This window comes from Hylobates moloch, unplaced genomic scaffold (genome assembly GCF_009828535.3).
Source record: "Hylobates moloch isolate HMO894 unplaced genomic scaffold, HMol_V3 SCAFFOLD_12, whole genome shotgun sequence".
In the NCBI taxonomy this organism is placed as follows: Eukaryota; Metazoa; Chordata; class Mammalia; order Primates; family Hylobatidae; genus Hylobates; species Hylobates moloch.
In genome coordinates, this window is record NW_026652287.1 from 76,702,927 (window position 1) to 76,818,618 (window position 115,692).

General features: G+C 37.3%; 1 protein-coding gene and 1 pseudogene across 2 annotated transcripts; both read left to right on the forward strand.

Annotated features, from left to right (window-relative positions):
* Positions 1–13,175: 13,175 nt before the first annotated feature.
* On the forward strand, positions 13,176–14,209 carry LOC116479660 (RWD domain-containing protein 1-like; annotated as a pseudogene).
* A 5,859-nt stretch (positions 14,210–20,068) lies between these two features.
* Positions 20,069–111,031, forward strand: ZDHHC17 (zinc finger DHHC-type palmitoyltransferase 17). Of its 2 annotated transcripts, XM_032170798.2 has the most exons (17): positions 20,069–20,280; positions 54,273–54,376; positions 62,433–62,555; positions 66,154–66,231; positions 66,820–66,964; positions 72,244–72,308; positions 73,264–73,426; positions 79,815–79,940; positions 84,271–84,413; positions 85,759–85,859; positions 99,324–99,448; positions 100,260–100,322; positions 103,066–103,159; positions 103,949–104,032; positions 105,597–105,754; positions 106,727–106,821; positions 108,193–111,031. In XM_032170798.2, exons 1-17 carry the CDS (start codon positions 20,188–20,190, stop codon positions 108,329–108,331), a joined length of 1,899 nt encoding a protein of 632 aa, XP_032026689.1. In that variant the 5' UTR covers positions 20,069–20,187; the 3' UTR covers positions 108,332–111,031. The 2 variants fall into 2 exon arrangements, with proteins under 2 accessions (XP_032026689.1, XP_032026690.1); XM_032170799.2 differs by lacking the exon at positions 54,273–54,376 and having other exon boundaries at positions 20,140–20,280.
* The last annotated feature ends 4,661 nt before the right edge of the window (positions 111,032–115,692 follow it).

Below are 115,692 nucleotides of genomic sequence, written 5' to 3' on the forward strand. Positions count from 1 at the left end.
TGTTTCTTGTACAGTCTGTAGAACTGTGAGCCAAATAAATCTCTTTTCTTCATAAATTACCCAGCCCTCAGGTATTATTTACAGCAACACAGACTAAGACAACCCATTTATGGAGAAACTGTATGTATTAGTCTGTTGTCACACTGCTATAAAGAAATGCCTGAGACTGGGTAATTTATAAATGAAAGAGGTTTAATTGACTTGCACTTCCTCATGGCTGGGGAGACCTCAGGAAACTTACAATCATGGTGGAAGGTGAAGGGGAAGCAGGCACCTTCTTCACAAGGCAGCAGGAGGGAGAGAGAGAACGCAGGAAAAACTGCCATTTAAAAAGCATCTGATCTCATGAGAATTCACCCACTATTATGAGAACAGCATGGGGAAAACCACCCCCATGAGCCAGTCACCTCCCACATGATCCCTCCCTTGACACCTGGGGATTACAATTTGGATTACAATTCAAGATGAGATTTGGGTGGGGACACAGAGCCAAACCATATCACTGTACATTGAAAAAAAAAAAAGGAGGGCTGGGCATGGTGGCTCATCACGCTTATAATCCCAGCACTTTAGGAGACTGAGGCAGGAGGATTGCTTAAACCCAGGAGTTCGAGACCAGCCTGGACAACATGGCAAAAACACATCTTTACAAAAAATACAAAAATTAGTTGGGTGTGGTGGCGCATGCCTGTGGTCCCAGCTATTCGGGAGGCTAGTGGGGAGGATTGATTGAGCTGGGTAGGTAGAGGTTGTGGTGGGTAAGCTGTGATCGTGCCACTGCACTCCAGCCTGGGAGACAGCGAGACTCTGTCTCAGAAAAAAAAAAAGAAAAAGGAAAGAAAAGTAAAATAAAGGGAACCATTCAGACATTTCAAGGCTGGTTGCATAATAGGTTCTGAGCTAATGTTAATACCAGGAAGCTAGAAACATGGCCCCAAGTCGAGTGGGCACAGAGAACAGATGGCCCAGGTTCATCTCACCATGGTCTAACAGTCACAGACCCACCCTCTGCTTATATCCCTAGTTTCCCAAGTGAACAATTGGAAGGGTTATATTAACAACTGGAAGAACCCTCACCTTGGTTTCCTGATGTGTAGTGAGAGTTTTTATGATAGGAACAACCAGGGGAAGTCCCTGAAACTGCACACTCCCACTGGCTAAGACAGTGAATTAGAAGGAATACAACTTCCTGAGAGGAAATACAAAGATTAATGTCACCTTCAAAGACTCAATGGATGTGGATATGTTGGTTCAATTTGCCTATTTAGTCTGTTTGGCCAGTGCAAAAACCAGATCCATTATAGGAAATAATGGTGGACTATTGTAAGCTTTACCTAAAAATAGCCCCAATCATAGGTGCTATGTGAAGGGTTGTATATTTACTAGAATATAACAACAGTCTTTGGTGCCTGATATGTGGATATTGCTCTAGTGAATAGGTTTCTCTCCATCCCTGTGAATAAAAACGAGCGAAAGATGTTACCCTTTATGAGGGAAGAAGAGCAGCACACACTCCCTGCTTACTGCAGGACTGTGTTAACTTTCTTGCTCTGCATCACAATATACATTGTCCATAGGTCACTGATCAGCTTGGCATTCTGCAGAATATTGTGCTATACCAATGACGTCATGCCAATGGACATGCTAGTCAGTGAGTAGCAAAGTGTTTTCACACCCAGTGGTAATCATAAATGAGAAAATGCAACAGCTCTTATCCAATAAGGCCAAAGCAACTAAGGGACCAGCCCCTCCAGGATGAAGAGCTGGAGAATCCACTAGGCAAACAACCTAGGTCAAGTAGTGGTGCAAGAGAGAGAGGGTGAATATCAATTATGAAAACAATTACAACATCAGGAAGTGTTGCTTGTTCCTCCAACACTCTTGTATAATATCTTCCATAGGCATTGCTGTCAGTTACCACCTTGAAGGCTCTGTGATAGACTACACATGATGAAGATTCCTAGCAGATCTGAGTAATACACAATATGGGGTATATCAGACATCTTTTGCTCATTTCATACCCACAGCTACCAGTTGAGCCAGGATGACATCTGATAGCTGTACTAGGTATCTTTTGCTTTCTACCCTGAGGCTTCTCTGCTGTGCAAACACAGGAGTATGAGGGAGCAGACACTCCCTGGTGCAACTGCATATCAGGAGGGGATAAGATTATCCCTTCTGGCTAGGCACGGTGGCTCACGCCTGTAATTCCAGCACTTTGGGAGGCCGAGGTGGGCGGATCTCCTGAGGTCAGGAGTTCGAGACCAGCCTGACCAACATAGAGAAACCCTGTCTCTACTAAAAATACAAAATTAGCTGGACGTGGTGGCATATGCCTGTAATCCTAGCTACTCGAGAGGCTGAGGCAAGAGAATTGCTTGAACCCAGGAGGCGGAGGTTGCAGTGAGCCGAGATCGTGCCATTGCACTCCAGCCTGGGCAACAAGAGCGAAACTCTGTCTAAAAAAAAAAAAAAAAGATTATCCCTTCTTCTGTGTCTCAGCAAACAATTCTGAATTCTGGCTCCTCAGAAGCTTTCCAGCAGGTCCAAGCCCCCACTGCCTAAAAAGGTAACCAGCTCAATAATGCACCTCTGTATTGGTTTTCTTGTCGCGGTTTACTCCTGGTCTCCTACCCCCAACTCTTGTTCCCTGGTGTTACCTCTCAAAATAAATAAATGAGAGGGAACCCTTGTTCAGGTTCTTTTTAGGCAACCCAAGCCAAGATAACAAAGTAAGATAGAGCCCCAAATGTGGTCCTATAAGGTTTTTCTAAGAAAGTAACACCTGAGTTAGGTCTTAAAGTTTCACCTAAGAAACTGTCCAGGTGGACAAGAAGAAAGGGAGTTCCAAGTAGAAATAATAGCATGGACAAAGGCAATGTAGCAGGAAAAGTCTTCGTAAATTCAGGGAATTTCAAGTGTTTCACGATGGAAGGAGCAATAGAGTCATGTACCTGCGGTGGCAGGTGATGTTGGAAATGTAAACAAGAGTGAGATGCAGAAGATTTTATGTAGCATGCCAACTGGGACTTCTTTCTGTAAACAACAAGGAAACAATTATGCTAATCCCTTTATCAAACCTTCTGCCTAAGCTGAAGCAATGCGAAAATGAGCTCACTTTCCAACATTGATGCATGAGTTGCTGTTACCTATGAACATTCATTTAAAGATGAATCTGTTCTCAGAGAGCTGATTGAAATTTCTTGAGAAAATGTGTGGTAACATAAAACAGACATTGTTGACTACCTATCCAAATCCATTTCTTCTCTGCCTTTCCTACCTTGCTAAGGAAAGCCCCAATTTTGTTTGTGCTTTACTAACTACATAGTCTTGTGTTCAAGAGCGAGGCTTCTTGGCCTCAGGTGATCATCTAAGCCAGAGGTTGGCAAACTTTTCCGTAAAGGACCAGTTAGTAAATATATTAGGCTTTGTGAGCCATATGGCCTCTGTTCCAACTACTGTATTCTGCTGTTGTAGTGTAAAAGCATTCTTTAAGAATATCTAAACTTTCTTTATAGATATCGAACTTTGAATTTCATGTAATTTTCTTACATCACAAAGTAGTCTTCTTTTTATTTTTTACCAATCCTTTAAGAATGTAAAACTCATAGCTCACAGGCCATATAAAAACAGGCAATGGGACAGATTTTACCCATCAGCCATCATTTGCCAACCCCTTATATAAGGTAATCAGGGTGGTTTCATTTCCTTTGCCAAAGATTGGTTTTAGCATGGACGTGTAATTAAGTCCTGACAAATGTGATCTGTAGATGTTCCTTAGTTCAAAAAAGAGGCCCATGAGAAGGAACAGTCCTTTTATTGCCTGTGGATATGGCTGTGTGATGCATAATACCCAGAGCTGCTGCAGCCATCCTGAGGACATGCAGTTTCTCACCTTTAGCAGAGAACAGCAGAACAGAGGAAGGAATCTGACTGAATCTCCATGACATTACTGAGCTGTTGAATTAGCCTGCAGCATACTTGGATCTTTCTGATATTATGAAACTGTTGAATTAACCTGACTCTAAACTTCTTGATGAGAGAAATAATAAAGAGCTTTATCATGCAGGCCACTTTATTTAACTGTTACTTAAAGCCCAAAATATTCTGAGTGAGATAAAAGGACCCAGGAGAATACTATGCAAGCCATTAAATAGAATAAAATAGAATTATAAGTGCTGCCATGCAAAGATATCTAAGATGACCGGGCATGGTGGCTCACGTCTGTAATCCCAGAACTTTGGGAGGCTGAGGTGAAAGGATCACTTGAGTCCAGGAGTTTGAGACCAACCTGGCCAACATGGTGAAACCCTGTCTCTACTAAAAATACAAAAATTAGCTGGGTGTGGTGGCACATGCCTGTAGTCCCAGCTACTTGGGAGGTCAAGGCTGCAATGAGCCATGATTATGTCACTGCACTCCAGTCTGAGTGACAGAGCAAGACTCTGTCACCAAAAAACAAAAAGAAATCTATCTAACACAAATTATTAAGTGAAGAAAGCAAGGTGTGGAACAGTTTGCACAGTTAACATATCATGTTTTACGGATATATATGCATATATCTTAAGATTTTGGAAAAACTATGATTAATCATGATAAATTTTTGGAAGTGTTGGAATGAATGGGGAGGGAAAAAGTAGTTTTATTTTAAGTATCTGTCTTACCTTATATATTTTTAAAAATGTTAATGTATATGCAGTTATTACTTCTGGAATTAAAAAACTAATTTAAAAAAATCAAAGAAATGAAAAACAAGTTGACTTTCTAGATAGGTAGGTATTTTGAATAGGATCCTGTGGGAATATGACAATGTGACAACTCATTGCTGATGGCCTAAAATGGAATAAGGCCCTAAATTCAGATAAATGATTTCACTTTTCTTTTCTTTTCGTAGCGAAATATCTTTAGCCATGCCATCTTCTCGCTGGGTGAAACTTAGAAAGGTAAAACTTAGAGTAGAAAAGCAAGGAATACCAGATACTGCAACTACAACAGTTTAGGTCCTCTTATCTCTCTGAGACATAGAATTTCTAATGGAGTGCCTTTGGGTGTTAGTGCCTCGCCTCGTCTCATTTACCATGTGCATTAATGATTTAGAAGTCGGAAAAAGGGGTTTTACTGCTGGAAGTGCTTTCTAAGGTTTCACCAGTAAGACTTCACCTATCTGGGAATGATTTAGGTAAGGAAGATAAATAGACTGTTAAGAGACCTGAGAAAAAAAAAGAAGACCTATAGTAGGAGGGATTTAGGATAAAAATCAGGAAGAAATTTCTGATAGTAAAAACTGTCACAGAACAAAGCAGAGGTTAATTGCAGAAACTGTGGCCTTTCATTATGACAGTTTAAAAGGAAATAATATCATCTAGGATGATATTATTACTTTTATTAGAATTATATAGATGAAAGAGACTTTGGGCCTGGTGCAGTCGCTCACGCCTGTAATTCCAGCACTTTGGGAGGCCAAGGCAGTGGATCACCTGAGGTCAGGAGTTTGAGAACAGCCTGGCTAACGTGGTGAAACCCCATCTCTACTAAAAATACAAACAATAGCCAGGCGTGGTGGCAGGCATCTGTAATCCCAGCTACTAGGGAGGCTGAGGCATGAGAATGGCTTGAACCTGGGAGGTGGAGGTTGCAGTGAGCCGAGATTGCGACATTGCACTCCAGACTGGGGGACAGAGCAAGATCCTGTCTCAAAAAAAAAAAAAAAAAGAAAAGAAACTTTGGAGAGCACTTAGAACAAATCCTTCATTTTATAGATGACAACTGAAGTTGAAAAACTAAAGTGACAAAGATCATAAAGTTAATTAACTGTAAAACCAGAACCAGTATTTGGTTTCATATAATAGACTTTCTTTTACACCACATTTGCTGAGAATTATTTTGTCTGAAGACAGTAGGATAAACTAGATGACTTCCCAAATTTCTTTATAGGTTAAGTACAGCAGTCAAAAACTAAAGCTATAATTTATCATAAGCAGGGATTTTTCATGGATTTTTCATGTGGGGTCCATGGACCATGCTTAGGGAATCCCTGAACCCTCTGATACTGATGCAAATTTGTGTGTATGTATGTCTGGAAATCTGTAGGTCCCCAGTGCCTTCCATGATGAACCAATCTAACAGCAAGTATCCTAAAAGTTGAATTTGAGATTAATTTCAGAGACTAAAATGAGGAAAAATCATGTAATGAATGAAGTAACCAGTTATAGAAAGAATATACCTCAACAATGAGGGGCAGATGAGTTAAGGTGACTCTCAGGTTCAGTGACTTGGAAATATTCTCTACAGCACCTGATTCTATCAGCATATCAAAAGCTAAGCAGTTGTGGAGGAAAAGTCACGTGTTTGGGGGATTTCTGAGATATCCAAGGGGCTAACTACATCACAGACATTTTCTACTTTAATATCTGTTCAAAAAAAAAAAAGATCCAGAAAGTTTACCAATTCAAAAACCAACAAATGAAGGGGACATACCTTTAAGTTAAAAAATGAAACATGAAAAACAGGCACACAAAGACATACTATGAAACAGAGCAGAAGAGAACGAATGGGTTACATCCTCACTCTGCCCTCTCATCCATTTACCCATTTCAAGCTATACTGATAAATATACCAAATTCTGAGATTCACATGAATATCCCCAAATTTGTAGATAAGCAAACTCAATGGGTCTTCGTACATGTTCCATTTTCTCACTTTATATTGCTAGAAGTGGTTGAGAGAAAGGCAGGTGAGATGGAGAAAGTGAACCATGGGACTGACTCTTATGAAAGTGAAGGCTTTAGGGATACTCATTAAGATGTGGAAACTGATGTCTGGGGATATTCCCTTATGTGAATGAGACATAATTCTCACCTAGATGGAGTGAACAACAACTCAGCGGAGAGAGCAGGATGCAGGTTTTCTAAGTCTTGCTTGTCTCAGCCAAGCTTATTTCTTCTGCACCCTTTTTCTTGAGGTACATAAAAGTAAACAGAAGATGAAATACTTTGTCCTCAAACAGAAACTAAGAATGAAAACCAAAATGGGCTCAGATATGGAGGGAAGAAAGTTAAAAAGTACCCCACACAGTATTACAACCAATGAAATGGCTATCAGAGCTATCTAAGCCTGAGCAAGATGAAAATAAATAGCATGGCAACTACGCAAGCAGAGAGAACTTATGTAACTTTCCTCAGGTCATAGAATTAAGATGACAGTACACGCAGGTAGTGTGTCTAGGCTGAGAAGTCTGGATAGAAAAATATTTTGACTTACTAAACTGTCTCCTACATAAGATAAATCAGTTGGGCCAACTACAGTTAGAATTCCAACTCTAAGTTTGATTCCAAGGTGTAAATAAGCCAATGAGTGGAGCCCCTGGTTCCTGATGAAATAACCTTAGGACATAAAACAGTCAGGATACATCCCTACAGTGACGGACCAGGAGCCTGGGGAAAGGGTCAGGGACAGCCAGGCTGGGGAAGATTCTGGAAGTGGTCTGATAACAGTCTAGGCCTACAACAGTTACCATACATCCATACTGTACTAATGAAGTCCTGATTAAAAAAAAGTTTACTCATTTTTTTTTTTGAGACGGAGTCTCCCTCTGTGGTGCCATCTCAGCTCACTGCAACCCTCACCTCCTGGGTTCAAACAATTCTCCTGCCTCAGCTTCCTGAGTAGCTGGGACTACAGGTGCATGCCACCACGCCTGGCTAATTTTTGTATTTTTAGTAGAGATGGGGTTTCACCATATTGGCCAGGCTGGTTTCGAACTCCTGACCTTGTGATCCACCCACCTCAGCCTCCTAAAGTGCTGGGATTACCGGTGTAAGCCACCGTGCCCAGCCAAAAGTTTACTCTTAAGGTCCTCCTCAACAGGAGCCTTGTCAGGGGTCCAGCATAGCTGAGTCAAGGCACTCAACACCATAACTGTCGCCCTTTTCATTCCTAAGGTAAGTGTATTTGACATAAAAGTGTTTTGGCCTAGAATCAGGGGTGGGAGGAAAGTAAACATCAGGTAGGTGGGGCCAGTTCCTTCTTATTCATAACAGCGAAATCAATGGCCTTTTTTTTTTTTAAAGACAAAATGCAATGAATACCCAGTTTGTTCCCAATGTGAGTTTGGGTGAGTGATGTGTGGACATCAGTTCTGTAGTCCAGGGGTCATTCAGAAAAACATAAATGACCTTAAGTGTATGTCAGCATAGAAGAGGCAAGCAGAGAATAGGGAGAGGTGTGGAAAAGATCTGGGAGGTCATTGAGAGCACTTTTTGACTTTTTCACATTTTCCCCTAATTTATACACAAGGCTATAGCATAAAGCTTCTCTCAACTGCTTTAAATGCCTGATGGTAGCAATCTAAAAGGTTTATTTTTAATAAAAATTCATTTATTTCCTCTTACAGCTATGCAGTAATTATAACCAATTATAAAAATAGTTTCCTGACATTGTTGAATTGTCATAAAAAAGCTAGTAAATAGTGTATTTGACATTAGATCAGAGGGTTAATCTCAAAGCAACAAAAGTACGTCTTTCTGTCCAGTCATGACACATACTAGCATGTATCAAATTCATGGCCTATTAGCTGTTGTCTACATATTTGATTTCAGAAATTGTTGATGCATCATTAGTCGTTTGCAAACCACCCAATGTGTAGATGTCTACAGACTCTCCACACATAAGAGATCCTACGTAGTCATTATGTTAACTCACTGTAAAGGGTTAACTCACCTACCTCTTAGGCTTCCTATGAGGATTAAATAAAATAATGTACATGAAGCACATGACTAGCCAGGAGTTTGAGACCAGCCTGGACAACATGGCAAAAACCCATCTCTACAAAAATACAAAAAAACCCTAGCCAGACATGGCTGCACACACATGTAATCCCAGCTACTTGGGAGGCTGAAGCACGAGAACTGTTTAAACCCAGGAGGTGGAGGTTACAGTGAGCCAATATCGCACCACTGCACTCCAGCCTGGGCAACAGAGCAAGAGTGTCTCAAAAAAAAAAAAAGTGGATTTAACATTTTAAATGTTCCTAGATTTGAGCAACCTTTTTTGGATCATATATGCCTTTGAAACTCTAATGAAAGCTGCAGACTTTCTCCCTTGAAAAAATGTGCATACACATATAAGAAGGGCTTTCACTGATTGCTGTCTCAGTTGGGAGAAGGAGAGTGTCTTAAACTTGTTCAGTCAAGCCCTTCTTTCTCCTCTTACCTCCCCATGTATGGGTGCTCAGGGGGTCCCTTTGGGCTTACAGGTGCCCTGGAACATTGCAGACGGTGCGAGTCAAATGGCAAAGAGTAAAACCTAGTGGCACTGCTGCCATGACCACACCTTGAGTTCCTAAGGAGTAGTAAAATGATGGAGTGCTAGTGCAAAAGAGAAATTTGCTCTCAAATACAGAATGAGGCAAGGCTCTGGGTATTGAGAGGTCTCTGATTCATGAGGCTTCTGAGGAATCTTGCTTTTGCAGGGGAATCTTTTCTTCTCTGAGTGCATTTGCCATTTCCTGGAAGCAGGATGCATTTTCAGACAAGTTCACATCCAGCAATCCATACTCTTGCTCTCTTCCTACTTTAAAATATATACATTGTTTTGAGAAGTGTCTGTTCATGTCCTTCGCCCACTTTTTGATGGGGTTGTTTGTTTTTTTCTTGTAAATTTGTTTGAGTTCATTGTAGATTCTGGATATTAGCCCTTTGTCAGATGAGTAGGTTGCAAAAATTTTCTCCCATTCTGTAGGTTGCCTGTTCACTCTGATGGTAGTTTCTTTTGCTGTGCAGAAGCTCTTTAGTTTAATTAGATCCCATTTGTCAATTTTGGCTTTTGTTGCCATTGCTTTTGGTGTTTTAGACATGAAGTCCTTGCCCACGCCTATGTCCTGAATGGTATTGCCTAGGTTTTCTTCTAGGGTTTTTATGGTTTTAGGTCTAACATGTAAGTCTTTAATCCATCTTGAATTAATTTTTGTGTAAGGTGTAAGGAAGGGATCCAGTTTCAGCTTTCTACATATGGCTAGCCAGTTTTCCCAGCACCATTTATTAAATAGGGAATCCTTTCCCCATTTCTTGTTTTTGTCAGGTTTGTCAAAGATCAGATAGTTGTAGATATGCGGCATTATTTCTGAGGGCTCTGTTCTGTTCCATTGATCTATGTCTCTGTTTTGGTACCAGTACCATGCTGTTTTGGTTACTGTAGCCTTGTAGTATAGTTTGAAGTCAGGTAGTGTGATGCCTCCAGCTTTGTTCTTTTGGCTTAGGATTGACTTGGCGATGTGGGCTCTGTTTTGGTTCCATATGAACTGTAAAGTAGTTTTTTCCAATTCTTGTGAAGAAAGTCATTGGTAGCTTGATGGGGATGGCATTGAATCTATAAATTACCTTGGGCAGTATGGCCATTTTCACGATATTGATTCTTCCAACCCATGAGCATGGAATGTTCTTCCATTTGTTTGTATCCTCTTTGATTTCACTGAGCAGTGGTTTGTAGTTCTCCTTGAAGAGGTCCTTCACATCCCTTGTAAGTTGGATTCCTAGGTATTTTATTCTCTTTGAAGCAATTGTGAATGGGAGTTCATTTATGCAGGCAAAAAACACATGAAAAAATGCTCATCATCACTGGCCATCAGAGAAATGCAAATCAAAACCACAGTGAGATACCATCTCACACCAGTTAGAATGGCCATCATTCAAAAGTCAGGAAACAACAGGTGCTGGAGAGGATGTGGAGAAATAGGAACACTTTTACACTGTTGGTGGGACTGTAAACTAGTTCAACCATTGTGGAAGTCAGTGTGGCGATTCTTCAGGGATCTAGAACTAGAAATACCATTTGACCCAGCCATCCCATTACTGGGTATATACCCAAAGGACTATAAATCATGCTGCTATAAAGACACATGCACACATATGTTTATTGCGGAACTATTCAGAATAGCAAACACTTGGAACCAACCCAAATGTCCAAGAACGATAGACTGGATTAAGAAAATGTGGCACATATACACCATGGAATACTATGCAGCCATAAAAAATGATGAGTTCACGTCCTTTGTAGGGACATGGATGAAACTGGAAAACATCATTCTCAGTAAACTATTGCAAGGACAAAAAAACCATTCTCACTCATAGGTGGGAATTGAACAATGAGAACTCATGGACACAGGAAGGGGAACATCACACTCCGGGGACTGTTGTGGGGTGGGGGGAGGGGGGAGGGACAGCATTAGGAGATATATCTAATGCTAAATGATGGGTTAATGGGTGCAGCAAAACAACATGGCACATGGATACATACGTAACAAACCTGCACATTGTGCACATGTACCCTAAAACCTAAAATATAATAATAAAAAATAAAAATAAAAAAATAAAAAAATAAAAAAACAAACAAACCAAAAAAATAAAATAAAATAAAATATATACATTGTTGCTTTAAATACTCATTATTTCTTAACACAAAATCCCATTATCTTCTGTTTCATAAGGATATTCATGGCTCTTGAAGGCTGACCCCAAGTTATTAGCACTGATTCTCTTCACAAATGGGAACCGCTGTCTTCAAATCTCCTGGAGAAAAGAAATTTGCACATACCTCCTCCTCATCCCGCAACAAAAATATCAACAGAATAGGTCGCACATTCCTTTTAAGGAAGCAAAGTTTAGAAATAAACCAGTTCTACTAAGTCAGGCTAAACATTTTGATCTTGCTGGGTTCTTGTACACATATAACTTTGTAAATGATTTTGGAGGTTTCAGGTTTTACACACTATACTCTATTGTTGTATAACAAATTATTTCAAAATTTAGCGTCTTAGAAAAATACTTATTTTCACATAGTTTTAGTGTGTCAGGAGACCAGGTGCCGTTTAAGTGGGTGGTCCTGGCTCAGTCTCTAATAAGCTCATGGTTGAGAGGTCAGGTGCGGTTGCAGCCATCTGAAGGCTTCACTGGAGCTGGTGGATCCGCTTTTAAGGCAGCTCACTTTCATACCTGACAAGTAGTGTTGGTTCTTGGCAGGAGGTCTCAGTTCCTTGCCAGGCAGACCTCTCCACAGGGCTGCTTGAATGTCTTCATGATATGGCAGCTGGCTTCCCCAACAGCTACGGATCCAAGAGAGAACAAGGTAGAAACTGTGATGCCTTTTATGCTCTGTACTCAAAAGTCACACACTATTTTCCCACAATATCTCATTGGTTCCACGGGTCAGCTCTACTCGCGGTGGGAGGGTGCAAAGGCGTGCATACCAGGAGACAAGAGTCACTGGAGGCCCTTTTAGAAGTTGACTATCACATATGCTAAATTCTACATATTCCCTTTAATTCTCTGTTCTTGTTTTGTCTATATCACTCTAAAAAATATGAGTGCAAAAAAATTGTCCTCACTTCACTTAAAATAGGATTGTAGAGTACTGTTAGGTGTGACTTGTCAAAATAGCAAAAATTGTGCCTCATTCCAGCTCTAAGTAGTCAGTATTTATTTTGTCCGTAATCCAATGAAACACAGAAATTTGTGAAATGGCTTATAGGAAAACCTTATAATTAAATAACTTGGTTAGAATTCAAAGTATCATAATTATTTATTTAGTTGAGTCAAATAATATGAGTGACAGCTTAAAAAGTGTCTCTGACTATGTTGTGGTGATTCCAAAATTTACACAGAACAAATGTTTAATAAATAATTGTTAAATTTTAGAACTAATAAGTGAATACAGGGCTGGGCACGGCGGCTCACGCCTGTAATCCCAGCACTTTGGGAGGCCGAGGTGGGCGGATCACCTGAGGTCAGGAGTTTGAGACCAGCCTGGCCAACATGGCGAAACCCCGTCTCCACCAAAAAAAAAAATACAAAAATTAGCTAGGCATGGTGACATGCGCCTGTAATCCCAGCTACTCGGGGAGGCTGAGGCTGAGGCAGGAGAATCGCTTGAACCCGGGAGGCGGAGGTTGCAGTGAGCAGAGATCGCGCCATTGCACTCCAGCCTGGGCAACAAGAGCGAAACTCTGTCTCGGAGGGGAGGGGGGGTCGGGGGGAGTGAATACAATAAAGTTGTAGGATGAAAAATCAACATACAAAAATCAGTTGTCTGGCTGCCCCGCACTATCCCGGCGCGGCCGCTGTCTCGGCTGCTGTGCGCCGCCTAGGTGTCTGGGTGATCCATGGGCAGCAGCAAGGGCCACGATGACAGACTATGGCGAGGAGCAACGCAAGAGCTAGAGGCTCAGGAGTCCATCTACCCTGACTCCTTCATAGTATTATCAGAAAATCCACCCGGCTTCACCATTACTGTGACATCTGAGGCTGGAGAAAATGATGAAACTGTCCAGACTACCCTCAAGTTTACATACGGTGAAAAATACCCAGATGAAGTTCTCCTTTATGAAATAGTCCCTCCAGAAAATCTAGAAGATAATGATGTCTGAGACATTTTAAAATTACTAGTATTACAGGCTAAAGAAAATCTTGGTATGGTGATGATCTTTACTCTAGTGACAGCTGTGCAAGAAAAATTAAATGAGGCCGGGTGCCGTGGCTCACGCTTGTAATCCCAGCACTTTGGGAGGCCGAGGCGGGCGGATCACGACGTCAGGAGATCGAGACCACAGTGAAACCCCGTCTCTCCTAAAAATACAAAAAAAAAAAATTAGCCGGGCGTGGTGGCAGGCGCCTGTAGTCCCAGCTACTCGGAGAGGCTGAGGCGGGAGAATGGCGTGAACCCGGGAGGCAGAGCTTACAGTGAGCCGAGATTGCGCCACTGCACTCCAGCCTGGGCAACAGAGCAAGACTCCGTCTCAAAAAAAAAAAAAAAAGGAAAATTAAATGAAATAGTAGACCAGCTAAAAACTAGAAGAGAAGAAAAGAAACAACAAGAAAAAGAAGCAGAAGAGGCTGAAAAGCAATTATTCCATGGCACTCCAACTACAATAGAGAATTTCTTAAATCAGAAGGCCAAGTTTGATGAAGAATTCTTGGAAATTAAAAAGAAAAGGATGAAAGAAGAAGAACAAGCAGGAAAAAATAAATTAAGTGGGAAACAACTATTTGAAACAGATCATAATCTTGACCCATCTGATATCCAGTTCTTGGAGCATGCTGGAAACAACGTGGAGGTAGATGAGTCTTTGTTCCAATAAATGGATGACTTGGAGCTGGAGGATGATGAGGATGATCCAGACTACAATCCTGCTGACCCAGAGAGTGACTCAGCTGACTAATGGACATCCCCATCTGCAGAGAGGCTTGACTGCCACAGTATCTGTGGCTATGCTCAGAGGGTTTTGATTTTCCTTTCTTTTTTTCTAAGAAAAAAATTATTTTCAGGAGAATATTCTTCTGATAGCTTTCATCATTGAACTTAAAAAACTGACCTTACAATTTAAAAAAAAATCAGTTTTGTTTCTACACACTAACAATGAACTATCTGAAAAGAAAAATTAAGAAAACAATCCCATTTATAGTAGCATCAAAAAGAATAAAATACTCAGGAATAAATTTAACCAAGGAGGCAAAAGGCTTGTATGCTGAAAACTACAAATCACTGATGAAAGAAATGAAAGAAAACACAAATGGAAAGACATCCTGTGTTCATGCATTGGAAGAATTAATATTTAAAAAGTGTCTATCCTACTGTAAGTGATCTATAGATTCAATGCAATCCCTATTCAGTGGTGTTTTATATAGAAATAGAAAAAAATCCTGAAATTCATATGGGACCACAAAAGACCCTGAATAAACAAAACACTCTTGAGAAAGAACACAGAAGCATCACACGTCCTGATTTTAAAATATATCTCAAACCTAAAGTAATTAAAACAGTATGGAACTGGCATAAAAACAGACATACAGGCCAATGGAACAGAATAAAGAGCCTCAAAATAAACCCACACATATACTGTCAACTGGTCTTTGACAAGGATGCTAAGAATACACAAAGGGGAAAGGACATTTTATTCAACAGATGGTGCTGGGAAAAGTGGATATCCATATGCAAAAAGGATGAAATTGGACCCTTATCTTGCACCATACAAAAAAGTCAACTTGAAATAGATTAATGACTGAAATGTAAAATATAGAACTGTAAAACTGTAAAACACTTAGAAGAAAACATAGGTGAAAATTGCATGACATTGGGCTTGGCAACAATTTCTTGGATATTACAGCAAAAGCACAAGCAGCAGAAGCAAAATTAGACAAGCAGAATTAAATTGAATTAAAAAGCTTCTGCACAGCAAAGGAAACAGTCAGCAAAGTGAGGAGGCAACCTACAGAATGGGAGAAAATATTTGTAAGTCATATATATGATAAGGGATTAATATCCAAACAATTCAATCAACTCCTACAACTCAAGAGCAAAAACCCCCAGATAATCCAATTAAAAAATGGGCAAAAGACTTAAGTAAAAATTTCTCCAGAGAAGAAATACAGATGACCAGGCATATGAAAAGATGCTCAACATCACTAATCATCACAGAAATGCAAATCAAAACTACAGTGAGATATCACTTCACACCTACTAGGATGGCTATTACAAAAAAAAAAAACGTAAGCGTTAGCAAGCATGTGGAAAAATTGGAACCCTTGTACACTGTAATGTAAAATGGTTCAGCAGCTACGGAAAATGGTATGATGGGTCCTCAAAAAATTAAAAATAGAACTACCATATGATCCAGCAATTCACTTCCGTTTATATATTCAAAAGAATTGAAATTGGGATCTCAAAGACATAAAACACACTCTAATGTTCATTGCAGCATTATCACAATAGCCAAGATATGGAAACAACCTAAATGTCTACTGATGGATGAATGGATAAAGTGTGGTATATACATACAATGGGATATTACTCAGCCTTTAAAAAGAAGGAAATTCTGCCATATGTGACAACATGGATGAACCCAGAAGACATTATGCTAAGTGAAATAAGCCACTCACTGAAGGCCAAAGGTGAGGTATCTAAAATAGTCAAACTGATAGAAACAGTAGAATGGTGGTTGCCAGGGCCAAAGGTAGAAGGATATGGGGAGGTGCTGTTCAATGGGTATAAAGTTTCAGTTATATAAGATGAATAAGGTCTAGAAATCTGCTGTACACCATTGTGCCTGTGGTTAACAATACCGTATTGTGCACTTAAAAATTTAAGAGAGATTGGCTGGGCGCGGTGGCTTATGCCTGTAATCCCAGCACTTTGGGAGGCAGAGGCGGGTGGATCATGAGGTCAGGAGATCGAGACCATCCTGGCTAACAGTGAAACCCTGTCTCTACTAAAAATACAAAAAATTAGCCAGGCATGGTGGCGGGCGCCTGTAGTCTCAGCTACTCGGGAGGCTGAGGCAGAAGAATGGTGTGAACCTGGGAGACGGAGCTGGCAGTGAGCCGAGATCACACCACTGCACTTTAGCCTGGGCGACAGAGCAAGACTCCGTCTCAAAAAAAAAAAAAAAAAAAAAATTTTAACAGAGATCTTGCGTCAGATGTTCTCACCACAATAAAAAAATTAAATGGACCAAGTAATAATTCATTGAGGATAATAACAGAAGAAACGTGGTAGAGGCAAAGAGTAGTAGATGGGGAAAATTCAGGAGGCTTCCAGATGATTCTGCTACCACCTAGTTTTGTAACTTTAAGAGGGTTTCTTAAATTCCCCATCGTTTTCCTTTTTGTGAAATGACTAAATCTGGATAATCTCTATGCTGTCTTTAGCTCCAGTAGTGTCTGAAGTTACATATGAAACTATATTTATACAACAATGCCCCATGCCTTCCAATCTGTTTGCTTCTAAATCCATTTCACAATTATTCTCTAACAAGGTCTATTTTTCTCTTTGAATTTTATTCTTTTTTAGCCACTATTCTGCATTCCTCCATAATTCTATGCCATTCTTTTGCCAGTCTATCCAATCAGTGTACTTTCTTAGCTGTCTCCTTAGTCCCCTGAATATATTGTCTCAATTTGAGCTATAGATAAGAACTCTACAGTTATCAAGATGGACTCTGATTATATCTAAAGGGTTTGCTTCAAGATTCAACTTCAACATGTTTTCCTAAGCATGCCTGCTTCTGCTCTTGATCTGTTTCTTCAGTTCTTCATTTAATAACTATTTGTTTTAGTGTTCCAGCAATAAGCAAGACAGACATGGACCCTGGTTATGTTGTTCCAACTTTTCAGCTGCTTTTAGTATTTTCCTTATATTTGAATTGTAGAATTCTCAGGAGTAAAAATGTCCACAGAGCCAGGCAGGTAATGAAAACGAGTAAAGCAGGCCACAGACCTGGTAGAGACTGAGCAAGAAGGTGGAGATGGCTTGTTTGCCAGATGAACTAGAACTCTAGATTTTAAAGTGAACTCTGATTTACTGATTTTCGCAGGGAAGGCTAAACATTTCTTTTATGAATACTCCATATCATATACCTGTACCAATATTCCTAATACATGGGTACCTGAAACATTTTCTCCAGTTTTCCATGCCTAGTTTCTTTACATTCTCACTTCATTCAATGCTTTATTAATATTTATGCCACTTAACTTTTTCAGTCGTGTCCTTTATTTACTCTAATATTCTATTTCTAGTCAATGCAAGACATAAAGGTAAGGAGGGGCAAGATTAAAAATTGAGATTTTTGGCCGGGCGCAGTGGCTCACGCCTATAATCCCAAGACTTTGGGAGGCCGAGGTGGGTGGATCACGAGGTCAGGAGTTCGAGACCAGCCTGACCAACATGGTGAAACCCTGTCCCCACTAAAAATACAAAATTAGCAGGGCATGGTGGCGCACGCTTAATCCCAGCTACTCAGGAGGCTGAGGCAGGAGAATCGCTTGAATCTGGGAGGCGGAGGTTGCAGTGACCTGAGATCTCGCCACTGCACTCCAGCCTGGGCCACAGGGCAAGAAAGACTCCGTCTCAAAAAAAAAAAAAAAAAAAAGAAATTGAGATTTTTGGCTGGTTGCGGTGGCTCACGCCTGTAATCCCAACACTTTAGGAGGCAGAGGCGGGTGGATCACCTGAGGTCGGCAGTTCCAGACCATCGTGACCAACATGGAGAAACCCTGTCTCTACTAAAAATACAAAATTAGCCGGGCATGGTGGCACATGTCTGTAATCCCAGCTACTTGGGAGGCTGAGGCAGGAGAATCGCTTGAACCTGGCAGGTGGTGGTTGCAGTGAGCCGCGATCGAGCCATTGCACTCCAGCCTGGGCATGAGCGAAACTCAATCTCAAAAAAAAAAAAAATTGAGATTTTTGAGTGAAAATGACTTATGTCCATGTTAACATATGACTGAAAACAATTCGGTGCTCCAAAGGCCGACCCTGAGTCTTATCTAGCTGTAAAAGATGACTCCTAGTTTGGGCCAGGACGAATAGAATGAAAATCAGCTCGGACTGAAATGAGAAAAAGTAGTTGTGCTGGGAGGACAGATACCGAAAAAGCCAGCAGCAAAGTTAACTGAGAAACTTCTTTCTCCCACAGCCATGCAGTAGCTATGACACGCCATATCCACCCCTCTTTGAGTGACTGCTGCTCTTACTAGTGTTGCTACTTTATTACTGGAGGTACCTAATTACTAAATTGCTGTATCCTCAAGACAGCATCCAATCCCTCGTAAATCCCAGCTTTTCTTCATGCCGCCACAGAAACGGCGTCCCATGCAGAACTGATTCCGGCTCTCCTTAGACCCTCCTCAGACTCCTTTGGCGGGAAACTAATCTTACAAAGGAGGCTTCCTCCTCCCTTTTCCAGCGGCATTCCAAGCTTCCTTCGGAGTGCCCTCCCTCCTGATTTACAAATTAGCCTGACGTTATCGGAGTACAGGCTTTTTTTCCTGGTGGTTTCTGGCCTAACAGGAGACGGCTTAGTAAGTACCAGGATCTATAATAGGTCAACTTTCATGATCTCTGCTAAATTCTGAGCTGTTTAGACTTACAATTTTTAACAGCTAAAAGGAAAGACAAATGCTTTCTAAAACTGTCCCATCAGCCCATTTACAGGGAGCACCTCCCCCATACCGCCCTAAAATCCTTTAAAAAATGGCTTTAGTCATTTTATCTGCCTTGCATTTAAGCGAATTCAGTTTAAGTGGCTTCAGTTCTGAATTCCTGTATTATATCGAAATGTTGCAGATGGCGGTGTGTGGGCTTTGAGCTCGTAAATTTTTTGTGTGGTACTAATTCAAGACGATTGAGAGCAGGTTGGGATCATTTTAAAAAGGGTTCTCGGCAGGGTGTGGTGACTCAAGCCTGTAATCCCAGCACTTTGGGAGGCCGAGGCTGGCGGATCGCTTAAGGTCAGGAGTTCGAGACTAGCCTGGCCAACATGATGAAACCCCGTCTCTACTAAAAATACAAAAATTAGCCGAGCGTGGTGGCATGCGCCTGTAATCCCAGCTACTCGGGAGGCTGAGGCAGGAGAATCGCTGGAACCGGGAGGCGGAGGTTGCAGTGAGCTGAGATCGCGCCATTGCACTCCGGCCTGGGCGACAAGAGCAAAACTCCGTCTCATTAAAAAAAAAAAAAAAAAAAAAAGGTTCTCTAGGAGGAAGCCCTGAGTTGTATCCATGTTTTTCCGGGCGTCCCCCGGAGGCACAGGTTGCGGGTGACCTTTTCACGTGTGGAGGAAAGGGGAGCTGCTTTTGTCTTCAGGAATGATGTAGGTCTGGACTCAAGCCTGACGGGCCCAAACCTCCCTGGAGCTGGCTGACGGCTCTGCCCGAGGTCCTGAAGAGGGGTCCCGGAGCGGAAGTGGGAGCGCGTGGGCGTGGGCCTCCTCGGCTGCCTGGGGCTCCAGACTTGTGCTGCGTGCGGCTCCGGAGCTCTGTTCTCGCTCCTGAGCAGCTGCTAGATTTCCCAAGCGACTGTCTCAACCGCCCGGCAGCCTTGCCCGGCAGCCTCCCCCAGGCAGCCAGAGCTGCACATCTGCCTCCGGCCGAGACCCGCCCCCGAGCCGCGGCGCCCACGCCCAGAGCCCTCCGCCGTCCCCAGCGCAGTGCAGCAGAGCGCGCTCCAGTCCGGGGCCGGGCCGCGCTTCCGCGCACGCGCGGAGAATCCCGCGCCCTCCGAGGGGGGAGGGGACAGAGGGGGCGTCACGGGGGCAGGAGGAGAAGGAGGAGGCCCGCGTCGCCTCCGGCGGGGCTCGCGCTCGCCCCGCGCTCGCCCTCCGCCTCGCCCGAGCCCCGGGAGGGTGAAACGCTTTCTCCCGGCATGCAGCGGGAGGAGGGATTTAACACCAAGATGGCGGACGGCCCGGATGAGTACGATACCGAAGCGGGCTGTGTGCCCCTTCTCCACCCAGAGGTGAGGAACCGTGCTGAGTGGATTCCTTGCCCTGCGGCCCTCCAGCCTTTCTTCCCCGGACTCGCCGAGGGCGGCGGCCGACGTGTGTGGGGTAGTGGGACGTGCCGAAGTTGGGGAGGGTGGGGAGGCGAATCCAGGCCCGAGCGCGGCTGCGAGCGGATAACGGGGGAGGAGATAGCGGGGCGGGCCCGACCGGGGCGGGCTCTGGGACGCAGTCCCTGGCTGTGCCTGGAGGACAGAGGTGGAGATGTTGATGGTTATGCTGTGTCGCCGCGCTGGGTTTGAGAGCAGAGGCGGAGGGGCCTGGTGCTGTTTTTGAACCGCAGCTTAGCCCCTAGTCTTGCTTCAAGCCTCTTGGGGCCAGGTGGAAGCGCGTCTGGTTTTGATTTCTTTTTCCTTCGCCAGGGTGAATGACGGTATCTATTGCTTCCCTTTAGTCCACTGTGAGGGGACAGTTTCATGGGCATAGTGATGTCCTTCCAGGTAATGCCATGGGTAGCACCTCGGGCACCTTGTGTCGGGCGTCCTTTTTTGAGCATTTTGTCCTTAAGCGATTAAGAAGAGAGGTAAAAACTTTTGGGAATAGACCTACACTCACATTAGCTTGTCAAAGTACCGTTTTTCTAGGAGCTAGGGGTGGACAGTACAACACGTTTCCCATCACAACATGAGTGTCTTCCCATGTAAGTAAACAGTGCCCCTCTCCACAGTCAGTCACAGTCTGTGCTTGTTTACCTCCGAGTTTGTAGCTGAGCTAGTGCTAGTTAAGGCTTGGAAGCAATTCTGATGCATTCTGATTTTTAGTGATCAACAGTGATGTGTGTATGGGGCAGCGGCACAGTTTGCTGAAGAACTCGGGTAGTTTTCATGAGGTTAAAGGATGACAGTCGTGTTGTAGGCTGAACAAACATGGAAGTCTCTACCTGGTTACTTTGCAATAGAGTGATTCTGTTTTTTTCTAGATTTGGGTTTGTACCGTGCCACTAGTTTTTGTTAAAAAGTGAATAATGATAACCATCCTTTTATGTTACATGTTAACACTCAACCACCCTCTCATTCGTCACTTTGGTTTATCAAAAACACATGGGACAGTTCATTCGGAATATATACCTGTGCCAGTCTCATTAGAAAAGGCTAGTCTGGGTTTCTGACAAACAGAACTATACAGTAAAACTAAACATTTGTTTGACCAAAGTGGTAACATTTTCAGAACTGGCATTGTAGACATCTCTTTTGGTTCACTTAGGCCCTAACATACGTCAAGAAATAGACAAAGTAGTTTTCAGATGTTGCCTTGAAAATGTTGCTAAGTGATTTCTATTCATCTGTTTCTGTGAAAGTATTTCAAACACTTAAATGTTTATCCAGTTTATTTTTTTTGAGACGGGGTTTCTCTCTGTCCCCCAGGCAGGAGTGCACTGACACGATGACAGCTCACTGCAGCCTCTACCTCCAGGGCTCAAGTGATCCTCTCCCCTCAGCCTCCCCAGTAGCTGTGACCACAGGCTCACGCCACCATACTCGGCTGATTTTTTTATTATTTGTAGAGGAAGGGGTCTCCCTGTGTTGTTTAGGCTGGTCTTGAACTCTTGAACTCAAGTGGTCCTCTCACCTTAGCTACTTAAAATGCTGGGATTACAGGCATGAGCCACCATGCCTGGTCTATCTTATGTATTTTAGCATACTGTTCTTCATAAACCTTTGTTTTGTAATATAGTACTGTTGTTTGCTACTTTAAGAATAATTTTAACTGGTAACAAATCCAGATTATTTGGTGTAGTAGAATGGCCAGTGTAGGCTTGAAATTTAGATACCAATCTTCAAGTTGTCATTCGATAGATAGGATATTACTAGAAAGTCAACCTCCTCATCATTGGTAGTGGGAATTGGCATACCCAATATATACCGTTCCTTTTTACCGAAGAAGCACAAGGTCTGATTATTTTAATACTTTGGATGGACCTTAAGCTTGTACTACATGGCTGAGGTCTTTCTGCATTTTCTGTGGTTAGTGTGTGCAGCTGGTGCAGACCAGGGGTAGTTCTGCTGCCTCCTAGCAGTGTGTTCTTGGGCAAGCTGTGAATACATCTCTGAGTTCGAGTTTCATCATTTATAATGGATAAAAATAATAGTTAATAAGCTATAGCGAGGATTAGCTGAGATAATATATTTTTGTTGTTTAGCAGTGTTTTCAGTCTCCTTTGGAAAGAAACCCATTCTCTGTCTTGGTAAGTAGTGAAATAATAGTACTTTTAACCTCTTTTTGGAGAGAACGTAGATCTTGGGTCAGACAGACTTGGATTCTAATTCTGGAAATTCGGTAACTAGCTAAGTGACCTGAGACAAGTGCTTAATTTCTTTAAGCTTCAGTAGTAATCAGAAAATGGAGATCCTGGCTGGGCATGGAGGCTCACACCTGTAGTCTCAGCACTTTGGGAAGCCGAGGTGGGAGAATCACTTGAGCCCAGGAGTTTGAGACCATCCTGGGCCACATGGCAAAACTCTGTCTCTACAGAAAATACAAAAATTAGCTGAGCCTGGTGGTACACGCCTGTAGTCCCAGCTAATCGGATGCTGAGGTGGGAGGATTGCTTGAGCCTGGAAGGTTGAGGCTGCAGTGAGCCATGATCGAGCAGCTGTACTCCATCCTGGGTGACAGAGCAAGATTATGTCTCAAAAAAAAAAAAAGAAAAGAAAAGAAAATGGAGATGCTGCCTAGTTTACTTGGCTGTAAGGGATTAGGTGAGGCTATATGTTGAGGGTCAAGAACTGGCACATTGTAGGTGCTCAGTTAATGTTACTTCTTTTTTCTCTACCAGAAGAAAGAGGGAAGTGTTACACATTTATTTTGGTTTTGGTGACTGATTTAAAACTTATGTGGGTTTTAATTTAGCGGAATAGGATCTTGCAGGAACAAATTTCATTTCACTTTTTATCTTCCAATTTAACACTCTCCCACAAAAACTGTTTTTCACTTTAGTATTTGTTAAGCAGATGAATTATTTGTAGGTAAAGAAATGAGCATTGCTTAAATCTCTTATAAGTATGCAAACTGCCCACTGTTAAAACCTTTCTTAGAGGATTATACAATTAGATGAACGCCTTTTTAGAGGTATTTTAGGTAAGATAATCTTACTTTTTAATGAATTAAATCATCCACTCATTTAGTTGGTCATTTAAACATTTGTTTATCATGTTTGGGTAAGGCATTGTGCTGGCGTCTGTGTGAGACTTCAGGATATTTTTGGTGTTCAGTGAGAGGCAGTATAGAATACTGGTTAAGAGCCAAAGCTGGCCGGGCATGGTGGCTGACGCCTGTAATCCCAGGGTTTAGGGAGGCCGAGGCGGGCGGATCACCTGAGGTTGGGAGTTCAAGACCAACCTGACCAACGTGGAGAAACCCCGTCTCTATTAAAAATACAGAATTAGCCATGCGTGGTGGCACGTGCCTATAATCCCAGCTCCTCGGGAGGCTGAGGCAGGAGAATTGCTTGAACCTGGGAGGTGGAGGTTGCAGTGAGCTGAGATTGCTCTCCAGCCTGGGCAACAAGAGCGGAACTCTGTCTTAAAAAAAAACAAAACCAAAGCCGTGGTGACAAACTGAAAATGTAGCTTCTGCAGCTTACTGTTATCATGGTCAAAGTACATTTTTCTCATTTGTAAAGTTGGGTTAATAGTGACACCTTTTACAATTATTGTGAATATTAACTAGGCTAATGTTTATAAAGCAGTTTTCTTTTTTTTTTTTTTTTTGAGACGGAGTCTCGCTCTGTTGCCCAGGCTGGAGTGCAGTGGCGCAATCTCGGCTCACTGCAAGCTCCGCCTCCCGGGTTCACGCCATTCTCCTGCCTCGGCCTCTCCGAGTAGCTGGGACTACAGGCGCCCGCCACCACGCCCCGCTAATTTTTTGTATTTTTAGTAGAGACGGGGTTTCACCGTGGTCTCGATCTCCTGACCTCATGATCTGCCCGCCTCAGCCTCCCAAAGTGCTGGGATTACAAGCGTGAGCCACCACGCCTGGCCCTTTATAAAGCAGTTTTCATAGACCTAGGCACATAGGCTGCCAAGCAAATTGTACCTTCTAAAGGCCCTGGCATATAGTGAATACTGAAAGGGAAGCTGCTGTTACTTTGTTTTCTTTTGAAATAGGTGATTATTTGTTTTATTGAAATGAAAGAAATTAAAGGCTCTTTGGATAAAGATGAACTGATGATCAAGGGATTAGGGTGCTAGTTCTAGCTCAGTGACCTTGAGCTAGTAGATATTTAACTGGTCTCAGTTTTGTTGCTTTTAAGATAAAGTAGCTAAACTAGATGACCTCTAAGATTTCTTCCAACTCTCAAGTGTTCTGGTTTTAAGTTGTGATTTTTCAATATAATCAACTTGAGCATCTGTCTACTAGGTACATAGCATTGTGTTAGGTTATATGGGTTAAAATAACTTGAAAAAGATAGCATATGTTTTCCAGAAGGTAAATAACTAGTTGGGAAGTTGTATGCACGTGAAACACTTGACGATTCAAGTAAGTACTGAATTAAGTAATGTAGCTTGCAAGTGGTGTCAGATTCCTGTCATTTAGAATGGTTAGAAGAAAGCCTTCAGTAGAGGGACAGAGACCATATGTTGGTCTACTGGTCCAGCAGACTAGCTATGACCAGCTTCCATTTTACCTACTAGTACATCCTCAGTAAGTCATCTCAGCTCTTTGATAGAATGAGATCACAATATCCCCTTCTGCCAGAGTATCATAGGGACTATTTCAGAACCATCTGACTCAGAGCTTTGAACTGGATTGCCTAGATTATCCAGGGCTTTCATCTTTCTTTCTTCCTTTTTTCTCGATTTCAAAACTTCTGCTTTTGCCTTTTTTTCTCGTTTTCATCTCTCTTTTTATGGTAATGTTTTTTATTTCACATTCATTTTATCATTTCTGATGATTTCTGTTTGAATATTAAATTGAACTATTGCTATTATCTACTATCCTCACAGATTTCATAAAATCTACTTTTTGAAGCTTTTGGTTTTTTTCTTTTGTTTGAGATGTAGTTGCGCTCTTGTTGCCCAGGCTGAAGTGCAATGATGTGATCTCGGCTCACTGCAACCTCAGCCTTCTGCGTTCAAGCGATTCTCCTGCATCAGCCTCCCAAGTAGCTGGGATTACAGGTGCCCACCAACACGCCTGGCTAATTTTTTGTATTTTTAGTAGAGATGGGGTTTCACCATGTTGGCCAGGCTGGTCTGGAACACCTGACCTCAGGTGATCCACCTGCCTAGGCCTCCCAAACTGCTGGGGTTACAGGCATGAGCCACCATGCTCGGCCATGAAGCTTTTCTTTAGTAAAAATAATTTTGCCTTTTTCTATTACTTTTTGCCCTATTATGTATATATATGTGTGTGTGTATATATATATGTATTTGTACACATATAAGGTAATTCATTTGCTTTCAGAAAGCAGATACAAAATGACTTTGAAAGTTGTTTTTCTTCCCATAGGTTACCCGCAATTCTTTTCCTTCAAAGCACTTCTTTATGCAGTCACTAGGATTTGATGCCTTTTAAAAAATTCAGCAAAAATGTTACAGGTCATATAATAATCTAGATTTTAAAATAATGTATATTTTAAAATACTATATATTAAGCATGGTAACTACTATGCTTAGTATAGTAACCACTGTTAAGCATAGTAACCACTGAGCATTACTATTAAGCTTAGTAATCACTGAGTCAATAGATATAAAATTAAAATGTGATTAATTGGTAAGACTTCATGGATTGTGCTCAAAGCCAAAGTTGAAAATTACTGACCAAAAAATTGTTCTGGTTTTGAGAAATGTCATTTTCCTGATTTGGCTTCTTTGTTTTGTTTTGCTCTTTATTTTTATTTAATTTGGGAGGATCTCAAAAGTATTTATTAAGAGTGGACTGTGGAGTCAGTGGATATAAGAGTATATAGGTTAAAAGTGAGCAGTGGTGTTAGGATTCAAATCTCAGTTCTGCTCCTTACTAGCTTGCAATCCTGGGCACGTTATTGAACTCTGTGTCCCAATTTTCCAAACTAAAATGGGGATATAATAACACCTACCTTATGAGGCTGTTGTGAGGATTAAGTGAGATAATACATGTGAGGTGCTGTGTCTGGCACTTAGTAAACACAATAAATGTTGGCTATTAATATTGTGGTAAAAAGTAGTATCAAATTGATAAACAATTGTATGCATATATTAGAGTGGCTAAAATAATTAGTATTGGTTGTCTCTGGGGATTGAAGAGAGGATGGGCAGAGGACTTCTTATTATAAGCCGTTTTGCCCTATTTGATGTTTTTAAAGATGTGTGCTTTGCTACAGGAAGTGTTTAATTGGGAATCCAAGTATGGTCTTGACCCTTTGCTAGGCCCCAAAGTAATAAGATTTACAAAATAACACATTGTAAAATAATGTAAGATTAACTGTAGACCTTCAGATACCTCAGGAGAAGGAGAGTGTGTCTGTATTTTTTAAAATTAGAAATGATTTGTGGTCCTCCTTTCCTCTAGAGAGGGTTGTAAGGGTATGTTAAGGTAGTCAGCATTGAACAGTTAAGGTGTCTTAAAATGCGGTGTGCTGGCCGGGCGCGGTGGCTTACGCTTGTAATTCCGGCACTTTGGGAGGCTGAGGCTGGCGGATCTCCTGAGGTTGGGAGTTCGAGACCAGCCCGACCAACATGGAGAAAACCCGTCTCTACTAAAAATAAAAAATTAGCCGGGCGTAGGGGTGCATGCCTGTAATCCCAGCTACTCAGGAGGCTGAGGCAGGAGAATCGCTTGAACCTGGGAGGCAGAGGTTGTGGTGAGCTGAGATCGTGCCATCTGCCTGGGCAATGAGCAAAACTCTATCTCAAAAAAAAAAAAAAAAATGCAGTTTGCTTTTAACAGAAACCACAACAATTACATAATCCGAAAAGATGTTTCACTATTAAGGTTATGTAAAATTCTCTTTCAGTGCATTATCTGATTATAGTATTACTTTATGAATAGATTTTATTACAGATTGATAATTTAAGAGTAAAATCAAATATTTTAATTTTGGAATTTGAAAAATAATGATTCAAGACAATATTATATTTATAAAATACATAAATAAAATTTGACCTAGTGGAATAATTATTTACACCTAGGATAAAATATCTTCTTTTAAAATTTTCTTAAAGTAGAGCTACAGGCAGCTAATTTGAAAGTACAGTGAAACTTCAGCCTTCTGTGAATGAGATACTGTGAACTTAATATCCTGAGTTACAGAGAGTTAAACAGAATACTTTTTTGTTTTTGTTTCAATTCTTGTTGCAAATTTGCCAAATTATTTTCTAGGGTTAATACATACTAAACATAATAGAATCTTTCTTTGATAAATTAGAAATTATAGTGTCCTAGGATCATCTTTCTGATGATCGGTGATACTGTTAAGGATATGAAGATTATAACATCAACAGTACCTCAAACATTTTTTGTATATATATGATAAATGGCTTGCATTTTTATCAGTTGTTGTATTCTAGAAAAAATCAAGTGAAAAATTACTTCTGATTGAGATGTTAGTATACCCTACTCTTGTTTAGTTTTTAAGAATAATTTTTCAATTATGAATACTCATTAATTTTTGAAGGATTTAATGAGGTATGAACAAAACTGATGAACAAAACTGGTGGTTACCAAAACTATCCCTATTCTCATGAAAAAAAAAAAAAAAAGTTCTTTGAGTTGAAGACAGAAGTTTCTTGTTGTGTAAGGATCCTCTTGTTGCAGATATCAACAATCTTGTTTGAAACATAGTTGGGCAAAAAGGGGAATTTACTGTCTCAGATAACCTAAACTCAGGATGCAAGGATGCAGTTGAAATCAAGGACAACTGGAACCTGAGCTGAGAATGCCACCAAAACTTTCTTATCTCTCCTCCTCCCTCCCTTTCAGCTTCGTTTTCTCCAAATGCAGACCAGCTTCTTTCTTCCTGTAGCAAGGACATGGATGCCAGCAAATTATGAGCCAAGCACTGTCCTAAACAATTTCACATATATATTCATTCATTTAATCCTCACAGCTTTTTATACCTATTTTACAAATGAGGAAACAGAGGTATAGAGAGGTTAAGTAGTAATCCAGGTTGCTTGTTTTTATAGCACAATACAGTAGGATAGAGATGATAGAGTTGGATTTGCTAGGCACTAGCTAGCTGTGGTTACAAATGGTCTCATTTGTGTTTTGTTTTTAAATTTTTTGAACGGACTTAATTTTTTAAGAGCAATTTTACGTTGGTAGCAAAATTGAGCAGAAAGTACGGAGAGTTCCCATATACTCCCTGCCTGTACACATGCATAACCTCCCCCAGTATGGACATTCTACACCAGCGTGGTACACTTGTTATGGTAGATAAACCTACATTGATGCATCATTATCACCCAGAGGCCATAGTTTACATTAGGGCTCACTCTTCATGTTGTGTATTCTATGGTTCTTAACACTTGTTTTTTTTTTTTTTTTGAGACGGAGTCTAGCTTTGTCGCCAGGCTGGAGTGCAGTGATACAATCTCAGCTCACTGCAACCTCTGCCTCCCAGGTTCAAGCAGTTCTCCTGCTTCAGACTCCCGAGTAGCTGGGATTACAGGCACGTGCCACCACGCCCAGCTAACTTTTGTATTTTTTTTTTTTTTTTAGTAGAGACGGGGTTTCACTGTGTTACCCAGGATGGTCTCAATCTCCTGAGCTCGTGATCCGCCCGCCTCGGCCTCCCAAAGTGCTGGGATTAACAGGCGTGAGCCACCGCGCCTGGTCTTAACACTTGTTTTTGTTTCTTTGGGAGAGGGATGGAGTTTTGCTCTTGTTGCCCAGGCTGGGGTGCAATGGCATGATTCTTGGCTCACTGCAACTTCCGCCTCCTGGGTTCAAGCAATTCTCCTGCCTCAGCCTCCCGAGTACCTGGGACTACAGGCACGTGCCACCATGCCTGGCTCACTTTTTGTATTTTTAGTAGAGACGGGATTGCACCATGCTGGCCAGGCTGGTCTCGAACTCGTGATCTCAGGTGATCTGTCTGCCTCAACGTCTCACAGTACTGGGCTTACAGGTGTCAGCCACTGCACCCGGCGAGGTTCTTAACATTTGTAAGAGTAACGTGTGTCCGCCATTATGTTGTCATGTAGTATAGTTCCATGGCCTTAAAAATCTTTGTTCTGCCTATTCATATGTCCTTCCCACCAATTCCTGATTTTTTTACTGTCTCTTTTTTTTTTGAGACGGAGTCTTGCTCTGTCGCCCAGGCTGGAGTGCAGTGGCGCGATCTCGGCTCACTGCAAGCTCCGCCTCCCGGGTTCACGCCATTCTCCTGCCTCAGCCTCTCCGAGTAGCTGGGACTACAGGCGCCCGCCACCACGCCCGGCTAATTTTTTTTTGTATTTTTAGTAGAGACGGGGTTTCACCGTGGTCTCGATCTCCTGACCTCGTGATCCGCCCGCCTCGGCCTCCCAAAGTGCTGGGATTACAAGCGTGAGCCACCGCGCCCGGCCTTACTGTCTCTTTAGTTTTGTTTTTTCCAGAATATCATATAGTTGGAGTCATGCAGTATGTTGCCTTTTGGATTGGCTTCTTTGACTTAGTAATATTCATTTAAAGTTCCTCCATGTCTTTTCATGGCTTCATAGCTGGTTTCTTTTTAGTGCTGAATAATATTTTATTTTCTGGATGTATCAAATCCATTCACCCACTGAAGGACATCTTAATTGCTTCCAAGTTTTATTTATTTACTTTTCACAGTAGTTCTGCAAAGTGTGTATGTTGAGCTGTTTACAGATTAGGAAACAGATTCAAGAGAGGTGAAGTAGTTTACTCAGGTTCACATCATTAGAAAGTTGGCATAGTTTATATTAGAACCTAAACTCTGACTCCCAAGCCCATAATCCTTATATGCACTTTGCCGTATACATGAATAGGTCAAAATACAATGTATTTTTTACATATTTTTTACAATATGGTAGAAAAACTTTATTAGAGGTAACTCAGTTTTTTCCTTGTTACTAAAGGAACTAGGGGAGGATTCATTTTTAGCAGTTGCTCTAAGGCCACTTCTTTTAGTAACCTTTTTACTTGAAATAATAAAACTACATTTCCGTAAAAGTCCTTCTCTTTGAAATTTTTTTTATTCAGTCTATTCTTTTGCTTAGTATAAATTAATAAGGTAAAATATACTTTTGGCTGAGTGCGGTGGGTTGTGCCTGTAAATCCCAGCACTTTGGGAGGCTGAGGTAGGAGGATCGCTTGAGCCTAGCAATTCCAGACCAGCCTGGGAAACATAGTGGGATCCCTGTCTCTACAAAAAATAAGAGAATTAGCTGGGTGTGGTGATGCATGCCTGTAGTCCCAGCTACTTAGGAGGCTGAGGCAGGAGGATTGCTTGAACCCAGGAGATTGAGGCTGCAGTGAGCCGTGATCATGCCACTGCATTTCGGCCTGGATGACAGAGTGAGACCCTGTCTCAAAAAAAGAATGCGTGTGTATATGTGTGTGTATATATATATATACACACACACACACGCATATATACAAACACACACACGCATATATACAAACACACACACACACGCCCCCCCAACCCCCAACATCCTTTGAAAGCGGGTGTCTCTTGTTGAAATAGTCCTAGGTGTAGATAAGGATGGAGATGAGTAGTCTCAGTATTAAATCTGTGGCAGAGCTGATGAGAGGACAGATAGTGCTCATTGAATTATAGGTGTCTCAAGTTTAAACATTTTTGAAGAGTCCTACTATCATTTGTATTATCTGTAAATCTCTTCTAAAGATTTGTTACTGGACCACATTCTTCTACTTAGTAGAGCTTTTTTGGAATACATTTCGGGGTAGTGTACCTCAAATGCTTCATCCAGCAGTTAGTAACTATATGATCTTGGGCAAATTACTTAATCTTCTGGTTACCTCAGTTTTATTGTCTGGAAAGTGGGGTTAATAACACCTACTTATTAGGGTCCTTATGAGATTGAATGAGTTAATATACCCTTTGTAGATTTTAACTTGTATATATTTTAATATCTCTGAAATTGGGATTTGTGACTTATAGTTAATTGTGTCTGTTGCATTAGTGAAATTGCAATAGTGACTGTCAGTGCCTGTGCATGTGACATCTTTGTGGTTATTCCTTTTCTTTTTCTTTTTTGAGACAGGATCTTACTGTAGCTGGGACTGCAAGTGCACACCACCATGCCTGATTAACTAATTTTTTTTTTTTTTTTTTTTTGAGACGGAGCCTTACTCTGTCACCCAGACTGGAGTGCAGTGGCGTGACCTCGGCTCACTGCAAGCCCCGCCTCCCAGGTTGACGCCATTCTCCTGTCTCAGCCTCCCGAGTAGCTGGGACTACAGGCACTCGCCACCACGCCTGGCTAATTTTTTTTTTTTGTATTTTTAGTAGAGACGAGGTTTCACTGTGTTAGCCAGGATGGTCTCGATCTCCTGACCTTGTAATCGGCCCATCTTGGCCTCCCGAAGTGCTGGGATTACAGGCGTGAGCCACCGCGCCCAGCCTAATTTTTTATATTTTTAGTAGAGACAGGTTTCGCCACGTTGGCCAGGCTGGTTTTGAACTCCTGGGCTTGAGCAATTCACCTGCCTTGCCCTCTCAAAATGCTGGGACCGCCATGCCTGGCCTCTTTGTGGTTATTCCTGATAGCACAATTGTACACCTGCTGCCCCCATTTCATTAGCAGTCCATTTAAAGAGCATTTTAGAAAGGAGTTTGATTACTGATTGTTTTCTGAAAACTGTTGATAACTTCCAGTAAGATCAAGAAAATCATCAAAACTTGTGGAATGTGTGTCAGTGGCTTGGAGAAGGAAATCCCAGAGATAATAGTGACATTCTTTTAAGAAATGCTGTATTTCAGTGTTCTTGGTGGCTCATAAACAATATTGTGATGAAAAACATGGTACTGAAACTCTTAAGTTGAACAGTGATTCCAGAGAGGCTAACCTTGAGCATGAACAAGTTTTAGCAATACAATAACTGATTTGTTTATCTCCATTTGGTATAGCCAAAAGAGTGATATTTTAAAAATCTAAGTAAGTCTGTAAAAGATTTTTCAATTAGTGTAAATAATCCTTCAATTAGTAGAAGTAAAAATTTGAAGTGATAAAAAAGCATTCAGTTCAGTTGGCAGTATTTCCTTTCTTAGTGGTACATGCAATAATGGTGCATATTATAATCAGTAGCATCTTTTGATTTTATGAAATTCTGTCTCTAAGTAAAATTTAGAACAATACCTGGCAAATAGAGTTAGCTGTTATTTGTTTTATAATCTTTACTTTCTTTCTGCAGTTCCAAGATCTTAAGAGAGCATGTACACTATTGTTAATCCTGTTTTTTAACCCTAGAATTTTACCTCCCTATGTTCTTTCACTGAGATTATAAATATTCATTAATCTTTATTTATATTTCTGTAAATATAATCATGAATAAATTCTAGACAGTGTTTTCTTTGGAAATTTTGCTTTCTCTTTGACCACTCATAATATAAATAGCCAGAATCTTCCACCTGTTTGTGAGAGGTTAATTAGCTTGATTTCAGAAATTCCTATTACACTTTTTTTCATTATTTGTGCCCTTTTTCCATTGAATAATTGATGTAATCAAGTCCCAAAAGAGGGTACAGGTGGAAAAAAAAATTCTTGACAAACTAGAATCTAGTCTTCTAGCATAGCAGACCATATATAAACTTAAACTTTCTGAACATGATTATCCTAACATCCGATTTATTCTATACTGTTGAATAATGTATAAATTTTAAAGGTATCAGAAATTTAAGTTTCAGCATGGGCTTTTTTTAGCCTTAAAGGTGACACATGATTATTGTAAAAAATTTAAGTAGTACAGAAGGATATATAGTTCAAGGTGAAAGTCCCACAGTTCCCTGTCCCCAGCAAGCACAAACTTCTCTCACTCCTCACAGGTAAATACTACTTTTAAGTACACTCAGAATTTTCTATGCTTGTACATTTAAATGTATATTTTACATACATGTTCATGCATATTTCCTTGTTTTTATTACATAAATGTTATGTTATAAAATCTATTTTTCTGAATACAATTCGGACATAGCTGTATTTTAGCACATAACTATCTTCCCTATTTTTGTAGTGTCTGGACCTGCATTGTTCAATGGTTACCACCACTGACATGTGGCAGTTTAAATTTAATTAAAATGAATAAAATTTGAAATTCAGTTTTTCAGTTACACAAGTCACATTTCAAGTGTTTATTAGCTACGTATGGCTAGTGGTATGGCTAGTGGCTGTTGTTTTAGGTAGCACAGAATTATAGAACATGTCAATAATCTATATACAGAAAGTTCAATTGGACAGCAGTGTTCTGGACAGTTTTTTTAAAAAAACTTGTATTAAAATTTTTTTTACTGCGGAACTTTTTATTGAGGCGTATTTTATGGTAAATGTGCACATTTTAAATGCACATTTAAATGCTCAACTTGATAACTTTTCTTTAACTTTTAAGATAATTGTAGATTCACATGCAGTTGTAAGAAATAACACGGAGAGATCTCATGTACCCTTTACCTTGGTTCTCCCAGTGGTAACACCTTGCAAAATTATAGGACACTGTAGGATAGGATAGGATAGTATATAATAGCACAACCAGGAAATTAACATTGGTACAGTCAAGATACAGCACATTTCCTTCCCCATAAGGATTCTTCATATTGTCCTTTTATACCCATGTGGTCTTCCTTCCAGCCCCCAACCTCTCCTTAACCCCTGGCAGTCACTAACCTGTTCTCCATTTCTATTATTTTGTAATTTTAAGAATGTTACATAAGTGGAATCATGTAGTATGTAACCTTATGGGATTGGCTTTTCTCATTCAGCATAATTCTCTGGAGAGTCATCAGGTTGTTGTGTGTATCAGTACCTTGTTTCTTTTTGTTACTAAATAGTATCCCATGGTATGGATGTACCATGATGTCTTAACCATTCACCCATTGAAGATTATCTGGGTTGTTTCCAGGTTTTGGTTGTTAGAAATTAAACTGCTTTAAACATTTGTGTACAAGTATTTGTGTAAACATAAATTTTCATTCTTCTGAGAGTGCAATTACTGGGTCATATGGTAGTTGTATCTTAATGTTTGTAAGAAACTGACAAGCTGTTTTCCTGAGTAACTGTACATTTTACATTCCAGTCAGCAGTGTATGAGTGAGGATGAGGATGGTGAGCATCCTCGCCAGCATTTGGTATTGTCACTTTGTTATGATTTTTATTGTTATATTTACTTTCTAACTGATCTTGGGATCTCTATCTTGAGAGGGCCATAAGGCAAGTAGCCTCACTCTAGGAGAGCCCTAGCAGGGATTGGGGAGCTGAGTTAGGTTTGTGCGTGTGTGTCAGGTGAGACACATGAGAAAGCGAAACCAGAATGAAACAAGATTTACTCATGGGGCCCAGAGAGGTTAAGGTTAAGGAAGGATGCGGGGAGCTGAGGGAGGGTAGAGAGAAAAAGAGTGAGAGGGAAAAGGGGATATCGGTGGGACTATGCCTTTTTTAAGGTACATGGGTATTATCCTGTAGGCTTTCCTGTGGGGGTTGTGGATTGGCTAGTTTAAAGCAAACACTCGTGAAGGGAGATCTTATTTATATGACTCTGGTGTTGACCATTAGGTTTTTATCGTGGTCAGCAGCTGTGGGGAATGTTGAGTTTTTGGTCAGTGAGATGAACAAGTCTATATTGCAGACAATCACACAGGCAAGGGAAGTTTTCTTTTTTTTTTTTTTTTTGAGATGGAGTCTCGCTCCCACCCAGGGTGGAGTAGAGGGGCGCGATCTTGGCCCACTGCAACCTCTGCCTCCTGGGTGGGTTCAAGCGATTCTCCTCCTCTCCTGCCTTAGCTTCCCAAGTAGCTGGGACTACAGACATGCACCACCACAGCCAGCGAATTTTTGTAGTTTTTAGTAGAGACGGGATTTCACTCTATGTTGGCTAGGCTGGTCTCAAACTCATGACCTCAGGTGATCCGCCTGCCTCGGCCTCCCAGAGTGCTGGGATTACAGGTGTGAGCCACTGTGCCCAGCTGGGAAGTTTTAACTAGGCCAAGATGGAGGGCTATAGCTGGGTTTCAGATAACTTATGTTAGATCTAAAAATGGATGCTGAGTCAGCAACCATAATAAAGAAATTTTTGACACTTTTTAATTTTAGCCCAGTCTTATAGGTAAGTGATAAGTCATTGTCATGTTAATTTGCATTTCCCTAATGGCAGATGATGTTAAACATCTTTTCATGTGCATATTTGCCATTTGTATGTCTTGTTTGGTGAAGTGTTTCTTCACCTCTGTATGACTTTGTCAGGGCTCCCATAACAGAATGCTACAAACTGGGTGACTTAAACAATGGAAATTTTTTTTCTCCAGTTTTGGAGGCTAGAAGTCCAAGATCAAGTTTCTTCTGAGGTCTTTCTGCTTAGCTTGCAGATGGCTGTGTTCTCATATTCTCACATGATCTCTTTATGTATCCAAATTTTCTCCTTTTTAAAAGGACAGTAATCACATTGGATTAGGGCCCACCCAATGGCCTCATGTTAATTTTAATCACCTCTTTAAAGGCCCTAGCTCCAAATACAGTCTGTTCCGAGGTACAGGGGTTAGAGCTTCAACATACGAGTTTTGGGGGTATACATTTCAGCCGCTAATAGTGTCTTTTCCCTATTTCCTAGTTGATGATTTATTTTACTGTCAAGTTTTGAGAGCTGTCTATATATCTTAGGCACTAGTCACTTTGTTGTGATTTGCAATTATTTTCTCCCAGTCTGTAGCTTGTCTTTTCCGCCTTTGTATTAGTCTGTTCTCACGCTGCTAATAAAAACATACCCAAGACTGGGTACTTTATAAAGGAAGGAGGTTGAATTGACTCAGTTACACATGGCTGGGGAGGCCTCACAATCATGGCAGAAGGCAAGGAGGAGCAAAGTCACGTCTTACATGGTGACAGGCAAGAAAGTGTGTGCAGGGGAACTCCCATTTATAAAACCATCAGATCTTGTGAGATTACTGTCTCACTAGAATAGCATGGGAAAGACCCATCCCCATGATTCAATTACCTCCTACCAGTTCCCTCCCATGACACGTGGGAATTATGGGAACTACAATTCGAGATGAGATTTGGGTGGGGACACAGCCAAACCACATCAGCCTCATAACAGAGTCTTTCTCAGAGCAAAAGTTTTAATTTTGATGAAGTCTATTTGACCAATTTTCCTTTTATGAATTGTGCTTTTCATGTCAAGTCTGAGTTTTCTTTGCTTAGCCTGAGATCCCAAAGATTGTCTTCTATGTTTTTAAGTTTATAATTTTACTTTTAACATTCAAGTTCGTGATTAATTTTGAGTTAATTTTTGTATAAACTCTGAAAGTTAAGGTTGAGCTTCTTTTTTCTTTTTTTTTGCCTATGGATATCCAGCTGCTCTGGTACATCTCTTCCATTGAATTGCTTTTACATTGTTGTAAAAAATCAGTTGAGCATATTTGTTGTTTTTATATCTGGGTCTTCTGTTTCATTGATTTATGTATCCCTCAGCCAATACTACACAGTCTTGATTACTATAGCTATATAATAGGTCTTGAAGTTTAGTAGTTTGCTTCTCACTTTATTCATCTCTTTTAAAATTGTTTTAGCTGTTTGTTTTCTTTTACTTCCTATGTAAATTTTAGTTTAAACTTGTCTATTGTCTGCTTGCTGGGATTCTGATATTAAATTTATATATCAATTGGAGAATTGACAGTTTTTACCACATTAAAATTTCTAGTCCGTCATTATGGCATGCCTGCTTATTTATTTAGATATTCTTTGACTTCTTTTATTGGTGTTTTGTAGTTTCCAGCATAAAAGGTACTGTATATGTTTGGTTACACTAATTTCTGTCTCCTCATGCCCACTTAAGGACACCTCTCCAGCAGTTCTCTACACTTAACATCATTAGTTTTTGGCTCTACCAGATCATTTCTGTTAGTGATCATTTCTCTCAGAAAACAAAAGCAAAATAAAAAACTTCATTTTTCTGTGATTCCATGTCACTTCTGGCTACCGCCCAACTTCTTTGTAATAAAATTCTTAAAAAGTTGTCTGTACTTGCTGTTCCCAGTTCCTTTTCTCTCATCTTTTAAGTCAACTGCAGTCTAACATGTGTCCCACTTTCCAAGTAATGTGACCTCTGTATTGTTAAATCCAATGATTACTTGCAGTCTTCATTCTTCCTGACTTTTCAGTAGCATTGATGTAGTTGGTCTCTCTTTGATAAACTTCTTCACTTTTCTTCAGGGAAATACAAATCAAACAAGATAAAATTAGGTAGCCATTGGATCTCACCAAATTAAGAAGTCTGACAGGCCAGGCGCTGTGGCTCACGCCTGTAATCCCAGCACTCTGGGAGGCCGAGGTGGGTGGATCACGAGGTCAGGAGATCGAGACCATCCTCATCCTGGCTAACACAGTGAAACCCTGTCTCTACTAAAAATACAAAAAAAAAAAAAAAAAATTAGCCGGGCGTGGTAGCAGGCGCCGGTAGTCCCAGCTACTTGGGAGATTGAGGCTGGAGAATGGTGTGAACCTGGGAGGTGGAGCTTGCAGTGAGCCGAGATTGCGCCACTGCACTCCAGCCTGGGCGACAAAGCGAGACCCCGTCCCCCCAAAAAAAGTCTGATAAATCCAAGTATAGTGAAAGAGAACTCACACATTGCTAGTGAGAGCATAAATTGTTACTACTACCTTGAAGATAGTTGAAGATACTTATAAGTTCTATTAAAACGAATACGTACTTACCCTAGAGAAACTTTTACAGATGAGACCCATATAAGATTGTTCATTGCAATATGGTTTGTAGTAGCAAAAAGTGTAAGCGACTTGTATTTTAATAGGTGCTTTGTTATGAATGTCTCCTCTAAAACTCATGTTGAAATTTAATTGCCATTGTGATGGTATTAAGAGGTGGGACTGCTGAGAGGTGATTAGGCTAAGAGGGCTCTGCCTTCATGAATGGATTAATGTCCTTATCAAGAGAGTGAGTTTGTTATTCGAGAGTGGGTGGTTCTAAAAGCGAGTTTGGTCCTTGGGTTTGCTGTCTCATGCTCTCTTGCCCTTGCACCTTCCACCATGGGATGATGCAGCAAGAAGGGCCTTGCCAGATGTGGGCCCCTTCACCTTGGACTACTCAGCTTTCAGAACTGTAAGAAATACTTTATTTTCTTTATAAGTTACCCAGTCTCTAGTATTGTGTTATAGCAACACAAAATGGACTAAGACAGTAGGAGAATATATCTGGCTTATTCATGTAATGTAATACCATTTAGCAATTACATTGAATAAAGTAGAGCTTCATGTGTCAGCACAGATAAATCTCAAAAACAATGTTAACTGAAAAATTCTAGGTGTGATAGGGTAAGTACTGTATGATGTATTTGTATATAACTGAGTGTTAAGTGGGTTTTTTCTTGTCACCTTAGCATTTTTCCTGGAGCCTAAAGCTAAGGATAGTAGCTGATAAAGCTGATAAAGCTGCATTATAAAGAGATGGTGTTGAATTTTTTGGCAAGTGGCCATGATTTGTTCTGGAACTTTAGCACCTCCAGCCTATACAAGATAAAAAAAGAATTTAATGTGAGGAAGGATTCTTTGAAGAGTTATCAGCTCAAAATGGAGTGCTGTAGTCTTTACATTATCTTCTCTGTGGGTGAAAAACAATTTCTCTGAGAGATTGGGAGACTTTTCAGGAAGGAGGATGGTCCTTTAGCTGGATGCCTGCTTCGTTGCAGAAAATAGTTAGGCCTCCCTCCCTGGAATGTTACCTGAGTAAAGTGTTAGAGAATTCTTGGGAAAAGTATGATTTGGGTCTCCTGGAGTTACGGAAGGCCCAGAGACTGGGGCCTGCTACTGCATTCCTGGAGAAGAATATATGTAACAGATATGTAAAATAGCTTTGCAGTGGAAAAGCTGGAAGAGAGGGCTTTCACTATGTGTCCAGTGATACTGAGTCGAGAGCGTTTCCTTTGGGCCAGGCAAACACTTTCGATGCTGTTCAGTCTAGTGCCATCTTGAAAGAAACTTAACAAAGTTGCCTGCTCAGCAGACACAACCTCAGATATGTGCCACTGGAGTAGGAGCTGAGGAAGAGTTTTAAGAATTGTGCTGGAGAATGTCTCGTTTGTACCAGAGAATATTACAGAGGGAAGTCTTGTCAGAGAAAGCCAGAACTGGACAGTGACTGAAGTGGTAAACAACAGATTTTATTCAGGAACTTTGCAATAGTGGAAAAGATACCTCAGTGTAGAACTGGGCTCAATTCCAAATACAGCAAGGACAGGTGGGGATTTATAGTCAACAAGCAGAATGAGGGGTAGTCAGCAGATGGAAAATTACCAAGAGAAGACATCAGGGGCGGCGGATTCTTGCTAAAACAACTTAACAGAATTCCCCACCTTCAGTATCTGATGACCGTGGCCTGCCTGACTTAGGTCTAAGTGACTTAGCAGAATTCTTGCAAAAATTCGGATATGCAGACCCCCAAATGGCAAGGACCGACATTGGCTAGTTGAGGAGGGCTCAGAGGAGCCTGACTAAAATTTGGTCAAGTAGAAAGTTAGTCCCCACAGGGTGAATTTCAGATCTCTCAAAATGTCCTACAAGAGAGAGCCCAAGGTTAGGTTTCTCCCATGATTGAGGGTATTTGATAGCTAAGAGAAAACTACAAAGCTCCAGTCATGTGTATTAGTCTGTTTTCACACTGCTATAAAGAAATACCCGAGACTGGGTAATTTATAAAGGAAAGAGATTTAATTGACTCACAGTGCCACATGACTGGGGAGGCCTCAGGAAACTTGCAATCACAGTGGAAGGGGAAGCAGACACGTCTTATGTGGTGGCAGGAAAGAGGAGAGGGGTACGTGAAGGAGGAACTGTCCAATGCTTATAAAACCATCAGATCTCATAACTATCTATTTATGATCTCACTATCATGAGAACAACATGGTGGAAACCGCCCCCATGATCCAGTCACCTCCCATCACGTGCTTCCCTCAACACCTGGGGAATACAATTCAAGATGAGATTTGGATGGGGACACAGAGCCAAACCGTATCACCATGGAATACAGATTTTATCTCTTCTCACTTCCCCATTCTTATTTTCATCCTTTAATAGGCACAATAATGGTTTCCCAAAGATAACAGGTCCTAATTTCTGGAACCTATAAATGTTACCTTATCAGGAAAAAGAAGAGATAATTAAGTATCTTGAGATGGAGGGATTATTTTGGTTAGCTGAGCCCTAAATGTAATCACATATATCCATATAAGGGGGAGGTGGAGGGAGATTTGAACATATACACAGAGGAGAAGGCAATGTAAAAACAGTGGAGAGAGATTTGAGAGATTTGAAAATGTTGGCCTTGATTATGCCAGTACCCAAGAGGGCTATATGAGGCAAGGAACAGATTCTCCCCTAGAGCCTCTGAAGGGAGCAGAGTGTGTGGCCCTACTGACATTTTAACTTTAGCCCAGTGATGATTTTGGACTTCTGACCTCTGGAACTATAAGATCATGAATTTGTGTTGTTTTAAACCACTGAATTTGTGGCAATTTATTAGAGCAACAATACTAAACTAGCACATATACCACCATACAATATATATAGATTTCAAAAAGTTCATGGAAAATGGGTATTATGAAAAAACTATACATGGATTTCAAAATTTTTTTTGCACCAAAATAAACTTTTAACTAGTCGTAACATGTCTAAACCATATCTAGTTTGAGGCATTAAGAAGGAAAAGACATCAGTTTGAAAAGGGCTCCTATCAGAGCAACATGAATTCTACTAAAATCGAAACAAGAACAAACATCAAATTTATGGTGAAGCTCGGGTAGAAGATGGTGAAATCATTGACGCTTTGTGAAAAGTTTACAGAGACAATGCCCCAAAGAAATCAGCAGTATATAAATGGATAACTTGTTTTAAGAAAGGATAAGATGATGTTGAAGGTGAAGCCGGCGGCAGAAGACCATCAACATCAATTTATGAGGAAAAAATTCATCTTATTCATGCCCTAATTGAACAGGGTGGAAGATTAACAGCAGAAACAATAACGAACACCATAGACATCTCAATTGGTTCAGCCTATACAATTCTGACTGAAAAATTAAAGTTGAGCCAACTTTCCACGAGATGGGTGCCAAAACCCTTGCATACACATTGGCTGCAGACAAGAGCAGATTTTTTAATCAAGATCCTGAAGCATTTATTTGAAGAATTGTAACAGGAGATGAACACGTCTTTACTAGTACGATCCTGAAGACAAAGCACAGTCAAAGCAATGGCTACCAGTGGTCTACTCAAAGCAAAAGCAAACAGTCAGGAGTAAAGTTGTGGTAACAGAATTTTGGATGCTCAAGGCATTTTGCTTGTTGACTTTCTGGAATGCCAAAGAATGACAACATCTGCTTATTATGAGAAGGCTAGCCAAAGCTTTAGCAGAGAAAAATGCCTGGGAAAGCTTTACCAGAGAGTCCTTCTCTACTATGACAATGCTCCTGCTAATTTCTCTCATCAAACAAGGACAGTTTTGTGAGTTTCAATGGGAAATCATTAGACATCCACCTTACAGTTCTGAATTGGCTCCTTCTAACTTCTTTTTGTTCCCTAATCTTAAAACATCTTTAAAGGGCACCCATTTTTTTCAGGTAATAATGTGAAAAGTATTGCATTGACTTGGTTAAATTGCTAGGACCTTCAGTTTTTTAGGGATGGGCTAAATGATATCATCATTTACAAAAGTGTCTTGAACTTGATGGGGCTTATGTTGAGAAGTGAAGTTTAAATTTTTAATCTTTTGATTCCATTTTTTCTGCAGACTTTTTGAAGTCCCCTCATATTCCTCACCTTACGATGGGACCACATCCCAGTACACTCATCATTAGTCAGAAATGCATTTAATAGTCTGTTAAATCCATCATAAAGTTAAAAATTGTAAGTTGAACCATTGTGAGTCCAGATACTTTTCTACTTATGATGGTGGTTATGTCCTGATAAACCCATTGTAAACTTGAAAAAATTATTGTCCACCATCCTTAGTCGTCTGTAATAATTTATTTGCATGGCACAGGGGCACACATAATAGGTCATTTAATTGCCGGGGACAAGGAAGGCTATGGTGACTCTTGAATTGTGAATTGAATTGTGATTTGTAAAGGTTTGCCTGAGCCTGAGATGGGGTGTGTCTTCTAAGTAGAATAGCTAACATGAGCACAAAGATACTGAGGTTTTTAAAAGTACATGACTTCTTGGAATGGCTGGTGTACGTAAATGTGTAGGATGTGTAGAAGGGAATGGTGGATACTAAAGCTGGAAAAAGCACATTGGGACCACTTCATGAAGGATTTTGTATGATTGCCGAAATGTCCTCTCTTTACCCTGTATGTATAATTTTAAGGATTTTAAGTAAGGGAGTGATAGGGACAGTAATATGGGTAGACCATTTGTGATAATATTAATACAGAGGAAGGGACGGATTTGTTTTGAGAAAAGAAGCATTGCGACTTGGTGAATATTTGAAGCTGTGGGATAAAGAATCAAGGGGGAATTAGTTTTCTTTTTCTTTCTTTTCTTTCTTCTTTTTTTATTTTTTTAAAGAGATGGGATCTTGCTCTGTTGCCCAGGAGTGCAGTGGTGTGATCACAGTTTACTGTAGGCTCAAGTGATCCTTCCACCACAGCCTCCTGAGTTGCTGGCATTACAGGTGCGTACCATCAAGCCTGGCTAATTATTTTTATTTTTATTTATTTTTGAGACAGAGTCTTGCTCTGTCGTCCAGGCTGTAGTGCAGTGGCACGATCTGGGTTGAAGTGAATCTCCTGCCTCAGCCCCCTGAGTAGCTGGGATTACAGGCACCTGCCACCATGCCTGGCTAATTTTTGTATTTTTAGTAGAGATGGGTTTTACCATGTTGGTCACACTGGTCTTGAACTCCTGAACTCAAGCAGTCCACCCACCTTGGCCTCCCAAAGTGCTGGGATTACAGGCGTGAGCCACCGTGCTTGGCCTTTTTAATTTTTATTTTTAGAGACAGAGTCTCACTATGTTCCTCAGGCTGTTCTCAAACTCCTGGCCGCACATGGTCCTTCCCCATCAGCCTCATGAGTTGTGGGGATTATAGGTATGCACCACTGCACCCAGCTGAATTTTTGTAGCTTGGACATTTTGATAGTTAGAAATGCCTTCTAGTAAATAGCACAGGAAAGGTGGAAGTATAAATTGTGGGGATGGTGGAAAGGAAAAAAAACTCTTTAGATGATCTTCTAAAATTGCATATCTAATTCTGTTACTTCCTTCCTCAAAACTCCCTGATTGATCTCCGTTGCCTGCTGAACTAGATGCCTAAATGTCTTTATTTATTCTCAGTCGAAGATGGGGTTTTTGCACTTCTAAGAGATAGTTTACAATACTTTTTAGGATTTTCAGTTATATATCTTTGCCATTCAAATTACATTTTGGTAATTACATTTAAATAATTTACATGTAAACTTGATGCAAACATTTAAAAAACCAAAATAAAACAACTTAAAATACTTAGAAGGTACTGCTTCCTTGGAATTTTCCAGAGTCACTTTATGTCTGCCCTAGTTTTTTGGGCCCTACTGGAAATGTGGCCACGACTTGAGTGTGGGCTGCTGATAAGAACAGTTGGCCTGTGGTGGAGAAGGGAGGTCAAGGGGAAGAGTGAAGGTCACTTTCATAATATTATCAACTAGGAGATACATAAAAATAATACTGGTCATAATCTTTGCAGGATGAAGTTGAGAATCTCCAGTGAAATATTAAGTGGCCATATTCTATAATGTAAGAGCCTGTTGGCATTTTTACGCCCAATCAAGTGGGCATTTTTATCCATATACAGTGTTATGCATTCCCTGGAATATATTTGAATAAGGATGATTGAACAACTTTATGATGAAGAAACACTAAATACACTGACTATTAAAAATGGAGGAAAAATAGTAAGAAATAAGGAAGTATTCTCATTTTACTTTTCCAATATTGCATTTGATGTTTTTGCCAATGCCATTGGCCATAGAGTGAAAAAACACACTCTCTCTCTCTCTCTCTCTCTCTCTCTCGTGTGTGCACGTGCGTGCAGGAGAGTTGATTGTATTCTTACAGTATTCAGAGGTATCTAAAATCAGAGATAGAATTTTAACATTGTGGCTGGATATAAGATAAATCTGTGAACATTAGTAGTAAAACCATATACTAATTATAACCAGCTCCAAAATACAATGAAAATGATTTATATAGATCCATTTACACACTACTTACCAAACTAAACAACTCTCAGAATCATATTAGTCCGGATAAGCTATGTTTTGCTGCAGTAACAACCCTAAATTTCAGTGGCTTAGCTGAGCGTGGTGGCATGCACCTGTAGTACCAACTACTCAGGAGGCTGAGACAGGAGGATTGCTTGAGCCCAGAAGTTCCAGGCTGTAGTGGGTGATGATCACGTCTGTGCATAGCCACTGTACTCTAGCCTGGGCAACATAGTGAGACCCTGTCCCTTAAAAAAATGTTAGTAGTTTATGCTACACATACATTGTGGGTGGGATAGTAGCTTTTCTATCCATTGATTATCTCTACTCTCTAGAAGATTGCCAGTCTCCTTGGCAGATGGAAAGAGAGACTGGGGAATTGCTTATTGGCTCTTAAACTTGTTCTCTGAAAGCAACAGATCCTTTTTATTCATATTCCATTGGTTAAGATCACATGGTCAATCACTTGGACACACTTATCTTTCAAAGGGCCAAGGGTGTACAGTTCAACTTTGTACCTGAGAAGAGAACTGAAAATATTTCATGACTAGCGCTAATAATTGTAGCAGTATTGAAATACAAAAATGAAAACCAAAAAAGCCAAGGAAAAGATTAATACATGTGACTATAAAGGGTATAATCTCTGAATTATATTGAAAGCATAAATGAACAATTCTAAACATGGAAGTCTTTAGATCAGTATGAAAAAGATTAATATTTAATCATATATATATAAAAGTTTAATACAAATATATTAAGCAAATTTCAGGAGTCAAGTATAATAAAATGACCAAAAAATATGAACAGATAATTCCCAAATGATGAAATAGGATAGGAAAATATATTTAAAGTTGCAATTGCAAGTTTTTTTTTTTTTTTTTTTTGAGACAGAGTTTTGCTCTTTTCCAGGCTGGAGTGCAGTGGCATCATCTCTGCTCACTGCAACCTCTGCCTCCCGGGTTCAAGCGATTCTCCTGCCTCAGCCTTCCGAGTAGCTGGGATTACAGGCACGCACCACCATGCCCAGCTGATTTTGTATTTTTAGTAGAGACGGAGTTTTCTCCATGTTGGTCAGGCTGGTCTCAAGCTCCTGACCTCAGGTGATCTGCCCTCCTTGGCCTCCCAAAGTGCTGGGATTATAGGCATGAGCCACCGTGCCCAGCAAGTCTTTCTTACTCTGTTTAAATAGTGGAGAATTTAAAAATAACACCCAGTGCCAGTGAGTTTATGGAAAAATAGTTAATCACGTATTGCTGTTCACATTATAATTCTTTTGCAAAACAATTTAGATACCATGCGAAGAACCATAAAAATATTCATACTCTTTAAGAATCCGTCTCTAGGAGTTTACCCCAGTTAAAATGAAGAAATATTAAATGAGTTAAAGAAAGTATCTTTAAGTAGTGAGGAAGAATCCATCCATTTATTCTTTCATTTCATTTAAGGAGACCAGTATTATTTGTGCTAGGCTCTGTCCTAAGCACTGGACATACACAAATGATTAAGATAGGATTCCCACCCTGTCATAGCTTAAAGTCTAATGGTGAAGAGAATGTTAGGGGAAGACAGAGAAGAGGAAAGCCTAAAATACACAATCTCTGTTCAGTTAGGACATGTAAAAATAACCTAAAAATGTTCAGCAATTGGGAAATGTTTCAGAACATTTTGATATATTGGTATATGCAGTGGTATATATTGGTATATGCAGAGTGACTAACAGTGGTTCAAAGGAGTACTTACAAAAACTATGTATAATGGCATAAAGAAATGTAAAAGGGAAGAATATTAAGGGTGTGAGTACTATGATTATAGGCTATGTAAAAATACATAAACATTTGGGGAAATAAAGATTGTAAAGGAGTGTTGAAAGAAATCTGAAAAAAAAAAATAAGGTTAGATTAAAAACAATAGTTGCCCTTTAAAATACATAACTTGAGTCTAGTAATGAGAAAAACATCAAAGAAATCCCAGTTGAGGGTCATTCTACAAAATACCTGACTAGTTATTCTCAAAACTGTCAAGGTCATCAAAAACAAGGGAAGTCTGAGAAGTGTCACAGCCAAGAGTAGCCTAGGGAGCCATGATAACTACGTGTAAGGTGGTATCCTGGATGGGATCCTAGAACGAAAAGGACATTGGACAAAACTAATGAACTCTGCACAAAGTATGGACTTAGTTAATAACAGTGTATCAATATTGGTTCTTTAAAGGTAATGTATTATACTGTTAGCTGTTGTTAATAGGGGAAACAGCATGGAGAATATAAGAACTACTCTCTTGACTTCGTTTTTGTAAATCTAGAACTCTTATAAAAAATGAAGCTTATTTTTAAAGAGATAGGAAGAGGAAACATATGCATATAGGCATTTACTTAAATGTTCATCAGGCTGGGTGTGGTGGAGCACACCTGTAATCCCGTCACTTTGGGAGGCCGAGGTGGGTGGATCACTTGAGGTCAGGAGTTTGAAACCAGCCTGGCCAACATGGTGAAACCCCGTATCTACTAAAAATACAAAAATTAGCTGGGCTTAGTGGCACGCATCTGTAGTCCCAGCTGCTCTGGAGACTGAGGCAGGAGAATCAGTTGAACCCAGGAAGTGGAGGTTGCAGCGAGCCAAGATCATACCACTGCACTTCAGCCTGGGTGACAGAGCGAGACTCTGTCTCTAAATAAATAAATATTCATTCATCAAATGTCTGTGGAAAGACATTATAATACACTACATACAATATGATACATACATTGTTACAAATACATGTATAGATACGGATTAATGCTAGAAGGAAATGAAGTGAAAACCGTTATTTAAGGAAGCCAAGGTTGATGAATATTTTCCTAAATGTTTTCCTAAATCAGTTTTGTTCAGTCTTTCCTGAAAGACGGGTCATCACAAAGTTAAATACCTCATGTTCTCACCCATACATGGAAGCTAAAGAAGTTAATCACAGAAGTAGGGAGTAGAATAGTGGTTACTAGAGGCAGGAAAGAGGAGGAGGGGGATAGTTAAAGGTTGGTTAAGGGATATAAAAGTACAGCTAGTTAGGAGGAATAAGTCCTAGTGTTCTGTAGTACTACAGACTAACAATTTATTGTATGTTTTCAAATATACAAACAGATTTTTAATGTTCACAACACAAAATGATCAATGTTTGAGGTGATAGATATGCTAATTATCCTGTTTTGGTCATTGTACATTGTATACATGTATTGAAATATCACACTGTATCCCATAAATATGTACAATTATTATGTGTCAATTAAAAATAGTAAAAGCCGAGAAAACATGGTGTTTCAGATAGGTTCTAAGAGTCTGTCTTGAGTATAGTGCCATCTGCTGGCAATGTTAACTAATTACATTTTAAAAGAGTTATTTTATGATTTTGCAGGGGAAACTGGTTTTTCTTGCCATTTGTTATTCACTTGGTTATATATTTTTATACTTATGCCCTCTTTTTATTATGAACAATAAGCATTCCTTTAAAAATCCTTATGATATGCCTAGAATTTAGAAGAAATCACTATCTCAGGTTTTCCTTTGTTGCCAAATATTTTTGCCTATTTCTATGGCTGTAACAAAATGCCTTTATGTTGCAAATGTAATTTGGGGTGAAATAATTTTTTTTAAGAGGAGCTTTATATGTATGCTTTTTGTTTTATTTTGTTTTAAGAAGATTCGTTAGTATTAGGTAGAATTTAGAAATGAATCAAATACCCATAGAGACCCATAATACCATAAACTTAATAGAATTAAATATGAAGGGCAAGTCCCTTCCATTACCCTTCTTTCATAATATTCCTGAACTTACTGTACTTAGTATACTATACTATACACCTGGGATTAGCATAGACACGACAAGTCAAGGGCTCAGTCCCACAAGACTGAAGTCCCCACTTCAGATGCCAGTCACAAATCAGGCCTCCAGTACTTCTGGACTGACTGGCTATAAATTGGGTTCCCATGACTCCCTCCTCAGATTTGATAATTTGCATAAGTTTCTCACAGAACTCAGGGAAACACTTTACTTACATTTTTCAGTTTATTATAAAGGATACAACTCAGGAACAGCCAGATGAAAGAGATGTATGGGAGGAAGTCTGAGTGGGGGAGTGTGGTTTCCATGCCCTCTCTGGGCATACTACCCTCTCAGAACCTTAATGTCTCCACCAATCCAGAAACTTGACAAATGTTGTTTCAGGAGGTTTTATAGAACTTGATATTCAGCACCCCATTCTCCTTTCTGGAGGTCAGTAAGAAGAGTTGAAAATTCCAGCCCTCTAATCACTTGGTCATTCTAGTCACCAGCCCCCTCCTGAGGCTATGCCATATAGGGGCTCCACTCCAGGTCACTTCATTGGCATAAACTCTGGTGTAGTCAAAAGGGACCTTTAATGAATGACAAAAAACATTCCTATCATTCAGAAATTTCAAGCATTTTAGGAGCCTTGTGCTGTGAACCTGGGACAAAGACGGATTACACTTATACCACAATAGGTCTAGCATTTTAAAAAGTTAACTAGTTTGCACATAGACACTTGGCAAATAGTCGATTGGTTATATAATCCCATCAAGGTATGCAAATAAACATGTATTATGGCATCTGTCATATTGGCATATAAACTAGTATTTGCCCTATACCTGCTGTATAAGATTGAGTCTTGTCATGTTGATTTCTGTTAGCATCAGTGTTTATCGCAGCTCAGCTTATCCCAGCTCTTCCCATTCCTGTCTACTATTCCTGTCTACTATCTGCCACCTATAGTAGCAGATTTTGGAGGTAATTTCTCTCCTTCCAGTTCTCTTCAAAGCCAGGACTATTAAAACAAAAAAACCTTTTGACTGTCAACTAGATAATGTTAAGAATCTTCCAAGTGGCTATAATTTTTTTTAAATATATGAAATCATTTTATGTTCCCCTTAGAACTTGGAGAATGTCTAATCTAGAAGTTTCAGAACTTTTTTTTAGAAAACAGCTAAACCTTTAATTGAAGAAATCTTGTATAAAGCTGCATGTCCTGGTGTTCCTACATAAGCAAAGCCAAACCCAATTCAATGAAAACAGTGACATGAAACTTAAGTCTAACTAGAGACATTATCAGTTAGAAATCACCAACTAACCTCTAACCTGGGACCTTTTACTGGATCATGATCAAATAAGGCAAATGCCTAGCTAGCTATGGCTAATCAAGTAATTGCTTTGCTTCCAAGTTCAGCCTGTTGAAACCCTCTGCTCATGTTCTGAAGCTGAGCTCACTGAACCTCTTCTGGTTATTAGTGTTGTCAGATTCATGAGTTGTCCTTCGCTCAGATAAACTCTGCTAAATTTAATTTGCTTAAAGTTTTTAATACCCAGTATCTAAAAACAAATAATGAAGTGCTTTGTTTAAGACGGGAATGAGGCTGAGTGCAGTGGCTCATGCCTGTAATCCCAGCACTTTGGGAGGCTGAAGTGGTGGATCACTTGAGGCTAGGAGTTTGAGACCAACCTGGCCAACATGGTGAAACCCTGTCTCTACTAAAAGTAGAAAAATTAGCCAGGTGTGGTGGTGTGTGCCTGTAGTCCCAACTACTCAGGAGGCTGAGGCAGGAGAATGGCTTGTACCTGGGAGGCGGAGGTTGCAGTGAGCTGAGATCATGCCACTGCACTCCAACCTGGGTGACAGAGTGAGGCTCTGCCTCAAAAGAAGGGAATGAGTGTGTGGAGTTTGAAATCTCTGAGTTCTTCCACTCTTACCTTGAGGCACCTCAGAGGAACTTTTTGCTTATTTTATTCAAATCCCTTTTTACAGAGGAGAGATCTGTACCCTATAGTAGTTAATTGACTTGCTAGGTGTACCCTAGGTAGGGGAGTGGCAGACTTTTAATTCGTTAGCCTCTCAGTCATGGATTTTTTTTCTATTATACCAAACTGCTTCTAATAGAATTACTGCAATCTTAAAAGTTACAATGACACACATACATATTTTAAAATTAGTATTGCTTTTCTTGGTAGAAATAGCAATTAAATTGCTTCTTGGTTTCCATTAACATCGAGGAAAAATTACAGGATTTTATTTTATTTTTTTTGAGACAGAGTCTCACTCTGTTGCCCAGGCTGGAGCACAGTGGAGCGATCGTGGCTCACTGCAAGCTCCGCCTCCCGGGTTCACGCCTTTCTCCTGCCTCAGCCTCCTGAGTAGCTGGGAGTACAGGCGCCTGCCACCATGCTGGGCCAAATTTTGTATTTTTTAGTAGAGACGGGGTTTCACTGTGTTAGCCAGGATGGTCTCAATCTCCTGACCTTGTGATCTGCCCGCCTCAGCCTCCCAAAGTGCTGAGATTACAGGCGTGAGCCACTGCACCTGGCCAAATTACAGGATTTTAAAGAGTTGAATTAACTAAATATTTGTATGTTGAAAATATATTTAATATATAATAGCAAATTTTTAGCTTAAAAATTATTATCTACGTTTGTTAGATATGCTTATTTATATGAACATGTTAAAAATATGTTTTATAATTAGAACTGTTACTCCTAGGCCTATTGATAGTTGTGATTATCTTGATAGAGTGTTGTCATTTGTCACATTGACGAGGTACTAGTCCTAGAGATAAACCAGTATCCAGTCTGTTTAAAAGTGAGAAATAAAGTTCTTTATTTACAAAATTTGTTTGGCAATAAAGCAGGTTGGAGATTTTCGTATGCACCTTTTCTTTAGTGAGTATAACTCTGCCACTGTAGAATTATTCAAGATATGTTTAGTTAAAGGCATATTTTAAAAAATCAGATACCTTTTACTAAGGAAATAAAAACAACCTTATAGGAGGCACAAAACAGATACTGATATAGGTTAATTTTAATATGTTACTGGAAAAAATGTCTAATTTCCAGTAACATTTATAAGCTCACATTTGGCAATGTCAGTGAAACAAACTGAGAATACAATTTAACCATTATGTACAGTAAGTGAGGTCTCTGGGCATGAAAATAAAATTAAAGTTACTTGAAAACTTTATGATAGTAATCCTCAGAAAGAGACTTATTTTTATTCTATGAATATTATTGGTACGTAAAAGCAATGTATTTGTCCATAGTAAAAAAGAATAGCATTTTGCCTTAGCACATTTTCAAATTCAAAGTTTTTTCAAGTTATGTTATTACCTTTTGGATATTATGTTGTCCTCATCTGTGTTTTTACTTATTATTGGAAGGCTCTTGCTTATAATATTTGACTTATTTTTCTTCCCTACCTTGTCTTTCCGTTCTGGATTGGAAGTCCTTCAGGATGACAAGCTATATTTTGTATACATGCACAGTGATGCTCTGAGCCATAGTGGAGCCTGGTGCAAAAGGAAGAGTTAGTGATTCTGATGCTGTCTGTTTTAAAATGTTGATGTTTGGTTCACAGGTGTGTGTGTGTGTGTGTGTGTGTGTGTGTGTGTGTGTTGCATTGGTTTTGTTTTAAAAATATTCCATTAAAATGTTGTTGTTTTTGTTGTTGTTGATCTTGACTACTGCGTTTTTTGACAACCTCTTTAACGTTGCACATGTCTTACCCTATCCTGGGTGGGGTCCCAGTGTACATTGTAGAGAGCTTTATGTATAGCAGGTTCTCAATACATGTTTTGTTGGGTATATTATTCCATTCTCCCTGAAATGTGTGATCAAGTTTGTTTTCTTTTTCAGGTATCTTACAGCCATATAGATGTCAAAAGTTGGAGTTTAAAAAAATTATTTTCCCTGTGGTTGGAGAGAATATAATCAGAAAAGAAAATTCAGAAATAAGAAAGTGTTACTGGCTTAGAAGTATTTTTCTTTACCTTAACCCCACTGAATATAGGGCATAGAGAGATTGAAAATTAGAATTCTGTGGAGATATTAAATAGAAAATATTTAAAGAAATTAAATGGATAAGTCTTATGTATTGGCTTGCTGTGTCAGTTATTCAGAACATTATATATACTCAAAATGCTAAACCTACTTAAGCTACTCTATTTTAATGGAGTTTGAGAACAACCTCTTAAAAAATCATTTAGTGAACTATCTGCAGTATATTGTGAATCTTGGCTTAAGAATGATGTATATTTCTTTCTTCTAATGTGGGTATATAATTATAAATGTTAAAATGTATTTTAACATTGGCTGTAGCATTTTCATAAGGAACTAAGCATTTACTTGTTGAAAGATTGAATGCTAAGCAGAATTTGCTTGTGTGAAACTTTTAAATTCCTTTTCATTAAAAATATTCAGATTGATAGTCTTCTGAATTTATGGCTCAAACTAACTAGTTTTAGAACTTCCCACACAATTTGAATGGCTAGAGTAAGCTAAATAGCTTTTACCTCTAGTAAAATACTCTTAACTTTGTATGATTAAGTATCAGTGGTAGGTGGTTTATCAGAGGCAAGAGAGCATATATTGTTCTAAGGATTTCTTCCAAATCTTTTATGATTTATCCTTTTATTTATATTTACACATATTTTTGTCAAAAATATCAGAAACACAGCATTTTCAACAGATGTTATTGGAACTGAACAAACTCAGTTTTTTGGTTTTTATATAAAAGAAACAATTGTATTTTAGTGCTATGTTATATTGAGGAAATTGACTATATATACCAAATTTTGTATTTTTAATAGAAAATTACAGCATGTAAGCTTTGAATAGATGTAATATTCTTTGAAACTCATTTAAATTTTTATGTAAATTAAATTTTATATATATAGATTTGTATATAAAATCTTTTTAAAAGGATATTAACATTTTTAGGCCTATTCAAGCAGATTTACCTTGTATCAGCACTGCTCTATTCCTTATTCATCTGATGGTAGCTCGGAGCGTGAAGAAGTTTTAGGAAAGGTGATATCTGAGAATAATAGAAAAATAATATCCATAGGTTCCTTCCTTTAGGACCTTAGAGTTTATTTGAGGAATAGAGTAGTGCATGTGATGAAGGTTTTAAAGTCGAGTATTAGAGCTGTGGGTCATACTAGAATAACAGAAAGATTGGTCAGAGAGAATGAGTTGATTTGATGACGAGGTAAGAGAGTTCTGTGGAGCTGAAGATTAATTTCAGTTGCTAAGTTGTTACTTGTTTCTAATCTAACATTTTTTTAGCTTGAGAATGTGTAAAATGGGTAGATCTCTTTGAACAAGCTTTTTCCCTAAAGAGTGTAGACTTGGCCGGGCCTGGTGGCTTACGCCTGTAATCTCAGCACTTTGGGAGGCTGAGGCGGGTAGATCACGAGGTCAGGAGATCGAGACCATCCTGGCTAACATGGTGAAACCCCGTCTCAGCTAAAAATACAAAAAATTAGCCGGGCGTGGTGGCACGTGCCTATAGTCTTAGCTACTCAGGAGACTAAGCAGGAGAATCACTTAAACCCGGGAGGCGGAGATTGTAGGGAGCCGAGATCGCGTCACTGCACTCCAGCCTGGGTGACAGAGCAAGACTCCATCTCAAAAAAATAAATAAATAAAAGAGTATAGACTTTAGAATAAGGTAAACTTAATTATTTCAGTAATTAGCATTTCTCAAACAACACAAAAGCACTACTATAAAATATAGAAATATTTTCTGTACCTCTTTTTTCAATTATTGCCTGTGTGTGATTTTCTTTTTAACAGGAAATCAAACCCCAAAGCCATTATAACCATGGATATGGTGAACCTCTTGGACGGAAAACTCATATTGATGATTACAGCACATGGGACATAGTCAAGGCTACACAGTAAGGTTTTTGTTGTAGTTGTTTTCTTTGGCATGTGTATTCAAGTGAAATATGAATCTGAATAACAGTCATATTACTTTGGGAAAAATATCAGTATATCTCAATTAAAAAATTAGTTTATGGGCCGGTTGCAGTGGCTCACACCTGTAATCTCAGTACTTTGCGAGGCCAAGGAGGGTGGATCACCTGAGGTCAGGAGTTTGAGACCAGCCTGGCCAACATGGTGAAACCCCATCTCTACTAAAAATACAAAGAATTAGCCAGGCATGGTGGCGGATGCCTATAATCCCAGCTACTTGGGAGGCTGAGGCAGGAGAATCACTTGAACCCAGGAGGCGGAGGTTGCAGTGAGCTGAGATTGTGCCACTGCACTCCAGCCTAGGCAACAAGAGTGAAACTCTGTCTCACACACACACACGAAAGAAAATTTAGTTTATTTCCCATTGGTTAATTGAATATGTCTATTTGCTTTTGGTACTTGCTGATCTTTCCAGAAGTATACTATTAGGCCCTAAGAATATTAAGGTTACTTATGGTGAGTTGGAAAACATGTTGGAATTAAAGCACTTTAAATGGAAAACATCAGTGTGCATCCAGTATTCTCCCCCCCGCAACCAGGTACAAAGATTAGAAATAAAACGTAGTTAATGTCATATTTACTTATTTAATCCGTGCTAAGGGAAATATCACAGTTTTCTAAAATATCGTCAAAATACCAGATTATCAGTCTTTGAGATAGGCCAAGGAAAAGGATAAATCTGACTTTTTATAATGCAAATCATATGGAAGTTGAAATGACAACAGTTATTTTCATCTGCAAAGAGGGGAAACTAGTTCATAAATTCTTGAGCTTTAAGAATTGTCTGAAATTGGACAGATGTGGAAGTTCATGCCTGTAATCCTAAAACTTTGGGAGGCCAATGTGGGAAGATCACTTGAGATCAGGAGTTTGAGACCAGCTTGGGTAATAGAATGAGACCCTGTCTCTGCAAAAAAAAATAAATAAATAAAATAAAAAAAGTAGGGCATTGTATTACTCCATTCTCTCACTGCTATAAAGAAATACCTGACACTGGATCATTTATGAAGAAAAGAGGTTTAATTGGCTCATTCTACAGGCTGTACAGAAAGCATAGCGGCTTCTGCTTCTGAGGAGTCTTCAGGAAACTTTACAGTCATGGTGGGAGGTGAAGGGGAAGCAGGTACATCTTACATGGCTGGAGCAGGAGCAAGAGAGAGTGGGTAGGAGGTATTGCACATTTCCAAACAACCATATCTCATGAGAACTCTATCACAAGAACAGTACCAAAGAGATAGTGCCAAACTATTCATCAGGGATCCGCCCCCTTGATCCAATCACCTCTCACCAAGCCCCATCTCCAACACTGGGGATTACAATTGAACATAAGATTTGGGTGGGGGCCGGGCACGGTGGCTCACGCTTGTAATCCCAGCACTTTGGGAGGCCGAGGCGGGTGGATCACGAGGTCAGGAGGTCGAGACCACGGTGAAACCCCGTCTCTACTAAAAATACAAAAAATTAGCTGGGCGTGGTGGCGGGCACCTGTAGTCCCAGCTACTCGGAGAGGCTGAGGCAGGAGAATGGCATGAACCCGGGAGGTGGAGCTTGCAGTGAGCCGAGATCACGCCACTGCACTCCAGCCTGGGTGACAGAGCGAGACTCCGTTTCAAAAAAAAAAAAAAAAAAGATTTGGGTGGGGACACAGATCCAAACTATGTCAGGCGTGATGGCACACTCCTGTGGTCCCAGCTACTTGGAAGGCTGAGGTGGGAGGACCCCTTGTGCCTGGGAGTTTGAGGCTGCAGTGAGATATGGTCATGCCAGTACACTCCAGCCTGGGCGAAAGAGTGAGACCCCATCTCAAAAAAAACAAGCAAAAAAAGAATTGTCTGAAGTTCATTGCATCCCACAGAATTAATAGTCATATTTCCTTAGGGTGTGTATTTTTCTTGGTCTTTCTGATCATCTGCATATTTACTTCAAGAAGAAAGCATAAAGTGGTATCTGTTATGCCAGTAGGTCAACTAAGTAAAATACTATTTTTTATTTGTTTTGTGAAATAAGGAAATAACTGTTTCCTAATATAAAGACTTAGTGTGCTTTTGGTCTCTTAATAGTCATTCTGTAGAGTGCTGGAAACCTTAACACTACTCAGTGCAAACCAAATCTCAGAATAATGTGATCTTTATTACAACTTGCTGAGGACGTGTGAATTACTTAACATTCTTACCTGGGCTCCAGGAAGAGCTTCAGTCTTCCCTGAATGCCTTGGAATTATATACAGAATTTTGTGTGTTGGAGCATGTTTCTGGGTAGAGTCTGTGACTTTCATTGCATTTTTCAAGAGGTCTGTGATCCCCAAAAAGATTAAAAACGATTGAACAATTTGATTTCAAGGTGATCTCATCCTTTGCGTGGGCTTTGAGTGCAACAGCATAGAGAAATCCAATGACAGCTGTAAAGATTGTGTTTCTGTTTTCTTTTGTGGGTTTGTTTGTTTTTAGGTTTAAATAGGCTATCTTATCTAAATACAGGTTGAGTATCCCTTATTCAAAATGCTTGGGACCAGAAGTGTTTTGGATTTTGGATTTTTTTGGATTTTGGAATGTTTGCACATACACAATGAGAGATCTTTGGGGTGGGACTCAAGTCTAAACATGTTTATTTTTGTTTCATATACACATAGCCCAAAGGTACTTTTATACAATGTTTTTTATGTTTTATGCACCTGTCACATGAGGTCATGTGTAGTATCTTCCATGTGTGGTATCATGTGCTCAAAAAGTTTAGGATTTTGGAATATTTCATGTTTTGGATTTTTGAATTAGAGATGCCCAACCTGTACATGGTTTTTATTAGAATGACACATGTAATCTTGTTTTTTCTACACATAAAGCAGCAACAAAAACTAGACAGACAAAACCCCATAATTTGTGTCTTCAGAATGTAGTTTATTTTGTTCGTAGCCTTCCCTTTTCCACTTGATATTTGCTTAGGAATTGTTAATTATTTACAGTGGGAAGAAGAGGCACAGTACTACATTTTGATACATAAGTTCAATTCACTTTTAAAAATACATGAATCCAGGCCAGGCACGGTTTCCTTAAGTTCTGTTGTTTCCTTACTTACGTCTAGTTGTTGCATCCATTATTGAGAGTTGCGATATTGAAGTCTCTAGCTCTTACTGTAGAACTGTCTGTTTCTCTCTTCAGTTCTGTCAATTTTTGCTTCAAATATTTTGATGATGTTGTTAGGTTAAATGTTCAATGCTTTTAATTTATAATTGTATCTTCTTGCTGCATTGAACCTTTTATTAATATGTAATGTCTTTGTCTTTTGTAACCATTCTTGATTTAAAGTTTATTGTCTGATATTACTGTAGTCACTCTTGCTCTCCTCTGGTTACTATTTGCATGGAATTTCTTTTTTCATCCTTTAATTTCTAACTCATTTGCCTTTGGATCTAAAGTGTGTCTGTTGTAGATAGCGTATAGTTGGGTCTTTTTTACCCCAGTCTATTCTGCCAAACTGTCTTTGGGTTGGAGAGTTTAATCCATTTACATTTAAAGTAATTACTAATAAATACTAATAAAGAGGGACTTCTGTCATTTTGCCATTTCTTTTTTTTTTTTTTTTTAAGACAGAGTTGCTGTATCGCCTAGGCTGGAGTGCCATGGCACAATCTCAGCTCACTGCCATCTCTGCCTACCGAGTTCAAGCAATTCTCCTGCCTCAGCCTCCTAAGTAGCTGGGATTACAGGCATGCACCACCACGCCCAGCTAATTTTTGTATTTTTAGTAGAGATGGGGTTTCACCATGTTGGTCAGGCTGGTCTCAAACTCCTGACCTCGTGATCCACCCTCCTCGGCCTCCCAAAGTGCTGGGATTACAGGTGAGAGCCACCGCACCCAGCCACCATTTGTTTTCTATATGCCATATAGCTTTTTTTCCCTCTCATTTCCTGCATTACTGTATTTTTTTGTGTTTAGTTCAATTTTTGTAGTGAAATGTTTAAGTTTCTCATTCCTTTCGTGTATGTCCTATAGCTACTTTTCTTTGCGGATACTGTGGATATTACACTTAACATCCTAAAGTTGGGCTGGGTGCAGTGGCTCACGCCTGTAATCCTACCACTTTGGGAGGCCGAGACGGCTGGATCACAAGATCAGGAGATCGAGACCATCCTGGCTAACATGGTGAAACCCTGTCTCTACCGAAAATACAAAAAAATTAGCCGGGCGTGGTGGTGGGCACCTGTAGTCCCAGCTACTCGGGAGGCTGAAGCAGGAGAATGGTGTGAACCTGGGAGGCAGAGCTTGCAGTGAGCCAAGATCACGCCACTGTGCTCCAGCCTGGGCTATACAGCGAGACTCCGTCTCAAAAAAAAAAAAAAATCATAAAGTTATAACACTAATTTGAATTTATGTTACTGAATTTATACAGATTAATGCCAATAACCTAATAAACTGTGCTCCTTTACAGCCTCATCTATACGCTTTTTAGTTGTTGATGTCACAGAACTGCATATGTATACATTGTATTTCCAGCAGACATAAAGTAATAATTATTTTAAATGCATTGGTTGCTAAAATTATATAGAAACAATATGTAGACACACAGACCAAAATTACAATAATACTAGTGTTTAATAATTTTTAAATTAATGTATTAGTCTCTTAAATCATGTAGAAAACAAAAAAGTGGAGTTACAAATTATTATGTCATGCTAGGTTTTATAATTGCCCATGTATTGACTTTTATTGAGATCTTTATTTTTTCATATGCCTTTGAGTTACTGTCTAGTGTCCCTTAATTTCACCCGGCAGGTCTCCTTTGATCACTTCTTGCAGGGCAGGTCCAGTGGTAACAGATTCTCTCAGTCATTATTTGGGAATGTCTTAATTTCTTCCCCTCTTTTGAAGGACAGTTTTGCTGAATATAGGATTTTTGGTTGGCATTGGTTTTCTTTTAGCACTTTGGATATGTCAGCCTGTTACCTTCTGGCCTCCAATGTTTCTGATGAGAAATCTGCTTATGATCTTATTGAGGATCCTTGTATGTGACCAGTTGCCTCTCTTTTGTTCCTTTCAAGGTTCTCTCTTTGTCTTCGTCTTTCAAAAATTTGGTTATAATATGTCTCAGTGTGGGTGTCTTGGAGTTCCTTTTATGTTGACTTCATTGATGTTTATATTCAAATTTAGGAAGTTTTCAGCTATTATTTTTTCAAATATTCTCTCTCTCCCTTTCTCTGTCTCTTTTTCTGGAACTTCCACAATGTGTGTGTTGTTCTACTTGATGGTGTCCCACAGGTCCCTTAGACTGTCTTCACTTTCCTTCGGTCTTTTTTCTTTCTGCTCCGCACACTTGATAGTAATTGCTATTGCTCTGTCTTCATGTTTGCTGACTCTTCTGTCTTTGAAGACATTTCTGTCTCATTTCTGTCTTTGAATCCATATAATGACTTCAGTTATTGTACGTTTTAGTTCTGGAATTTCTTTCTGGTTTCTTTTTAGGTATTTTATCTTTTTATGAGTACAGGTGCTACCAGCTTACATTGATTTGAGTTTTCAACTATACAGTGGTGCAAAAGTGGTACACATTCAGTAGAAATCATGCTTCAAGTATGACCCATACAGCCATTCTTTTTGTTTTGTTTTGTTTTTACTTTGAGTACGGTATTCAATAAATTACATGAGGCCAGGCATGGTGGCTGACACCTGTAATCCCAGCTCTTGGGAAGGCTGAGGTGGGCAGATCACTTGAGCCCAGGAGTTCAAGACCAGCCTGAGCAACGTGGTGAAACCCCATCTCTACTAAAAGTACAACAAAAGAGCCAAGCATGGTGGTGCACACCTGTGGTCCCAGCTACTAGGGAGGCTGAGGTGGGAGGATTGCTTGAGCCTGGGGGCAGAGATTGCAGGAAGCTATGATTGCGCCACTGCACTCCAGCCTCAGTGACAGAGTGAGACCCTGTCTCAAAAAAGAAAAAAAAATTACATGAGATATTTATTATAAAATAGGTTTTGTCTTAGATGATTTTGTTCAGAGTCTGTCATTGTCCTTTCCCGCATCGTGGAGGTCACATCCCACAGCAATCCCCTTGTTCTCTATAGGGAATGTGAACCATTCCTCTTGCCTCTGTAGGCAAGGGGCAGAGTTCAGTAAGCCTGTGGGAGAATTCTCAACTTATACCCACATCATAAACATCACCTGCTGAGGCAATGGTAATTGCTCAGCTCTCCATATACCCTGGGCTGATGTCTGGTGGTATTGTGGGAAAAGGAACCTCTGTAACTTGTTACCTTCCAGTTGGACCGGGACTTGTGCTTTAGTCCAATTGGCCATTCCTTTCACCCTGGCATTCCATAAGATAACCAAAAATACAGATGGCCACCAAAACCGGGGAGATTTGACAAATTCTTTTAATCCCACTATATATACGTTGACTTGATAGGAGTCCCTAGGGGGTGCATAATGAATTTAAGGCCTGAAACCAAATAGCTGCTGGGTTTGAATCAGCACTCTTCTGGTGGTCAACTGTTAGTGAGAATGTGAATTGGATTAACTCCATCTATTATAATCCACTGATTCATCAGTTATACTTGGGATGCCCTCAAAGGGGTGACTAGCTAGTTAGATGCCATCAGCCGAATGGCCTGGAAAAACTGGCTTACACTAGACATGATACTAGCAGAAAAGGGGGCTTATATGTGATGCTGGGTGGGAAATGTACTTTTATTACCAACAATATGTCCCAGATAGGATCATCACAAAAGCTTTACAGGGTTTGACAACTCTAGCCAGTGAGCTGGCAGAGAATGCTGGAATTGATGACCCATTTACAGGTTGGCTAGAAGGTTGGTTTGGAAAATGGAAAGGCATGGTAGCTTCAGTCCTTACATCTCTCATAATTGTGGCAGAAGTCTTACCAGCAGTGGGATGTTGTATTATCCTTTGTGTGAGGGGACTAGCACAGAGATTAATTAAGACAGCTATTAATAAACAAATGACCGTGACTGACCAGCAAAATAACCTGCTACTATTAAAAACCAGATTAGACTCACTGTCCTATGAGGAAGATAGTTAATGACTTCTAGAGTGATTCAAGGACCAAAAGGGTTCAAATGAAAATGAAACTAAAAGAAGTAAATAGAAAAGAGAAGGGAATTTGTGAGAGAACATTTTAAATGGTCCATTTTCAAGGCATGATAAACCTAAGCACTGGCAGCCAGCCTGCGAATGTAACAAATTACATGGCTCATGCACCTAGTGGGTCACAATAAGTGAACAGAATGTAGAGGAAGGGTCAACCCATAAAAGGGAAGAAAGTTTCATTATTGTGAAATCAAAACTTAAGCGTGGAAAAGGATGGGGTAAGGGGGGTAATAAAACTTAGGCGGCGTCTGGGAAGATTGTAACCCCATAGTACTCCACCATTGAGGAACTGGGGGAGGGACTTGTGTGCTAGGAGATAAATTGCCTGCTGTAGCTGCCCGGGTGTGCCTGCCTACAAGACACCTGATATTACAAGACTGCTATTAAAAGTCTCGCTTTTGCCTTTCTTCGTGTCTCTTAGTCCATTCTTTGGGTTCGGACTGATGAGTGTGTTTCTCACACTGGGACTTATATAACATCCTTTCTTCTTGATACTCTTCTAAATCATTTATATGCATCTTGTTACTGATTTTTATATATTTAATATTTTTTAATTTGTGTGTATTTTTTACAGTCTGCCTTAAGAGTTTGGTGGGATAAGTGGTAATAAAGCAACTGATTGAAATTTTATTTCTGGTTTACTTTTTTCTTTCATATAGTGAGATTTTACATTCTTATAAGTGAGACATTTTAGAACTGTAAAATGGGTTAGTAAAAGCTTTTGGAATGTTGACATTTTAAAAGTAATATTCTATGTTGAGAAATATATTTTAATTTCCTAGTATCAAAATGAGGAATTATTTTCGTCTCAAAATGTTATTTTTAGCTTTACATTTCTCGTTAAATAATAACAATGCCATATTTTTTTTCTTTTCTAGATATGGAATATATGAACGCTGTCGAGAATTGGTGGAAGCAGGTTATGATGTACGGCAACCGGACAAAGAAAATGTTACACTCCTCCATTGGGCTGCCATCAATAACAGAATAGATTTAGTCAAGTATGTATTTTCTCTATTTTTAATTATTAGAACTTGACATTTTATGGTTATAAAATTAATGGAAGTAATTTGTAAAAACTAATACTTTCTAAAATTCATGGCTTTTACAATATAGATTCTGTGTACCTTGTTTTTCTGAAAAAGAAAAATTGCTTTTAACTTATATTGAATGCCTATATTAGCCAAATACTGTACTGAGTACTTTTCCATATATGTTTTCTTTAGTTCTTAATTCTTAATATAACTGTATATGAAATATAACAATTGTTACTGTCCTACTGCTGGCCAAACTGAAGCACAGACAGTTTAAATATACTACCCAGTGACCCACAGCTAATAAAGGTTGGAGTCAGGACCTGAACTCAGGCAGTCTGACTTGGCAAAGTTCAGATTCCGAATGTGGATTCTGTGGAGAAAACAGCAAACGGAAAGCTGAAATGATAATAGGTAATAATAATCTGATTTAACTGTTCACACCAGCGTAAGTGATGAATACTTTGCATACTAAGTGTAAAATGATTTTTATCCATCACTGTTAATGTTTGTTTAGTATTAATAAGAAGTAGTTAGATAATCAAGAGTGAGGATGATAGGAAATCTTAGCAAATCTTGTTTAGTAGTCTTTTGACACTTTGGACACAAAATATTTACAGAAAGACGTGAACTTTTTTTTTGTTGAGATGGGTTCTTACTCTCTCACTCTGGTTGGAGTGTAGTGGTACAATCTTGGCACACTGCAGCCTCGCCTCCCAGACTCAAGCGATCCTCCCACCTCATACTCCTGAGTAGCTTGGACCACAGGCGAATACCACCACGCCCAACTAATTTGTGTGTGTGTGTGTGTGTTTTTTTGTTTTTTTTTTTTTTGAGATGGGGTTTTGTTCTTGTTGCCCAGGCTGGAGTGTAATGGTTCAATCTTGGCTCACTGCAACCTCCGCCTCCCAGGTTCAAGCAATTCTCCTGCCTCAGCCTCCCAAGTAGTTGGGATTATAGGCAAGTGCCAATTGTAAATGACTTCTAGAGTGATTCAAGGACCAGAAAGTTTAAATGAAAATAAAATATAGGTGTGCACCTATATAAATATAGGCATATGCCACCATCCCCAGCTAATTTTTTTTATGTTTTTAGTAGAGATGGGGTTTCTCCATGTTCATCAGGCTGGTCTCGAACTCCCGCCCTCAGGTGATCCACCCGCCTTGGCCTCCCAAAGTGCTGGGATTACAGGCGTGAGCCACTGTGCCTGGCCCTAATTTTTTGTATTTTTGGTAGAGACGGGGTTTCGCTATGTTGCCCAGTCTGGTCTCAAACTCCTGAGCATAGGCAATTCAACTACCCTGGCCTCCCAAAATGCTGGAATTACAGGCATGAGCCTCTGCGCCTAGCCAACACAAATCTAAAATGAACTAAATGAACTACTTGCTATGTTAAGTGCAACACACAGAGTGTAGAGACAAATTGGATATTAATGCCAGGTAAGAGAATTCACCCTGAATTGCTACATTTTCAGTGCAGTGTCTTACTGTTCTCTAATTTAATTCCTGAGTCTCAAACTTTGAGGGTAAAGGTGCACTAAACGTACCTCTTGGCAAATGCAGAATGGTTGCGTGTTAAAATCAACATGGGACTGAAACTGAAGTCAGAAATTGCCATCATATAATGAAGTTTAGGGACACAAGAATGAATCTGAACTTTAAGAGTTTGAATTTTAACTATAATTCTATTAAAAACTTGAGTAGCAGCATCTTAAAATTTAACATTATGGTGTACAAAGAAAGCGTTCGAGCACTGTCAGCTGCATGATTGCTTCCATGTCAGTAAAACACTTATTTGTGATGCTGAGTAACTACTGACTTTCAGTGGGAATATATGCTAGAAAACACAATTTTTCTGCAATGTATTTGTATTGACTTTCAACCATTGTTTCTGTTTACAGCCCAGGTACTTACTAAATATTTGTTGGTATCAGTTGTTCATTGATGGTCCCCTCTGAAAACCTAGGATCATTAATACCTGCCAGAACATTGTTTGATAAAACCTGCTTAACGATATACTGAGCAAAGAGGCTGAAGATTAAAATTAAGGGTCGTGCAATCTCAGAAGTTTGTAGTTTTGAGCTAAGGTCTTATAGCTACACGAAATAACATGTTATAAAAATGTAATACTGAGAAATTTACAATGAAAAGTAATAGAAGTTATTCTTTTTTAGGATGCAGGAAAGTTCCCTCTCCTTGTGAAGAAAAAAAAGTTGTGCTTTAGAATCAGTTTGGAAATTGCTCATTGACATAGACCTAATGATGATTTAAATTCTGCCATATGTCAGTAAAAATGAATCTCAGGAACAGTTGACTATAGAGAAGGGGATGAAATTGCTTTAGAAAAATTCTAGTTAACGATTTTTAATAAAATATCATTTCCTACGAGAGTGGTTATTTTGGCTGAGCTTTACTTCTCTTTGGATTCTAGCCTACCCATTCTCAAAGAACATTTTCAGCATTATATAATGTTTACCAAGTATCTTAAAAATTGATTCAGGAATAATTAAATGTTTACGTTGTTAATAGTTCAATATTCTGGAAATACTTTGTTAGGTTACTTTGAACCATTTTGCATGATAGAGTGGAACTGGGCCCTTCATTGCATAATGCTTTAAAAGCACCAGTTTAAACAAATACTTATTTGCAGCCACAAATTTCTGAATTAAACACATAGGCATGAATAATCACAAGTTAAAAGCTATGTACATTAAGAGTAAATGCATTACCGATCTAGAGCAATAATCACTGAGAACAGTTTAAGAGTATACATATGTCAAGTATTTGATATCATATGCCTTAGAATCATTTATATTCAGGATTTACTGCATTAATTATTCCCAAAGAAAGCATTGTAATGAACAGCTAGATCTTGTTCACTTCAGAAGTTATCAAGATGTTAATGACAGCAGGGTGTGACCGCTCACTCGTGTAATCCCAGCACTTTGGGAGTCCAAAGTAGGAGGATTGTTCAAGTCCAGGAGTTTGAGACCTGCCTGGGCAACATAGTGAGATGCTATCTTTCTCTTAATATTAAGCTTACTAATCTAATATTAAAGTTGCTATTTCCTTTTCAAGCAACATGACTTTAAAGACACAAGAAATAACAAGGCATAGTAAAGAACCTTTATGTTATGTGTATATTATTTGATTTAATCTACAGTAATCTTAAGGAAAGTAAGGCTTAAAAAGCTGAGCTACCCAAGGTAGACCATGTCTTGCCTATTCTGCAGCTATTCTAATTTCAAGTTTCTATATGCTAGTATTCAAATCTTTGTAGTTCTTTGAGTGCCTTCTTTTTTCCGTGATTGTTTTGGCATTTTTATTCTTTTTTTTTGTAACTTAATAATTATTTTTCTTTTCCTTATTCTAGAACAAAAAAAGAGGTATTTGATATAAAATTCTGCTAAATATGTTTTTTAAACAACCACAAAAGATTATTTATTTTCAAAGGTTCAAACTAGCATGAGATCTGAAATGGAAAACATGTATTTATATATTTTTCACATAATTTCTTAAAATTGAAAATGAAAGTTATTTCAATTATTATAAATTTTGTCTTATAGATACTATATTTCGAAAGGTGCTATTGTGGATCAACTTGGAGGGGACCTGAATTCAACTCCATTACACTGGGCCACAAGGTTTAAATTTGCTTCTGGATTTTTTTCCTTTGGTTTCTTTATTAGTATACAAATAAACAACTTTAAAAAAATGATATACTAAAATGAATAGAAGAGCTTATTATGCCGTTAGTTAATATCATAAATATGCTGATGTTTTATTGTGAAATACTACCTGTAAAGAAGCAAAAGTTTATTGTCCAAAGTTTCCGTGGCCATGCTGATATTAATTCAGTTAGTTATAAGATTGGATTAAACTTTGGATTTCTAAACGTGATATTTTTGCAGCCTATATATATTTACAATGAAAGAATTAGCTCATTTCTTGGGATGATTGAGATAATATTAGAATGGACATAATAGAATATAGTAATTAGTATATATTTAAATAAGTTATGAGTACCTCCATACATTTTCAGACTGTTAATTTAGTTAAGACTTTTAAGAACCATAAAATCCTAAATGTGTTTTGGTATGTATCTATTTTAAAATAACTTTCCAAAATACGTATGTAATCTTCCCACCATACCTTACTTAAAAAAGCTCTTTCCAGAGGATCCTGTTTGAGATAACTTTATATATCTAAGTGTTTATTCTTTTATGTTTTAGACAAGGCCATCTATCCATGGTTGTGCAACTAATGAAATATGGTGCAGATCCTTCATTAATTGATGGAGAAGGATGTAGCTGTATTCATCTGGCTGCTCAGTTTGGACATACCTCAATTGTTGCTTATCTCATAGCAAAAGGACAGGTAAAAAAAATCTCAGTGGTGTGGATTTTAATCAGATGTTCTTCATAGTTTAAATGCCTAATATTATTGGTGTTGCATGTGTAACAAGCCGTTGATATTTAAATAGCATTTTCTGATGGATGAAGAACATAAATATAGCGAGTTTAATATGGAGATATTTAATGTACCTAACATAAAAGCCAGCATGAAAATCATGAACCAGATAATGATTAAGTTGGGTTTTTTATTTCTAAGAGTAATGGAGATAAAGCTCAGAAATTAAGAGAGAAAATATAAGTACCTATTTTCTCTTTATGTATTTTGAATATATCATCTGAATTCATCTAAACTTTTTTGAACTTATTTATTGGTTATTTTCTATATTAAATATCTCTTGAGAGGGATGCATTTAAGATCAGTTTCTGTTGTATAAGATAATGCTGCTTCTTACTTGTCAGAAAAACATCATATTTTAAGTGGTTGTTCCTGATTTTTCTTGAGTGTGCAGTGACCATAATCACATTAAATATTACCAGTTTATATAATCATGTTTTTGTAATAAATGTATTTTGTTAAAAGTAATGTCACCCAGTTTTTCTTCCATGTGTTTTTTTCTGGTTATATTTGAACATTAGTTTTATAAGTAAGGATCTCATCACAAGAATAACTTGAGATATATGTATTTAATTTGTTGCTATCAACATGTATTTATTGTTAATTTAAAATTCTACGTGGATTTAGAATTTGAATACCATTTCTTTTAATGAAGGTTTTACAGTATTTGTTGTTGGCAGTCTCAAGCAGTGGCAGTTGTATTGTGCATTGTAGTTTGGGAAAAGAGGCATAGACTGATTAAGTTAATTGCTGGAAGGGGAGTGGGGGTTATTGTCTATTACTGTGTTAAAAAACTACTGCCAAAATCTAATGGCTTAAGAACAATACCAACCAATTAATATGACTCACAATTTTGTGGGCTTGGCTTGATGGTTTTTCTTCTTGGCTGATGGTTGCAGTTGTCTGGGGGCTTGACTGAGCTGGTGGAAGATTGGCTCACATATCTTGTGATTTGATAGGAATGGCTACAAACTGCTTAACTGGGAGGCTGGGGCAGCAAGGCCTCTTTCTTTCTCTACGTAGTGTCAGAACTTCTACTTTTCAATACCAGTCCATGTGGTCTTTCCAGCAGGAGAACTAGACTTCTTACGTATTGGCTTAGAGCTCTTAAAAGAACAAAAGTAGAAGCTGTTTTGCCTTTTTAAGTCTTAGGTCTTGAACTGACACAGCAACGTTTTTCTCTCCATTCTATCAGTTAAAGGGAGTTAACAAGGGCCATAATCACGGTGAGAAGGGACCACACAAGGGTGTGAATACCAAGAGGCCAGGTTTATGGGGGGCCATCTGGAGAGCAACTGCTATAGGACATTATTCTTGTTATTCTGCAGTTTTTTTCTAGAACAAAGGTTGAAGCAATAAATGGTGCTATAGCATATCACAGGGGCTTTAGTGGCCTTGCATATTGCAGAATAAAGCAATACACATTCACTTTTTTCCTTTCAGTTTTTAACTGGGCAAGAAAGGTGGTGTACATTTTTGAGTCTTCATGGTCTTTTTTTAACTTATTGATTTTGGATTTTGGATTATTTCATTAGTCTTTTTAACCTCTAGTATAGTATATAGGCTATAAAATTTTCAAAGGACAGGATTTCTACCTGTCAGAGCTTTTGGTACAAAAAGTGCATGATGATGATAATGATGATGATAAATGTCTGAGGAATAGTTTTTTTTTTTCCATGAGTAAATTTTTTTTCTGCATACAAAGATAATACATGATTATTATGAAATATTCAGACAGAATATGACTTAGAAAATGTAATCTCACCTCTCCTCTTGGCCATCTCTTTGACTGAGTTTACTTCCTTTAATAATGTAGTATATATTTTCAGAGATTTTATTCCATGTACAGATTAAGCATCTGTAATCTGAAAATCCGGAATGCTCCGAAATCCAAAACGTTTTGAGTGTCAACATGATGCCACAAGTGGAAAATTCTACCCCTGACACCTTTGCTTTCCAATAGTTCATTGTACACACACTTTTTTTCATATACAAAATTATTTAAAATATTGAATAAAATTGCCTTCAGGCTGTGTGTATAAGGTGTATTTGAAAGATGAATGAATTTCACATTTAGATTTTGGTCCCATTCTCAAGATTTTATTACATATATGCAAATATTTCAACATATGAAAAAAAACATATTCAAACACTTCTGGTTCCAAGCATTTTAGATAAAGGATATTCAACATGTATACACTAATATATTGTAAAAGACACTCTTCCAATGTGCATTGCATCATACTGTGAGGGCCCAAAGTTTTTCTCTGTGCTAGAGCACTGTGCCGTTTAACCCCTGGATACCTTTGAGCTCCACTTCTGCCATCTCCCCATCATCACTCTGCTTTAACTGCACTAGGTTTTTTTGCTACTTTTTCAGCAACTCTTGACATGCTGTTGTCTAGGGCCTTTTGGTTGCTGTTTCTTCTGCTGGTATATTCTTTCCTCAGATAGTCACACAGTTTCTCTCTCTCTCTCTCTTCAGTCAGATGGTTGCTCAAATTTTATTAGTACTGAGTACACAGTTCCTAATTATAAGCAGTACTAAAATTAGCATATTTTTATTTCTTCTTCCCTTTTACCGACTTCAGTCAATAATATTGTTTTTCTTAATGTTAACTATGTTCTGATAAATTTTTACTACATTTTTACTACTTGATTTTTCAGCTTTAGATAATAATTTTCTTTGATTCATGGCTACTATAGATGAGGCTCTCAGCATATTTTCATTTCAACCTTTTTCCATTTTCCCATTTTGTTGTTAATTATATCAATTTTACATTGTTAGGGTATATAACATTTCCATTCAGTTTTGTCATTCTATTCTTCACAATTGTTTTGTTTTAGTTATATTGTTAAATATATTTAGTGCTCACTACCAATTCTTTTGGATGATTTTCAGGAGAAAAAGGGGAAAATGCTAAGTTATGGAGCCCTGTTGATCATGGAATTCCCATAAGCTTTTGATCTGGGCTTGTTAATTCTTCCTAATAGAGAATACCCATACGTCCAGGCTGAACTTGGAAAAGAAGTACCAAGTTTTAAATCCCGACCCAAAGAGAGAAAAGGTTGAATTTCATTTTTCTTTTAGTACTCTAGAGATGTGCCATGATTTTACATTTTTTATTTATTGATATTTTTAATACTATCATTTTTTAAAAAGGGTATGAAAACACAACGAAGAAGAAGAAACTTAAACATAAGAATTTACATGCTTGCTTTAATTAGACCTGAAATTTGGTTGAGGTCCTACGGAAATTAGGAGTAAAAGAAGTCACAATAGTTACTTCTCATATAAGAAATAAGGAAGTTTGTTGTTTCTTCAGAAAACATATTTTTTTAAGTCACAGGATTATTTTAAAAAATGAACTTGCATATTGGAAATGTTGAGTGAGGTTGCAGAAGATATTCCTGACAACACTATTAAAGTAAATCCAGAAATGGATTTGTAATGGATAAGGCATAACATTCTATTACAGTATGCATGGTGAGTGACTAAGTTAATGACATCCAAGGAAATGCTCTACTTATCTAATGTAGTGGTTCTCAGATTTTTTTTCTTCAATATGCTTGGATAATGTTCACATTTGAGACATATTCCTATTGCTAACAGTGGCTCACAGAGAACTGCTGCATAGAGATAGTGTTTTACAGTGTGCTTACTGTAACTCTCTCCTCTCTCCACTGATTGGTGAATTAGGTAACACAACTTGGATTAGAACTGCTTGCTTAATGTAATTCAGGAATGGGAGATGGGGTAGGGAAGAAGAAGAAACTTAATATTTATTGAATATCCATTATGTTCTCGGCTGTTGACTAGATGCTTTGCACACATTATTTAATCTTCACAGAAGTCTTATGAAGTTATTTGTATTTCACATTTTTTAATGAGGAAGCTAAGACTAAGAATTAAAGTAATTTAGCCTACAATCTCATAGCAATTATATGATGGAGCTAGGAAGTCAAAACCGTGTCTTATTCTAAAACCAAGCCTGGAAAAGTAGATAGATAAGCATGTCTTTTCCTTTAATAAATGGTTTTTGATCATCTACTCTGCTGGGCACTGAGAATACAAAGATGGATTTGAGATGATTTTTATTTTCAAAGTACTCCAGGTTAATGAGACAGATGTTTCAGGCATAGAGGATAATCAGTTCAGAATGGAGTGGGTTAGGAAAGGTAGTTTCAGAGCACTGAAACTGATGAGTCCCTGATACATCAGAAAGTCTTGCGCAAGGAGAATTAGATAACTAGGAAAGAGTTTTGGTTTAATAGGTGGAAGTTTTAGTTATAATTTGCTAAAAACTAAGTAAGAGTGGGGAAAAGATGGTGCCAGGGAAAGCAAAAAATGGAGTAGAAGAGGAAAAATAGTGGTTTATTACATGATTTGGCTGGGAATAGTATTTATGCATATTTATAATAATACATATCAAGTATTAAATGTTTATATTAACTAGAATTACAATAGATCTCTTGAGAGGAAAGAATAGGAAAGGCGCGTATTTGTGATGTAGCAGAGAGGACAGAGAAAAATTCACATTTTTTATACCAAGGAATTTCAAAGTAATGCCTGAAACTGAAAAATCAAGAAGTAGCAATTCAAACATCTTATATAAAGATACGGAGGTAAATATCAAAATAATGAGCCAAAACGTGGTGAAAATGGTGGGAAGTAAGGCAGGGGGATTGCTTTAGTGTGTTGCTTTTTCCACACAAGCTGCAGAATCATTTAACTCTAAAAAGGTACATGTGTAACAATAAAAACTGAGTATATTAAAATGTCAGTTCTTTTTATTTTTTGTTTTGGAATGCCTGTGAATAAACAGTTTTGTCGTTCTCTTTTATACATTAGTATAAACAAGTTTTTCAGAAACTTAATCACTTAACCTATTCTTTGTGGTTGAAAGATCAGAATAGGTTAAGAATTTTAAATGTGAAACATTGAAAGGCTGATTAAAACATCTTAAAAGGGAATACTGTAAAAGCATGATATATGTTCACTAGAGTATATAGTGACAAGAGTTTTATTTTAAAGTTAAGAAAGAGAAAGTTTCATACATTATCCTTGATTGAGTAGTAGTATATTTGCTTCTCCTATTATATATAGATCAGATTTTTCCAAGCAAATTTGGTTTAGGAACTTATAATTTAACTGTCTGACTTTTTTTTTCTTTTTACTTTATCAGGATGTAGATATGATGGATCAGAATGGAATGACGCCTTTAATGTGGGCAGCATATAGAACACATAGGTATGTAATGACTATAAAAGACTTATTTAGGCCATTTCAGCATAATACAATGTGAAGTAAGAGAGAGGAAAAAGCAGTTAATACTATACTCACTAATATTTACAGTTTTTATTATGACTATATAGTATTTATAAGTTACCATTTTGGATGTTTTGGTGTCTCCATGCTATCTCTCCCAGCTTCCTTAATCTATTTCTCTTTTAACAATGTCTAAGAAAAGAAGTTATCTTTTTTAAAAAGTAATTAATTTTTTCATGTGATTTACATATTGACAAATTTAATGTATTAATTAGTAAGTTGTCTTAGATCACTTTTGGAAGACTCCAAATTTAAATTTTAAAAAATGTTATTCTTGCCGGGTGCGGTGGCTCACGCCTGTAATCCCAGCACTTTGGGAGGCCGAGACGGGCGGATCACGAGGTCAGGAGATTGAGACCATCCTGGCTAACACGGTGAAACCCCATCTCTACTAAAAATACAAAAAATTAGCCGGACGCGGTGGCGGGCGCCTGTAGTCCCAGCTACTCGGGAGGCTGAGGCAGGAGAATGGCGTGAACCCGGGAGGCGGAGCTTGTAGTGAGCCGAGCTCGCGCCACTGCACTCCAGCCTGGGCGACAGAGCGAGACTCTGTCTCAAAAAAAAAAAAAAAAAAAAGTTATTCTTTAATTGTGTAAGTATTAATGACATCCATTTCTATGTCAAAAATAGAAAATATCAGGACCAAGCTGCTTATCCCCTGAAACTATTAATATATTACTTTATATGTGTCATACATACTCAATACTTCATATTAGAATATTGTCTCATTATTGATTTTAAAGTTGTTGAATAGGTTAGAAGTATTCCAAAATGGAATGCTACTGTAAGCATAATCAGTTTAGTATTTGTAATGATTTCTATAATTGAAATTAGGGTTGTTGTTGTTGTTTGTTTGTTTTTTTTTTTTCCTTTTCAGTGTGGATCCAACTAGATTGCTTTTAACATTCAATGTTTCAGTTAACCTTGGTGACAAGTATCACAAAAACACTGCTCTGCATTGGGCAGTGCTAGCAGGGAATACCACAGTCATTAGCCTTCTTCTGGAAGCTGGAGCTAATGTTGATGCCCAGAATATCAAGGTAAAAATATTCTATATTGATAATACTGTATGAAATGTGGCTACTAATATATGAATTCTGTAATAAAACAAGTTTTTCATAGACTGTCAGAGTTGAAAGAAACTTCTTCAATACAGGTTTACAGTTAAACCACATTATGCATAATACATTTTAATAATTCTTTGACTTGGTTATTTTATTGTCTTATTTTTTTAAAGATCAAGAGATTTAAGTTTGATGAATGCCTTTATGGTGTTTATAGGAGGACCCCCACCCCACCATGGTGGACTAATCCAGGAAAAGTTACAATATTATTTAAGAGCCAAGCACAATTAACATTTGCATTCTAAACATTTAGAAATCAGTAAACATTTTATTAATACATGCAATAAGATTCTATTGCTAGTCCCAAAGTTTGGTTATTTCTTTTCATCTTTAAAGCCTCAGGATCCACCATGTCTTTCAGCAACGAACTCGTTCTGTGAAATTACTTTAAACATCTTTTAATAATATGCATTCATATGTAACTATACCCATTGACAAATGTTCTTTAATTTTGGCTATAATTTATAGTATTTTCTGAGTTATGTTTCTTAAATTTCTAAGGGATATGTGCTAATTAAATATGAAGGGGGTTCAAGACACATACTAATCTGAAATGACCAATCAAAAAGTAGGTTATCTCCTGCTGGATCAGGTTATTGTTTATGTTCCAGTGAATAGTTTGTTCTTCTTTGATTCAGTTACTTTAAGAGGAGAAGAATAAACTACTAAAATAATATAACTTAGGCTAGTTTTATGGAGCATAATTTGTTAAGCTTATCCATTTGTAGAAATAGTCTAATTACAAACATTTGTTTAAAAGTAAATTAATATTGGAAACCATAAGATATTGATAAAATCATATATATTTTTCTTTCTTCTAAAAAAATTACAGGTCTTCTTGTCCCTAACAAAAGTGATCAGAACAGTTCTGTATCTGCCACTAAACATAGGGAAAGAAGAAAGTCAGCATATCGTAGTGCCTGATATGCGATGGGCACTCTAGGTGTTTATTGACTGAGTAAACGAAGATTTATGTAGTCTTGAGTTTCACCTAAGGTAGTTTTCATGACTGCTAGGATACCTCTGCCACTTCAGAAATTATAGAGAGAAATGTTTGCTTTTTAAATGTTTTTAAATAGGATGCTCTTAAAAGTTTATAACACTGGAATGAGTAAATTAGCTGACCCCAGGTCTGAAGGTTAAGAAAAGAGAAGTTTGACTAAACCTGATCAATATACTTAAAAGAAAATTATGTGAGATTACCTCATGTTTTATTATCTGAATTAAGAATGTTACTACTTTTTTTATCTTTGCTACCAGACAGCCATTCCTAAGGTGATCAGGCACAAGGAATACATTTAAAGATACTTAGTATTATTGAAAAAACAGGATTAATTTTAGTTTGACAAATAGTAAGACTCTGTAGACCTTCTGCCAATAGCCATATCAGTATACTGAAATTATAGTAATACCAAAGAATTATGACAGTAAGATGACTACACAATTCTGGAGTTTGAAACTAGTAGTGTATATTTTTAGAGCTTTTAAAAGTATATTTTCTGTTCATATAAAATTAGGTTAAATTCAGTCACAGTCATTGGGATTTGAGGTATGTTTTTAAATTCAATGTCTTTTCAAGTAAATAATGAAGACTTGTACTTCTCATTAGCCATTGCATAAACTTTTAAATTACTCTTAGTAAAAGGAAAATCTACAGCAAATTTCAACAGAAAGTTAATGATAAGAGTAGAGATATTTAAAATTATTTAAATGATTTTGAACTTTGTATTTTTAATGTTTTATAGGTTCAGGCACAAGAGTTATTTGGTACCAAGAAACAATGAAATAGAATGTAGCTTCCTTAACTGTTACTGTAGTTCATGCGAATACTTTCCAGAGTCTACATTACATTGTCTATAATTGAGCTAATTATTGTGCCTTAGAGCTTTTAAATTCCTTTATTTTTTTCTAGTTATTTTCTTTTTATTAATGGTTTAACTTTATCTGTCACATGTAATCGAGGTTGGCTATTGACAAAAAATTTTTTTCATGTAATTCCCTGGTAGCTTCTGGAGTGATGGTACTTCTAAAGAAAATAAAGTCTAAGGAATTATTGTATTTGCTCAGGGAGCATTTCTACTTTCAGGGGAAAAATTACCTGTATCTACTCTGGTGACAAAGTAGATTTCTGTTTTAAAATGCACTTTGTATGTAATTAAAAAGATGAAATGAGTATCAAATGCCTTTTTTTAAAAATGGGGATCTGCCTCAGAGGCATTCCCAACATTCTTAAGTCTTATCACCTTCTAATAGAAACCATGTATTTATTCATTCAGCAAATTCTTGTTCAATGGTGGGTGGTGGGGAGTCACATTGTTCAAGACAGATAAGGTCCCTATTCTTTCAGAATGTACATTCTGTTGAGGAAACAGCCAGAAAGTGAATAATAATAAAAGGCAAATGTGATAGAATGACTGGGATGGAAGGACCACATCTGGTGAGAGTGATTTGGGAATGCCTCTGAGGAGATGACATTTGCTTTCAGAATTATGTAATGAGAAGGGATCAGTTATACAGAGATACGTGGGAAAAAACTTTCCATGTAGAGGAACATGCAAGTGCAAGGTCCTAAACAGGAGTAAGATTGCCATATTTGAGGTGCAGAAATAAGGACAGTGTGGCCAGAGTACAGTGAGCAAGATGGTGAAGTCACTTGAGAAAGGCAGGTGCTGTATCATGCAGTGCGATAATAAAGAGCTTTAATTGTATTCTCAGTCATGGGAAACAGTTGAAAGGATTTATGTAGGCTGATTATATGATCTGCTTTTTGTTTTAAATATTTTTTAAACATTACTTTGGTTGATGTATGGAGAATGCATTGAAGAGTTAAGAAAATGGAAAAGATGGAGATCAGTTAGGCTGTTGCAATAAATCAGACAAGTGATAATGTTAGCTTAGCCTAGGATCAGAGGAGTAGAGGTAGAGAGAAATGACTGGATTTGGAGAGGATATTTTAAAGTAGAAATAAGAAAGTAGATTAGGTATGAGGATAAAAGAAACCACCATTGATGACTTAGGTTTTGTTTTGGGTAACTGAGCATCTTGTGATATCATATGTTGAGATTGTGAAGACTGAAGGAGAAGTACTTTTTGGGGTGAAGGTGATAGGAATTGGTTCTGTTTGGTAATATTTAATTTGAAGTGGTGTCTTAGCCGTGTGAACTATTAAGCTAATTAAGTAAACTTAAATTGCTGCCAATTTTGAAAAGGAAACATTTATTTAAAAAAATACCTAGAATATTTGTCCAGGAATCTAACCAAATTTATTTATACCTATACTTTTTCCATTTTTAAGAAAGAATCTTGTTGATATAATGGATTATAACAATAAGATGCAGCCTGCAAATCTGGCTATGGCTTTAATAGCTATAAAGAGTTATATTTTTCAAAGAATATGAAAAATTATGCTTTGTGTTATAATAATTCTATAAGATCCCCTTTCCCTAAAATACCTATTTTCTATATATGATTAAGTTTCTTAGAAATCTTTCTTTATATTAACTAGAGATTTACCTTCACATATTACTCAGTTCTTTTCATGTATAAACAAATGTTCCTTTATCAAAACAAGATAGAACTTACTTTAAAGACAATTTATACTAAATGAGGCCGGGCACTGTGGCTCACGCCTGTAATCCCAGCACTTTGGGAGGCCGAGGCGGGCAGATCACCTGAGGTCAGGAGTTTGAGACCAGCCTGAACATGGAGAAACCCCATCTTTACTAAAAATATAAAATTAGCTGGGCGTGGTGGTGCATGTCTGTAATCCCAGCTACTCGAGAGGCTGAGGCAGGAGAGTTGCTTGAACCTGAGAGGTGGAGGTTGCGGTAAACCAAGATCGTGCCATTGCACTCCAGCCTGGGCAACAAGAGTGAAACTCCGTCTTAAAAAAAAAAAAAAAAAAAAGACTATACTAAATGATAGATAACTTTAAAATTGCTGTTTTCATCTTTAGAAGGATCAGGAATAGCTGTATACCCTAGGTTTTTTTATCTGGAGTCCCCCCAGTAGACTGGTTGCAGGAGGTGTGGGTCCATGGACCCCTGAAATTGTTGAAAAAAAGTTACTTGTATCAGCATTTTTCTGGGAAGAAGAAAAGTGGCTGTCATCAGAAAAGACTCAAAAGAATTTAAGAACCAAGCCCCTAGATAATAGCTACATGAAATAGATTTAAATCTGTTCTTGTAAAGCAACAACAGGGGAAACAAATGATTTGGAATACTAAGAATAAAAAACAAAACACAATTATGGCCTACCCAGTAAGCCCTTTTGTGGTAGTATCTCATTTGTGATTAAAAAAATAATAATCCTTAGCATATGTTTTTGGTTATACAGATAAATTTAGATGAATTGAGTTTGGAAGGAACAGTTAATCTCTGAGTGCTGCCCAAGCAGTTATAATCTTTTCTTTCTAAAATTATCAAAGGACATAGTTTTTAGCTTATACAGAATATAAAATTACTGAGCTCTGTTCATTAATGTATCGAAAGACCTCTTGAAATTAGGTAAGAAACTGTTTTTAGAAAATAGTTTTGTATTACCTCTTAAATACCTGACCTAAATGGTCTCCAAAGAAAAATTGTTTTAAATTTTGACAATGAAATTCAACCTTACGTAGGTGAAATGTTGAGTGATCTTACCCCCAACCATAATGTTTATCTGACCAAAACCTTTGAATGATTTCTTTTATTAACAGTTACATAGTCTATAATTACTCCATGTAGATTCTTGCTGTTGTTGCTATTGTTAGTATTATTTATTATTTTGGCTGAGACATGGAGTGATCAAATAAATATAGACTTAACTCAGAACCCTGGTTTTAATATACTTCTTTAAATGAATTGAGTGTTTATTTTGCCAGCTGAATAAAAGAACTATACAAAAATAGTTAGATGACTAGAGGAGTAGTTGAAAGATATTTTAAAGCTCCCTCAATCTTTTTGTCTAGGCAATCCTTAGGTGTCACATGGCCCTCTAGTGGAAGGGATGCTCAGCTGGACCGAGGCAACTGCAGGATATTCCCGGGGAGTTGTTACCCAAGGGATTGCTTTTATTCAGGTAATCTTTATAGTTTGGATTAATTAGCTGGTTCTGACAACTTAGGTGATGGAATTTTGGAATAGGTAAGGCACTATTTTAAAGTAAATATCCCTATTTGTGGAAGACTCCTAGATTAGCCCATTTCTTATTAAATACCATTGATCTTTAAAGGATTGGTTGGGCTTTTTGTTGTTATTGTTGTTTTGTAATAGTTGTTGCTGTTGGTGGCAGTGGTGTGTTTTATTTTGTTGTTTATTTTTATTTTATAATACTAAATAAACTCTATACTTAATAAGTAATCATCCCTCATAAATAAGGCACCCCCAGGCTCTTTATTGCTTTATTCTTTTTGACCTTGTTTTTGGAAATAAAATTTCAGTGTTTTTTACTTTTTAAAAGTAATTTTGAATATTCATCTTTACATTCTTGAAACTTTGGTAAGCATTTAAAGTTTTGCTTTTTTATTTGAAGAAGTAGATAAATAGTGGAACACATTAAATAGAATGGAAATGTAGGTGTCTGACTAATTTGCAAAAGGAGAAATAAGATTTTAAATTTTAAATTAGTTAAGGCAAAAAGAAGCATAGACCTAAAATTGGGAATACTTATTTGTTTCTTACTTTGATACATTTTATTCCTATCATGTAAATTCCCTGGCATTCTGTTTCTTAGGGTTAAAGGGAGATACAAATTCATAACTTGAATTTGCTATTTTTTAAAATAATTTCTCATTTACTTTGGAAACTTGTGGATGGGTGAACGAATATAAATCAAGAATGCCAGTACAATAGTGGTAGAAGTAGAGACTGACTTTTCCTTTTCTTTCCTATTCTCTTCTGAAGACTCTTATCATTGTTGAAATAAAACTGAGAGATTTCTGGCAACTTGATAATATAGCAAGGTGTTTTGTAGCAATAACTATTACTAATGAAATTTTTAAAGAATATGAAATAACTGATAAACTTAGTGATAGCCTCTGATCCAGCAGGTACTAAAATACCTACTTTTTGATTTGCTCTCTAATACGTCAAAATGCAGGCAAAAATAAAATCTACAGAATATGACGAGAAAATACATTTTGTGATTATTCTTTGGGAAAGCATAATAAGAAATATGTAATGATGCAGGTATTTTTAGTAATTTACACAATGTCAAAACAACGTTAATAGGGCAGTAAATTAATTTTTATAGAAGTTCTTTAAAGGTAACTAAGATAGCCTGCTTTTAAACTTTTAATAGGAATTTCTTCTATTTATATTATCAGGGCGAATCAGCGCTTGATTTGGCAAAACAGAGAAAAAATGTGTGGATGATCAACCACTTACAAGAGGCAAGGCAAGCAAAAGGATATGACAATCCGTCCTTCCTTAGAAAGCTGAAAGCTGATAAGGTAAACTCATAACTGAAGATTTTTTTTTTTTTTGAGAGACGGAGTTTCGCTCTTGTTGCCCAGGCTGGAGTGCAGTGGCAAGATTTTGGCTCACTGCAACCCCTGCCTCTCGGTTTAAAGTGATTCTTGTGCCTCAGCCTCCTGAGTAGCTGGGATTACAGGTGCCCATCACCATGCCCAGCTAATTTTTGTATTTTTTTAGTACAGACGGGGGGTTTCACCATGTTGGCCATGGTGACTTCAGGTAACTTCACCTGACTTCAGGTGATCCTCCCACCTCGGCCTCCCAAAGTGCTGGGAATACAGGCATGAGCCACCGCACCCGGCTGAAGATTTTCGATATATAATTTTTTAAGTAGGATTCTTAGGCACACTTACTTAGCATGAGTATTTACAGCCTTTAATTTTGTCATTTCTCAATGTAATTTTTAAGATATTATTATACTCAGAATAAATGAAGGTAAATAACAGAGTTTCCAAGGGCTCTTACCTACGTGGTTGGTGACCTTTTGGGGCTGTCTAATAATTAAGAAGGATGTGTATATATGAAATTATTTAAATCTCCATCAGCTTCTTGTGTAAATTTTGGTTCATTCATTCAACTGGCCTTTGTTAAGTAATAGATAAAAATAAAGGTTTTTCGAGTGAATGCTCATTTGTTAGTATGATAATAAATTGTGAAATAACTTAGTTCTAATACATATCTTTTTAAACTACTCAAAACTCCAGCTCTGACTTGAGCTTTGCATTCTTTTGTGGTATGTTGTGTACCTTTTTTCAGAGAGAGAACTTATATTCTTGACTTTTCTATGGAAAACTCATTTTAGATCATCCATATACCTTCAGTTTTAAATTGTATGACTGTTGGCTCAGTTGCCTAATTATAATAATATGATACTAAAACTTAGAATATTTTCCCCCAGAGAGGGGGTCTAGGTTCTGTACAATCTTATTTCCCACAAAAAAGAAGCTAATTGCCTTAGAGTTTCTTTATGTACCTAAATAATTGTCAAGATGTCTGCTAACTTGTCAGTAATCACAACTTGAGTGGCATTAAGTCTTGAGTACCATCTTTTGTATATCATGTTTAGGCTGTTCTAGTGGCAGTGTTGATTATTTAAAGTTAATATTGATCTATCTGTTACCAAGGCAAAAAGACAATTTAGGATAAAGAGAAGCACCCTTGAAAGCAGTGCCTCCTTTATTTATAGGAGTTTGGACTCCTTTGATCAGTTGAAAAGTCCACTGGTCCATTACTTAGAAGAATTAGATTCATAGTTTATAAACTTGGCTGTTTTCAGCCCTATAAGCCGAGAATAATGAACAATTTTTGCATGCCATGTTAACTCTTCTATTTAATTATTAGATATGGTATAGAAAATCATTTATTTTGTGTTGCTCAGTTTTCTAGGATTTAGAGCAGTTTTGCTCAACAGAGTGAAAAATGGCTGTCTTATGATAATTAGGCTAGTAATAAAAATATCTTGTGTTACTTTGGAAAATCCCACAATATTGGCGCTTTCGTTTTGTTGAATGTGAATATTTTGAAGTTTCATTTTATATATATATACAGACACACATATAGTCATAAATGACTTACAAATTTTAGATGTTGCATTAATATGTAAAGTTATTTATAGCATTATTAAACTATACATCAGGTTTATGTGTTTGGATATGATTTTTTAAAAAAGAGAACTTCATTAAAAGTTTAGTGCAATTTTAACATTTGTATACCATTGTGGTCAGTTCAGAAATGGAGTTTCTTTCCTGTTTTTTTTTTTCATTAGTAGCTTTAAATATATTAAAATTTTTATAAAGGTTACTTTTAAAAACCTATGATGATTGGGAGAGTGATCTTTAAAGGTTGAAAGTAACCATCATATATTTAAAAATTATGATGATTAGGGGACCTGTGAGATGAAGCATCTATAATTATGTAGACTGTTCTCTCTTTTTCCATGTCACATTGGAAAAGTTTCAGTCATTAACATGTTTTGATTTGCTAGCCTATGAAGTGTATTTTATATTTAAAACTAAAAAGGAAAATAGTGACACCTAGGACTCAATAGTGTTTTATTTTAAGAAGTCATTCCCTTAAAAATAAAAATGTCGTTCCAAAAGGGGGAAAATATTTTTGAATAGTGCTGGTAGACAGATAAAGAGGGAATCTTTAACCAGGCCTGGTAGTGCGCCTGTAGTCCCAGCTACTAGGGAGGCAGAGGCAGGAGGATTTGTTGAGTTCGGAAGGTTGAGGCTGCAGTGAGCCAAGATCATGCCACTGCACTCCAGCCTGGGTGACTGAGTGAGACCTTGTCTCCAAAAAAAAATAAAGGGGGACAATCTTTTTAGAAAACAATTTAAAAATATCTTAGATTTTTTTAAGTAAAAGGATTTTAGACAGGCATATTTACGGTTAAATAAGTCTTAACTTCTTAATAAGTTGGAGGGGCATCTTTAAATTAGTCTTTAGAGGGGATTTGGGAGTAGGAGGGAAGTTGGCTATAAAAGGGCAATATGAGGAATCCTTTTAAGTAGTGGAAATATTCTGTATCTGGACTATATCAAGGTTAGTTTCCTGGTTGTGATATGCTACTGTTACCATTGTTGTGATATGCTACTGTGATATGCTAGATGTTACCATTGGGGGACAAAGGATATTTAGGATCTATCTGTATTATTTATTACAACTGCGTGTGAATCTATAATTATTCCAAAGTAAGAAGTTTAATTTAAAAAGAGGCTTCTGAATCTAGGTGGTGGATAGACTTCACTATATAATTCTTTCAAATTTACTATATAGTTGAAAATTTCCCTAATAAAATATAGGAGAAAACAGATTTCTCACACAGCAGCGCATCACTTTATATTTTTATAGTACCATTTTATGTACCCATACACTCTCTCCTGAGTAGTAAATCTTCTCTAATGTCTTGATATAAAGTTCATACTTATTAGAAAAAAGAATTGGATTAGTTTTTTTGCTACAGCATAAAATTAAAGCCTGAAATTGATGTTTAATTATTACTCTAAGTTAAAATCACACATTTAGTTCAGAAAATGAATTACAGTGGTCAAATTGGGGAAGACATGGTCATTTATATGAAAAAAAATCCCACTTATTTCAGTGGAAGCCGATAGAATGAAAGGGGTGCTAAAAATGTGTAATATAACCTTAGCTTTTAGAAAGATAAATATTCAGTAAGGAAAGCAGTGTTCATACTCTGCTTTGTTAGACCACAGCTGGTTTTTTTTTTTTTCTTTTGGTGTGTGTGACAGGGTTTCATTTTGTTGCCCAGGCTCACGGCAGCCTTGACCCTTGACTTCCCTGGGCTCAGGTGATCCACCCACCTCAGGCTCCCAAGTAGCTGGGACTACGGTACAGGTGCGTGCTACCATGCCCAGATAATTTTTGTATTTTTTGTAGAGACATGTTTTTGCCATGTTGCCCAGGCTGCCCTACAACTCCTGGGCTCAAGCGATTCTCTCATTTAGGCCTCCCAAAGTGTTAGGATTAAAGGCATGAGCCACCATGCCCTGCCTTGAATATCTTACATAGTTTTGTGACCTAAGGTAACTGAACAGAGACTTGATAACTGGCTATAAGTTTGTGAAGGGCTCTTACATGGAAGAGGCTGTAGACTTTCTTTGGTTGCTATAAAGATAAAATTGTGATAGAAGTTACAAGGAGTTATGTAGGTTTTATACTTACAAGTATGGACTTTCTAACAACCAGACCAGTACAGAAATGAAATGGAAATACCTTTGGAGTATTGAGCACTCTGCCTTGATCTTTGTCCAGAGACACATCTTTTCATTCAGTGAACTCTAGGAGCCTATGGATTGTTTGCATTTATTCTTTATCTCATTTTAAGATTTTAATATGCTATTTATCATTTGAAATGTCTACTCCAGGCAAGCATCTTCAGGTTTCCTTATGTGATATAATTCTTATACTATCAGTCATTCTAGTTGTCCTTGTCTCCCTGGTTATCAGTGCCCCTGTTAAAAAGGGGTGGTATTTTTCATGAACTATTTGCTAGCCAGTTTATGTGTTAAGCAGGTAGTACTGTCTTCTGTATTTAACCATGTAGAAGCCACTGCTATAACTTCTGTTCTTATTTTCCACGAGTTTAGCAGTTACTTAAAATTGTTCAATGCCTGTCTCCAGAAGACAGACACCAGCATCTTGAATAGTACTGATACATAGCATGCAAATTTGAATGAATGAATTTCACCCGCTGTTGCATGCTTTCACAAAGGTAACAATGATTCAGATTGAGATTACTAGAAACATGCAAAAACTTTCTAATTTTTTGTTTCTATACAGGAATTTCGGCAGAAAGTAATGTTAGGAACTCCTTTCCTAGTTATTTGGCTGGTTGGGTTTATAGCAGACCTAAATATTGATTCTTGGCTCATTAAAGGGCTAATGTATGGTGGTGTTTGGGCTACAGTACAGTTTCTTTCAAAGTAAGTGTGTTGTTTTTAACTATATTTTAAACTGTACATGAAATAATATAATTTGTACTCTTGTATAAAATTAATGTTTTGTATGTTGTGCATTTGATCTTTATTTAAATAATTTAAACATCTATATGTGAAATCTGAGATTTTTTAAACATTGTTATGTTATTAAAATGATTCAGAGGCACTTTAATGATAAAAGCTAGCATATAATTTTTAATGCTAAAACATAGTTTGAGAAATATTTGAAATATTTCAGTAAAAGTGAATTTGAATGTGTTGAACTCTAAGTATAACATACATATTGTTAATTTCTAGGTAATTATAATACTTGAGCTCGCCTTTCTATAGGAATTATATTTTCCTGCAGAAAATAAGGCATAAACAATAAGCAAGGAAGAGGTTTTATTTCTAGTAGCAAGGTAAAGTCTAAGCATAGTTAGGAAGTCGGCTGAGTTTTTAAGATTATTTTCTCCCTCTTTTTTCTTTAAACATCGTGATCATTCTGTTTTCTTCTTATTCTTAAGTCTCATTGCTCTTAAGTCTCATTGCTCTAGCCAGCAAACCCAGACAGGTGTCTGTGATCTAGAATTTCCCATCGAATTTCTAATCCTTTAGTGTCTTATTTTCACTTGCATTTCAGAAAAGAATTCTGAAAATAATTCACACAGAGATGAGAATGACTAGTATTATAATATGCTGAGTGGCTTAAATCTAGTTAGTGAATCTCATTTTAGTATTTCTAGGAGCTCCAAGAGGTATAAATAGGAAGTCACTAAGACTTCCTGCCTATATGGATAGTTGATTCTGTTTATGTTTAATAAATGGATTAATGTTTATTTTTTCCCAATTTTAAGTATTAAAAACACAACCCTTCAGTTTCACTAAGTTGGCCAGTTCATTCTACTTGAAAAGATGTGCTCCAACTTTTGCTGGAGTGTTATAGGTAAGGAGAAATAATGAAACAGAGAAAAATGTGAGGCTTGGTTTGTATTCATTTGTCAAAATTTTAACACATCTTTGGTGAATAATATGCTGGATGATAGCTACTATATATACTAAAGTCAGTTATCGACTTTAAGAGAATAGGAGTGCACTAAAATTCTGCAATTGAAAAGTATATGGAATATAATTTAAATTTGGGGGGAATTAAAAGGAACTTCAGAATCTTGCTGAGTCCTTCAGCTGTGAACTAATTTTTATTGATGACTGAAAAATTAAGCATCCTGAACTCTGGATTCTGGTGAATCCAATGCTTACTATACAAAATGTGTGTCATTTTCGTTTAAATAAATATTCATTTTTACAATGAAATATAGAGCTCATATTTTATAAAACTTGTGTTTTACAGATCCTTTTTCGATCATTCAATGCATAGTGCATTGCCCCTTGGGATATATTTGGCAACCAAATTCTGGATGTATGTGACGTGGTTCTTCTGGTTTTGGAATGATATCCTTTGGTTATAAAGATAATACCTAAAATAAATTTTGTTTGTTATTTGAACAGATGTTTAATAATTTGACATTAGGACTGAGCTACTCATTCATAATACAGTAAAGTACTGTTCCTAGAAAAATTAGTAAACGAATATAAATAATGTTTTTAAATATTTAATAGGTTGCTTTTGAAAGCTGTCTTTAATAACAGCATATAAATAATAGTAGCTATCACTTATTGAGTGTTTAAAAGGCATTTTTGACTACTCATTTAATTGACATTTCATAAATTAGTATTGTTATCCCCCTTTTCCCCCTTTTTGTTCTATATTTTTTATTTTTATAGATTCAAGGGTTATATGTGAAGGTTTGTTATAGGGATATATTGTGTAATGGAGAAAAGAACAAGCATCCTCATTTCAAAAAATGGGTAAAGGACACAAACACAGACAGACATTTCTCCAAGGACATACAAGTGGCCAAACATGAAAAAACGTTGGACGTCACTAATCATCAGAGAAATGCAAATTAAAACTACAATCTCACACCAGTCAGAATAGCTATTTTTAAAAGGCCAAAAAGCAACAAGATGTCGAGGATGCAGAGAAAAAGGAACGCTGTTGGTGGGAATGTAAATGAGTACAACCTCTATGGAAAACAGTATGGCGATTTCTCAAAGAACTAAAGTTAGAATACTGGCTGGGCGCTGCAGCTCACGCCTGTAATTTCAGCACTTTGGGAGGTTGAGGTGAGTGGATCACAAGGTCAGGAGTTTGAAACAAGACTGGCCAATATGGTGAAACCCCATCTCTACTAAAAATACAAAAATTAGCCAAGTGTGGTGGCACGTGCCTGTAGTCCCAGCTACTCGGGAGGCTGAGGCAGTAGAATTGGTTGAACCCGAGAGGCGGAGGAGGTTGCAGAGAGCTGAGATGCGCCACTGCACACCAGCCTGGGTGACAGAGTGAGACTCTTGTCTCGAAAAAAAAAAAACAACTACCATTTGAGTCAGCCATCTCCATTTTACAGTTGAGAAAAATTTAGGCTTAACGAGTCTTAGTCTCTAATCAAGTTGGGATTGAAACTTGTGTTTTTCTAACCAAACATATTTTAAGCCTTTCTACCAAATGGTGATTTTTATGTTTTGGTATCAAACTATTTTCTCTAAATATTTTTTTAATACCACTACTTATTTTGTGGTAAAGAAGAGTTAATCTTCTCTCCTCACCTCTTTTGCCTTCATGAAAAGGTGTTTCATCTCTTTTGCCTTCATGAAAAGCATGTAATGCTGTATTTTCACACATTTGCTAACTTGAGCAAATTATCAGTGTAGTATACTTACCCTATTTAAAGAAAATTTTAATTTTTTTAACCTGTTCCCCAGGTTGGAGTGCAGTGGCACAATCATGGCTCACTGCAGCTTGAACTCCTGGGCTCCAGCAATCTGTCTGCCTCAGCCTCCCAAGCAGCTGGGACTACAGGCATGCACCACCACGACTGGCTAATATGCTTTTTAAAACTAATATAATTGAAATTGTAACTGTGCCTGTGTGCCAATAAAGAAAGCAAGACAATGCCAATTTTTGATATTTTTACATAGAAAACGTTCAGTCAGCAAGTTAGACTGATTTATTGTAATAAAGGAACATGTTTCATAAGTGTTAATTAAATATTTTTCAAAACATTACAAAAAGTATATGATGTTTTAAATGGTATGCAGTTTTTGGTGACTTGTAACTGTTCTAAACAATTTTAGTTATTAATACCTGGTTTCGTTTCACAGCCTTGCCTAATATTGTATTCTTTTTATTAAGTCTTGTGTTTTAGTTGAAACACAAAATGTGCTTATTGTATTTTTGAGACCTAAGGCACAGAATTGTAACTACACTTTTAATTCTTAATATTTTTACTGCATTATGTAATTACTTTCAGAAAGTATAGTACTTTTAAATATTTTCTTAGTTTAAGTGTCTATTGAAATTCTTCCATATGGCAGTTTTCACTAGCAAATTCTGGCCTTTTATTATACTTTGACTTAACAATTGTTCCTCAAGGATTTATTAAGCATTAGAATTGCCATATTGGAACACTTAGTATGAGTAAAACAGATCTGTTGGTTTTCATTACCTCATCTATTTTAAGCTTACAATAAGCATTGACCTCTGAAATGACTTTAGTATTCCAGACATATTTTCTAACTTTGTGTTTCCTAAATTGGACATTAAAGTTTATGTTTGAGGAAAAAACTCAGAATCAGATCTCAAAATAATGTTAAACTGTTTCTGTACTCCTGTTATGTGTAAGTGGCAAGAAGCAAGAAAATCAGGAACTTACCAAATAATGAAAAATTAATGCTAGAGAGCATTATATAGTAAAATTTCATTTTTTCCCTTTATTCAGAGTTAGTATAAAATAGCTAAAGCTAGGGAAATAGTATAAAATAGCTAAAACTGGGAATTGAAAATGAGAGGCAGATTTTGAAGGAAAGACCAGAACAATCAAGTCTATCTAGCTTACCCTATTTGAATACTTCTGCCTTTAAAATAGATTGATATAGTTTTCATTTTGTAAATACATTGAATAAGTTGCATGTAAATTTTTCAAATAGAAATTGCAGTATGAGAATACCAAGTTTTATTCTTACATGTCTGTAAAGGAGAGATAATAGTAGCACTGTCTCCAAGTTCTTGAGCAAATAAACACCTGAGGACATATCTGACACGTAAAAAGTGCTAAATAAGTGCACGTTATCATTTCTGATAACTTCTAAAATCTAAGTTTATAGCCAAATTGATTTTAAATATGGATTCACAATTTTTTTGTTTTTGTTTTTTTTGTCTGTTTTTGTGTTGGGTTTTGTTTTGTTTTGTTTTGAGATGGAGTCTCGCACTGTCTCCCAGGCTAGAGTGCAATGGCATGATCTTGGCTCACTGCAACCTCTGCCTTCCGGGTTCACAGGATTCTCCTGTCTCGGCCTCCCGAGTAGCTGGGATTATAGGTGCACACCAGCATACCTGGTTAATTTCTTAAATTTTTAGTAGAGACGGGGTTTCACTATGTTGGCCAGACTGGTCTTGAACTCCTGACCTGATGATCTGCCTGCCTCGGTCTTCCAAAGTGCTGGGATTACAGGCTTGAGCCACTGTGCCCGGCCTGTGGTTTTTTTTTTTTTTTTTGAGACATGGTCTCACTGTGTCACACCCAGGCTGGAGTGCAGTGGCACAATCATGGCTCACTGCTGCCTCAACCTCCCAGGCTCAGGTTATTCTCCCACCTCAGCCTCCTGAGAAGCTAGGACTACAGGCACAAGCCACCATGCCTGGCTAATTTGCGTATTTTTGTAGAGACTGAGTTTTGCCATGTTGCCCAGGCTAGTCTCAAACTCCTGGGCTCAAGTGGTTCTCTTGCCTCAGCCTCCCAGAGTGCTGGGATTACAAGTGTGAGCCCATGCCTAGCTCACAGTTTATTTGAACATTTGTGTATGTGTAAATGGTACTCATGGAATATGTGATGAAATCACAAATTAATTTAAATACCAATTATGTAAAAGAAAACCGTTTATGTTATAAAGGAGCTGTATCTCTAGGCCCTCTATGATTTTGGAACTATGTTTTTCTCCCAGTTTTTTAAAGCCAGTAAGAGAAGCTTAAGAAATCTCTAGGAAGGGAACAGAAAAGAACACAGAGTAGGTTATAATGGAGGCACAAAGGGTGTTAGACAGGAAATAGCCACAAGGCTTATAATATATGGTGCTGATTCAGGTACCTTGAGATAAAATAGCAGTTGTCCAGGATCACTTCTGATGACCTCAGGCTCCTTTCTGTTGCTTTTACCACTTTTCTTGTGCAACTCATGGCTACATATGTAATTAAAACTGATTTAGACTAGTTTTGAAAACTAGAATTATAGTTGTTTTTCATTATTCACAGTAGTTCTGTAAAGTTGCTGGAAGCACTGAATTAGAAAATACTGAATCATTGTTCCTAAGAGAAATACAGAGTTAGGTTCCTATGTGGCTCTGGTCACAACAGTATTGATCATCAATTGATCACTATGTAACCTTGTTTACATGTGTTTCTGTTTTAAAAAACCTTATTTAATATGTATTGTTGATTCATTAATATTGAACTTACAGCCAACAGCACTATAGCTCATTCCTCAATGAAGCTTATCTAACACATGTATTTTTTCTGTAAAGCACATCACAGCCTCCTTGTGCTTAAGAGCATGATAGCACTTCAGCACTGTGCTTGAGGGCCCTTTTAAACAGCAAAATCAACACAAAAGCACAACAGTGTGGCCCTAAATAGACCATGTAAAGGACACTTGTTTATAGTATGAGAACTAAAACAAGACAGAATGTTGCTTTGCTCAGCCTCAGCTGAGATTGTGCACATTGGGTGACTCAAATTTTTCAGTTTTGTTCATGCCCGTTGAATTCATGGCACTTTTTCAGTGCCATGAATATTGATTTTGGTGTTACAAATAAATTTTATCAAGGAGGTGTGAGGATCAACTGTATAAACTTTATTTTGGTTTCCTACGTAATATGATACCCAGCTCATTAAGTTACTCAATAAGTGTTTTTATGGTGATAATGAATTTTACATTGATGTAAACTATTTGTTCTAGTAAGTTCTTACTGTTCCATTCTTTGAATAATTATTTCCCCATAAAACACCTTATGTTTATTTGGTGCTTTTTGGTTTATAGTTTTTCAGATATATCATTTTACTTGGTTCTCCAAATAATTATTTGATTTTTAAAAAAACTATACAAATCTTAATACCGTTTTCTAACTGATGGAAAGACTGAGGCTCTGAGAAGTTGTTATGTCTTGCTCAAAGTCACATAGGTGGGAAATTATTAAGAGTTTGGTGTTGGACTCAGCTTTCTGGCCTGATTCAGTGTGTCTTCAAATGTCCTTATATTATACTCCAAATATAATTTTAAGTTCATAAATCCTCCTGGAAAACAGTTTGGAAGCCTCTAGAATGATCCTTAAAGATACTCTAATCGACCAGGCGTGGTGGCTCACGCCTGTAATCCCAGCACTTTGGGAGGCCAAGGCAGGCGGATCACGAGGTCAGGAGATTGAGACCATCCTGGCTAACATGGTGAAACCCCGTCTCTACTAAAAATACAAAGAATTAGCCGGGCATGGTGGTGGGCGCCTGTAGTCCCAGCTGTTTGGGAGGCTGAGGCAGGAGAATGGCGTGAACCTGGGGATGCGGAGCTTGCAGTGAGCCGAGATTGCGCCACTGCACTCCAGCCTGGGTGACAGAGCGAGACTCTGTCTCAAAAAAATAATAAATAAAAATAAATACCCTTTAATCTCTTAATCATATGTCAGTAAATAATCAGATGTAAGACCAAAGATTTATTTACAAGGATGTTTCTCTTCGTATTATTTATAGTAGGGGAAAAAATGAAAACAACCTGAATAGCCAACCTAAATAGGGTGAGAGTTTTATCAGTTACGCTACCTATGGAATGGTATTACATAACCACTAAAATACTTTCCTGCCTTAATGAGATGGGCTCATATTTAAGATATAATAAGTGAAAAAATACTAAATTATATTTACAGAATGAAGTTTAAAATGCACAAAGGAAAAGAGCTGGAAGTGAATATGTATCATTTTAGCAGTGGTTATCTCTAGGAATTGGACTCGAGTGATTTTGTTTTTTTGCATTTTTATTTATTTTTTAAAAATTTTTCTCTGACTATGCTGTTTTTATTATAATTAAACAACTCTAAAATTCACTGACAGTATAGTCAACTGCTTATTGTGTTGACAACACTTTTGAAATATTGACAAAAGTTTATTAGAAATTTTATGTCTGAAAATAAGTAATTTTTCAATGTGGCTTTAAGTTAATTGAGCTTCTTTAAACTCAAGAAAGATATAAACAGTGTGCAGAATCTGGGATGATTACATATATTAAAAAATCAAGAATGTGCAGAATTAATTATCTCCCATGCATTTCCTCTTAAGCATTTTTTTCTGTAGGTTACTTGTTAGACTTCTCTGTTTTCTGTGTATCTCTCCCAGTTTCCTTTTAATACCCTTTAAGCTTTGTAATGTCTGTCTTCAGTTATCCAATCACCACTTTTCATGAATTGTAACAATATTGCTATAAATATTTTTGTATATCTTTTTTTCCCCACAAGAGTTTCTCTGAGGTTATTAAAGATATTCTGTAATTTACATTCTCAGTCATGTGCATTTGACTACTGTAAATGAAGACCGATGTGAGGGGAGGGATCAGTATCTTTTTCCCCCCATTAGAGAGGTCCTTGTTCCAGCACACCTTTTCTTCACTCAGTTGCAGTCTCAACCTTGATATTCATCATACTTCCTAGGTACTCTGGTTCATTGATCTGTCTGCCTATATTAACACTGTATAATCTCATTACTGTAGTTTTGTTCTTAAATTATATCAGAGCAGGGTAATTTTTCCAAGTTTGTTATTTCTCAGGAATGTCTTAGCTCTTTTTGGCCTTTTGCTCTTCCATTTAGATTTTTTTAGAATAAGCTCTTTGAGTTCCGTGAAAAGCGTTATGCCTTTTTTCTTTTTGGCAGTCTTGCCGTGTTGCCCAGGCTGGAGTGCATTGGCGCAATCTCAACTCACTGCCACCTCCACCTCCTGGGTTCAAGCAATTCTCCCCCTTCAGCCTCCCAAGTAGTTGGAATTACAGGAATACACCACCATGCCTGGCTAATTTTTGTATTTTTAGTAGTAAAGGGGTTTTACCATGTTGGCCAAGCTGGTCTTTAACTCCTGAACTCAAGTGATCTACCTGCTGTGGCCTCCCAAAGTGCTGGGATTACAGGCATGAGTTACCATGTCCAGCCAGTCTTACACCGTTTTGATTGAAATTCTATTTGAGCTGTAGATTAATTTACAGAAAGTAACTACTTTTGATACTTAGGCCTTTTATGTTTTTGAATGAAGTCATATAATTTCCTATGTAGAAGTTTATATCTCTTGTTAGATTTATTTTTAAAAGAATTTTAATTTTTTTAAATTATGAATTTTTTATTTTTAATTAAAATTTCTGTTGTGTCTGGGTTATAGACATGTAGCTGATTAGTTATTGCCAACAACCTTGCTAAAGCCTTTTATTATTTCTAATAACTTGGGGTATTTTGGATATATGACATGGGATAATCATGTATAAAGACTGAATTTTGTTTTTCTTTCTACTCTTTATAGCATTTAACTCCTTTGGTGATCTTATTATATTAGCTAGGATCTCAGTACACTGTGAATAGACACAGAATGAGTATCCTCATTTTGTTCCTGACTTTAAAGGGTATCATCTTTAAAAGATTGACTTTAAAGGGCTAGTATTTTACCAGTGAGTGTGATTTTATAAAGTGTTTACTTGGATTTTATAAATAACCTCTCCCTCTACACCCCCTCCCTTTTTTTAACTTTTTGTGAATTGTGTATGTTTTTTTCTTTATGCTTTTAATATTAAATAATATATTAATAGATTTTTCTAATGTTGAACCGCTTATGCATGCCTGGAGTAAACAAACATGGGCATAATGTCTTATTTTTCTGTACGTTGCTGGATTAAATATGTTACTAGTTTTGCATGTACATTTGTGAATGAAATTGTCTTATAATTTTTTTGTATTGTCTTGGTTATGTTTTGATATCAACATGATAGCCTCAAAACGGGTGGAGAATTGTTCTTTTTTTATGTTCTTTGAAAGGGTTTGGGTTAAATTGAAATTATTAAGTACATGTTTATTAGATTATAAAATCATTTTACCTGGAATTGGCTTTATGTTAAAGAATTTAGTAATATATAGTTTGTTTGACTCAATTGTATATTTCTATATTTTAGTGATTTGTCCCTTTCTTTTCTTTTAAAATGTGCCACATTCTCTCTGTTTTTTTAAACTCAGCTGCTGTGCCCCCCCTCTCATTCCTGGTATTAATTAGAGCTATTTTCTAATCTATTTTATTGGATTTTTCAAAGAAACAACTTTAGGTTTTATTAATCCTTTCTATTTTCACTTTCTGTATGTTTTATTTCCTTTTGTCTGCTTGTTTAGTTTTCATTGATATTTTCTATTAGAAACATTTAAGTTTAAAAAGTAACATTTTATATGCTACCTCAGCTGCATTCCATACAGAAGATTAAGCTTCTTAATTAGGTTGCTCAAGTCACTATCATTACCAAATTTTTATGTGTTTGCAGTGTCATTTACTGAGAGACCTATGGTAAAATCTTCTACTGTGTTGTTGCTATATTTAGGAGTTTCTCTTTGTGATTCAGTCAGTTTTTTGCTTTACATATTTTGGAGTTTCATTATTAAGTATGTGTAAGTTTAGAATTCTTTCTAATGAATTGAACCTTTTATCAATATGTAGTGACCCATGGTAAAAAGCATTAGCAATGACTATTTATTTTAATTAGTATTGCTTTAAATAATTTATGGCCTTGAATTTTGGACATGTCTCTTGCAAATAGCATATAGCATATAGGAATAAGCAAATCTTGAAGAGTGGACACTACATTTCTGAACCAGTTTACCTTTAGATTTTGTTTATTTATCATCTCTGGTCTCCATGGGGTTTTCTTACTAGCAGCTCAGCAACACATTTAAAATGATTTAGGTTTTTTTTTTTGTTTTTTTTTGATAAAGAGTTTCACTCTGTTGCCCAGGCTGGAGTGCAGTGGCATGATCTTGGTTCAGGGCAACCTTTGCCTCCCAGGTTCAGGTGGCTCTTGTGCCTCAGACTCCTAAGTAGCTAGGATTACAGGCATGCGCCACCACACCCGGCTAATTTTTGTATTTTTAGTAGAGACAGGGTCTACAAAAACTAAAAAAGTTAGCCGGGTGTGGTGGTGCGGGCCTATAGTCCCAGCTACTCAGGAGGTTGAGGCAGTAGGACCCTTTGAGCCTAGGAGTTCGAGACTGCAGTACGATATGATTATGCCACTGCACTCTGGCCTGGGCGACAGAGTGAGACCTTGTCTCTATTAAAAAACTCTTTACTCAAGAACACGTTTGTTACCATTGAGATTAAAAAACAACCAGTATGTTTCAGAGGATGTTAATCATTGTCCCTCAGATTTTCTTAATATACAGTGTGTCTTTTCAGGATGCAGTATTTAAAATGGAGGTTATATTTGTATACTATATGTAATTTATAAAAATGAAGGTTTTCTTTCCTTTTATCTGAAATTTTCTGTTAGGATCTCTGAATTCTGTTTGATGTATTTACTACTTCTGGGTTAAAACTATCCATGTATTGAATTATCTTTGTCATCGGTGTTCATACTTTTGTCTCTACTCTTTTTTATTATCATTATTATTTTTTGAGATGGAGGTCTCACTGTTGGCCAGGCTGGTCTTGAACTGCTGGGCTTAAGTGATCTTCTGGCTTCAGCCTCCTGAGTAGCTGGAATTATAGGTACATGCCACCATGTCCAGTTTTTGTCTCTAATTATTGTTTTGAGTTTTCTTTTTTTCCTTCATTTACTGATTGTCTTTTTATCCTCCCTGTGTTCATCTTTGTAAGTTTTTAGTTCATATATTGTATAATGGTTTTTGTTTGATCTCAGTCTGTTTTTTTCTAGAATCACCCTTTTCATCTGGTTCTAATTGTTTTATGATCTTATGTTTAAGTTTTTATAGGATTTATATTTTAATTATGAAGCATCTTTGGTTAATTTGCCTTTGTCCTTAATTTGTCTTTGTCCAAATTTGCGGCTGCTTTCCATACTGGGTTATTTGTTTTGTGAATGCTGTGCACATTTTTTCTGATTTATTATTTTTGTTTTGTTTTTAAGTACACTAGCATAGTTGTTATGCCATTTCTTTTCATCTTTCATCTTGCTTGTGATTGACCTGGGCAAATATATTCAGACTTTTATGTTTTCTCTGATATATTTTAATCTTTGAAGTTTTTCCTATCCTGTTTGGTACAAGGATATTGAAGGCGTATGACTGCCTTCAGTGTTACAGTTTGGCTAAATTTCTATTCATTTTTATGTAGCCTAAGAAAAAGAGAGCTCAGTTGTAAATTCTTGCTCAGAAACTTGGGTTTAGCTGTCTTAAGATCTTGCTGAAAGTTTTTCCTGAGGTTTTATTCTACGCAGCCTTAGAGTTAGAATGATGTCAGAATTATCCCCTGCCAGCCATCCCCTCGATTTTGTTAAGTCACCTTATTAATGACAAGCCTTGGTATTTCTTGATACTTAGTGGAAGCCATGCAGTGGTATTCAGGGACTTATGTTCCTGAAGGGTTTTCTTGACTTGTTCAAATTATCTACTCACCATTTCAATTATTTTTCTCCAATTGAGTGGGGCTGAGGAGTGGAGTGTGTATTAGTCAGTTCAAGCTGCCATAATGATATACCAGAGACCGGGTAGTTGAACAACAGAAATTTGTTTTCTCACAGTTCTGGAGTCTGGTAGTTTGAGATCAGGGTGCCAGCATGTTTGAGTTCTGCTGAGGGCGGTCTTCGTAGCTTGCAGATGATGACTTTCTTGCTGTGTTCTCACATGGTGAGGAGAAAGAGTAAGAAATCTCTCATTCTACCTTATATAAGGAAGGCCACAATCCTATTGGATTAGGCTCCCACCCTTATGACTTAATTTAAGCTTAATTGCTTCCTAAAGACCACATCTCCAGATGCAGTCAGATTGCAGGTGTTAGGGATTCAACATATGCATTGTGAGGAAACACAATTTAGTCCATAGCAAAGGGCCAGGGTAAAATGGATGAGAATTCTCATCTACAGTTTTTCATACTACTAGTACAGGTAGAGCAGGATTAGGAACTACCTCAGGCAGCCTGCCTCGCCAGAATCATCATCTTTTTGTGGGCTTCAGTTTTGAACTTTATGATACAATGTGGTCTGTCTCCTTTCCGAAGTTGTTGCCAATATTTTGAGAGGTGCTTGGTTTGTTTGATTTACGTTTTTAATTCATTTTGCTGAGTATTACGGTAAATAAATTTAGTGTATGAATTTCTATTTTGAAAGAAAGCCTAGTTAGATAAATTTGTTTAAAAATAAAATGAGAGCTGCATTTCATAGCAGACATCAAGAAAACATCCAACTAGATTAAAGAATTAAATGTAAAAAATGATTCTATAAACATTTAAGTGAAAACATTGATGGTAAATACTTGTTTTATCTTTAATTGGAGGGCTGTTTAAACATAAAGGCAAAAATGTAAATTAAAACGATAAAGTAGCAGGTATTTGCCTCTTAAATTGGCAGCATTTTTTCATTACTGCTAATGCAAATGTACTAATCAGTCGTATTGTTAGTGGGGTTATAAATTGGTATATCTTGCTGGAAAATAGTATAAAAGTGTCTGTATATATTTATATCTCAAGCCTTAAAAATGTTCATACCTAAATATATTGTTTCCATAATATTTATTGGCATAGGAAATTGCGTTGAGCACTTTGGCGAGGCCGAATAGCATAGGTCATATGAGTCTGAGTTTTAATACTTGATCTACCTCTAACTCACTCTGTAATCTTGGACAGTGTAGCTTCTGCTTCAGTTGTATCATCTGTAAAGTGGGGACAATAGGATTTATCATAGGGTTCTTGTGCTGCTTAAATGGCACATAGTTGGTGATTAATATATTATTTTGTTAATAGATACATTATGATACCAGTCATAATTAAAAATGCAGAATACCAAAATTAAAAGAAGTTTAATTCTAGGTTGTAGAGTTCTTGTTTCTGTCTTTATGCTTTTTTTAGTGCTTTCTCATTTTCTCTAATAATAAAATTAATACTGAAAACAGCCATTTATTCATAGAGTGTGCCTATTTCCATTAATTTTTTTTTTTTTTTTTTTTTTCCCCCCGAGACTGAGTCTCTCTGTTGCCCAGGCTGGAGTGCAGTAGCGTGATCTTGGCTCACTGCAACCTCCACCTCCCAGGTTCAAGCAATTCTCCTGCCTCAGCCCCCTCAGTAGCTGGGATTACAGGTGCATACCACCATGCCTGGCTAATTTTTGTATTTTTAGTAGAGACAGGGTTTTGCCATGTTGGCCAGGCTGGTCTCGAATTCCTGACCTCAGGTGATCCACCCGCCTCGGCCTCCCAAAGTGCTGGGATTACAGGTGTGAGCCACTGCGTCCAGCCTATTTCAGTTAAATTTTTAAAATTAGCTTGTCTAATCTATTGTTAAAGCTAAATTCAATCTACCACTTGAAGATACCTAATTTCTTTATCATTAAAGAGCAAGGAAAGACATTTTTAAAGTTCATTCAGTATTTAATTCCTTAATATACCTTTCAAATATGTAGTCATATATTGAGCTGACCCCCTGCAAATTTAATCCAGGTCCTGAGGGTTTGACTTATTTATTTACATGTTATGTTAGCACCTTTTCAAAACTTGTGATAAATAAAAGTGCTGCCCCTGAGTAATGTCAAGCCTCAGCATTCTGCACACTTTATTCTCCAGAATAAACAGCTGAAAGTTTGACTTCTTATTTACTCTCTGCTGGCTATACCAGTATATTTTGTGGAATAAGATTGGAAAAAAGTTGGGGGAAAAGAGAGGATTGGAGAAATAAGGAAAAGATAAGTCACTTTTGAATATGCCAGGTGATAATAACTAATCTTTTCTTCCGTCTTTTGTTTCTCCTGTATGTCAGGTGGCTATTGAGTGTTCTGGTATCTTCCAAACAAATATAGAATGATTTCATTCAAGAAGCTGTTCTTTTTCTATCTGTGCTTCATGAGAAATGTGAACAGTGGGTACACATGATAATGTCAAAAAATCTTAGGAAATTCTTGTATGATACCTGTATCTACATAAAATCTTACAAATGGTATTTGAGAGTATTCCTGGTGTTTTGTGTCTCAGAAATGTATTGCTCTAGCGACATTGCTTTATTTTTTATAGTGTTATTTAAATTATTTTTTGATAATTTACTTATGTTTATAAATGCCTAGTATATTTCTTATGTTTTTATGAGATAGAAAAAATGTGAACATATAAACTTTGTTTTAAGCAAGCTTATATTTTTTCTGAAATCAATTTCAGCGTGTTCAAAAAAAGGCAAAAGTGAGAATTTTTTTTTGACTTTCCTATAGTTAAAAGCAATCTTTCAAATATACGAGTATGATATCTGTAATATTTGGTAGATGCATAAAGATTGCAGTGCATATACATAAAGTATATGTTAATAACTTTGAACATGAGAAATCCCTTCATTTTTGTCAAAAAATTAGTCATTTAAAAATTTTCATTGACTTTTTAATATATTCACTAACTTCAAGTGTCAGATAAGTCTACATGATTTAAAATTTATAAAGAAGTCACATTATTTTTACATGTAGTTATAAACATAATGCAGAACAGTTTGTATTTTTTTGGCTGGTAGGTGTTTTGTAAAATTTTATTGATTATAAGTTTGTATATAATAGTAATTCATTTATCATTGCTTCTTTAGATTCCTTAACCTTAGGCACATCTCAACTTTTTATTTATCCATCTTCCATTCCTTGCCAATAGTGTTGCACTTTTCTACAATTTTGGAAAATCTTGGAAATCAGATCCAGGGATTATTAAAGCAACAGAAGAGCAAAAGAAAAAGGTAGCAAAATACTAAGTCACTTGTGTTTAACTGCCAGATTATCAGTATTTATAGCAGACATTAGAGGACAGAGGAAGTAACTATCTTTCAGAATGTAAAGAAGTTTTAAGCCAAATTGAGATTATGTATCTTTTATTTGGTGCTCATCCTTGGTGCTCTTGTGATGCCTGTCCATAACACTTCCATGACATTTTATAATTTCATGTTTCTCTCCCTTACAAGACTGCTGTGATTGCTTTGAGGGGTGAATACGGTGCCTTAAACATCTCTGTAAATCTCCAGGAAATAATTTGCATTCAGTAGATGTTTGCTGAATGATTATGTAAGCTAGAAGGTTAATAAATTGGTTGATGGTGCAGGTACACCATCCCAGTAGCTAAAATATTTGTATATACTGTCCAGGGCATCCCTTTCTTATAACGCAGGTAATTAGGAAACCGATTTTATACTCTAACAATGTTGTGTATTTAGAGAACTGGACTAGAAGCATTTTAGATTATTTTAAGAGCTGTTTTATTTAGTCTCTAAAAACAAGACAAATTTTGATGAGTTATTCCAGTCCACAATTGACTAAGACAATGGCAGATTCTTATGGTCTAATGCCCTTTTTTCTGGGCAGCATAGAGATTGCTACCCTGTATTCTTATTGCAATGAAGTAGCAGTAAATAAACAAAAGATTTTATTTCTCTTTTTGAACTCAAAACATCAGTAAATTAAAGATGAAAATCATGTTTATTGATTCATAGTGATGGCAAAAGAGTTGGTGAGCATTGTTCAGTTTTGAATTAAATATTTTTTTTTAATTCACAGACAATAGTTGAACTTGCAGAGACAGGAAGTCTGGACCTCAGTATATTCTGCAGTACCTGTTTGGTAGTATTTTCTTCTTTGTTCTTCCCTCCCTTCTCTTCCTCCTGACAGTGACATAGCATAGCGGGTATGGGATGTGGAGAAAAGGAATAATTTCTTTCAATGAACACATTCCCTCCCTCTTGGTATAAGAGGAAAGATAGTTAAAGGATGTCTGCTTCCCAAGGCGCTTATTCCTCGATGGTAGGCCTTGACTGTACTTTTGATTCAGAGGTGCCATTTATTTGTATTCATTGTCTTTCTCTTTTCTCGCTTAAAATGTTAATAAATTAAAAACTAAGTAATAAAGTATTTCAGATCAAAGATTTATAATGATTCCCTAATAGATTGTTTTCTTTACTACATTTTAAGAAAATTTATACTTGTATTTAAAAGCCACATGGGAAAATCCATTAGATAGCTGTTAAGACAACATGGCCTCTAAACAAGTTCAATTTGAGTAGGTGTTTTTTTTGTTTGTTTTGTATTAGAATGTTTATGTAACTTTGAACACTGTTTTATCATAGATTTTTAAAGTGGTCATCCTCACCCAGGTCATAGGTAAAGATATATATGAAATTACTAGTATTTATTAATAGAGTCAGGTATAGCACTATTGAGATTGTTCATTACTACAGACATTAATTTTCTGTAGGATAATACTCTTATGTTTTAATTATTTTTCACTTAGTTTTTATAATTAGTATTTGTGAAAAATATATATACTGCCACAGTGCTTAAATTATGTTTTTCTACATGGAAATTGAAATATTCCAAAGTCATACATAAAACTAAATGCTCTTTTATACACTGCAAGTGAGCTCATGTCTTAACATCTGATTAATAATAAAGTCATTGACTTCATTTAGGATTATGGAATGAATTTTTGAAACAGTTCTAATTCTGCAAATTCTTTATTACATTTAATATTCTTTGACCAGTTATGATTTTGAATATTCAAAATATATACAGCTTCATGTTTGGTAGCAACTTTAGGATACCGACTAGATTCTTTTATATATTCCGGCATTCTGAAAACAGTTTTTGTTTCTGTGCTTTATAATGGGTAATTTACAAAATTGATATTCTTTTTCTTAATATTTAGAATGTTTTAATACACTGCTGTTCTGTGGAAATACACTGTTCCACAAAGTATGCAGTGCTGATGTACTTGCCATATGGCAAACAAATTATATAGTCATTCAATACAGATAGCAGTTTCATTGTCAAATACATATTTGATGGCAAGAATAAGACTAATTTTGTCATCATAGCATAAATGTTTTATTATATATTATTTATAAGCCACATACTTCTTGTTGTAAAGAAGATTTCCTATTATAAAATCTTGCAGATCAGCAGAGGTAGTTGTCATTATATGGGTATGCTTCACTTTGATAAGTAGACAAGTCCCTAAGGCTTGTAGATCAGAGCTTTCTTAAAAACGAATTACTTTGTTTATTGCACCCCTGCACTCCAGCCTGGGCCACAGAGTGAAACCTTGTCTCAAAAAAAGAAAAAAGAAAAAAAAAAGGATTACTTTGTAAGTGATCCGAGGAACCCTGAGACCAAGTCACACCTTGACCAGTTAGTCTGTTTTTCAGATTTTTGACTAGTGTTGCAGCTGAGGGTTGGAAGTGGGGATAGAAGTTGTTTGAATATCCTGCTGCCTTCTCCTAAGTAGATTTAGTCTCACAACTGTGGTGAAGAATAACTTACCCTTTTCTTTATTCCACAGATAATTTTGGTAGATGTAAGAACTGTGTATTCACTGTGCCTTTTCCTTGGTACCTCGAAATAGTGTGTAACCTTATGCAAACTAATGGAGAAATGGCAGTGCATTTGTTGAAACACTGAAGTATATTTATAAATTTTTTTCTGGCAAGAGTTAATAACTGCAGCTTTTTTATCATATATCTAGCATTAGGACTGCCAGCCCTTTGAAGATCACCAATGAGTTCTTGTATTCACTTGGCTGATTTAGAGTAATGTAGGTTTTAAAAACCATTTCAAAATGCTTGAAAAACAGACATCATAAGCATGAATTCTTTATTGCCTGTCAATAGCTGAATAATGAATTATATGGGTTTTTTTTTTTTTTTTTTTTTTTTTTTTTTTGCAAGAAACAGTGACTTCTTAAGCATGTTCTGCATTCTTAGATATGGTCATTTCAGCAGGAGAAATGCTGTACCTTAATCTGAGATCTCAGAAGGCACTTTACTGAAGAGAAATAGATGTGTACATACTGGTTTTTGCTGGATTTGTTAATTTGGGGAAGACATATTTTATTGATGATTTTGAATTTTAAGAGCTGTTTAAATTCACTTTTAGCCTGACCTTCCTAGTAAGGAATAATTTTATTTTATTGAAAAATACCAATATCATGACCATTAATCATAATGGGACATCATTTAGAAGACTGGAGATTGATATGTTTTTATTACTCAGAAATTTGAGGGATGTGAATTAAACATAGCATCATTCATCAAATCAAATTGGTAATTCTTAGCTTTTGTAAATTGATGGTTCAGTTCCATTCTTAAGAGCATATTTTCTAGAGTTGCCTCATTCTTTTATTCTTTGTTTTTGCAGTTGAAATTTTATTAAACAATAGTGATTATTGGTTTCATTCATTTGGAAACCTTGATATAATCTTGTTTAAAAAATATAGTTTTATTTTTTATAATTATATTTTGAGAAAATAAATATTCAGCTTTTCTCTCTTAGTACAATACCTTTCATAATCCTTTAACATGCCTATTAACAGATACGAAAACCGGTGAGGTCCAAACATTGTGGTGTGTGCAACCGCTGTATAGCAAAATTTGATCATCATTGCCCATGGGTGGGTAACTGTGTAGGTAAGTTATATTAGTAATTTCTTCTATATCATTCATTTAAGTTACCTTAGGTAATGCATAAAGTATAATATTAAAGTAGGCAGTAGAAAGTTTATTACTCCACCCTTCATTTTCCCAGTTATCTTCTGGTTGACAACACAGCAACTCAGTTGAGAGAGGGAGGGAAAAAAATTACAAAATTAGTGGCTGATGTCTTTTCTCTGTCAATTCTATCTGGTGCCTACTCTTGATAAGGAGGCAAATTTTTTTTTTTCTAGTTAAACTAGAGAGATGAAGGCGGTAATATTTGAAATGATATTATGTGCAGAGGCAGAGAGGAATGACAGATAAGAATGGTACACACCTCAGTGTTCAAGAGTGGTATAGTCTAAGGAGAGAAACTACATGGTTTGAGAGATGCCCCGGAGATTTTATGAGGTGACAGGAAACATTACAAAGATTGTGTACCTCTTTTGAAGAGAACCCTTTGGATTGTAAAGTTTATAAAAGTAAAGATAAAATAGGGCTATTTTAAACCTCACAAAGAATAGGATTAGAGGTCAGAATTGTGATTTATTTAGTTCTTTGGGACTTGAACACCATTGTTATTATATCTTTGTGTGTAATTGTAAGCATTCTTACTTAAGATTTTTATTAAAACATTTTTCCTGAAAACCACTTCATAAAATAATGAATGTATGTGTGATTATCATCACAATTATAGCACACCTTTCATGGCATACCCCTCAAAGGTGCATTACCTGTTGTTTTTTCTTAGCTGAAAAACCTTGCTTCTGTGTCGTTCTTCAGGTGCAGGCAACCATAGATATTTTATGGGCTACCTATTCTTCTTGCTTTTTATGATCTGCTGGATGATTTATGGTTGTATATCTTGTGAGTACAATTAGTTTTTGGTCTTTTTAAAACAAATTTCTGCATACTTAGATTATACTTACCATACTAACAAATTACTATAATGACAAAAGTCGTTTAACTAAAATTATGGTTTGGACACCTTATGAAGCACAAAAGGGAAAAAAGATATAGCTCTATCAATTATGTCCAATATACAGTGTAAGCAAACAGTTAGCAGTTAACCACCTTTTAATACTTGTGTCCTCTGAAAAACATGTTGGTTTAATAGTCTTTGAGAAGCTTCTGGGTAAAATACATTAATGTTTTCCACATCATGTACTTGCTTTACTATAGTAGCTTATAGATTAAGTGATTGTCCTAGTTCTGTTTCTTACCAAGCATTTGGGAAAATATACTTAAAATTAAATTTGCAGAGAATTTGAAATATTTTGAAAAGTAAGGTATAATTATTGCCTATTAGAGAATATTAGTAAATATCAGAAGTTACCTTTTTAAGAATAAGTTGTTATTCCATCATGTGGGTTTTATACCTTAAAGGAAATGATAGATTTTTGTTGCATTAAGAATGCAATCTGGAAAGAGTTTAAGTGCATACATCACTGACGATGCCTCAGGGCTTGGTGGTGCTTAGCATAAAGATGTATTAGATCCTGGTTTAAATACAAGTCTTGGAAGGATGATTTTCTAGTCTTCCTGCCCCACAGATATTAAAAATAATCAGTGTTATTGCCCTAATGAACCAAAGGAGGTTACCACCTCAGTTAAAGATTAATAAGAAGATTTGGTCAAAAGAACTTGACCTAATTTCTGGCCCAGAACACCTGAGGAGAACACTTTCTTGCCAACAACAGCAGTACTTTATAGCAACTCTCCTACAGCAGGAGATTTTGTATTAGGAAAGGCCTAACTTGGCTGGGCGTGGTGGCTCATTGCCTGTAATCCCAAAACTTTGGGAGGCAGTGGTGGGTAGGCCAGTTGAGGCCAGGAGTTTGAGAGCAGCCTGGGCAACGTAGGGAGAGAGACCCCATCTCTACAAAAAATACAAAAATTAGCCCGGTGTGGTAGCGCATGCCTGTAGTCCCAGCTACTCAGGTGGCTGAGGTGGGAGGATTGCTTGGGTCCAGGAGGTCGAGGTTGCAGTGAGCCTTGATTGAGCCACTGCACTCCAGCCTGGGTGACAGAGCAAAACCTTGTCTGAAAAAAAAAAAAAGCCCATGTCACCATCCTATTATGTTATATGCCCTCCTTCAAAAAAAATCTCTTTCATATATCCTCTTATCTTTGTGTAAAGAAAATGTTTTTCTAAGTATTGTGTGATGCAATACCAATCAAATAAAATTGTTTATTCTGAAGATACAGTGATTTTTTTTTTAAGATTGGCTGCTCCTTTTCCATTTCTGTCTATGTTTTTTCACTGAGATATAATAGGGTTATTTAAGAGTGTAAAGACATTTGCTATTGAATGTCATCAGTTAAATCTAGACCGTTTGACTATGTTTTCTAAATGGTGCCAGCACAAATGCCTATATGAGGTACTTGGATGATTATCGAGTAAATACGAGTACTTCTGTTCTGGCTTTAGACTGGGGACTCCACTGTGAGACCACTTATACCAAGGATGGATTTTGGACATATATTACTCAGATTGCCACGTGTTCACCTTGGATGTTTTGGATGTTCCTCAACAGTGTTTTCCACTTCATGTGGGTGGCTGTATTACTCATGTGTCAGATGTACCAGGTATGTGCAAAGGCATTCTTTTTAGTGCACTAAGTGAAAACTTCCATCCTTGCATAAAAGATAATATATTCTCTTCCTAACCACTCCTGCTCTTCAAATATTCATTTTATTTTTCAATTTAGTTTTCCTTTCTACCTCACTCTTTTGCCCCTCCCTCTTCTCATATTGTGAACTTTTGAATTTTAGTACTTAACAGAAATTTTAATCTGTTATTCCTGACTTAAATACATCCAGTTGAGTATGTGTGAGCTTAGATTGATGATGACATTAATTTTGTGTTTTTAATGGTATTTTTATTCACAAATACTAATATTCAAAAGCCTTTTTTTAATTTTTAAAAGCTCATTCTCAGGCTGATAGGGAGGTTGTGCATGAATAGCGCCTATCCATGCACAATGTCAAGTAACTGTCTAAATATTTTTCACATTTAACTGGCTACTTTTCACAGTCAAATGATACCATGTACACTAGCTTTGATGATCTCCTGATGGAAAACCAAAAACAGACTTCATTGTTTTTATCTTTATCCTAGTTTTCTTCAAATTAATTTTTTTACATTAAGTATTTAGAAAGAATAATGGTTTGCAGCCTGGCACAGTGGCTCACACCTGTAATCCCAGCACTGGGAAGCTGAGGTGGGCGGGTCACTTGAGCCCAGGAGTTTGAGATCAGCCTGGGCAACATGGTGAAACCCTATCTCTACAAAAAAAAAAAAAAAAAAAAAAACCAACAAAAAAAAAAGAAAATTAGCCGGGCATGGTGTGTGCGCCTGTAATCCCAGCTGCTGGTGGGGTGGAGGTTTTGGGGTCGGGGGAGGTGGGATCACTTGAGCCCACCCAGGAGGCGTAGGTTGCAGTGCACTGAGAATTCGCCATTGTACTTTAGCCTGGGTGACAGGGCAAGGCTCTGTCTCAAAAAAAAAAAAAAAAAAAAAAAACCAAGAATAATGGTTTGCTTTTTCTTTCCTCTTAGATATCATGTTTAGGTATTACTACAAATGAAAGAATGAATGCCAGAAGATACAAGCACTTTAAAGTCACAACAACGTCTATTGAAAGCCCATTCAAGTAGGTGCATATTTATAAATTTAATATTTTCTCTGGTCATAAAAATTTTCTTACTAACCAGACTCTTTTACTTAGTGATATGTAAAATAGCTTTTAAACCTTTTTAAGATTTCTGTAGAAATAGCATCAGTTCACCATAATAACACCAAAACAGAATTCATCACATTAACTGTGTATAATAAAGTTGTGATATCTCCTTATATATTTTTTCTTTTTAATTTTAAATTTGTATTCAGTCTGGTGCTTAGAAATAGTAGGGTCGTAAGTATATGAAATATTGAAAACTGAGTTTTACTGAAGTTACTACCAACTCTTCAGCTTTTGTGGTGCTGTCAATTATGGCATACTTCTGGAAAGCAAGCAGACCTTTAAATAAAAACAGTTAGTTGGGTAGTTTTGAGAATTCTCCCACAGGTACATAAATTATATAAGGCACAAAACTGACTGCTTTTCTTTTCTTTTTTTTTTAGACAGAGTCTTGCTCTGTCACCCAGGCTGGAGTGCAGTGGCGCGATCTCAGCTCACTGCTACCTCCACCTCATAGGTGTAAGCATTTCTCTGCCTCAGCCTCCTGAGTAGCTGGGATTACAGGCATGCACCACGCCCAGCTAGTGTTTTTAGTAGAGACGGGGTTTCACCATCTTGGCCAGGCTGGTCCTGAACCCCTGACCTCGTGATCCACCCGCCTCAGCCTCCCAAAGTGCTAGGATTACTGACGTGAGCCACCGGTGCGCACCCGGCCAAAACTGACTGCTTTTCTAAAGGTGTTACTGGAGTACTAAAATTTCGTGAACTTATCCTTGACGTTTCTGTTTTAAGTTGTTACCCTTAGGTTCACTGCCAAATTCATGCTATTTATAATTATTTTGTCTTTTACTTTTTTTTCTGTTTTAGAGATAGTTTGTCTCCTGCCAAAGAGCCACTAATTAAAGGTTTTTATCAAAAATTGCATATGGAGCCAGGCATGTTGGTGCATGTCTATAGTCCTAGCTACTTGGGAGGCTGAGGTGAGAGGATTGCTTGAGCCCAGAGTTCAAGGCCAGGCCGGGCAACATAGTTAAGACCTCATCTCTAAAAATAAAAATAAAAATAAAAATGCATATAACACAGGAAGTATATGCACATTTGAATAAATCTAAAATATAATTGTGTAAGTCTTTAAATTGGCAAAAGAAAAAATTGTTGGCAGAGCAGTGGAGAAACATGAAGGCATATATATTATAGAGTTATAAATTGGTTCCTTCTTGCAAGTAACCTGAGTTTTTGAGTTTAGAAAAAAATATATTTAACACGAAAATTATATTGAATTCATGTATTAAATCATTTGTACTGACTGACTGACGTACTTTCTTTTTGGGGTGCTGTTTTTAGCCACGGATGTGTAAGGAATATTATAGACTTCTTTGAATTTCGATGCTGTGGCCTCTTTCGTCCTGTTATCGTGGACTGGACCAGGCAGTATACAATAGAATATGACCAAATATCAGGATCTGGGTACCAGCTGGTGTAGCAACATCTTTATCCTATGAAGCATATTGCTGAGTGGTGCCTGAAAATTGTGTCTGTCCGTGTCTCTCTCACACTCGAATCCACATCCTTTGAACAAGAGCATGCTATGTGTAGGGCTAACGGTGAATTTTACAGTCTTTTTTCCAACACTTTTATTAACAAAAGTAAACATGGACAGAACACACTGCCATTTCTGGGAAGAGTAAAGATGATAAAAAATAATTTTAATGGTTCTTAATGTGGAAATTCACAACATACTCAACTTTTGGGTTTTGTTCTCACAGTATTTTTCACAAAAAAAGGGTAAACTTATTCTATTGACAGACATGGTGTACTGATCAGAAATGTTCAGTTTTAACTAAAACTAAATTTATGTTATTTGGTTAAATGTTATGATGCAGTCTAGTAGGAGTATTGCATCTAATTCCAGGAGCATTGTTTTAAGTTGACTAGTATTATGTACATTTTAGAATGTACACATAAATACGGTGATGAAAATCATGTGGTTGGGATCTACTGTGATGTTGTCTTCAAAGGCAGGAGAAAATAATGTTCACAATAAAATGTGCTAACAATGTTTTGTTTCTATCAGCTGTTGCATTGCTGATATATTTCTAGTTCAGTGAAATAATTTGTAGTAACCTTACTCTGAGGTTTTACGGTCTGATAATGAAGCACTTGCATGAGTATAGTAAATCATGTTATTTTGTTCAAATTTAAAAGCCCTACTAATTGCATGATACACCACATAGAATGTATACTAGCAGATACTATCCAGTGAAGCATAAATTAGAATTTAATTTGATGTTCAAAAACAGTTCCATTTTTAAGGGTTGAGGTGGTATTTTCAAGAAAAGGCAGAATAATGCAAAATTCTCAGTAATAGTGATACATGGATATGCTTCTTTTTAAATTCTTAGCTGCAAAATAATTGTAGACAAAACAATGGCATTTAACTAAAGATGGAGCATGATCCGTGTACATAGCACATGTGAATAAAAGAAAAGCTGACAGTATATTCTGGTTTCAATAAAATGACCTATCAGAAAGTAAAATTTCATCCCCGAGTATTTCAGTTTATCCAATATTGAGTAAGTTCTGAAACAGTTTTAGAAAAGATTTTCTTTTTGTTAAATGTGATGCACTGATCAATTTTTGTCACAGCTTTTCATACCTTCATGGTGGACTACTAGTCACTGCTTCCATAAATATTGTTTACAGGGTGAGATTTGGTTTATTCATCTTAAGTGCTGTAGCAAACTGTGGTTCGAGCAACCTGTGGGAAATCTGTGAGAGGGAATGGGGTGGGAGATGTGGGGGAATGGTGGTCAGACTGATGACAGATCCTAGACCAATGTAAAGAATATGTATCTGTATATAAATAATTTATCAAATAGTTTTCTCTTTGTGTCTGTGTTAGTTAGTGTTTTTAAAGCTGCTCATTTCATTTTGTCCAACCAAAAAGAAAAGGGAGATAACTAATGAGCTTCTAGTGATGTTCAAAATTGCTGTTAATAGGCATTATACCCTGCAAGTTCACTGCATGTCTGATGCTTGGTAAAACTAGTCTTCCCTGTAAAATGCAGATTACAGGTATTAAAGCAATCTAGTGGTATACCCGCCCCTTGCCTTAGTAAGAGGAGCAGTGAAATGTATATAGTTGTTCAGTATTTCCAAGTACCATTTTTATATAGTAGCTTATTTGACCATAAGTCACACATCAAAAAAAGATTACCCTTAGTGTATGTGTTTTAATATTAGAAAATTGGCATATGTACTTTATTTTTGAAAAGGGAAGAGATGGGTGTGGGGTGGCAATAGCATTGTGCCATTTTGTCATAGAATGTAAAAATTGGTTAACTTTACAAATGTCAGCTAGTTTTGACTACTAATTGGGGGAAATTTTAGATAATTTTTAAATTCAAAGTTATTTATAAAATGCTAGAATTTGTTTTAATTTTTTGTATTTTGAGCCACTTCACGTGAAGACTCAGTTGTGTTTTTATCGAATACATTTTTATCAACAGTTAAAGACTATGGTGGTTTTTTCAGAGTTTGGCTAAGAATGTTACCATCTTCTTCGTGGTACAATATTTTCAGTGCAAAAGAGATGTCATTCAGTTAAATAGACAAAAAAACCTCTAGATGTGTAATTACATGGAAAATACTAGCAATGTGAATGCTTTTGTAGTAACCATCTTGTAGTACTTGTGAAATCAATAACTCAGAAATGGTCAGATGGTCAGGAGCTAGCTATGCAGCAGTATAGCATCTGTTTAATTATTTTGTAGGTCCTGTGTGGAACCAACTATAAACCCAGTTCTAAAGTTGTGTATGATGGTGAACCTTTGGGAATAGTTCTTACCAACTTAATTGGATACTTTTAGCAAATAGGAACTTAATTCTCAGCACTGAACATGAATTACTTCTTTGGAGTTTTTTTCATTCATATTTTTGTTGTTTCCAGGAATTTATTTGATATTGATGGGCGTAAAACAGCATCATTGTACTTAAGCTATAGATGTTTTTATTTTATATTTTCTTTATTTATAACTGTGCCAAGTATTATTTTGCTACTTACCGTGTTATTCTGTGGAAAGAAAAACCTGTAAAGTGTTTAATAAATTAGCCCTCCTTACATAAATTAAATGTCAAAATTTTGTAAAGTATTAATCAGAATAAATACTGACTCTTAAGTGTGTGCTTATGATTTCACTCAATTTACTTCAGGAAATTGATGAAATGTGATAGTGGTACCTATGATATGAAAACATTATACATTTATATCCTGGTTAACTAGGAGTCAAGTGGCATAAGACTGTAGGAATTTGGAAACATAAAAGATGGTGTTAGTATTCTAAAAAAAAAAAAAAAAATTCCAATCCTGTGTGTATGCATGTGTGTGTGTAATTTTTTTTTTTTAAATAAAGATAAATTTTTTAAGAATTTTTGAATTCCATGGAGTTAATTAGGATCCTCAGGGACTGTATGAATCTCCAAGTTTTAAATATGTCTAAAGATACTAAAGAAAAATATTGCAAAATACACTATATAAAGAAAAATACTGCAGAATGAAACCTACCAAATGTTGATCTCAGTTACTTGAGAAGATATGCGTGGCAGAGAGAACTTCTTTATTTGGGACTTTAAAAGGCAAAAATTATTAAGGAACTGTTTCCTGTTGTTCCAGTGGTTGTTAATGGTTTGAGAACCCAGTGGTATTAAACAGGAGTATTTTCAAATTGGACTAATACTCTATCCATAATTTTAGTCTGGAGTTCAAATAATATCTTGAACAACTGTATAAAGTAAAGCCACTAGTTTTCATTCCACCCAAGTATTTTCCTCCTTATTGTCTACTTTTTATCTCTCCTAGTCCTTGCTAGATTGATAGATCATACCTGATATGGATGTCTGAGTCTAGGAGTTTCTAGACATAGTTGGAAACAAGTGTTACATACCAGGACAGAAAATCTTAACATCCTGTCAGAAAGTAAAGTGCTTGTTATCAGAGTTTTCTATTAAATATATTTATGTGACTTAGAAAAAATAGATTGAGCATTCAGAATATTCTTTGGTCTGTGTCAGCTAAGTCAGAAACTCAAGGAAACAAGATATGCCTCTTAGAAAACTCTTGCCTTTGAATTGGATATGAATGTTTTACCCAGGTAAATTTTTGCTAAAACTGTCACTCATTTACTAGGACTGACAAATATTTTTAATAGATGGCAATGTTTTTAGATTGTTTCTGTTCAAAGCATCAGAAAGTCCCATTGTTGCTGCTGCTGCTTGGATCTGTAGGTTTACAGTTTTCATCAAAATTTGGAAGTTTTTCAGTTGCTCTTTCTTCAATTATTTTTCCTCCCCTCCTTTCAGGAAACTCCAATTTCACATGTGTTAGGCCACTTGAGATTGTCTTCCAACTCACTGATCCATCCTTCGTTGGCTTTTAAGATTCTTTTTCCCAGTGTTTGTTTTAGATAGTTGCTGTCTTTAAGTTGACTTTTTTTTTTTTTTTTTGCAATGTGTAGTCAGTATCATTCAGTTTACTTTCATCTTTTTGTTTTCACCTACAATGTTTGATTTGGACCTTTGAAAATATCTTCAATATCTTAACTTTTTGAAAACATGTAGTTCTAACAACTGTTTTAATGTACTTACCTGCTAACGTTTACATTTGTCAGTTCTGAGTTAGTTTTGATATTTTTTGCCCTCATTCTTACGTGCCTGGTAATTTTTTTATTGGATGCCAAACACTATGAATTGGGTGCCTGATATTTTTGTGTTTGTATAAACTCTTGAGCTTTATTCAGGATGCAGTTAAGTTACTTGGAAACTTTGATCCTTTGAGGTTGTGCTTTTAAGATTTGTTAGGCAAGACCAAAGCATTGCTCTTACTGAGGTAAGAAAGAGCCTTCTCTGTACTCTATCCAAAACTGCAAGGAGTCCTGTTTCCCAGTCTTGGCGGTGGAACAGGCACTATTCCTATTCCATGTGCGCACCAGACACTGTTTGCTCCATGTCTTTTGGATGGCTCTTTCCCTGGCCTTAGGTAGTCACCTAACATGCATGTTCTATCAGAATTCAGCTGAAGACGTGCATGGTGGGGTGGTGTTCTTTTAGGTATAATCCTAAAGTTTGCTCTCTCTAATCCTCTCCAGTCCTGCAAACTCTAGCCACCTGGATCTCTCTGGACTCTTAGCTGTGTCTTAACTTACGGTGGCTTCTAGCTCTACCTGTGTTCTTCTTCCTTGTACTACAGCCTAGAAACTCAAAGCAGTAAGCTTTGGTAGTTGCTAAGACTGATCTCATTTTTTCCCCCATAAATGGCCTTTGTTGCCTATAATGTGCAGTGTCTTGAACATTTTTTCATGTAATTTGTCTTGTTTACAGTAAAGATAAATCTGGTCCCTGTTATTACATTTTGGCTATAAGTGGAAGTCTGAATTAAAATTTTAAATTGTGTTTAATTTCTAATACAAAATATTGATAGAGACAACTGTCATAAGCAAAAGCTCTTTGGAGTCCTCAATAATTTAAGAATATTAAGGGGTCCTGAGATCAAACTGTTTGGAAACCACAGGTTCAGAACATTTGCCAAGATGTTAATGGTTCCATGGACAACTAATTAATTCAGTGTAAGGTTCTCTTCAAATTAAAAGACTTCAACCATAGGCTCTCAAGGCCTTCAGTAGCTAGTGTGCAGTGTCAGTCTACAGGTCTGTCTCATTTCTGTAACACTCCCTAAACTTACTTACTTGATCGACAAGACTTTTTTGGCACTAGAGTTGCCAGCAGTCCTCAAATATACCAGACCAACATAAGGGGTAGTTTTTAAAATATGTGTTTTATGCAGCACTTTAATATTGCATTTGGATTACTTTGGGGTTACTGACTTACATCCAAATGACCAAGTGATTCCTCCCAAAACAGTCTGGCCCAAAGCCAAATTCCTGTTTCTACTCCTGGAACCACTGGAAACTAATCTCACAGTGTTGGAGTAGCTATTTTGCCATGGCTCTCAATTTAATCAAGAACGATTTAAAATATGAATGGATATCTTGTTTTATTTTACCAGACAGAAATCTCAAATTACCAGTCACCTGGGAACTTCATTTACATTGTTTTTCCTCTTGAATATCTACCAGCAACTCCAGTATAGTTTGGGAAACATGGTAGGAATGCTAACAAACTACCCCCAAAATTTGGTGGTCTAAAACATTTTTGTTCGTACATCTGCAATTTGGTCAGGGCTTAAAAGGAATAGTTCACTTTGCTCCACTTGGGATCAGCTGGGATGGCTCAAAGACCAGAGACTACAGTAATCTGAAGCCTGCTTCACTCACATGCCTGATGGTTGATACTGGCTGTTGAATGAGATCTCAGCTGAGGCCTTGGCTGTAATGCCTACATGTGGTTTCCTCATGTAGTCAGGGCTTCCTCAGAACATGGTGGCTGAATTCCAAGAGTAAGCATCCTAAGAGGAAGAGGCGGGCAAAAGCTGTATTGTCTTTTCTAACCTAGCCTTATCCAAAATACTAACAATGAGTCACTAAGGTGGGCCTTTATTCAAAGAGAGGGGAATTAGACTGTCATTTGATAGGAAGGTCAAAGAATTTGTGGACATGTTCTACCACATACAGAATCAGAAGTGATTCCATAACTCCTCTCCTTCAGCCTCTTTTATTGCCAATTAACTATTTCCCAGCCTGCTTAACTACCTCTCCTGCCCCACCATGATGGAACTGGTATGACTCATAAAACACCTGAAGTTGTTCAAGGCTATGATGTGAAGTAAGCACCCAGTACACCCTCCACCAACTTCCTCCCACTTTGTTTCTGCTTATTTTTTTTTGATGTCACACATACCATATCCCCTTTAGCTTTTCAAAATAAGCAATATATTGGCCAGGTGTGGTAGCACATGCCTGTAATCCCAGCACTTTGGGAGGCCGAGGTGGTTGAGTCACTTGAGGCCAAGAGTTCAAGACCAGCCTGGACAACATGGTGAAACCCCATCTCTACTAAAAAAAAAAAAAAAAAAAATTAGCTGGGTGTAGTGGCATGTCTGTAGTTCCTGCTGCTCAGGAGACTGAAGCACAAGAATCGCTGGAACCCAGGAAGTGGAGGTTGCAGTGAGCTGAGATTGCGCCACTGCACTCCAACCTGGGCAAGAGAGCGAGACTCACACAGTATAGTATGTTAAAATGAACCTTGGAAAAGATAAGATATGTTCACAGGCTGGTTCAAGTTTACTAATACACATTACAGACCTATTACACCCTACTCCTGGGGGTGAGAGAGTTGGATTGAATCTCTAGTAAAGAACTAAACTTTCTGGGGGAATAATGAAACCATATAAAGTCTAATGCTCCTCTTCTACCTAAGCCAGCTGAATGTGCCCAGACAGTGCAACATTCTTTGCTACTTACACAAAATCAAAATGTGTGAAACACCCCAGTTTCCAGGACTTAGTAGGTCACCATCTATTAGATCACAGTGGAGAGTCTTTAAAAAGAATCATACTAAGTCAAGTCTCTGATTCTATGGTTGCCTGTAGGTGTTGTTTGTACTGAATTTTAGGTATAATCAAAAGAACTTAAAAGTACAGTGGGGAGGGAAAGGAGGAGATGCTGCACTGCTGAACACCAGCTTTGAGGAGCTGAAATGGCGATGCCTGTTGCCTAGCAACCTTTACTTTTTTTTTTTTTTTTTTTGAGACGGAGTCTGGCTCTGTCGCCCAGGCTGGAGTGCAATGGCACAATCTCGGCTCACTGCAAGCTCCACCTCCTGGGTTCACGCCATTCTCCTGCCTCAGCCTCCCGAGTAGCTGGGACTACAGACGCCCGCCACTACGCCCGG

What these genes read in the sequence shown, in the direction of transcription:
- ZDHHC17 (XM_032170798.2), top strand. Translation starts at nt 20,188, where the DNA reads ATGCAGCGGGAGGAGGGATTTAACACCAAGATGGCGGACGGCCCGGAT. An exon ending in AACAGAATAGATTTAGTCAA is followed by an intron (nt 62,556 to 66,153) that starts GTATGTATTTTC and finishes TTTGTCTTATAG; the next exon opens with ATACTATATTTCGAAAGGTG. An exon ending in GAAAGCTGAAAGCTGATAAG is followed by an intron (nt 79,941 to 84,270) that starts GTAAACTCATAA and finishes GTTTCTATACAG; the next exon opens with GAATTTCGGCAGAAAGTAAT.